The sequence below is a fragment of the Dermochelys coriacea genome, chromosome 25 (genome assembly GCF_009764565.3).
Source record: "Dermochelys coriacea isolate rDerCor1 chromosome 25, rDerCor1.pri.v4, whole genome shotgun sequence".
In the NCBI taxonomy this organism is placed as follows: domain Eukaryota; kingdom Metazoa; phylum Chordata; order Testudines; family Dermochelyidae; genus Dermochelys; species Dermochelys coriacea.
Genome location: NC_050092.1, coordinates 4,742,431 through 4,875,205, shown reverse-complemented (window position 1 = coordinate 4,875,205; position 132,775 = coordinate 4,742,431). Strand labels below are relative to the sequence as shown.

Below are 132,775 nucleotides of genomic sequence, written 5' to 3'. Positions count from 1 at the left end.
CAAGGCAGGGGACTGGACTCGATGACCTTTCAAGGTCCCTTCCAGTTCTATGAGATAGGATAGGTATATCTCCATATTAAAGGAACTTCCAGAGGTGGAAGAAGAACTATTCAAACATAAACAAGAGCTTTGGAAGGGAGATAAACCCAGATGCTTCAGGGCCTCAGCTGCCGTCTCTTACAGAGCCAGAAGGGATTTTCTCTAGGGAGCACATTAGCCCACTGCTGCTTCGGCAGGGTGTCTTCCTGGAACTGGCAGCTATGGGGGAAAGGCTCCCGGACTAGATGGATTCTTATGGCCCACAGGGATTTTTTTAAGGGTGGGACATCCATCTCCCAAATGGAAGGGACTGAAATAAATAGCCCAGGATGGGGCCAGGGAGGCTGGAATAACTCAAGATTTGCCTCGTTGAGATCTAAGGAATTCTGCAGTGCCAGTTGCATTTCTGAGGTCAGTGATCAGCGGGCACCAGCCAGACATCAATTGGTTTACAGGCCACAAAGGCAAATTTGGGTTCATTATAAGAGGAGCACTTACCAGATGAGTGTGTGTGAATGTGTGTATTTTAACTGCCCCAGCTTTAAGCATCACACCCCCCCCCTCCCGGGCCACGCTTCTGTTAGATCTCCCAAACCAAGCTGCGTTGGTCTGTAATGACGTTTGAAGGGGAGATCTGCCAGCTAGCTGAGAAGGTGGCATCTGTTCCTGAGTCAGCTGGAGCTCAGAGGAAGGTGCCACTTTTTTTGTCCTCGCTTGTGCTAATTAAAGACCCACCCCATCCCGGTGTTCTCTTTGACTGATGAGTAGCCCTGTCTCTTCAAACCCATTGCTTCTGCTTTCTGGTTTAGGGTGACCAGATGCCCTAATTTTATAGGGACAGTCCCGATATTTGGGTCTTTTTCTTATATAGGCTCCTATTACCCCCACCCCTATCCCAACCTCCTGACCTGATTTTTCACATTTGCTGTCTGGTCCTCCTATTCTGGTTTGATATTTTTCTAGTTTCAGCTTCTGGCCATTGGAAAGCCAAAAGCCTGAGCCTATAAATGTTTGTTTTAAACAATTGTACAAACTTGATAAAATGTTTTCACTGGCTTGTTAAATAAAATTCCCTCTAAACATCCCCCTACAACTGGAAATTTGGATCACGGACCAGATTTGCAAGATATTTAAGACCCAGTTCCTCAAAGTATTTAGGGGCATAATGTCTATTGAAATCAATGAGATTTAGGTGCCTAACCTACTTCAGCACCTTTGAAAACCCCTCAAGGCGCCTAAATATCTTTGATCCTCTGGTCCCAAATCAAGGCATAAATTGCCCCCTTACTCCCCTTGTGGTTCCCCCCAGGGGAAACTGACTAGAATCAAAAATGAAATGGACTCATCTGATTTCACCACCCAGGAGAAATGCATAATCCGGGTGTTTTTCACTGCACAGGGAAGGCTATTTTGAGATAGGGCTTTATGTGTGTGGTGAAAAATACCTGGATTATTCCTTCCATTTGGATCCTGTGTGTGTGTGTGCGGGGGTGGGGGTGTCTGGCTGAGTCAAAAGGACAAGGAGTCCTTATGGCACCTTAGAGACTAACAAATTTATTTTAGCTGAGTTAGTTTCACTTCTGATTCTAGTCAGTTTCTCTTTCATTTTCCCATGCACATGGACCAAGACCCTCCCTTTATTACAGCATGCCATGGCAACAGGGACCAAATCAGATCCTCCCACTCCCAAGCATGTGACCAAAGAAAGGGGGCTATCTGTTAGGAGTACAGAATTTAGGATACACAGATTAGTGGCTCTGACTCCATCCAGCGGAGAGGGTAGTGGTCACACACACACACACAGCAGATTCTCAGGAAACCATAAAAGTCTATGGCATTTAGCCAGGTTACAGCAGCTGAGGATCTGGCCCATGATTTTTAAGACTCCTTTTTTAACCAGACAGAGGAAAATTAAATCGTACACAAGACCGCACAGCGCCCTCCAAAGGCCGAGTAAAACCGTGTCATTGTCTGACATACATGGTCCGGGGTGAATGACTAGAAAATAATTTATTGAAGAAACAGAAAGCTGCAGAAACTTACAACACAGTCATGAACAGCAGAAGATGAACAAATAGAGATTTTTTTTTCCTTTTAAAATCTGCCAACAGGCTGGAGTTAAGAATACCCAGTAACCTCCCTCTGCATGACACACCGAAGGAGCCCAGCCCCCCCAACTCCAGATTACACAGCACAGTTTGGATAAAGTGCCTAACACATACGACTCTTTATTTTTTTTAACCTTTGTAAATAGCTTAAACAAACATAATTGCAAGACACAGAGGAGTACCAATTGCATTTCGCTGTAGAATAGACCCGATCCCATGAGATTATCAGTGACACAGTAGCAAAATAAATCAATTCAATTAACTGAAAAAGCCATTTAAAAATTAAAGAGATGCAATCCCCCCCATCCCCCCAAAAAGTTCATGCCGTACCAGGGTGAGCGTCACCTATTGCTATAGAAAAAAGACAAGTGATTGTTTTTCAAGGTCATTGGAATAGTCCATTTTGGTTGTTCTCAGGATGATTTCTGGCTGCCTTGGTCTTTTTTTATTTTAAAATTTCAGTGAAAAAAACCTTTTTTTAAAAATTTTTATTGATTAAAAAAAAAATCCCAAAGAAGAAAGACAGAGGTAAGAGGAATTGGATTCCACATTGGGCTGTGTGGATCCAGAACTGACTCTGGCTCTCAGAGCCTTCTTGGGGTAATTGTCCCCTGAGACAAGGGAAATGAGTCCTAGATTCATAGACTCCAAAACCAGAAGGCATAGAAAACAGAATTCTCTTGTCACTCACTTCTACAACTAGAATGTGTAAAAAAACCGATTGAGTTAGCCAGTGTAAACCTCTGCGTGGCCAAACAGTCTGGTTGGGCCTATACATTTCCCGAAGCGAAGCAAACCAAACCAAGTGTCAACCAGTTTACGGGAGTTCACACAGCAGTTTGCATCGGTTTCACTAAACCTATTTAAAATCACTCTGGCAGCTTTGCAGGCAGATGAAATGTTACATAAGAGTAAATCTAGAGTATGTGTGGGAAGGATGATTTAAATCCAATGGGAATATGTCCATTGACTTCAACGGTTTCGAGCAGGCCTTCCCTGAAATCAGTGGAGTTACACAGGTTTTAAACCGGGGGTGGGGGGGAATCAGGCCTGTAACTGCCAAACATTTTGCGTTGCTTTCCTGAGATGCAGTTGGGAGCCTGAACCAGCCCTCCTTATCCAGGCTGGCTTAGGGGCATCAGGAACAGGCCTGTGATTGACAACTGGAAGTTTCTTGATCGCTGGAAATGGACAGAGCTGGAGATATTCTCCCACTGGCCCCTGCACAGAAGACACATTCAGGCCTCCTATGCTATAGCCTGCCCCTCGGCTCTACAGACCAGGGGTGGTCACCCAAGTCCAACCACTGGAGGCGTACTGGCAGTCAAGCCATGGGGGCGGGGTACCCTGGGGGTTCTCCTTGGCTGCTAGGTTTTCTAAGCAGTGTTCAACAGAAGCAGGACCATCTATAAGCTCATGGGGAAATGACAATTGGAACTACCCTCCTACAACACCTTCCATAGGAGGCGCTCAGAGGCCCAGCCCCTCGATGTTATTCAGGCTCCTGAAATCAGTGGACGTTAGGAGCCTAAATACCTTGGTGGATCTGGGCCTAAGTGCTTTAGAAACATGGATGAATTAAGCCTCACTTGCACCATAAGGCAGAGGAATGATCGCTATCCACATTTTATAGGTGGGGGAAACTGAGGCACAGCATGGTGAAGCCATGCCTGAGAATGAATTCCAAAAAGAGAGTCCATGCTCCCCCCTCTCCCCACACATGTCCAGTGGCAGTTCTCCCTGCTTTTGCTGGCTCTGAAGTGAAAATGATTCCTGGTTTTCATTTCCTGCCTGGGTTCCCTGCTCCACACCCTCTACCGAGGGCCTGAATCCCGCGGCTTGAGAAGTGCTGCTCTGGAAGTTGCCTGGCAACCCTGAGTCTAATTCTCAGGGTATCTGCCATTCCAATGGGGTGCCAGCATCAGCTGGTACTGCCCAAGACCTACCGAGAGCGAACAGCTACATGGGTGAGTATGTAGGCCAAGCCCCTCACAACAACTATCAGCCAAAAGCCAGACCCCCCCCAAAGCTTTTGAGTTGCACCCCCCCTCAGTGACATGTGTGCCAGGCCCAGGAACAAGCAGCAAAGCAACAGATACAAGGGCTGGGGAACATTGCGTCATCTGGGAAGGCACCGGGGCTTTTTCGTTGGATCGCTGGGGAGAGTCAAACGTGCTCAGCAAGTGCAGGACTCCCTGCTCTGCTGGAAGCGCGCGTTTGACTCTCTGCTAGAATCAGGGGTCTTCGGGAGTGTCTCTGACTCATTTCCCCACTTCCGGGGGCCCTACAAAGGCTCAGAGCTCCTCTCTGTGGGCCAGACCGCAGTGACTAGACTGGACCCAAATGCTTTGCTGAATCTGGGCCTGGGGTGCCAAGCGCGGTCACACTTTTTGGTCCCGCTTCAGCAAGATGCTTAACTTTAAGCATATTAGTAAGCCCATTTACTCAGGTGCTTGAAGTTAGGCACCCGCTCCAGGACCCTGCTGACTCAAGGACCCCTCAAGTACCCCTGCCTTTCTGCTGGGGAGTTTCTTCTCATAGGGAACTGGACTGAGAACTAGCAAACTCATGGTCACAAAACAGTTGTTAGGGCATGACATGGGTAGAATTGAACCAGATGACCTAGAGGAACTTGCACCTTCTGATTTTTACAGTTGGCACAGCAGGATTCGTGCTGGCCACGTCTTTAAAAGAACCTTTTCCAAAGAAAACAGGTTTTAATTTCTTTTACAGGTTTCAGGTTTTCGTTTTAAACAAAGCAACATTTTTTGTTTCCTTTTAAAAAATTTCATTTCAAGTTTTTGCATTCCCCTCCCCAGCCTTCCACGCCCCCCTCCCCCCCCCCGTTACAGAGGAGAGAAGGGGAAAAAACGAAGCAAACGGGATTTTTTTCCCTCACCGTTTTGAAATGAACAATTTTGAAAATTTTAAAAAAATTGACTTTCAAAATGTTTCATTGCACATTTTTAATAATGTCAAAATGATATTTTTCCCCCACACACATACAAAAAGTTTCTGACAAAACCCCATTTTTCTACTAAAAACCTTTTCACTGCAAAAAGTTGGCCCAAATCAAAGCAGACTAGAAACTCTTACATAGACACCTATCTTGGGCAGATTGGACCAGAAAAGGACAAACCTTGCAATTTTGGAAGCTAGGGATTAGCTGATCAAAAGCAAGCCCCCCTCAATTCCAGCTGTGGAAAGAGTGCTGCAGCCAGCAGACACTGAATTAGAGAGCTGCATAGAGTAAAATCCTGTCCCCCTTCCCAATTGCAATCAGTGGCTTGAGTTTTAGTGGGGCCAGGATTTCACCCCTAGAATTCCACACTGCGCCCATCCTCCATTGGTATATGGCGAGTGTGCTAGCACATTGCACCAGCTGTTTGCTCTCTGAGGGTCTGGATGGGGATCCCAGACCCAGGAATGCCAACACTCGCTTCTCCACCCCCCGTTGAGCACTTTTCATCCCTAGATCTCAAAGCACTGCACACAGTATCATTAGCCCCAATTTACAGTGGAGAACTGGGGAGTGGAACAGGGAAATGACTTGCCCAGAGGTCAGTGGGGAGAGCCGGGAATAGACCCCACATCTCCTGGCTCCCAACCCAGTACCAGTGGCACGTTTAGAAATCACTAGCGCCCCTTACTGCTTGGCACCCTCGGCTTGTAATCCTGGATACAACTAGCTTGGAAGGAGGGATGGTGTTTGATCACCAGGAAGCCACAGGTTGCTCAGCAGCAGAATTCCACCGCTGGGAACGATATAATGCTAGTCACCGCCCATTGCACTTCCCTGGGCTGCTGTTGGGCTGCCCCACAGGATCCAGCGCTTGCGCCTGCTTCCCACAGCACGGAAATGTTCTTCAGGGACACCCCTGGTTGAGAGAATTGTCGTTAGGACACAGCTAGGATTGTCGTTACCTGTGCGGAAGAATCTTTGGTATCATGAAAGGTTGTTCCTCAAGCCATTTTGGTGACTGTCTGGGCAGCGGGCAGCGCCAAGGGGAACCCTGTGGGAGACAGCAGGGCACTGGTGCCGGGTTTGATTAACCTTCTGTGACTCAGCCTGGGCAAATAGGACAAGAGCCTCTCCTCCCCCAGGCAAACCGGGAACACCGGCTGCAAGAGGGAAGAGAGACGGCGGCTAGACTTGAACAGCGTGCTCGGTGTTAGCCTCCCCTGGCGCCCACCCGAGTCAAGCGGAATAAAGGCAGTGCTTCTGAGCGCATCTGCAAAATCCCCCCTTGGGCCCGTCACTCCGATTTGTTGGGGCCACTTGCTTGGTGCCGCGCTGTGGGAACCAGCTGAGCTCTCGGATGTGGGAGGCCCGTTAACCCTGTGGAAGCAATGTGGGCTTGGACTAAAATGCCAGAGGGACCCCAGTTTAGGCAATGCCAGGGAAGCTCCCCTGCTCCAGGAAGGATGGTTGGGCCGTGAGTGTCCCAAGCAACTCTGGACACAAGATTCCTGCCCAGCAGCTGGCATCTCAGTGACCTCGGGGACCACTCCTTGTCTGCACTGTAGGTGAGGACGGCTTGCGGATGGAAACATAGACTGAAGTGATAATGAGATCTTCTGGGGGGAAGCCCTGTGCATGGAGAAGCTGCTTGTGGGGGTGGGGAGGAATCTGGGGATCTCTGGGGATATTAGGGGATGAAAGGAGGGAAGGGGGGGCAGAGCGGTGATGCTGACAATCCCATTTATTTGCAAGGTGTGGGTGGGGGCTGCTGGAAGAAAAATATTTTGAGTGCCCCTCCCCTTAAAGAGCCCAAGAGCTGGGTGGGCCGGGCCAGTCTCTCCAGTAATGAGCATCAGTGCCAGCTCTATGGGTGGCGCTAGGCAAATCGCCAGAAAGGCAAACCCAGGAGGCACCGATCCTGGATCCTCCAGGCTGCATCAAGGCCAGTGGAGCTTTGCTGGATGGGCTGGGGTTGTTAAAGGAATCCCCGTTGGAAGGAATTCAGCTAGCCTAATTAACCCCGTGCGGGCCAGTGAACTGCCTCCCCCTGCCATGTGCTATCTTGGTACAGACCAGGCTATCTTGCACAGCCAGGAGGACTGGGAGGAAGATGTGTTCTGTGGGACTGGGGATAGCAAATCCCTCTCCTGCAAGAAGAGCTGCTAACAAGCAAAGAAATAAAGTGAGGCCAAGGTGCCAGGAAGGCAGCTCCTGCCACTATGGGGAGCAGTGGTTGGAATTGCTGGTGGGCTGCAAATGGAAGGCAAAGCTTTCCCTTTTTGCCCTGAGAATGGTTTGCCACTCGCCCTCCTGGCCAATAGTCCCAGACCATGTGGGCACCCAGGGAAGCTTCTGATCTCCTTTACACTGGCATAAATCCAGAGCAACCCCACTGCAGCAAACGGAGAGTTACTCCAGTGAGCGGGGCTGCTGGAAGGGAAAACAATTGGCATTGAAAAGACTGGGGAGCAAGAATGAGAATCCATTGGCAGCCCCAACAGAGGCCAGCACTACCCCTAGAAGTCGGGACTGTGGAGTTCTGCACAACCCGCTGGGCCTTGTATGGCACAGGAGACGTGACAAGGCAGCAGGGTCATGGAGCATGTGGGTGGCGGAGATGCTGTCTCATGCTGCCTATAGGGGGCACTGTTAAGAACTGTCTGCAAATAAGCTCCAGTCTGGGGAGAAGCTGTCTGTTGCCTGCCGCAGTGGAATGCAGAGAAGCTGAGACCTAGTTCAGAAGAGCTCAGGGCAGAGGGACCGTCTTCCGGGGTGGGGGTGAAGAAGGGCCTGCAGAGGGTGGGGAATAGTCATTTAAGGCATTGGCTCTTGTAGCATTTGAGAAGCAGAAAGAGGTAGTTTATACTCTTCCCCCCCCTCCAAGTGTGGCTATTTCCTCATCTCTTCATGCTTCCCCAGATATTCCTACCCTCCACCCCCATCTCTGGGCAGATGGGGCTGGGTGAGCAGACCTGGATGGAGAAGGCAGGCAAAGCAGGCTGCGCTGCACTCATTTCGGGGACAGCGAGCTGGTTATATTTTGCCCCATGGACTAGGAAGTGAGTTCTCCCTAAGCCTCTTAAAACCTTCCCCTGGCCAGCAGGACTGAGCAAGGTGACCATCTCCCTCAGCTCCCACTGCAGTGGGTGGGGTCCCATCACGGCCCACTCCACTGTGAAGTGTTGTCAGACTCGAAGCAGGTATTCAGCTGCGACTCTGAAGCAACGACCCACCTGCGTAATGTCAAGCACGTGCTTATGCGCTGTGCTGAACCAGAGCAGGAGCGTTTGAATGGGTTTAAAAAATACGAACTAAAGCAGTTTAGAACATTCCCCCAGGGGTGTGGTCACCCAAAGAGAACAGCAGGGGCAGGGTCTAATGCAAGGGAACACAAAGGAAATTGACTAGAAACTGACCAAGGTTATGCACTGAATTCCTCCCAGGGAGTTAAGTATTATCTGGGTCATATGCTGGCACAGGGGTGTGAATTTCACCCTGAGTTAAGGGCAAAAATGAGCAATCAGTTTAAACAGTGACAATTATAATTAGATTTAACAAAACAAAGAGACAACCACCCAGCTTTCACGGTTATCATTCCTGGTGTGAATGAGTAATGAAGAGACAGCTATTTAAGAATGGTTCGCAAAAAGAAAAGGAGTACTTGTGGCACCTTAGAGACTAACAAATTTATTAGAGCATAAGCTTTCGTGAGCTACAGCTCACTTCACCGAAGAAGTGAGCTGTAGCTCACGAAAGCTTATGCTCTAATAAATTTGTTAGTCTCTAAGGTGCCACAAGTACTCCTTTTCTTTTTGCGAATACAGACTAACACGGCTGCTACTCTGAAACCTGTCATTAAGAATGGTTGTACGCACACCCCGGTGTAACAGGCCTGGTATAGGAAAGTCAGTAGAATACAGATGGGTAGCAAGGGAGAAGTTTGTGAAACTACAGCTTAGTGGACCCAGGTTCAGGCCTTTCCTGTGTGACTTTGGGCAAGTCTCTGTGTCTTTGGTTCCCCATCTGCCCCTGCCTATCACAGGGATAGCGTGAAGATAAATGCATTAAAGCATGTGAGGTGCTCTGATAGTGTGCTACATGGGGCCACAGAAGTACTGAACCTGTTGAAATAGAATAAAACTGGCTCTTTAGTCCATCCTGGAGCATGAAAGCGGAACTGCGCATTGCAACACATCAAAATGCTTTCCAAGCCCTCTGAACTGGGAGAGCCTCTTTTTCCTTTTGTTTCTAAAGCTGCCAAGGGATTTGGAATTAATGGGATCTGAGCATCCAAATCACTTAGGCTCCCATGCCAGGATCTAACCAGGCCAGGAAGACAATTGGGCTGAGATGTTTCAAAGCAACCTAAGTGGCTAAAACAAAGGGGATGCCGTTGCTGCTGTGTTCATTGATTTGGGCCCAGGCTGGGTTGTTTCCCTTGTCTCAGTGAGCGCAGGGGTCTTGCTGATCAACCTCCAGGAGTCATTGTAACTGATTGTCTCTCTCTCTCTCTCTTCCGCACAAAGACACTTGTGGTTTGCTACTAAGTGAGCAAACCAATCTGGTTAAAACAAAACAAGGTGACTCAAGATTACAAGGAAAAAACTTTGACAATGTGGGTTTTTTTCAGAGTTCTTTTTTTTTTTTGGAGGGATGGGGAGTCAGATGGGTGGGACTGCCATGATGGTCACTCATGGATGATCTAGGCCTTGTGCCCCAGACACTCTTACCCTGTTTGCTGGACACTAGGATCTGCCATGTGACTCAGTCCAAACCCCATCCTCGATCAGTATTTCCCCCCCGACCCCTCACTGTGGGGGAGGGGCTTCTTCCAAACTCCCTGGTGTTGTTACAACACAATTATATACAAAGGAAAGGAAGAAAACTAAAGAAATAATCGTCTCCCATGAGCGCATGATTTTGAAAAACATGATCCATGCAGAGAAGTCCTAGTCAAATGAAACCTGGTGGACAAAACGCACATTGTACCCCCCTCCCCCCTCCCGCGAATAATTATTACATTACTTCAAGAAAGAGTATATTTTTCATGCATAAATCAAATTTTCATCTTGTCTTTTTTTTGTCTTTTTTTCTTCTTAAATTACATTAGAACACAGAACACATATAATAAATACTCTCGTAAGACATGACTCAGAGAAAAGTAACACATCCCAATGCAAAGGTCTCGTCCTCATCATTATTCATTTTTCTTTTTTTTTAAAAGGACTTGTTTAAATATGAAATCTGTAAACTCCACGGGTCCTTTTTTAAAATCTTTCTCTCTCTCTTTCTCTCTTTCTCTCTCTCTCTCTTTTTATATCGTGAAACTAACCAGCTTTCGTTTCCTTAACATTCAATATGTCTCCCACTGAATGCATCAAAGAAATAAGAACATGCCGTCTTCTGCAAAATTATAATTTAACAGTATAAAGCTTCAAGTCACAAATTCCAAAAACTAGCTAAGTAATTTTTTTTATCACATAAACTATACATTAAATATTTTGAGGTATTTCAGAGAACATTGTCAAAGGCTTGTAAGGTCTGTGCTGGGCCTAAAAAGGGCTTTCCCGTGCATGGAAAAATGTCTTTGGTATCAAAAGCCATGTAGGTATTGGGCAGAAGGCTGGTGGGAAGAGGTTTGGGATGGGTAGGGCCAAGGGAAGGATTTGTAGGAAGGGGTTGGGGAAGTATCGGGTGTGGGTGGTTTAACAAAACTGATCACTCAACCTGCCTATTTTGAGGGCTTCCTATTGCATTTTCCCTTGGGAGAGGCAAGGGGAAAATTAGCTTTGGATTGTGTTTTTTCAAAGCTGCCATTACTGTCAATGGGAACGGGCATCTAAATCTGTTAGCCTGCTTTGATAATATCTCAGCCTCGGTCTTTGCCTCTCCTTCCCTGGGCTAAGCACTGAGGGTTGGAAACCCAGACCCAGCTGAACCATACAGTGTTAGCAGGACCATGTTTAAAAACCACCTTCTCGATCCGTCGAGGTTTCGCTTCTGATCTAGTTTGGCCCCACGCAAAGTGTAACCGTCTCTTTCTGGCACCATGCTGGAACTCAGTTAATGCTCTGGCTCAGGAGGGCACCGCTGTTCAGGACAGGATATAAGCCTGTGATTGACTTTGACTTGAAGTCAGCGGATTTGAGCACCTGCTGCACTTTTCTCCTGAATCGAAGCCAACATTTCCACCCCACTGGGGATGGAACTTTGGGAATCACAGACCTGTAACATCCTAACTATGTGTGCAACTGACCTGAGACATTAAATGAGCGAGGGCCTCGTCACAAGTGACCTGGGATAGCATGAGAGTTTGTGCTGCAGATTTTGATATCGCCAAGGGGGGAATAACACATTATTTCTCACTCACTGGTCAAAGCAGAGTGAGGGGTGGGAAGTGATCCTCAGAGGCCAATGAAATTAATGGAACCAAGTGTCGAGGGGTATTTACACAATGAAAAATGTGGGTGAAAGGGGGTAATTTAATGAGGGGACCACCCTGAAAGGGACTTTCCAGGGAATATTGCACTTGTGCAAATGCTCATTGTTTGCCCCGGGTGATGCCCCTCTGGAACTGATTCTACTCCCACGTATACCAGTGTCTCCAGTAGAGTTGCTCCTGATTTAGACCGGTGTGCATGGGAACAAAATCAGGCCCCACATGCCTTTATGCCCCATCTAGTACATTGGTAATATTAGTACATCGAGTAATACCTCAAATGAATTCTAAGAGCCGGCTTCTGATCTCGCTGACCCTGGTGTAAACCCCCTGAAGTGAGTGGAGAATTATTCTGATTTATGCTGGTGTCATTAGTTGACTCCTAGAGTTTTAGCCCAGAAGGGACCATTATCTAGTCTGATCTCTTGCATAACACACCAGGGATCAGGGTCTGGCCCTATCATCTCCCCAGAAAGTATAACATACCCAAATGACTGAGGCCCCTTTGCAAATCTGGGCTCTGATTTTTTTTTCTTGGTCTGGTGGCGCTGCCACTTTAAGAGGCAGGTGGTAAGGCCAGGATAGGGTGTTGCTGCTGTGGTTCTTTTACAGAACTAAGAAATATTAGGGTAAAATTCTCCTCCTTGCTTAGCGCTTGCCTATATAGTGCGCTTACCATTTTGTACACTTAGAGCTTCCGGTGAGGTCACAAGTGAGTATCTCTGTCCCCCTCTAGTGGTGGCTGGGCCACAGCTAGGGGTTGATGAACTGGATTGTTTAGACCCAGAGATCTTCTGTTTGAGACCGGTTTGAGACCGGGCCGGGGGCACTGTTCCCTCTAAGCTGTGTGCGTGTGCGCGAGCACACAGAGCCTAAAACCCATGCACATGGCGAAACACTGCACTCAAAAAAATGTGCACAGAAGCACAACAATTTGCACAGAAGAAATTTTTTGCGCACATGGCCTGTCAAAAATTTGCACAGAAGAATTTTTTTGTGCACACGGCCTGTCAAAAATTAGAGAGAACATTGCCTGGGGGCATGGCGTTATATGAGGAACAAGGGCAGGATGGCAAGGGGTGGAATTGCCTTGCCCAGCCCCCATGCAACTGTGGGCTCATTTTCAAATTCCCTTCCACTCCTCTCAGGTTTGGTGTCATCTTGCTTTGATTGTAAACGGTTCCTATCAGAAAAGGGGAGCCATGGAATGGAGGATGCCCTGGGTGGGATCTCCTGACCCACATACTATGGTTCAGGATCTGAATTTCATGGCTCCAGACCACGTACTAAAAGAGAGGTTCAGAGAAAGCTAAAGGCACAAGACTAAGCGTCCTGCTAGAAGGACGTTCTTGTGTCCCCTATAGCATCCTCTGCGATGGTATGGAGGCCCCCAGTGAAAACATGGACGGGATGGATCTAGCAGAGAATTCCCCCCCCCCATTCCTTTCTTTCTGTTTCTAGCCTTGGTATTTGGGAGCCTCATCCTGCCAAGTTCTGTAGCTGCTACTCCTTGGGCTCTGACCAGGGAGGGTCAAGGAATGCACCACCCTGTCCCACACAGGAGGAGGAGAAAGGGAATTTTTAACAGTGAAACACACTTACATTTCTTTGGCATCTGCCAGGCTACAAAAGAGCCTCAAACAAACCTAGCTCCCATTTCATCCCTTGACGTCATGTAAGGCCTGCACAAGGGGTGGTGGTCATGGCCTGAGATAAGTGAGGGGGAGTTGATGGCGGAGGGAGTATGGGTTGGGCCAGGGCGGTGTTCAGGGTGAAGGGGAGGTAAGGGGGCGTTTCTGCACATGAGGAGCAGAAATGGGAGGTGGGGTATTTTTCTGTCCCAACACCCAAAGGCTGCAACAATTGCCAGAATCCAACTGCTTAGAGAGCTGAGGTAATAGTGAGTCTCTAGGACAAAAGCAAAGAAGCAAAAAAAAATAAAATGGCCACACACCTTTGGTACAAGAAAAAGGCACTCGTCTACCATGCTACCATCCGGTTCTCTCTCTCTTTCTCGCTAGGGGCTGGGAAGGGCTGCACGGGAGGGCTCAGAAAAGGAGCAGGAGGCTGGGGTGGGGATGGAGGGAAAGGGGGGGGGAAGGTTTTCCTCATATACCTGTCGCAAAGGTAGCAGGGAAAGTGGCATTTCCAGCACAGACCAGACAAGGGGAACAAAATCTTTGGTATCAGACGTGATTTTCAAATCACAGAAATTGAAAACTCAAGTGAGGTAGCCTTTATTCTCGGGTTCTCACTAGAAATGTCTTTGCATCTTTGGGGCCTGCTTTACTCAATTTTTTGTCACTTCCCAAACCAAGGCCCCTTCTTGGCTTCTCAGCCCTTGAATACTACTAGATGGGGTTCAGGAATCCATCACCATCACCGCTTCACGACAAGACAAGAAGAAACAACGTTAGGGGAGTCTCGGTAGCAGGGGAGGGAGGGAAACGACGTTGGCTTTTCCATGACTTTTGGTTGGCAGAACGTGATGTGGTGCCTGGCCTTTGCCTTCCATCCCTCCCGCTCTCGCGCTTGCTCACTCTTTTCTTGTAGTAAATTGTTACGTGTGATTTGGTCATAACCATATCGATCTGAGCCTCCCCTCCCCCCTGCGTTTGGTTTGTCCCAACCTCACCTTTTCCAATGATTGCTTTGGTGTGACTGTCACAAGGCGTCCCGATAGCCTATGGAGACCATTCTAATACCAATAGGTTATTTATTTATTTGTAGGTCTATTTCTTTCTTTCTTTTCTTTTCTTTTCTTTCTTTCTACCATTTTTGTGTCTAGAGCTGTCTCTATAGCGATAGCTAGATATTTTCCCCATCTTTCATTCTTTTCAACAAGGTGCCTCACTGTTGCACAACAGATCATGTTTCAAAGTAAAGTGAATAGAAGAAACCGTAACGCTAGATCAAAGATGGTACTGTTTTACCCGCATCAATTCAATATTGTCCCTTTAAAAATTTTTTTTTCCCAGTGTGGGGAGCGGCCTGCCCTTTCTCCCCACCCCGTCTTGTTCCCTCCCACACCTCCTCCTCTCCCCAAGGAGGCACTGGAGTTTTTTATGGAGGCATATGCGAGGGAGGGTTAGTTGGTTCATAGCAGATCTTAATCGTCTTCCCTTGTGATTGCTTTGTATATGGCACAAGTCACCATCGAGAGCTCAGAGGAAACAATAATTTTGAAGCTAGTACCATCTCTCTAGGATTTCGCTTTTAAGGCAGGTTGTTAATTGGCACACAAAAAAAATCTGTCGTCTTTCGCAAGTTGCCGGGGGGTTTTTAGGTGAGCTTTTTTTTTGGTTTTAATTCCTATTTTGTTTATTTTTCTTTTTTCAATTTCTCCCCCGCTATATATAAATATATATATACACACACACAAACATATGAAACGTGTGTGTATATATAGAGATATATTGAAAACGGATCCATATCTTTTTGGTTTTCCACCGTGCACCAGTGTCGATTCCGTGATGATTTTGATTTTCCTTCTTTGGTAACAGAGACGAGGAAAGGGGCGGGGAGGGAGGGGGCGGAGGATACAGTGCATGTGTTGGGGATGGGGAGGAGAGACACAAAGCAGTCAAAACAGTGCTTTGTTTGGGTTTGCTTATAAACCAAAACTGAACTAAAGGTGAAGATCATGGCTGAGCCAGACTGGTCTCACTGATCCAGTCCCCAGGAAAGAGCAGATCCTTCAGGCGAAGTCTTTCCTCTTGGGTTTTTGAAAGGATTATCTTTATACCCGATTTATGTCGCTAAAATGTGCTTCTTGACCTGCTTGATCTCTAGGTGACACAGTGCAATTCAATGTAGCAGTATCCTGTGCTGGCTCCCGAGTCCCCTGCTTTAGGAGCAAGGTGAGCAGGGGTTGGGGGAGTGTTGTGACGTTAGTGTCTCCACGTTTTCCGTTGGGCATGGAATATCTTTGGAAGGAATCCTAGGAGAAAAGGATCTCCTCTTGGGGGTTTTCTTTCTTTGGGGGGGTTTTTTTTTGGACCTCTTTTGTGCACGTGGCGTCATGACTGGTGGCTGCGATGGATGCTCTTGAACACTCCTCAGAAGATCAAATAATCTTCCCTAGGTAGGGTCTCTTGGCTGCAAGGTGGGGATGGATGGAGTGAATGGGGGTGGGAGGGGCGATCTCTTCCTCATAGCCTACAGGTCTCATCCTCATGTGCCCGGCCCCCCAGGGGGAGCTACCGCTTGCGCTGGGCTAGCTCGTGTGCAATAAGTGATATCTGTGGCTATCAGTGCTTTGCTCTCCACTCATGCTGGCCATTTCGGGGTCTTGAAAGCGCTTGACACAAACATTCACCGTTAAGCCTCCTGTCCCCGAGGAAGCATTTGCACACCAGGTGTTGGAGGTAAACGGAGGGCTTGGGGACTCTCCCAAGTGCCCTACATCAAGCCAGCGGGAGAGCTGGGATTAGAACCCAGGAGTCCTATTGCCCGTTTGCCATGCTCTCACTGCTAGGTAACACTGCCCCGCTCCCCCTGTGAGCAATAACACTTTAAAGGGAGCAGAGCACCTACCCTCTCCCCAGCCTTGGGTGCTCAGTTACCTTTAAAGTGTACCCTTTCTCCAGGTGCCCTGGCACCTGCCCCTTGGGGTTGAAGAGTCAGATATTTAAATGTATGCAGGTGCCTACAGCTGCAGAGAGGTTCCTTGTGGAGTTTTGGGAAGGGCCTTGGATCTGAACTCCTGATGAAATCAGTCACTGAGATCAATGGGAATCAGGCACCTCAGCGCTACATGCCTTCGACAGGCTGGACCTGAATGCCTCGAATCTCCCCCCCCCCCGACATACTCAGGGACTGAATATGTGGAGAGCGCGGGGCTGAAACTTGCCCCTCAAATCTTGTATCTTACAGGGGGAGGGGAAAGGCCAATAATGTGCAATGGAAAGATGAGCCCGGCAAACGTGGCAGCGCGTGGGGGGCAGGGGTGGGGCACAGTCTCCTCCGCTGCAAAAAGTAGGAGCCCCCATTCCCCACAATGGCCTGGGGGTCACTCAGTCCATTGGGGGAGATTCCTCAGAGCTCTGAAGGGAAGGAAACTGCCCTGTTCCGAATGGTTCCCCTCTGAAGCGAGCTTCTTCCAGGGCTCGTGTGTGGCAGCGAGACATGGGACTAAGCCAAGGTCCAGAGGGCAAATCGCAGCATCTCCGCACGATGGGTTTGGTGAGGTGGCTTCCCTGCAGCACCCAAGAGCATCCACCTGGATGGCCAAGGTTGGCGTGGCTTGTCGTGGAATGTGGGGAGGGAGGGATGTGGTTGGCTTTGTCGTGAGGAGGGAGTGGTTGGGGGTCGGGGAGGGACAGAAGAGGGGCGTCATGCTTTGGAGAAAGTGCTTGTAGAAGATGAGGGAACCCCAGGGTTGGCACCCGCATCCTCCTGCCAGCGGTTCATGCACCGCCGGCGGGCGTTCATGAAGAAGTTGCTGACGGTGTTGAGCTCCAGGCCCAGCTGCTGCGAGATGGTCATCTGCATCTCCTTGGAGGGACGCTTGTTCTCCTTGAAGATCGCAATCAGGGTGCGGCGCTGCAGGTCCGTGAAGACCAGCCGCTGCTTCTTGGGCTGCAGGTTCCTGTCTTTCTGCTGCTCCTGTTCTTTGCGTTTGCAGGCTAGATGTTCAAAAGAAAGAACACGGCCATTAATTGGGTGCGGGCCCATGGTGCCCAGAGCTCCTCTCTCACTACTTCCGCCCTCACTTTCGGCCCATCCCTCTCTGCCACCTCTCCATCTCTCTCTTCCTCTCTATTGCCTCCGTCTCTTGAGATGGGACCAAAGGTGTCTCCTTCTCCTTCCTCTCGATTGCCTCCATCTCTTGAGATGGGGCCACCTGCCTAAGACATGCAATGCAAGCGACCACATGGAAGACCCTTGGAGACTTGCACTCATGGGTCACTCCAATATCTCCTTCCAGCAGCCAGGCTGGAATTGGAGGAAACTCATGCCTTGATTTTGTCCTCCTCACCCTCTGGCAATTTGGGAACTCCTAATTCCTAAATCCTGAGTGGGGCTAATACGGGGAAGCATGCAATCCTCTGCCAAGCTCACAGCCTTTTACCAGAGGTTCCAGTAGGCCCCACTGGAAACCTTCTGTTGCTCTCCATTGGCTTTTGCTGGTCTCTGCTGACCTCAGTTGGACAACTAACAAGCCTGTGAACCAATGGATCCTGAGACCCGTGGCTCTGGCCCTAAGCCCAGATGCCAACTTAAAACAGCAGGAAACAGCTGAAATTTTCTACATGGACTTTGTGATGGCTGCTTACGTTTTCTGGCCTGCACCAGTAGTTCTCAAGGCAAAATGAGGCAACCATCATTCAGCTCCCAGAGTGGATTGTCATGGGGTTTGCCCTCATTTCCCCTCTGTCTGTGAAATGGACTGTGCAACAGTCCAGGAAATCTAGGCTTCCCCAACTGCCTTCACTACTCTCTTCGCTCCCTTTCCTGCTGGATTCAAGCCCATTCGCAGCATGTCATTGATTCATGTCAGTCCAACAGAACCAGGTTCCATAGTTAAAAATCCCCCCCATACCGCAGTCTCGGCATTGAGCAATAGGTCACCCCAGGAGGTGCGTTCCCCTGCAGGTGGCACATGGAAGTTGTGGGCAGGGGAAGAGCAGATTGCGAGCTCTTTGGACAGGGATCGTCTTTTTGCTTTTTGTGTTTGTGTGGTGCCTGGCATGGGCGGGGTGTTGGGACATGACTGGGGCTCCCAGGTGATACCTCCATAATAAAATAAATAATAATAATAAATAAAAACCCATTAAACTTTCTGCACTCTGCACGGGGGCTGAGGCAATGACTAAATATATGGATTTTAATTGGCACAAATGGCCAGATTTTGCTCTTTTGGGGAAAGCTTTTGCCAGGGCTGGCTCCAGGCACCAGCTTTCCAAGCAGGTGCTTGGGGTGGCATTCAAAATGGGGCAGCAGCCCGTGTCCCGCGGTGGCCATTCGGCGGCAGCTCCGCCACTCTTGCAGCAGCTTGGGGTGGCAAAATTGGTAGAGCCGCCCCTGGCTTTTGCCATGGTTTGTTTTTTTTAAGGGAAAAAACCCCCTTTGTTGAAGCAAAATACGTGGCTTTGGGTTGCCATTTTTCTGCAATATATGTTAACATTACCTGGGAGTTTCAAAAGCATTTAAGTGATTTAGGAGTCTTAGGGTGTGTCTACACTTCAGACGCTACAGCGGCACAGCCAGGGTACTGCCATGTGGACACTCATTATAGCAAAAGGAGGGGTTAGGGTGACCAGACAGCAAATGTGAAAAATCAGGACAGGGGGTGGGGGGTAATAGGAGCCTATATAAGAAAAAGACCCCAAAAGTGGAACTGTCCCTATAAAATCGGGACATCTGGTCACCTAGGAGGGGTTCACCCATCGCTGGGGTTAATGCACCTCCCCGAGAAGCAGTAGCTAGGTCGACAGATGAATTCTTCCATCACCCTAGCCCTGTCTACACCGGGGGTTAGGTTGGCAAAGCTGCATTTCTCAGGAGTGTGGATTTTTCATGTCCCTGAGAGAGGTACCTATGCTGATACCCTTTGTCAGTGTAGAACTGCCTGAAGTGCCTTTTTCTAAAATGGCCCTTTGGGTGGGATTCACAAAGGGGACTTATGGTGTGTCTACACTGCAAACGAAACCCCATGGCAGCGAGTCACAGAGCCTGGGTCTCTGGCTTGGGCTATGGCGCTGAAAATAGCAATGCAGAGGTTCCCGCTTGGGCTTTGAGATCCATCCCCTTGGCCAAGTCTCAGAGCCTGAGTGGGAACGTCTACACGGCTGGTTTCAGTGTTGTAGCATGAGCCTTGCGAGACCGAGTCTGTAGACTCAGGCTCTGAGACTCACTGCCACGGGTCTTTTTTGGAAGGGTAGACATACCCGGAGACTCCAGCCTGGAGTCAGGCACCCAGGCTCCCTGTACAATGCATGGGTAGAGCAAGGTGCCTAAAAAAGGCCTTCATGGAAGCCAGCACATGGAGCGAGGACCCTCCTTAGCTAGCTCATCAGAAATGCCGAAGGCAGGGCAGGGGCTCAAAGGAGTCAGGTGAGTCTGAGCTGGGGGGACGCACCTCGCTTCACACTGGAGCCAGAACTTGGGTAAGATGTAAGTCGATGGTGCTGTGACCAATTCCTGCTGCTGCTGATCTAGCCCCAGGTCCCTACCACATGGCGAGCTCTCTCTCTGTAGCTGTACCAGGCCCTTTGTGGATCAGCCCTGTGAGTGCAACATCACACACACTCAACACCTTCTCAGCTGGAGGATCTCCCTGATGGGGTATTTGTGCTCAGCTAATGGGCATGCTCTCTGCTCATGCCTTAAGCTCCTAAGCAAACAGACCCCAGATGCCATCAGCCCCTGTGCCAACCTCACATCAAAAATATCTGGATGTTGCTGGCATCATCAGGAGTGGTTTGTTCACGGACTTTGGCCAGCTGGAGCAGAAGGACAGGATACATCTGGTTCCACTTGCAAGGATCTGAGCTGGAATGGGGGGAGGGAGGGAGGTTCTGTGGCCTGCGATGTGCAGGAGGTCGGACTAGATGATCAGGATGGTCCCTTCTGGCCTTAAAGTCTGTGAGTCTACGGAGTCAAAAACTCTGTGGGAGCTGGACTCCCTGAGAGGACAGATGGGCCCATGGGAATGCACGGCCCACTGTGTCCTACGGCTGTTGTGAAATGGAAACCGCTTAAAAACCAACCCCAGATAAGGAGGAACAGAGGATACCAATTAGACTGGTGCGTTTCATTGGGTTTCATGGGTATGGCTTCCCCTACAGCCAATCAAGAAGCTCCATTTTTGTGTTCAGGATTCCAAGGCCATTTCAGACTCGTTTATCATGGGTCCTGCAAGGCTGGTCTGGTACTTTCACCTCTTTGCCCTGCCCACCTGCCATTTAACAGTCTTAAATAGTATCCTCTCCTTTCCCGATTATTCACAATGAGGAGCACAATCCGTCTTAATTTCCAATGACACCAGATAAAGGTTAAAGCGTTCCCTGCCTGTTATTTAATAGTTTTATGGGGTCAGTTCAAGAGTGCTATTATGTCAGCAGAATGGCACCTTCTGAGGACACTGGGAATTGGTCTCAATACTTTGGCAAGGATCTTATGTCAGGGAACTGAGTCCTGAGGATTTGGCTCTTTCGTAGGTGAGCTGAATTTTAAATAAAGTTACGTGTGTGTGGGGGGGAACCTGTGAAGATTTTTTTTAAGTTTTTCCCATTTTTATTTTAAAATTCATTTCCAAAAATTTCAAATAAATTTTCAAAATGGCTTTGATCACCTCTGTACTTGGTCAGAAAACAGGGGAAACATAAAAAAAAAAGTCCTCACAAATTTTCCCTATATATATATATATTAATGTCAAATAGAAATGTTATCATACCTCAACAGCTTTGATCTGCCAATGGGGAGATATTTAGTGGGAAGGAAAGGGAAAGTCTCATTTTATACGGTCAGTCCCAATGTAAAGGCATCACTCTGAAGCCATCTGCCCCCTGCCCTAATCTACCAGTCCCAAGCACTCCCTTGTGTCAGGCTTCGTGACGTAAAGGGATCCAGAGTGCAGGAAAAAGGTCAGAGGTGTGAAGCTGATTTTCCACTGTGATACACCTTATGTGTGGTCACGTACACCCATTCAAAGTGAGTGTCAAATGCCATGGGATCAGCAGAGGAGTGTTCTAAACCAACAAAGATCATAGCGGTAGAAAATCACAATGGGATTTTACTCTGTATTAAGGCCGACTTAAAGGTGAACTGAAATTAACTGAGGCCAGGTCTACACTACAGACTTACATTGGTATAACTGCGGCGCTCAGGGGTGTGAAAAATCTCTCCCGTCGGCGTAGGAGTGTCTTCACTTACATGCCACAGCAGTGCTGATGCAGCATTTCAAGGGTAGACCTGCCCTCAGATCCCAGCTCACTTTCCAAAGATTTGTAGAGGCTTAGGGACTGATTTTGGAAAAGAGCCTTTCATTTTGCAGGCGTGATCACTTGCATTTAGACATCTAACTACCTGACTGGGTAAAATTTTTAAATGTGCCTAAGGCTATGTCTCCACTGCAAAAAATAAGCTGTGTTTTCACATCAAGCCAGCTAGCCACCTTGCAACACGATCTCAATATAAAACACGCACTGTCGTTTTTAACCTTGTGGTGGCTAGTGGAGATCAACCCTAGGTGGGGGTATATGTAAAAATTAGAGTCATTTATAGGGGAGACCAGGTTAGGTGTTTGTTACAGGAGTGGGTGGGTGAGATTCTGTGGCCTGCGTTGTGCAGGAGGTCAGACTAGACGATCGTGATGGTCCCTTCTGACCTTAAAGTCTATGATTCTATGACTCTAGTGGTCAGAGCTCTGGATGGGGACTCAGGAGCCCTGATTCTATTCCAGACTCTGCCACTGGCCTGCTGGGTGACATCAGGCAAGTCCCTTCTCCTCTCTAAGCTTCAGTTTCCCCATCTGTAAAATGGGGATTGTAATGCTGGCAGACCAGGTGCCAACTCATGCCAAGGCTTTTAGGCCTCACTGAACAATGAATAGGTGGACACCCGTCTGTCTTACCTGTGTGTTAGTATTGTTAATATAGATATTGGACTTATATAGTGTATACTGTTTAGACTTCATGAAATGCTTGTAAGTCACAGCATGCATTAATCTCACGCATACACTTGATTTCCCATGCTATAAGGTAATACTTATGTGTTTGTTCTGTTACTGTAAAATGTCTGTTCTGAATTACGTAACTCACCAAACAGGGGAAAAACTTCACCTAGTGCTGGATGCCTGTGGGAGACTTCTCTCCTGCCCATCAGGAAGGACTAGTGAATGCAAATGCGTCATTGTGGAACAGACACTTTGCTCATTGCTTTCCACCCAGCCCTGAGGAGGGCGCATGCCCAAGCCAGCCCATCACAGCGTGAACGCTGGGGGAAGGGAATTAAAATGAAATTAGAGAGAACTTCTTATTCCTTTACTGCTGCTGGAACTCTGAGAGGCGGAGATTCCTAAGCACGTGCAAGGAGCCCCCCAACTGCTTTGCCTTAAGGGATATTCAGAGTCTGCTTACTATAGACGTCACTAAAAGAAAAGGAGTACTTGTGGCACCTTAGAGACTAACAAATTTATTAGAGCATAAGCTTTCGTGAGCTACAGCTCACTTCATCGGATGCATTTGGTGGAAAAAACAATGCATCCGATGAAGTGAGCTGTAGCTCACGTAAGCTTATGCTCTAATAAATGTGTTAGTCTCTAAGGTGCCACAAGTCCTCCTTTTCTTTTTGCGAATACAGACTAACACGGCTGCTACTCTGAAACCTGTCATATAGACGTCACTGTTACCTTTTCACACCTGACTGTAACTCGTTTGTGTGTGTTTGCTTCCTGGCTTTAACCTTGTAAATAATGCTCATTTCTTTTTCCTAGTTAACGAATCCTTAGTTAGTTGACTATAGGCAGGGCTACAAGCATTGTCTTTGGTGTGAGATCTAAGGTGCAAATTGACCTAGGGTCAGTGACTGGTCCTTTGGGACTGGGAGTAACCTGACTTTTTTGTGATCTTTGGTGTAACGTGTCCGTATAGCACAGAATCAGGCTTGCCTGGGTGGCAAGATAGGCTGGAGTTCCCAAGGGGACTGTCTGGGACTCCATGGCAAGGCTGTATAGTGCTGGAGGAGTTTACACTTGTTTTGTGACTGGTGAAATCTAAGTATAGATCTTGCAACCAGTTTGGGGTTTGTGCCCTGCTCGCCAACAGTCCCTTAGTTGCTTTTGAAAATGTTACTGTGCGTATCAGGCATGCAGAGCTCTCCGCACTATGGTTTGTGCATGTAGCTTATTGAGGGAGCAAAAATCATAGATTTGAAAGCCAGAAGGGACCACTGTGATCATCTAGTTTAATCTCCTGCGTAGCACAGGCCAGAGAATGCCACCTAGTCATTCCTGCCTTGAGGTTGATAGTTTGTGACTGAGCTCGAGAATATTGTTTTAAAATATACCCAGGCTTGATTTAAAGACTCCAGATGATGGAGAATCCATCACAACCCCGGGATAAGTTGCTTCAGTGGTTAATTACCTTTCCCGTTAAAAATGAGCTTCTTGTTTCCAGTTTAAATGAAATTGCGGGCCTCAGTGCAGCTGCTTCTAACCCTGGCCTTTAACATGAGGAATAGTGAGAGTACATTTTAATTGCAAATCGGTTCCTCCTAATTACTGGCAAAACCCATTTCTTTTTCTGAATTGCTTTCTAAGTTCGCGTTCATGTATGAATCCTCTTCAGATTACAGCCACCTTGAACTAACAATATCAAGCTAATTTCTGAGGTCCTCCGCTTCCAGCCAAAGTTGGACAGATCTTGAGCTGAGCGAATCATTTGTCACAAATCATTTGTCCAACAGATTTAGCCTCCTTGCCTACTGCCTGGAATAGACACAAGCAGGTTGTAATCTCCTCAAATTCATTCATTAATCAATTAATTTTAGGCATTTTTTAGCTCCATGGACTGCTCCCAAACAGATTCTGTATGCATTCAATGCTTCCGTCAGAGAGATTTGATTGGTCATATAAATCCCATGGCGTGGATTCTGTCCCCTGATTGGCTGAGTGCACCATATTTGCTTAGCTCTAGTTAGGACAGATGGTTTACAGGAGACAATAGATTTGTCCAAGCAAATGTATTCAGTTCAAGCCATTTTCTCCCTGGTAATAATGGTTAACAGAAATAATTTTCCCAGCCCTTGCAAATGGCCCTGAATCCAGATGCTCTTTCTTCAGTGGAAACAAACATCCTACACAACAAAGATACTTTTAACCCTTTGTGGTACCAGGTGGAGCCTATGTCCCATAAGGTACCTCAGTCAAACAACCAGCAGATTAATGTTGTAGTGGAAAAACCTACCCTATGACCATCAGATGCTTGCAAAAAAAACAAACAAAAGAAACCTTTTATAGAAAATTTGACTTTTTTTCCAGACACCAATTTTTAAAAAAAACAAAACAAACCAAAACAGAGCAAGCAAACAAAAAACCTGCAGATGTGCACAATCATAACAGTGAGTGATGTGTTTGCTACGACAATATTCCCTCCTCCACCTTCAACCCCGTCACCTCCCCGTTGGCTGCAAGACACGCGTTTGTCCAATCCTCCGCTCACCCTCGACAATGTTACCATCGCGAGCCAGAGGCAATGGTGTGCAGCAGGTCAAACTGGTGTGTGCAAAGGACTTGGGACAGTGCAAATGCAATAACAATGTGGTATTGGAGTGTATAGGAATTGTTAATGTTGTGAAGAAAGCAAAGACATAACAGGCATGTCAAGGCTATTTACTGCCTCTTGCTACCTGTGATAGAATGGTCACCGTCTGCTAACAGTTACTCCCCAGCAATCTCTGGGCTAATGTAACATCTTCCCTGTGCTCAGAGTAGGAATTAACTAGCATGGCAAATGTTGACTTTCTGTTAGTGACCACTGTATAAATGCAGCAGCATCTCCCTCTGTTGGTGTGTGGCGTAGCTCCAGCTTCTTGCTATGGGTCATATCTCCTGCTCTCCATTGTCCGGACTATAGAGTCATGCATTTTTAGGTCACAAGGGACTTGATCCTGTTCTAGTCTGACCTCCTGAGTACCATATATCTGCAGCACCTCTTTGCTCCTTGTCCTTTACGTGGCAGAGCTGCAGAACTGCCCATATCTTTTATCTGCAAATACTTCTGTACATGGAAGGACCTAGATTTTCCAACGAGACTGGTGAGTTTTCAGGGCCCAGCATTCAGCCCCTTTTCGGAGCCTGGTTTTCAGAGGGCGGCTGCTTCACAACCTCTGAAAATCAGGTCTGTCTAAAGTGTGTCCAGGTGGGCAGGGCACCCAAAATGCCCAGCAGCCTCTGAAAATCTGTGCAGCCTCTTGTAGCTCGTGTCTCCTGCTGCGTGTGGTATGGCTGTATACCTCCAGCTTCTGGCTACATGTGATGGGTCTACAGTAGCTCGGTGGTTTGCATGGGAACTCCCAAGTGGTATGTGTGAGGTCGGTGTGCTCTCCCATAGGCAGATAATAGGCCATATTAACCCTGGGTGAAACAACTGGGATGGCCTGCAGGGATGAATTTGTGCTATTACATTTCCCATGTATTGATTATCCTCTAGACAAGCTGTATTGGATAAGCATAGACAATATCGGTTATTCAGTGTTTCAAGTTTTTAAACCCACCATTTGTTTCTAAACACAATTATTAGGAGTAATTATTAATAATCATAGCAATATGCAACAATTAATTACTAATAGCACCGTTGGAACACTAAGACCTCAGATATAGTGTTCTGATTGGTTGGCTACAAACAGGGCTGCTGTTGAAAGCAAAGTATAGCCTTAGTATTGCTACTGAATATATTTGTCATACACAGTATTAGAAGTGATATGCTTAGGATGGGGGGACCATGGTCGGTTGTGATCTAGCGGGTTAGAAATAGAGTTGGGTTCTCATTCTGGTGCTGATACTTTTCTGTCTGTGTGACATTGGGCTAGTCATTTCGCCTCTCTGTCAGAACATAAGAATGGCCACACTGGGTCAGAGCAATGGTCCATCTAGCCCAGTATTTGTCTTCCAACAGTGGCAGATGCTTCAGAGGGAATAAACAGAACAGGGCAATTCATCGAGTGATCCATCCCCTGTTGTCTAGTCCCAGCTTCTGGCAGTCGGAGGTTTAGGAACATCCAGAACATGGGGTTGCTTCGCAGACCATCTTGGCTAATAGCCACTGATGGACCTATCCTCCATCAATTTACTGAATTCTTTTTGAACCCAGTCATACTTTTGAACTTCCCAACATCCCCTGGCAACGAGTTCCACAGGTTGACTGTGCATTGTGTGAAGAAGTATTTCCGTATGCTAGTTTTAAACCTGCTGCCTATTCATTTCATTGGGTGACCCCTGGTTCTTGTGTTATGTGAAGGGGTAAATAACACTTCCCTAGTCACTGTCTCCACCCGTCATGATTTGATAGACCTCTCTCATCTCCCCCCTTCATCATCTCTTTTCTAAGATGAACAGTGCCAGTCTTTTTAATCTCTTCTCAAATGGAAGCTCTCCATTCCCCTCATCATTTTTGTTGCCCTTCTCTGAACCTTTTCCATTTCTAATAGATCCTTTTTTGAGATGGGGCGAACAGAACTGCATGCAGCATTTAAGGATTTATCGAGTGGTATTATGACATTTTCTGTTTTATTATTTTTCCCTTTCCTAATGGATCCTAACATTCTGTTCACTTTTTATGACCACTGTTGCGCGTTGAGGGAATATTTTCCGAGAACTAGCCACAATGACGCCGAGATCTTTCTTGAGTGGTAACAGCTAATTTAGACCCCACCATTTTGTATGTACAGTTGGGATTATGTTTTCCAATGTGCATTACTTTGAACTTATCAACACTGAATTTCATGTGAATTGAATTCATTGAATTTCATCCATTGTGTTGCCCAGAGATCCAGTTTAGTGAGATTCCTTTGGAACTCTTCACAGTCAGCTTTGAACTTTATTATCATGAGTAATTTTGCATCGTCTCTAAATTTTGTCACCCTGCTTTCCAGACCATTTATGAATATGTTGAAGAGCACAGGTTGCAGTACAGACCCTTGGGGGGCCCCACTATTTGCCTCTCTCCATTGTGAAAACTCATCATTTAATCCTACCCTTTGCTTCCTATATCTTTTAAGCAGTCACTGATGAGAGGACCTTCCCTCTTAGCCCATGATTGCTTACGAGGCTTTGGTGAAGGACCTTGTCAAAGACTTTCTGAAAGTCCAAGTACACTATATCCACTGGATCACCCCTTCTCCATATGCTTGTTGACACCCTCAAAGGATTCTAATAGATTGGCGAGGCATGATTTTCTTTTGAAAAGCTGCATTGTGTTTGTCTGTGCATCTGATAATTCTGTTCTTTACTAGGTTTCAACCCATTTGCCTGGTACCACAGTTAGGCTTACTGGCTTGTAGTTGCCAGGATCGCCTCTGGGGCCTTTTTATTTAAAAAATGGGCCCTGAGGTGGATTTACACTCACTGGGGAAGCAGTACGGGCATCTCACCTCTTCTGCATCTTAACTGAACCTGAACTAGGGGGGCAGCCTCATGGAGATACAGATAGCCGGGCCTAGAGGGAATGGTGTCGGATGTTATTCTGCCATCTAGTGGCAAGAGTGAAGTACAGACAGTTGAATAAAGATGGCTGATTTGCTAACCTGTGGTTGGATAGGGCTGGCTCAGGGACCCACAGATTCAAAACAGCCCTGAAGAACCCTTAATCCTTGAGGCTCTCTGACAACGGCAGTGCTTCCCGGGTGTGGAAAAGCCACCCCAAACATTCAAAAATCTTGAGTCTGGCCTCAGATAATCATGAGATCAGCTTAAAAATCATGAGATTCAGAAAAAAATTACGTTTGTTAGGTTCATAGGTTACGCTTGGGTCACGTTTTCAGGCAACCATTAGGGCTAGAAACTTCCTTTTATAAACAATGAAAGTCTAGGGCTTGGATGGGCCTGAGAACCTGAGTTGTAGTGTCTGCGCTGCCAGCATGCGTCAGTCTAACCAGGCTGGAAGGTGCAAGCCCAGCTGCCGTATAGCCAGACCCTAAGAGCTCACAGTCTAAACAGACAATGAAGGGCTGGTTCTCCCCATTTTACAGCTGGGCAAAAGGAGATGAAGTGATTGCCTGAAAGACAAGAGAAGTCTGTGACCCAGCTGAGATTTGAGCAAAGATTTCCAGGGTCTTAGTCCACTCCTTCAACCAGGAGACCTTCTTTCTCTCAAAAGAAGCCTATCATTTAAGGGCTGAAGGTCCCTGGTTCAAATCCTGCTGCCAACCCATACAGGACTGGGGGGCCATAATAGTGGCAACCTGAATTAAGCCAAATCCTAGCTTATGATTTGTCAAAAAATCTCCCACCTCTAGTCACTAAGGCTGGGATTTGATTCTTAGTGCTGATACAGCACTTTTCACCCAGAGAGCTCAAAGCGCTTTACATTATCCCCATTGTACGGCTGGGGAAACTGAGGCATGGGAAGGCATAGTGACTCACCTAAGGTCACCCAGGGAACAAGTAGCAGAGCCAGGGATAGAATTGTGCTCCCCTGACTGCCTATCCTGGGCCTTGTGGAGAGGATCACGCTGCCTTCTTTGGGATTTGGACAGCTTAGGCACTTTCCAGATTTATCATGCTGAAAGGGGTGGTCACAGACAGGAGGGACGTTACAGTGAAGCAGATCTGTAAAGAACCTCTCTGGTTCTTTCTTTTTATTTCTTTCTTTTCTGCTGATGCAGCTTAACATGCCTCTTCCCAGTTCAATCTAATTACAGCTCCGTGCAAGAAAAATCAATAGTGATTCTAGTCAGGTCTATTTACAATGGCTATCTAAACCCCACGCTGATGGATCTTTTTCATATTTCTCATCCCTCGCAGCTGCTTTCCCAGGCAGGCTTTGTCTGCCAGGAGCTGTCTGGGTGTCCTCTGTCTAGAAGGAGTCCCTGACCTAATACCGCACCAACACGGTGGAAATGGGAGTGGGAGAGGTTTGCCACATTTGCACAACCTGTGCTGGAACAAAGCCCAGCTCTCGCAAAGGTGGGGCTTCTTGATCAGCCAATCGGTGCCTTTGGATGCTGCAGCATCCCCCAAAATACGGCATTCTGGGAATGGTGGGGGCAGGACAGAGGTCATTGCACAAGGAAGGTAAAGCTTGTCTACAGGGGGAAATTGACCGGAACAGCTATTGCAGAACAGCTATTCCAGAATAGCTTCCTGAGTGGACACCCTATTCCAGAATAAAAGCCCCTTCGTTCTGGAAGTATTTGTGCTAACATAGTGGGGTAAATATTTTGGAATAAAATCACTATTATTCTGGAATACAATGTCCACAGGGGGAGCCATTCTAGACTAGCTAGTGCTGAATAGCTTGTTCTGCAGTCACTGTTCTGGTCCGGACCACTTGTGATCATTAGTTCCATTTCAAAGCTTCAAGAATATGTTCAACATGTGTATATGCACCTAGAACAATGATGTCCCATCTTGATGGAAGCTTTTGCTTGCTAATGCAATAATAAATTAATAATAATAATTTGTAACATTGGGGCTTTAAGCAATGGGCTGTGGCCAAATTCCAGTCTGGGTAATGAATTATATTTTACCAACCTGCAATTGCAGTTGGATACATTCTTCTTCTTCTTCACTTCCTGTCTCAAAGTGTTGTTATGTTTATTAGCGTTACAGGTGCTGTTGTGGTGGGTGCTGTACATAGCAAGAGACAGTCTCTGCCCCCAAAGAGCCTAACTAGACACTGGGTGGGAAGGGAACTAGAGTGGAAGTAACTCACCCAATGTCACATGTCAGGTTACTAGCAGCATGAGGAACTGAACCCAGGTCTCCAGTGCTTCATTTGTAATGAAAGAGGTGCTGGGGCTCAAGCAATTAGGTGCCAGGGCTCAAGTAATTTTTTTACTTTCATAACTGATGCAGCAAGGTCAGAGGTGCTGGGGCTCTGAACTGCCAAGCCCAGAGGTTTGTGCCAGGACTCAGCCCTGGCACAAACTAAGCACTGCAGGTCTCATAACCCACTACACTAGCCGCTAGCCCACACTGTCTGCCATGCAGAGTGCCGTTGCCTGCTGTTAAAGAGCTGATTTGCTTCAGTGGTTGGTAAAGGGAATCCTGTACATATAAAATTTGCAAAGCACCATGGGATAAAAGATGCCATAAGGGTATTGTTGTGAACCACTAGGGTACTGATTCTCTGCAGTCTGAGTAACAGCATATTGGGGGTCCCTGAATTCCAACAAACAAGATAGTTTCAGTTCTGGGACGGTGGCTTGGTGGCTCTCTAGCCTCATGCTCTTTTTAGACCTGGACCTTTTTATCAGGATTTGGTCACCTGTGCAATGAGTTTGTCGTTCTCCTGTGGCTCCACCCCATGGTTGGGCATGAATGGCAGGGCTACGTCTACACAGCCCATGGCAGCGAGGCTCCCAGCCTGGCCTGATAGATGTGGCTTAGTGCTCGTGCTCTAAAAATAGCTGTGTGGACAGTGCTTTGAAATTGGGGTTGGGCTCTGAAACCCTGCCCCCCGCCCTGAGCTTCAGAGCCCCAGCTCCAGCATGAGCTGCAATGTCTAAACAGCTGGTTTTAGTGCACTGGTGTGGGCCCGAACCTGTTCACTGGGTTGGCTGCCGTGGGCTGTGTACACAGACCCTGGAAGATCAGAATTGCCCTGCACTGGCAGAGCGGTGTGGGTGCCTGAGAAGGGAAGCGCGTTGCACAACAGAACTGGTCTGCCAACAGGGCAGGGAGCTCCAGGTCTGGATAAAAGGGGGGATGGCTGGAGAGGATTTCCTGCTCCCCATCCCTGTGGCACTGTCACCCCCACCCCACCAGTGTCAGGCTCTGCTGCTCAGGTTTAGGGCATATGGGTGGTATTAAACCACATGCTCCTGTGGCCACGGGGTGACATTATAGGCACATTATTTAAGGAGCCAATTTGCATATCCTCAAATAGTTTGTGTAGAGCCATAAACATCAGCTTTAAAAACCAGTGTGGATTTAGTGGTGGCAGAAGGCAGTGGCCTGGTGAAGGACACGCTCTCCATGTCTTCAGGGAAGGCCGTCCGCCCCTGTCAACATGCCTCATGCACAATATAGGGGGGACGGGACCTTCTGTGGGGGCCATGGGGGCAGGTCACTCTCCATCCCCCTTGCACTCCTCTGACTGTCTGGTTAGCCTGCCCATTAGCGCACAGCTTGGAATGTGGGAGCTGGAACCTAGACCCACCAAACTCATCTCATGGATGCCACCACACCGCCGTTAGAGGGGAACAACGTTCAGTCCCTATGCGGCTAGGCTGGATTCAAACCCATGACCAACTGAAACATCCAGCCAGCCCCCTAATAAATGCTAATTTAAGAGAAAAAAGAAAAGCAGTACTTATGGCACCTTAGAGACTAACAAATTTATTAGAGCATAAGCTTTCGTGAGTTACAGCTCACTTCATCGGATGCATTTCTTTTTGCGAATACAAACTAACACAGCTGCTACTCTGAAACCCATCATTAATTTAAGAGAGGATCTCACATGGAGATGCCTTTGGAAATTTAAGCTCCTGCAGCTTTTTACTTCTGTTAGCTCTGCCAGCGGCACTCTGGGAGAGGAGTTGGACTCTATGCTATGTTTTCCTACCTTCCAGTCAGCGGTACCTGTGCAGATCTGCTGCTGGCAGTGGGACACCACAGGTGTCACTGAGGGATTAATTGGAAGACATTAAGGTTGCAGGGACTGGGGTGTCACTGAGGGCATTGATGGCCCTGCATTATGGGTGATGAGAAGGAATGAGCCCAGCTTGGTTCTCAGATCCCAGGGGGAGTTTGCAGGGCTGGCAGGTAGGAAAACATCCTCTTCCTTTAAGCTGAGTGCATTTGAGACTGAGATCGTAATTAGCGTGGCAGGAGAAACATGCAGCCCTATGATTGCCTCCCCCCATCACTTTTAGTAGCAAGCAGACTCTCGCTTTAAAGCTCAAAGGGATCTGCACTGGCCATTAGCTGTTTATGCATCTCACTTGCTAGATTACAAGACAACGTTGAGAGGAACGGACAAAAAACCCCCTTTGTACCAAAATTGTATTCTTTTAAAAAAAAAACCAGCCCTGGAGATTAAAGTTCTTTATTCAGACGCAGGGCAAGTAATAGACTACCTAGCTTTTACTGCATCACAATGGTAGTGTTTTACATACACAGTGCACTGGTGTAAGGGATGATACAAGGTGCAGGGCAAGGGAGAGTCACACCCTAGAGCTACTTGTGACAAGGGGTGTCCATTCTATACGTCTTCATTTCAAGCAGTGGTTCTCTTCTACGTGAGAGAATGGTAGAGTGGTTAGAGCACAAACTTGGGACCTAAGCAACCCACATTCAATTTCCTGCTTTACCACAGGCTTATTGTATGACCGTGTGCAGGTCTTACTCTTTCTGTGCCTCAGTTCCCCATCTGTACACTGGGCATAATAGCATGGCCCTACCTCACTGGGGGTGTGGATTGTGAAGCAAAATGCATTAAAGATTGCAAGATGCCCTGGTACTACAGCAATGGGGCTATGTAAGGACCATAGATAGGATACTCCAGTGTGGCACACATGAAAATATCTGCACAAAAGATTTCTCATTGCATTTTTCTATTACCATATGGGAAGTATCACAACATGTGGTGTACCTCATCCAGAGCACTAAATGCCGCAACAACAACTAGGGTGTGAAACAAGACAATCACTGGGCTCTCGAATGAACTCATGCAGGAAAAAGACAAAAATTGCAGATCATCTGGGGGCAAATCCTTTTCACAAAGTGATCACTCTACAGCAGATCTCTCAGTCCTCGTCCTCAAAGAAAACCTGCACAACACCTTCAAAAGATGAGCCTGGGAGCTTACATTCATAACTTTGCTACACACTAAAAAATCATGGCCTGAACAGAGACACTGGATTTATGTCTCATTACAACAGTCTGTAACCACTAACCCGCCACCTCCTTTTTGTCCTATGACTGCAGGACTGTTCAGTGGCCTCTTTTCTTTGAATGGTCTCTTGAGATGTGTGCTAACTATTTATGCTAAACAATCTTAGCATTTTGTATTTAGCTGTGACACACTGAGTGAGTTTCCCAGACCTGAAGAGCTCTACATAAGCTCGATAGCATGTCTCTTTCACCAGCAGAAGTTGGTCCAATAAGAGATATTAACTCACCCACCTGGTCTCTTTACTATGGGAAGTTTAGTCTTTCCATTCAAATAGTTTCACTCTTTCCATAGCGGATTTTGGTTTGGTGCAGAGGAAAGTATTTTTTCAGAAAACAGAGAGAGAAGATACCTTATTTTTATAGTAGCACTGAGAGAATCCGTTCAAGATCAGGGCCCCATCATGTCGGGTGATGAACAGATGCATAGTAAGGGACAGTCCCTTCTACAAAGAGTTTACAGTCAAAACAGATAAGACAGAAAAAGGGTGGGAGGGAAAATAAATAGAAAGAGGAAGTGATTTGTCTAAGGTCAAAGAGTAGGTCCATGGCTGAGCCATGTTTATGACCCACCAGCACAGTTCCTAGACGCATGCTCTACCTAGGGCTGGTTGATCCCAAGTCCCACTCAGCTAGCATGTCTGCTGTTGGGTTTGGTCTTGTTTTAAAAGTCTACGGTGACCTTCTTCCTCCACTTTCCCCAGGAAACTACTTCGTAGGTGAATAATCTCACCATTGGGGCATTTAGTCTTTGACTTGTCCTGCTCTGTGCAAAGGCACATATTTATCAATGGGCCACTCAATGCGACTGATAAGACAGTTTCATTTGTATCAAAATAATTCAGTTGAACAATGGTGGTGCAGAATGAGGCGGCAGCATGGCTAGATCACTAACTGAATCTTAGAAGACTTAGGTTCTCTTTTTTCAACTCCACCACTGACCTGCTGGATGATCATGGCCAGCTCACGTCACCAATCTGTGCCTCAGTTTCCCCCTCAGGATACTGACCTCTTTGTGAAGCACTTTAAGGTCTCTGTATGCTAAGAGCTCGGGATATTACTAGTAGTTGCCCTGACAAGGATACAACCCTCCTTTGGCAATGCAGCTCAGTATGGAAATATGAGATTTGGATTTCACCTCACTTACAAATGTGGAAATCAGAAGTGATGACGCTGAGCTACAGCTGGGTAAGTGAGAGGAGAATTGAGCACTTCAAAGGTGGTTTTCCCCTGGGAAAAGAACTCTCTAAAATGGCTTTGGGAGGCTCCATGTTTATGGTCACTCAGTGACTCCAGATCGAGTGTGCTCAGCTTACCAGTAAAATATATTTTGTCCAAATGCTACCCTTGCAAACACCCCTGGGCTCTACATGTTGAGCTAGCCTCTGTTCTTCTGCATCATTACATGTAACTAACGGCCTGCTACAGGGCTAATCAGCCCCTCGTGACCCCTCCATAGCCCCTTGGCTAGGTATCCCTGATTGGGACTTAGCAAGCCGTTCTGTTGACCACGCCCAAGCAGGAACGGGAGCCAGCTCCCACTCCCAAAGCTGAGCTGTCTCTGCAGGATTAACAGATGTAACCCCACTCTCCAAAGTAAAAGCTTACTTCTGGCATTAAGATCTGCAGATCTGACTGTGAAAACCACACTGGGAGCAAGTCCGAAGGAGCCATTTCTATAGTCAACGTCCAGAGTAGAACTAGTGCCGCGAGACGAATGGCAAAGAAAACTGCCTCCTGTTTCCCCCGGACAGGTTTCTGCTCTTGGGTAAATGTCACAGAGACAGGGGGAGGGAGAATTTTCCTTGACTTAACCTTGACCACTCAAAGCAAAATAGCCACCAAATCATTTCTAAAGGGACATAGCAGAGACAATCAAATGGCTGCTGTTCAGAAGCACAGATTATGCCTCCCAACATGGGCACCGATAAGCATTTAACTAATACCTGGTGGCTTTCCAGGCCTCTGTTTTCTCAACCCCGGGGCTCTCTCCCTCTCCATTCATCTGCAATACAACCTGTAATTTTCTGCCCACTTTGCTTAAGTGCTGGCGATTTGTTGAAGTCACAAAAGACCGGCAGAGCTTTACAGGGGCCACATGCTGGTTGTAAGTGAGGTTAGAAAAACACCAGGCTTTCTTTTCTCTTCCCTGTCAAATAGGCTTGAATTTGCCCAGGGGGGATATCTCCTTGGAGCTTCGGTTTGAATGAGTGTTCGGAAGCACAGGGGGGTTTATCCAAACATCTCTGTTGGGAAATCAGGCTGGGAATAGCTTTCCTGGTAAGGTTTCTGGCACAGCCCGCTCAGAAATACAGCGGAATCCTGAATAGCTGAACCCCCAGCTATGTGACTGGCCTTTCTGAGTGGTTGCCAGCGTGTCCCACTCTGCTATAAGGCGAGCACTCAATGCCAATGTATCTCGTATCACCTAAGTGATTTGGAAGACCAGATTTCTTCTAGACTGTACTAGGAGAACTGCCTTCCTTATGGGTATTTTGGTGGTTTGTTCCAGCCAAAATTGGGTCCTATTGGATGCTAGAAATGAGCCAAACCAAAACCCAAGTCGGGATCACCAGACTTTGGATCTGAGATCCAAGCTTTGTGTCTGCCCTGCATGAACTCTCTCCTACCTTCTCATCCCCCGGCCCAGATCTGATCCCTGAGCTTTGGGGGAAATTTGAGTCTTGATCTGCATTTCTACAAAAAATGTAGAGTCCAAGATTGGTAAAGACTCTAGTGAACAGAGAAGCTGCAAAGGAAAAACAACTTGTGCCTTTTTTGGCTTGATGATGTAGCAAGAAGGCCTGAAAAAAATTGTTAAATATGTTTTTTTTGCATGTAAAATTCAGGTCCTGTCTCCCTAGAAGACTCTATAATGACTGGGGAGCTAGTGAAATAGTGACATCACAAGAGGCCAGGAATTGAAAGCAATTGAGAGAGGAAGGGGTTCTTAGTCAGATGGGTTGAAACACTTTATTATTTTATTTTGTTTTTTTGTTCAAACATATTTAACTGCGATAACTAATAAACATTTTTGAGAAAAGGAGTCCACGTTGAAGATGCAACACCTCCTTCCTGCTCTTTATGAATGATGGCATGATTCGGAGCATTCACAATCCACATATTACTTCCAAGAAGTCCTCTGGCAAACCCCAGGCAGACCAGATTTCCCATCCCTACGATTTCTAGTTAAAATCCAGACAAATAAATAAACCCACTGGATTTTTTTTTCCAGTTTTCAAAAAAATGAAACAAAAAAAGCAATTTGAAATGATTTCTCCCCCTGCCCCCAATTATATTGGTAAAACAATGCACATTTTGTTGAAATTGGCTTGTTTTTGCAAAGCTGTTCAGTTTCAACAAAACTGTATTTTTTTGATGGAAAAGGATTTCAGTCAAGAAAACTGACCAGTCCCTGAACACACAATAGCCATCACTAGTAATAAACTTCCCTCTGAAGAAGAGCATAGACAATCATCCTTCACATCTGTCTAGAGACACGGTAATTGCTACATACCTGAGAGCAGATAGTAGAGATGGATCAACAGCTCTAGTACATGACAACTAGCTTGGCTCTTTCACCTTACTTCATAGTAAAGAGACCACATTGGGTTGTAATAGATTATGAATGGAGATTCCTTATTGAGGCTACTGGACACAGACACAACCTGTGGGAATTTCTGGCACATGTAGTTTCCTTAAATCCTGGATGGGACCCAGCAGTCATGCAATGGACTAGTGATTACATTGCAATCCCATCTCTCTCTCTCACACACACACACACACACACACGTATTTGACGGCAATATTTTCAATGTCTATCGACCATAACGTGAGGGAAACCATAAGATTGTCAGCTCATTGGGGCAGGGAATATCTTTTCTCTGTGTTTGCACAGCACCTAACACAATGAATCCATGACCGAGGCATCTCTGTGCAATCATAATAATTCATAAATTATAATAAGCTGGAGAGCTTGCACTCTGGTCTCCAGTCCTGCTTTTCACTACATGGTATAGGGCTGGGGTTTGGACAGGGAAGGTTGCTGATGGATATTTCACATATCACTATATGCAGTATATTCACATTTTTGCTCTCAGACAGTACCTTCCATCCACGCCTCCCAAAGCACATGAATTAAGGCCGATAAGGCGAGTGTATCATTATACCCATTTCACAGATGGAGAAATTTAAGAGATTTCCCCTGAGCTCACACAATGAGTCAATAGCAGATCTGGGAATAGAACCCAGAAATCCCAACTCCCAGTACTAATCATTAGGCTACACACTCCTACCAGGGACTACCATGCTAAAACCCAAGAGCCCTGGCTCCCTGTCCCCTCCTCTACATTCAGAGACATTCCCTCCATAGATAAGAAATGTTTATGTAAAATGTGGCAGGTTTTTTTGTTTGATGAAACTTTTTTTTATTTCTTTCCATGAAGAATCAAAAGTCGCAAGGAATTTTGAAGAAACCCCCCCAGTTCTTTTAAAAAATTTCCATTTAAAAAAAATTGGCAAGACTCTGTCTTTGAATCCAGGGCTGGGGGAAATCTTGCTTGCTGATGCCCCACTGTACTGCTCTCTGGTGCTGGCAAAGTCCTCCTCTGGCACAAAAAAGCCAGTGGTTACATCAGGGCAGCCAAAAAGCCACACAACTCTGCAGCGATTTGCAGAGCCCGGCTCAACTGATTCAGGCTTGGGCTATGGAGGTAAAATAGCCATGTAGACGGTTGGGTTTGGCCTGGATCCTGAAACCCAGCAAAGGGTTGGGCCTTCAGCTAGTGAGAACGTCTACACTGCTATCTCAGCCTTGTAGTCTGAGCGCTGCCAGTCGACCCAGGCTCCAAGACTCGCTGCCCCAGGGTGTCTCTGGCAGTGGAGACATACCCAGTGAAAGCACCCATTCAAATGTGTGTTCAGTGTAAAGGCTGGGGCCCCCGGGGTAGCCTGCAGTTACTTGGATTCTCTCTGTGACTAATAGGAAGGCAGGCCCGGATTGGTCCGCTGAGTTTCCGAAACACTGGGCAGCCTCTATTCCATTTGAACTCAACCTTTGCTTCTTATATGCTTTGGGGCTAAATGTTTTCAACCCCCCCTGCCCAGTGATTTAGGAGCCTAGCCCTGTTGATTTTCCAAGGACACTTGAGCATCTAAGTCACTCTGTGTTGCTACAGTATTTCTTGGGTACCCATTACTCATCTCCTCTAGAGGAAGCAGGGGTTCGCACTGCTATTCTCTCCATTTTACAGGTGGGGAACAGAGACACAGAAAGGTTAAAAGAAAAGGAGTACTTGTGGCACCTTAGAGACTAACAAATTTATTTGAGCATAAGCTTTTGTGAGCTACAGCAGCCGATGAAGTGAGCTGTAGCTCATGAAAGCTTATGCTCAAATAAATTTGTTAGTTTCTAAGGTGCCACAAGTCCTCCTTTTCTTTTTGCATATACAGACTAACACGGCTGCTACTCTGAAACCTGACAGAAAGGTTAAGTGACTGGGCCAAGGCCACATAAGAAGAGTGTGTTAGAGCAAAGACTCAAACCCAGGCTAGCTTTAAGTTTAAGGCTAGCACTCTATAACCACTGGGCCAGCTTGCCTTTCTCGTGGAGGTACTTACTGTAGCTGGCTGGAGAAAAAACAACCCAGTAAAATTGTTTTGAAAATGGTTTCAAAGTTTTATGAATATTTTCAAAACCTGAAATATTGCCACCAGCTCTATAGCTGGGGGAGGGGGAAACCCAGAAAAAAAATTAATGATTTTTTTCCAACTTTTTCCTGCTTTTTTATTTTTGAAAAATTTTAAATAGTGACAGTGTTGTTTGAAAGATGAAAAATTCTGATTAGCTCAACCTACGGCCATTGGGTCCCCAATGGTCCGTGCTTCTGCATAACTCTGCAAAACACCCACTGACTTCAACAGACCCAGGAGTCTACCCCCTCTCTTTTCTTCTCAGACACTGTGGGATGCCAAATACCTGGGATTTGGGAAACAGAGTTCAACTATTGCCTTCTTGCAAGATATCCCTCATGGCAGGGCAGCTGAAATAGCCCAGAAAAATACCAAGTTGGGGGCTTGGAAAAAAACTGGGAGAAATCTGGGATTTTGTAACTATTTATGTCTAGAATGAATAAGTGCTCCCCCCCCCCCATGCACACATGCAGTGGAATGGAATGTAGTAAATATTTCCAAACTCCAGAATCCATAAAATTCTAAAAGATCCCAAACTCTAGAACCCCTGCACTTCCAAACTTCAGTCAATGAAGTTTTAAAAAGGTTCCAAATTCTAGAACCCTTCCATTCAAAAATGTCCCAAAACAAAACTGTTCCTAAAAAGGTACCAAACTCCAGATGCCATGATGTTCCTAAAGCTTCTAAACAATGGAGTTTGGCTTCTTCTATCTGGAAGGTTTCAGAGTAGCAGCCGTGTTAGTCTGTATTCGCAAAAAGAAAAGGAGGACTTGTGGCACCTTAGAGACTAACAAATTTATTAGAGCATAAGCTTTCGTGAGCTACAGTATGCATCCGATGAAGTGAGCTGTAGCTCACGAAAGCTTATGCTCTAATAAATTTGTTAGTCTCTAAGGTGCCACAAGTACTCCTTTTCTATCTGGAAGATTAGCCCTGGCAAATGTTCTGCATCTAATTCAACACACACACACATACACATCATTAATCTGACAGTAAAAAAATAAATATCTTAAAGGAGCAGGCAAGGTGCGATTACTTCTGGGGCAGTACAAGCTACAAACATCAAGAGGTGAAATGACTCAAAGGTTCACCTTACAGGTGAATGGCTGAATCTTGAAGCCCAGTCTAGTGCCCTGTAACTGCATTGCACTTGCTAATAGCTTGAGATCCTCAGATGCAAAACTCTAGAGAAGGGCAAGGAATTTTGATTATTCAACCATCTGACCCTTTCTCATGACACTAAAAACAGATCATTGCATATTTCAAATGGAACATAGCGTCTCAAATGTGAAGGCTGTAAAGGGGTCACTGTTGCTGTTCAAATGCATCACCTCACAAGTCCTCAGGATGGCAGCACTGCCCAGCTTTGCAGCGTCTAAGCCCTAGAGACACATCTTTCATTTGAAGAAAAGGAGTACTTGTGGCACCTTAGAGACTAACAAATTTATTAGAGCATAAGCTTTCGTGAGCTACAGCTCACTTCATCGGATGCATTTGGTGGAAAAAACAGAGGAGAGATTTATATACACACACACAGAGAACATGAAACAATGGGTTTATCATACACACTGTATCATGCATTCCTACAACTACAATACCCACCTGCTGAAGTGAAGAAACAGATTGACAGAGCCAGAAGAGTACCCAGAAGTCACCTACTACAGGACAGGCCCAACAAAGAAAACAACAGAACGCCACTAGCCATCACCTTCAGCCCCCAACTAAAACCTCTCCAACGCATCATCAAGGATCTACAACCTATCCTGAAGGACGACCCATCACTCTCACAGATCTTGGGAGACAGACCAGTCCTTGCTTACAGACAGCCCCCCAATCTGAAGCAAATACTCACCAGCAACCACACACCACACAACAGAACCACTAACCCAGGAACCTATCCTTGCAACAAAGCCCGTTGCCAACTCTGTCCACATATCTATTCAGGGGATACCATCATAGGGCCTAATCACATCAGCCACACTATCAGAGGCTCGTTCACCTGAGCATCTACCAATGTGATATATGCCATCATGTGCCAGCAATGCCCCTCTGCCATGTACATTGGCCAAACTGGACAGTCTCTACGTAAAAGAATGAATGGACACAAATCAGACGTCAAGAATTATAACATTCAAAAACCAGTTGGAGAACACTTCAATCTCTCTGATCACTCGATCACAGATCTTAGAGTGGCTATACTTCAACAAAAAAGCTTCAAAAACAGACTCCAACGAGAGACTGCTGAATTGGAATTAATTTGCAAACTGGATACAATTAACTTAGGCTTGAATAGAGACTGGGAATGGATGAGTCATTACACAAAGTAAAACTATTTCCCCATGGTATTTCTCCCTCCCACCCCACCCGCCACTGTTCCTCTGATATTCTTGTTAACTGCTGGAATTAGCCTACCTTGCTTGTCACCATGAAAGGTTTTCCTCCTTTTCCCCCCCCTGCTGCTGGTGATGGCTTATCTTAAGTGATCACTCTCCTTACAGTGTGTATGATAAACCCATTGTTTCATGTTCTCTGTGTGTGTGTATATAAATCTCTCCTCTGTTTTTTCCACCAAATGCATCTGATGAAGTGAGCTGTAGCTCACGAACGCTTATGCTCTAATAAATTTGTTAGTCTCTAAGGTGCCACAAGTACTCCTTTTCTTTTTGCGAATACAGACTAACACGGCTGCTACTCTGAAACCTATCTTTCATTTGGTTAGTGTATTTTATTCTTAAGCACTTTGCACACTAAGTAAGCGCAAAGGAATCGCTTAACTCATCACTGGGATGTGGCCCCATCAGGATGGATCAAGACAGCTGTTTAACTGGATGCAGCAAGGTTGTACAAGACCTTAAGTTAGGATAGGTGGAAGAATCCTATATCCAGTTAAAGAGAGGGAGGAGTTTTGGGGGAGGCAGAACGCAGTTGCATGCACCTTTCTGGAAAACAGGGATGCTCGCAAAAAACACCCGGGGGCGGGGGGGGGGGTAGGGCAGTTAATGGCCCTTGGTCGTATCATCAGTACAAAGCAGATGAGGATCAGGCAGGGCCGGCTCTAAGTTTTTTGCCACCCCAAGCTCCGAGAGCGCAACTGCCCAAGCAAAAAAATAAATAATAATAATAATTTAAAAAAAGGGTGGCCGGAATGCCGCCCCTGGAATTATGCCACCCCAAGCACGTGCGTGCTTTGCTGGTGCCTAGAGCCGGTCCTGGATCAGGGTGAAAGGATCTGGTCCCATGAGTGTCTCCAGTTGTGGGGATCTTTGGTGTGAGACAGTTGCCCGAGCACTGATCCACCACAGCTTCTTTGCAAGCTGAGGGAAACCCAAATTAGGAAGCCAAACGTTTAGGAGGCCTGAGCTTGTGTCTCTAACTGTGCAGCCTGCATGTGGGGGCCCGGGATTTTCCCTTCACTTCCCGGGAGTGGCGGAAGGTTGTGCCCCAATTCTTGCGAGAGCCCATTGGTCACTGGTGCGCAGCCTGCCTCTTCTGGGCAATCTGCTCTCCCAAGCAGACCATTGGCAGCCTTTAAATCTCCTGCTGAACTCCGCAAATTAGGGTGTAAGGCGATACACAAAGCTCCTGTGTGCATCGCCGTGGGTATTGTCTCTTCCTTAAGATGAACTTCGTCTTTGGGGAAAGGCACTGGATTGAAGATGCTGGAAAGGGAAGGCCTCTGTCTGTCCATGAAGCCTAGACAGGGCAAGATTCCCCAACATCACGCTGCCCTGCCAAGGTGCCTCATCTGCGGTCACACCGTAGGGCTAGAGGGGACTTTGGTCTGCATGGCCTATTTTGTCCTTAGCGTCTTGCTGAGCTGGCCACAAAGCCAGACAGTGCCAGTTGCCCTGAGTTTTTAGGATGTGGGGGAGTGACACAGAGACCCACAAGCTTGTTAAAAGCAGCTGGCCAAAGAGCTGTGAGGTGGTAATACCTTTCAATTGCTGCTGATGTGGTGTTTCATGGTTTCACAGAGTTCGAGGCCAGAGGGGGCCATTAGCTCCTCTAGTCTGGCCCCCTGTAACAGACCAGAAGGCCTCATATCCAAACAAGTGCTCTTCCAGTCTAGTCATGTCAGAGATGCTTTGTCTCCCCAAGGAATAACTTTGCTGCTTTGAATGCATGCTTCTGCTGGGAGAGTTTCATGAAGAATGCTCTTCTTAGGGTCGAAGGAATTGCTGTACTGGGTTACTTTTAAAGATCGGGGCATTAAAGGCCCAGATAGATCTCAAAACATAATGGCCAAGTTGGGCTCCAGCACCTCACAGGAACATCAGGGTGGATTGTGCATCAGGATGGAGGTACAGTCCCCTCCCCTGACCCCTCTGTGTGCAGGGGGGAGTCTGACACCTGCCCACCTCTGTGGGAAGAGCAGCTTGCTCTCCAGGCTGATGCAGGGGAGAAAGGGAAGGCCAGGAGCCTGCCCCCTCTGCAGCCCCTTTGGGGTGGGATGTGCCTCCCAGGGGCACTGGGAGGGAGAAAATCCTAGCTTTGCTATTGTCTCTGGACATTGGATTGGGAGTGTGATGGAGAGGTGACAGCATAGGTGTCGAAATGGGGACCAAAGTTATGCAAGGGATCTCCTTGTCCATCTGTACCCCCCAAAGAGCCAGGCAGGCCTCAGGTTATCTCCCTACCTTACCAATGACACTGTCTGACAAAAAGGAACGTGCCAATCCAGGATGCTGATTTTTACCAGTTATGGAGCTTGGTTACTTTTCTGGACATCACTCAACTCAGCAGAGGGTCGAGGTCAGTTGCTTTCCCATTCTCTTTATTTAGTCACTTTCACGGAGAGGTTCAGCACCAGTGCTGTTGTGTTTGGGTCTGCAGTGCTGCAGGGGAATGTGTAAACTATGGCAGAAGAAAATGTTTGTAAATGAAATAGCAAGTCCTCTCTGATCTGCATGGACAGTGAGCAACCAGCAGCCCCAAGATCAGAGGCCGAGTCATCTCTACTAAGGAGGGCGCTGGACTGGGACCAGAGCTGGCCGCAGGAACTTCGGTGGAACTGTATCCTGGCAGAATATGCAGCTCTGTCAAAATCACAAGGGGTCAATTTCACTGGAATTTCATTTAGGAAGGAAATGGGGCATGGGGGGAGAGGGGGTTCCTGTCCCATTTCTACACTTTGGGAATGAACCGCTTCAAATTCATAGAATCATAGAATCATAGAATATCAGGGTTGGAAGGGACCCCAGAAGGTCATCTAGTCCAACCCCCTGCTCAAAGCAGGACCAAGTCCCAGTTAAATCATCCTAGCCAGGGCTTTGTCAAGCCTGACCTTAAAAACCTCTAAGGAAGGAGATTCTACCACCTCCCTAGGTAACGCATTCCAGTGTTTCACCACCCTCTTAGTGAAAAAGTTTTTCCTAATATCCAATCTAAACCTCCCCCATTGCAACTTGAGACCATTACTCCTCGTTCTGTCATCTGCTACCATTGAGAACAGTCTAGAGCCATCCTCTTTGAAACCCCCTTTCAGGTAGTTGAAAGCAGCTATCAAATCCCCCCTCATTCTTCTCTTCTGCAGACTAAACAATCCCAGCTCCCTCAGCCTCTCCTCGTAAGTCATGTGCTCTAGACCCCTAATCATTTTTGTTGCCCTTCGCTGTACTCTTTCCAATTTATCCACATCCTTCTTGTAGTGTGGGGCCCAAAACTGGACACAGTACTCCAGATGAGGCCTCACCAGTGTCGAATAGAGGGGAACGATCACGTCCCTCGATCTGCTCGCTATGCCCCTACTTATACATCCCAAAATGCCATTGGCCTTCTTGGCAACAAGGGCACACTGCTGACTCATATCCAGCTTCTCGTCCACTGTCACCCCTAGGTCCTTTTCCGCAGAACTGCTGCCGAGCCATTCGGTCCCTAGTCTGTAGCGGTGCATTGGATTCTTCCATCCTAAGTGCAGGACCCTGCACTTATCCTTATTGAACCTCATTAGATTTCTTTTGGCCCAATCTTCCAATTTGTCTAGGTCCTTCTGTATCCTATCCCTCCCCTCCAGCGTATCTACCACTCCTCCCAGTTTAGTATCATCCGCAAATTTGCTGAGAGTGCAATCCACACCATCCTCCAGATCATTTATGAAGATATTGAACAAAACGGGCCCCAGGACCGACCCCTGGGGCACTCCACTTGACACCGGCTGCCAACTAGACATGGAGCCATTGATCACTACCCGTTGAGCCCGACAATCTAGCCAGCTTTCTACCCACCTTATAGTGCATTCATCCAGCCCATACTTCCTTAACTTGCTGACAAGAATGCTGTGGGAGACCGTGTCAAAAGCTTTGCTAAAGTCAAGAAACAATACATCCACTGCTTTCCCTTCATCCACAGAACCAGTAATCTCATCATAAAAGGCGATTAGATTAGTCAGGCATGACCTTCCCTTGGTGAATCCATGCTGACTGTTCCTGATCACTTTCCTCTCCTCTAAGTGCTTCAGGATTGATTCTTTGAGGACCTGCTCCATGATTTTTCCAGGGACTGAGGTGAGGCTGACCGGCCTGTAGTTCCCAGGATCCTCCTTCTTCCCTTTTTTAAAGATGGGCACTACATTAGCCTTTTTCCAGTCATCCGGGACTTCCCCCGTTCGCCACGAGTTTTCAAAGATAATGGCCAATTTTCCTTTGGAAATGATTTTTCATGTCAATTTTTTTTTAATGGTTGGTGCTATATTATAAACCCAAATGTTTAAAGGGTCAAAATTGAAACAAACCTTTTTGACGGCCCTGAAATAAAAATAAAAATGCTAGCCTTCCCCGCACAGTGCCTCAGTTTCCTGTCCCACCCTTTATCTGTCTTGTCTAGACAGACTGTGAGCTCTTCAGGGCAGTGACAGTCCCTCATTCTGTCTCTGTCCAGTGCCTAGCACAATGGTGCCCTGCTCTCATGTGGGGAGGCTAGTGTAATCATTCAATGACTAATCCTCATTGTGATCCCCATTGTAGAGTGATCCCTCGGCACTGGGGAAGGGAAGCTGCATCGAGGTTCCTATAGTATCCATTACTGGCTGAGCTCTTCCTCTTCATTGTCTTCCCAGTCAGTGCTAGTTAACGTCAGAAGAGCAAATTGGTGCTAATAAAGTGCTGGAGTAAGTCGACTTGGCAGGCCGAGTCCATCGGTGCCAGAAGGTACCTGCCAGGACCTGGGATGGCTAAACACATGCCGGAATCTACAGGGGAAAATCAGCCCCTGCTGTGAGCCGAGGTAAGTCCTGGGAAATGGATTATTGGCGATGGATGTAAAGTATCATATTGGGAGGAAGGACACTATAGACACAGTGTGTGGATTTTGACCCTCTTGGGAGATTGGGACCACCCTCCTTTTCTTTATGGCTAGACTGGGAGAGGGAGCCTGAAACTTTCTTCTGTTGTAACATGGGGTCACGGTACGGGAAAGGTTGAGAATGGAGCTGTGCATAGGACAGAAATTCTGTTTCACGAAGGATTCTGAGATTTCAAAATTTGTTCTCAGTCCCTGTTGGACCAGAGCCCCAACATTTCAAAACTGCCTGCCAAAGAGAATTCTGGGGGAAACATTTGTTTAAGATTGATCAAAATGTTTCAGGTTGACAAATATTGAAATGTTTGCTTTGATTTGACCTTTACTTAATTTTCCATTACAATATAAAAAACCAAAATGAAAAACCATTTCAAAACAAAAACCCAAAACATTTAATTCTGGAAAATGTCAAAATGGGATCTCCGCCCTCCACCTCCCACCACCGGCCTCCCAGTCTTTTCTCCTAAATGAAATTTCAGCAAAATCAACACAATTTTGTGATGCATTTCCATTTCAAGAAAACTGTATATTCTGGCAGAAAATGACTCCATCAAAGTTTTTCCAACCACCTTAAGAACTGCTGGCCTAATAGTTCAAGCACAGGACTGGGGGGGACAGGGGGGTGTCAGGAAACCTGACTCTATCCTGTATCCTCAATAGAGAATCCCCTTTCTATTTCACAATAGCTGCCATAATGTAATGTTAAACCATATTATACCATTCAGCCACTAGGCGGCACTGGTTTTAAAATACCTTATTTAAATGAACCTCCTCAGTGATACCCTGCAGAGCGTTAAAAAATCTGATGATGAGAACATCTGGTGTGTATAAGCAATCTCTGTAGCCAGCCCACATCTGATATAGGAACATGACATGGTGTCAGGAGTAAACTAAGAACAGAATCAGAAGGAAAACAGCAACCAAGGTTGCAGATAAAAGGAACAAAGCTACAAAGGCCTCAGCATCTCATCAACCTGCAACTCTGCAATATGCCAGAGAACTTGACAAACCTTTACAATGGACAGACTGAAAGCAGTGTTTTGCAATATTTCAAATTGCAAACAAGCTCCACAAGGGCACTGGAGATATACAGGTATCTTCTTCAAGTTATGGTATGTGGAAGCAGGTAGAGCATATCTTTAAATCCTTAGACTTTACTGAAGACAGTCACAAAGATGACTATGAAAGGGTTCTGGCTATGTTTGATGCATACTTTATACCCCAGAGAAATTAGGTTTATGAAAGACCATGTTTTCACCAGAGAATTCAAGAACCAGGGGAAAATGTTGAATGTTTTGTAAGAGCTCTGCATCCATTGGTTGAAAACTGATTTTGAGAATGCAAAACATGAAAATATCAGCAACTGGCTGCTTATTGGGTTAAGAGAAAAAACCTTTCACAGCAGCTACAATTGAAGAGAGATTTACCCTTATCCATAGCTATACAGATAACAAAGCAGCCAGAATTAGACAAACAACAGAACAAAAGGCAGGAGCAACTTGAAAAACCTGAAACTAGCTTAGAAGCTAGGTTTCAGAGTAGCAGCCATGTTAGTCTGTATCCGCAAAAAGAAAAGGAGGACTTGTGGCACCTTAGAGACTAACAAATTTATTTGAGCATAAGCTTTTGTGAGCTACAGCTCACTTCATCGGATGCATTTGGTGGAAAAAATAGCTTAGAAGCTGTAAACAGACACTTGTGTATTAAAATTCATTATCAGAAAACCCCTGAAGCAAGAAGAGAGAATTCCCAGGCTAAGAGGGCCAAACTCCAGCCTACATGCACAAGGTGTAGAGAAAGTCATATCCCAAGAGATGATGCCTGTCCAGCCAGAGGTACAAGATGTAAAAAATGCATGAAATATGAACATTTTGCTGTTGCTGCCTCACCAAAGTAGTCAGGGAAGTTAACTTATATTACAGAATCAAGAGCCATTATTTCTGGGAACTATCACTTGTGAAGATACAGAATCTACCTGGAGATTGAAACTGAATATTCATGGCAAGACTAATGACTTTAAAACTGACTATGGAACTGTCATAGTCATTTCAGAAGGGACTTACAGTCACCTTCAACCCTTCCCAGAGGTGAAGTCACTGACTAGCCTTAGAGGTATTCTGAACTGCATGGGCCAATTCACCACAGAAACAACTTACTGTCAAGTTCCCAACAAGGGCAGCCAGGGCCAAGGGTCAAAGCAGGGCAAACCTGAGGCTGGGATTAGCAGAGGAGTTCATACTCAGGTCGAGGCCAGGGTCGATACAAAAGGTCAGAGTCTGAGTCAGGAGGCGAAGTCCAAATCAAGCCAAGGTCAAGCCAGGAATTCAAGAGCAAGGACCAATCATGATAGCTACGGAAGATCCACACTGTTACCTGGACACTTCCTGGAACACCTCTTGGGGTTATATAGGGCAGGGAGCCAATCAGAGCCATGGGGCTGCTGTCCGTCATCCCCTTGAGGTGGAACTTCTCAGGGTCTGTGTCCACAGCAGGTCATGGGAAGTAGAGCCCAAGTAGGCTACTACTGCTGCTGGGTGGTAGCTTGGAGATGCTCATTGGCTGGTAGCTCTACATTCCTGAGTTCTACACCTGTGGGGCCGTACATTTACAAAGACAAAAGCTTTGCATTCAGACTGCATGTGATCGAAGGACCACAGAGCAGTAGGCTTCTCAGCATGGCTACCAAAATGGGCCTACTGAGAAAGGTGTAAGAACTTGATGGAATATTTGGTGATACTGGATTTTTGAAAGGAGAACCAGGACAAATAACTTTAAGAGACAATGCTGAACCATACTGTGTACAAACACCTGTCAGGATTCCTATCCCATAACTTCATAAAGTGTAAACCGAGTTAAAGGGAAAGGAACAGATTGGTATAATCAAGAAAATCTCTGAACCAACAGCCTGGTGTGCCCCCATGGCACTAGTTATGAAGAAAAATGGAAAAATACCAATCTGTGTAGATCTTAAAAGACTTAATGAAGCAGTAGTGAGAGAAAAATATATTCTCCCAACACTGGATGATTTCCTCCTCAAAGTGAAAGAAGTTATAGGATTCCCCAATCTGGATTCTGCCAGATTCCTTTAACCAAAGAAAGTGCTAAACTGACTACATTTATCACACCCTTTGGGAGATTTTGCTTTCAAAGATTACCTTTTGGGATTACCTGTGCACCTGACATTTTCCAAAGAAAGATGGCGGAACTGTTAAGGAACACAAATGGAGTTGTAGTTTTCAGGGATGATATTCTAATATATGGATCTTCGATAGAGAAACACAACAGAAACTCTCAGTGAAGTCCTAAGCCTAATCAATCAGTCTGGACTGAAGCTAAACAAGGAAAAACACATTTTCTGCCTACCCCAAATTGGGATTTTGGGACAGACGATAAACAAAGATGGAATCAGTCCTGGCCCTGAGAAAGTAAAAGCAATTCAGAATTGAATGCATCAGCTAACATACCAGAACTGAAACATATACTGGGGATGGTAAATTACCTTGGTGGATATCTATAAGAACTTCCTACAGTGACAATACCACGGAATGAATTGCTAAAATCCAACACATCTTGGTTATGGGGGCTAAATCAAAATTGCCTTTAAAAAGGTAGAAGAAATGATCTCAGCAAATCCAGTTCTCCAGTACTACAATGTGCACAAACCCACAGTGGTAAGTGTGGACACAAGCTGCAACGGCCTAGGTTGTGTATTGTTGCAACAACATGGCTCTGAGTGGAAGCCAGCCACACCTTACTCTCCCACACTTACAGAAGCTGAAAAATGCCCTGAACAGATTGAAAAGGAGTGCCTGGCAAGCACATGGGCATGTGAGAACTTTTACAGGTATCTGTGTGGACTGGATTCATTTATACTAATAATAGATCATAATCCACTTGTAACCTTCAACAGAGGAAAAGACCTGCATGAAGCAGTGCTGAGATGCCAATGTCTATTATTAAGGTTAATGTGATTTAACCCAATTGCAAAATATGTTCCTGGAAAAAAATCTGGTAGTAGCAGGCACTCTGTCATGGACTCCAGCATCGCACTCAACTACCTGTGAGCTCAAAGATGACATAAAGGATGCTGTGGACAAAGACAGGCCAGTGTCAGAAAGGAGACTAGTCCAGCTACAAAAAGCAACCTCTACAGACATGCAACTTCAAGAAGTTCTAAGTTACATTAGGGGTGGTTGGCCCAAGTATCTAAAGGACACTAAGGAAGTGACAAGAGACGACTTTGCGGCATGTGGACAATTAAGCAAGTCAAATGCACTCATGATAAATTCATATCATAATTCGAAATGAAATGAGAAGAGAAATCCTAAACCTCCTCTATAAAGGACATCGGGGATTAACTAAATGCTGTGAATGGACCAACCAGTCAGTTTGGTGGCTGGTCATCAGTAAGGACATAAAGAATAGAGTATCTGCATGTGAACATTGCAGAATTAACAGAACAACGCAACACAAGGAATCTTTAATAACAACACCCCTACCAGATGGACCTTGGAAAAGACAGGTGCAGATTGATGCGAATTCAGAGGACACCAATACCCGGTTGTTGTGAACTATTTTTCCAGATATAAAGAAATAATGTACTTGAAAGACATCACATGTTGCCGTGTTATCGAGAAACCGAAGAGCACTTTTGCTCCCTTTGATATTCCAGAACAACTAGTGACAGACAACTGACCACAATTCACGGCAGTAGAATTTAACTCATTCTGAACAAAATATGATTTTGATCATATTACTGGCAGCCCACATTACCCACAAGCAAACGGAGAGGCTGAGAGAGCTGTACAGACAGCCAAGAAAATCCTACAGCTGGAAGATCCATTTCTTGCTCTTCTGATTGACACCAATAGCATCTACGGGATATAGTCCAGCACAACTCCTGAAGGGAAGGCAACTCAGAACTACTGTTCCAACTTTGGAAAAGAATCTATCTCCAACATGGCCAGACATAAAGAGAATAGCCAAATGGGATAAAAAGGATAAAAGAGCTTACAAACAATTTTTAACAGCTGACATCATACAGTTAAAGAACTGCTGGGTCTAGAACCTGGTGACTGTCTTCATGTCAAATTGGATGGAGAAAAGGGGTTGAAAACTCTCATAAAGAAAAAGAATTCAGTGCCCAGATCATATGTGACTGAGACCAACAGTGATGAGTTCAGCAGTAAACCATGGACATCTACAGTTTGTTCCTCATCAAGAACAAGCAACAGAACAAACTCTGGCAGATGCAGAACAAGAAAAATACAATTCAGGGTTTGTCTACATTACCCGCAGGATCGATGGGCAGCGATCGATCCAGCAGGGGTCAATTTATAGACGCGATAAATTGACTGCCGAGCACTCTCCCATCAACTCTGATACTCACCGGAGCGAGAGGTGCAGGCGGAGTCGACGGGGGATCGTCAGCTGTCGACTCACCGCAGTGAAGACACCGCGGTGAGTAGATCTAAGTACGTCGACTTCAGCTATGCTATTCACGTAGCTGAAGTTGCATAACTTAGATCGATCCCCCTCCAGTGTAGACAAGGCCTAAGGGATTCCAAACCGACCAAAGCTAGCTGTTGCAACTAATGGACAGCCAGATGACCAAGTTGTTATGCATTCAGGTTATTATAATTAGAAACCAGGACGATTCAGAGAGACTTACCGGACAGATATGTACTAACTTCAAAGACAGGGTGGTAGTGTAAATATTGTAAATGTAGAATTTAGAGGGGGAGATGTAGTGGAATGCTAAACTGTATTATACTGTTCAGTCACTCGGTGGAGCTGTGTGTAAAATAGCTTCTAAAAACTAACCTCGGCCATACCTGGCAGTGCATTAAAGGATCTTATGATGAACTTACCTAGTGTGTATAAGCAAACTCTGACCTTGGGTCTTTCCTCTGATACATTCAGGTAAGCTCTTTGGGGCAAGGATCACCCTTTCATTAAGTGCATGTACAGCAGTGAGGCCCTGATCTCTGATTCGCATCTCTACTTAGACTGCAAGCTCCTTCGGGCAGGGCCCATTTTATTCTGTGTTTGTACAATGCAGGACTAGGGTTCCTCACTGCTACAGCAGTAATAATATTAAATATCCTGCTCTCATTGAAGCCAGTTGCAAACTTCAACAGCACCAAGATTTGTTTCTTACTGACTCGATAGGAGTTGAGAGCCATAGCAACTTGAGAAATAAAATAATCATATTTCATTCTAATATCGCTACAGCATATTGAGTCCTTCTGAACTGATCTCTGGGGAGAACTGGCAGCCAGGGTTGGCACCTTTCAATTATCAATCAAGGAAACATTTGTGTCTTTTTTTTTTTAGGGTAGGAGGGAGGTGGGAGAAATTGACAATAACCCTCATTTCCTGATTAATATCTAATCTTTCCAGGCCGACTCATCAGGAGTGAATCTGAAAAGGCAACAGCTGAGCTACCCTGTAGGTTTTGTCTGATGCATTCCTCTAATGGATGTATTCCTGTCACTGGGCTCGTTTGTATAACGGCCTAATCCTGCTCTCACCGAACTCAGCGGCTCCCATGCAGTGGAATCAGACCCGTAGCCAGTTTACAGGCTTCTGTAAAAGACATGGTGGGTGCAGTAGCTCTCTGTGAACACAGGAGGTCACACACAACATCCCTATGTCCAGAAGGGGTTCAAGGTTCACAGCTGGCTTTCCACTTTGGCCTTATGCTATTTAAAATACGTCTGTCGGTGATGCAGGCTTAAGGGCAGCGAGGTGACTGCGGCAGGGATGTTGTCCTGGGGCAGCAGGATCCCCAGACACCTCATCCTCTGTGATGCCTTTTTGCCCCAATGGGGATGAGTACTGTGTCCAGTTTTGGGCCCCACACTACAGGAAGGATGTGGATAAATTGGAAAGAGTACAACGAAGGGCAACAAAAATGATTAGGGGTCTAGAGCACATGACTTATGAGGAGAGGCTGAGGGAGCTGGGATTGTTTAGTCTGCAGAAGAGAAGAATGAGGGGGGATTTGATAGCTGCTTTCAACTACCTGAAAGGGGGTTTCAAAGAGGATGGCTCTAGACTGTTCTCAATGGTAGCAGATGACAGAACGAGGAGTAATGGTCTCAAGTTGCAATGGGGGAGGTTTAGATTGGATATTAGGAAAAACTTGACAAAGCCCTGGCTGGGATGATTTAACTGGGACTTGGTCCTGCTTTGAGCAGGGGGTTGGACTAGATGACCTTCTGGGGTCCCTTCCAACCCTGATATTCTATGATTCTATGATTCTATGAGGGAGCTGTGGGTTTGGATTCAGCAGCTTCCTAAAGCTGTACTACACCAAGAGCCTGATTCAAAGCCTACAGGAGTCAAGAAGAAAGATGCCCATTGACTGCAGTGGGCTTTGGATCAGGCCCTGTGTGGATGCATGCAAACAGCTGATAGCCCTTACAAAACTTCCTCTTTCTCAGGCTTCCTCCTTCATACTGCATCTGCCTCCTCTTCACCGGCAAGGCCCTCTATAAATCTCAACCCACCTATAGTTCTGCCCCGATTCAAGCTATCCCTTTCCTTCTCCCTTTCTCTCTTTACCCCAGAGGTGCTGACTTTGTGATTTCCCCTAGGGTGCTGGACCCCCGCTGTGCCCCAGGCCCCGCCCCCACTCCATACCTTCCCCCAAGCCCTCACCCCCACCCTGCCTCTTCCTGCCCCACTCCATCCCCGCCCCACCTCTTTCAGCCCCATTCTGCCCCTCCCCCACCTCTTCCTGCTCCCGCTTCTCTCCCTCCCCACCCAGTGCCTACTGCATGCAGCTGAATAGCTGATTCAGGTGGGTGAGAGGTGTTGGGGGGAGGGGGAGGAGCTGATGCGCAGGGCTGCCAATGGGTGCTGAGCATCCTTTTTATTTTTCTGTGGGTGCTCCAGCCCCGGAGTACCCACAGAGTCAGTGCCTATGCTTTAGCCCACACTTCAAGAGCAGGTGCTTTCCCCCACTTTCCCTTCTGCTCAAGATTTCACCAGTGCAGTGTCATGCACAAAAAAGGCTTTTCACATTTGTACCCAGTTCACTGTTCGTTCCCCCCTCTTTTCCCCAAAGAAAATGAAAAGTTCAGGGGCATAAAAATCTCCCAGAATGAAAGGGAGACTTTGTGTGTGTGCAAAATTGTCATTTTGCCTTGTGGGAGTTGTAGTTCAGGGACCTCATGTCTTTTATGGGCCAGGCTCCCTTGCTTGACTACATCTTCCATGATGCATTCTGGAGGTGTCACAGCAGGGAATCATGGGAGGTGTAGTCCGACCAAGGAGGCTGGCCTAATGGGAGAATGGAGGCATGAGGCACTTGAACTACAACTCCCATGAGTCACTGCAGCAACTAGAATGAGGCCAGCCTGACTTGAATGAAACATTCTGACATTTCTGAATGGACATTTTCTGAGAAATTTTCATTCTGCGAAAACATCTGAAATTTCAATTTTTCGTCCCAGTTTTGGACAAAGACAAGTGTTGACAAGCAGCATTTTCCCTCAGGATGGGAATTCTGATTTCAGATCAGCTCCATTTGATTTATACCCCTGAAGGCGAGGTCAGGAGCACCTCATGTTCCATTCATTGCACTGATAAGATCGCCGGCGAGTTTGTCCCTGAGACTTCTTTCATGGGAGCCAGACCTGCTTACAATTGGCATGAGTCTGGCCCCAGGGGCTTATAATCAAGTTTCCATTCCACTGGGAGCCAAGACCTCAAAGGCTTAAACAACCCATATAAGATCATAATGAAATTCCACTTTGTTATTTATATATGACAAATAGCAATGCACATTGTGAGGAAACAGCCACCAGCACAGGAGAAATGTACCCCAGTGGGTCATCACAAGCAAATGCTGTCGTGGCGTGTGTGGCGGGGGAGGGGCTGTTTCGAATTGTATCCTTTCTTATCTTTTCAAAGGACAGCGTGACCAGAGGAGGCTGTCTGGGGTTTTGCTGACTCCCCCCGCCCCTAAAGAATCCCATTGCAGATTTGGCTGGTCATAGCCACATGTTCCTGGGAACTAGGTGTTTATCAATGGGATGACTGGAAGCCGGGAGAGTTCGCTACAAGAATTAACAACCTTAACAGGAAGCTGTACAAAGAGAGCAGAAGCCTCAGTGGGTGTGGAGGGGATGAGCTGGGGAGTGGAGTTGGTCAGAAAATAGTAAAGGCTGGCATGGATTAATCCTTGCCATGGAGCAAAGGGGGAACCGAGGGTGAGATTATGCATGTCCGTGCCTCTGCAGCTGGGGAGTGCACCTGTGCACTTCTCCGTCCTCAGGCTTGGGGCAAAGCGGCTATTCAGTCCTGAAAGAGTAAAACTGGTGAAACAAACCTAATGCATTAACATGAAATAACCATAACACTGACCTCAATATTATGCCCTCCGTCCTGAAGGATCTCAAAACATTTCACTCACTGTAGAACACATCCCTGCTAAGCCTTATTCAGTTCTTATTTTGGTCAAACTCCGATTCCTTTCAACATAATAAGACTGAATGATAACTTGAGGAGTTAGACCTACAAACAGAAGGATCACGTCCCTTTACCAATCAAGTGCAACCACCTCTGGGGTTGTTTAACAGCTGCAAAGCCACACAAGAATTTAGGAAGGAAGTGAAAATGAATCCTAATTTCAAACTGACTTCAAACAGAAAGGGGTTTGGTGGAAAAACTCTTCCTACTTCATTTGTAAATATATGTAACTATGAGGCCTTTGACATCAGTCATTGGGGTTCCCTGATCTGAGCCAATAGATGTTAAGAGCGGGATGTTGGAAGCCATTCTGCGGGTCATAAGAACAATTTTCCCAACCCACTAATGTGTGAATAATCTATGTAGTACTCCTGTAACAACAGATGACCAATGATCAATTTCAGGTAGCATTAGATGCTCGTAGAAAGGTTCTTATTGATATAACGCTCCCAGCTCCAGTGATTCCCATTCAAATCCATCTCATTGTTAGATGGTGAAGAGAACAGATGTCACTCCCACTCGGCAAAATTGCCATGCTTGTATGCACTAAATTAATGTTATAAATCACTATATTTGGCTTTTTCTTTTCTCTAAATTTTATTTTTGGAGCATTCCAATTGATACCCCTACACAACTCAAAGGCATGAAACATTCCAGCCAATACACCTATGCAACAACAGGGAATGGAGCATTCTCGTTGACACCCATACACGATACAAAGTAATGAGAAGTTCTATGAACTGTGTTATAGAGAAGGTCAGACTAGATGATCACAATTGTCCCTTCTGGCCTTGGAATCTAGGAAATCTGTGGAACATTCCAGCCAACTCCTCTACATGACGCATGGGGATGGAGCATGCCAACTGACACCCTTACCTGTTGCCAAGAGATGGAGCATTCCAGCCAACACCCCAACAACGATTCAAGGGATTACAGCGTTCCAGCTGACCCCCCCTACACTACACAAGGGAATGGAGTATTCCAGCCAACCTGGCCTACACAATGCAATGGAATGGAATATTATTGCTGACATCCCCCACACAATGCAAGGGAATGACCCATTCTAACCAAGACCCCTACATGACACACTAGAATGGAATGGTCCATTTTGCATACATTTTTGAGGGGCTTGTGGGTGAAGCCTGGGTTTAAGCCGCCAGCCTTAACCAATCAGCAGCCCCTATTCCAGTGGATCTAAATGTCCCATGCAAGATATCTCCTATTCCAACACAGATGATGGAATCTTGGGACAGCACCGTGGAATGGAGAGCACTGGTTGGCTGGTCGCCCAGCCTGCATTCACGGTGCAACATGAAAACAAGTGTTAATGTAGTTGGCAGCCTTGGGCCACTCTGGGTGCCAGGAATAATAAACTGGCCTTTGATGTGTGTCTATAAAACAAATGTGGGTCATTTACACCCATAACGGTAAAAGGATTAGCAGTTGGCTATCTGGGCATTTGGCTGGGACACTACTAATGAGATTAATGGGAATATTTACTCCTGGCATAAGGGAAACGATCTACTCAAACACTCGGGCTTCCCAGTAAATCTGCACATGGGATGGATATCATACTGGAAATACTCAGAGCCAAAGCGATTCATCTACATGGGAAATCAATGCTTTTTTATTATTTACCAACAGACACCATCCCAAGGCCAAACAATTCGGGCAAGTCAGAGCAATTATAGTTGCTAAGCTTCGTCTGCATGGAAAGGAGCTAATTGAAATGAAGGCTGCTGACCCTTGCAATGCTAAATTTGATTTGATATATAAATATATACATGTGAAATAATTACTTGTAATTAATGGAACATAATGAAAAATTAATGTTCCCTGTTCTCAGCAGCTTCTCTGTGGAATATGGTCTTGGATGAAATTGTGGTATGTAACCTATTGCATAAATCAGTTTCTTTACCAGATGACTGGAGCTTAGCTAATGTATTGCCATTTTTTTAAAAAAAGGCTCCGGAGGTGATCCTGGGAATTACAAGCCAGTAAGCCTAACTTCAGTACCAGGCAAACTGATTGAAACTAAAGTAAAGTAAAATAAAGAACAGAACTATGTTGGGGAAGAGTCAACATGGTTTTTGTAAAGGGAAATCATGCCTCACAAATCTATCAGAATTCTTTGAGGGAGTCAACAAGCCTGTCAACAAGGGTGATCCAGTGGATATAGTGTATTTGGACTTTCAGAAAGCCTTTGACAAGGTGCCTCACCAAAGACTCTTAATCAAAGTAAGCAGCCAGGGGATAAGAGGGAAGGTCCTCGCATGAGTCAGTAACTGATTTAAAGATAGGAAACAAAAGATAGGAATAAGTGGTCAGTTTTCATAATGGACAAAGTACTTAGTGGGGTCCTCCAAGGATCTGTGCTGTTCAACATCTTAATAAATAAAGCTATGTTTATTTCATGGAGGTCATGGACATCACAGAATCTGAGACTTCCAGAGACCTCTGTGACATTCTCTGCTTCAGCCCAGGGGCCGAGGGACTGGAGCTGGCAGGCAGCAGGGCCCTGGGAGGGTTCCAGCAATAGGCGACAGTCTCCTCATGGGGCCCCCTGAAAGGTTCCAGCAACAGGTGAAAGCCTCCTGAAGGGGGTCTCCTCAGGGTTCCAGCAAAGGGCGACAGCCTTGTGTGTGGGATGGGGGTGGGGAGGGGGTGCCTTGGGCAAGCGTCTGGGAGTATCCTGTTTTCTCTTTGGGAAATATGGTCACTCTGCAGTCCCAGTCACTGTGGGTGAAGGGGGATGTTGTGAAGGCCAAAAGTATAACTGGGTTAAAAAAAGAACTAGATCAGTTCATGGAGGATAGGTCCATCCATGGCTGTTAGCTTAAATGGTCAGGGATGCAACCCCATACTCTGGGTGTCTCTAAACCTCCAACTGCCAGGGACTGAACAACAGGGCATGATGGATCACTCAGTAATTGCCATCTGGAACTGGCCACTGTTGGAAGACTAGAGCAGGGATGGGCAAACTACGGCCTGGGGGCCAAATCTGGCTCTTCAGATGGTTTAATCCAGCCCTCAAGCTCCAGCTGGGGAGTGGGGACTGGGACTTGTCCTGCTCAGGTGCTCCAGCTGAGGAGTGGGGTCTGGGGCTTGCCCTACTCCATGCATGCCATGGCCGGGAACCACGGCCAATGGGAGCTGCAGGGCGGCGCCTGCGGACAGGAAAGCAATCTTCAGTCACACCTCTGCATAGAAGCAGGAGGGGGGACATGCCGCTGCTTCTGGGAGATGCTTGAGGTAAGCACTGCCTGAAGCCTGCACCCCTGATCCCCTCCCAAGCCACAACCCCCGCCCCAGCCCTGATCCCCCTCCTGCCCTCCAAACCCCTTTGTCCCAGCTTGGAGTACCCTCATGCACCTTCAACCCTTCATCCCCAACCCCACCCCTGAGCAAGCATCCCCAGCCGGAGCCCTCACCCCCCCACTGGCACTACAACCCCCTGCCCCAGCCCGGAGCTCCCTCCTACACCCTGAATTCCTTATTTCTGGCCCCACCCCAGAGCCCGCACCCCCAGCTGGAGCCCTCAGCCCCCTCGCACGCCAACCCCCAATTTTGTGAGAATTCATGGCCTGCCATATAATTTCCATTCCCAGATGTGACCCTCAGGCCAAAAAGTTTGCCCACCCCTGGGTTAGAGGGATTATTGGTCTGACCCAGTATGGCCGTTCTTGAGGTCTTATGTTTGTCTGAAGCTAATCCCCTCTGAGAAAGCAATGGCAGTTCCCAAAGGCCCTCTTGACCATTCACCCTCATGAACTGGATGTAATAGTCCTGGACTAGTCACATATAAACACTGCCTGAGAGATCCCAGCCGTGGCAGCTGGTAGATGATGGTGATTTCGTCTTAGAATCTGATCACAGACGTTACTGAGCTCCTCCATCAAATTTACATCAACCCAGGGGCTGCCTCGGCCTTTTGCATTCCCCATTTCTTAGGGAAAATTGACTGCACAAAAATTTTTTTGACCAGCTCTGTTCAGAAGCTTAGATGCCAGTAGAACCTGTGGACTGAACTGTGAAGGGGTATGGGAGTGGGGGCTAATTAGGAACTGAAACGTGAGTGGGGGAGATTCAGGAAAGCATGAGACAACAGACACCCCGATCAAACAAAAAGTGCTGGCAATAGAATAGGACGTGTTTGAACAATATACCCATTTCTCTGGGCTGGGCCTGGTGGAAGATGACCCATTGGTTCAGCAGTGCTGTAGCAGGAGGCACTGGACAGAGGAGTAGACTGGAGTGGGGTGGATGGCTAGAGGGGAGTCAAAAGAAAAAAATAACTAACAAGCTACAATCCTGTGACACTTTGCTTGTACGGTGTCTGTCTGTCTGTCTGGTCTAGTGAGATTGCAAGATCTTCGGGGCAGGCACCAGGCCTTCTTGTTGTGTTTGAACAGCTCCTAGTACAATGTGGCCCTGCTCCTGACTGGAGCCTTTGGCGACAACTGCCATTTATAACACCAGTAATCATCATACTGGCTCACTTGTGGGAGTGGAACTGAAAAGCCAAATAAAGGACCAAGTTTTAGAGCGGATCAAAAAATGCCAATTATTTTTTCAGGAAATCTTTTTTAAAAAATCTTTTTTTTTTCATTTTGGCTCCTTTTTTTTCAATTTAAAAAACGAAAATGGAAAAAAATGTTTTGAGAAACCTGATTTTGGTAAAAATCGTCCATTTTCATTAAAAATGGGGGGGGATTGCTTTCTGATTTTTCATCCCAAACCTGGCAAATGTTGAATTTTTCAAATGTTTCTCCTGAACAGTTTTGGGTTTTGCTCAAAATTATTTTTTAATTAATTTTTTTGACCCGCACTAATGGATATGCATTTATCTCCATGATTTCCTTAAATCCAGAAAATGCGACCGTTGTCTGATAAACCTGTTGAGGAACTGAAAGCTGAACTCTCAAGAGCAAAATTATTCTGGGTGTGAGGTGTGGGACATACACGCTGGCCAGTCAAGTGAGTCAAGCTCTAAGCTAGGGGGACTTTTAATATACCATTTTGATATTATTGGTTCTACTCCCAAGGTATTTCAAAGAGTAATTGCACAGATCTGTGAAGGATTTACAAAATGCTGAAGTTATAATGGATGATGTTTTAGTTTGGGCTATGGACCTTAAAGAACACAATGGAAGACACAGGCAATTTTTTACAGCGAGCAAGACACCTTACGCTGAACTTTAAAAAGTCCTCAGCTGATTTAACAGCAGTTACCTCTATAAGTTATGTCTTAAGCATAGACAGTGAAAGGCTGGCCCCATTGAAGTCAATGGCAAAACTGCTATAAACTAAAATGGGGTCAGGACTTCACCCTGATGATTTGATTGCTGATTCAGACAAAATAAAAACAATACTTGAAATGCCCACTTTACAATTCATAGATTCCCTGGCCCGAAGGGACCACTGTGATCATCTAGTCTGACTTCCTGTGTAACACAGGCCAGAGAACTTCCCCAAAATAATTCCTAGTGCAGATCTTCTCCAAAAGCATCCAATCTTGATTTTAAAATGTCAGGGATGGAGAATCCACTATGGCCCTCAGTAAATTGTTCCAATGGTTAATTAGCCTCACTGTTAAAAATTTACACATTTTTTACAGTCTGAATTTCTCTGGCTTTAACTTCCAGCCATTGGATCATGTTGTACCTTTTTCAGCTAGACTGAAGAGCCTATTAATAAATATTTGTTCCCCAAGTAGATATAGATTGCAATCAAATCACCCCTTAACCTTCTCTTTGTTAAACTAAATAGATTGAGCTCCTTGAGTCTATCACAGGCTTTCTAATCCTTTAACTGTTTTTGTGGCTCCTCTCTGAACCTTCTCCAAATGATCAACATCCTTCTTGAATTTTGGCATCAGCACTGGACAGAGTATTCCAGCAGCAGTCGCACCAGTACCAAATACAGAGATAAAGTAACTTCTCTACTCCTGTTCGAGACACCCTTGTTTATGCATCCCTGGTTTGCTTTAGTCCTTTTGGCTGACTGCTTGTAATGGGTTCTTCAGAGATTTATGCTGATGATAAACTATTTGACAAAATTAACTCCAAATCCATCCATGGTCAATAAGCCCATAAGGAGACTGCAAACTGACATTGCCTGGCATTGAGAATTCAGGCATTGGAGCAGTTAGATACATTGATCACTATTCCACCAGTCTGAAATTATTATGATCTGACTAAGACAGTTGAATTATCTGTAGGTGCATTTTCTGAAGATCTAAGTACATGCCTCATACAGGAAGGACAGACAGCTGTATTGGCATTAAGGTCCCCCCACAAGGCAGAAAGAAACTACATCCTTTGCCCCTGATGTACTGGGATACCACTGAGCCCGCCTGTTCCACCAGCCTGGGCCCCCTTTATCCTGTCTTGCTGAGCCAGGCTCTTAAGCCTCCTCTAGCACACAAACAAGCAGGGCCACACCCAGCTGCAGAAAAGCACAGACACTGAGAGCAGCTCTGGGGAGACTCATCTTAAAGGACTTTTCCCAGTACTCAGGTGCCCACCTCCCTTGGAGTGCAGACCAAAAGGTATATTGTCTTGCGCTGTATAGAAAGGTCTGCACAGTGCAAGCTCATAAAAATCCGCACTCTCCCTCAATGTGAAGAGAGATATGCACAGCTTCTTGCACCCCCAGGTATGGCTTGCACAAATTGGGTTTAACAATAAACAAAAACAAGTTTATTAACTATAAAAGGTAGATTTTAAGTGATTATAGGGGATAGCAAACAGAACAAAGCAGATTTCCAAGCAAATAAAACAAAACACTCATACTAAGCTAAACATCTTAAAGAAACTGGTTTCAAGAAATAATCTCTCACCTGAAATGTTACTTTAGGCAAGTTGCAGAGTTTCTGTAGCTTAGACCTCCAGTTATTTCTTCTTACAGCCTGGATCCCTGTCTCAGTCTGGACTCACCCCTGCCTTTCCCCTCAAGTTAGTTCCTTTGTCCCTTCCTGTACTTTCAGCAGTCTTTCTTCTTGGGAAGGCAATGGAGGAGAGCCTAGATTAACCCCCTCCCAAGCCTTAAAAAGGATTTTCTTAAGGCGGGAAACCTTTGTCTGATCCCCATCCCCCTACAGAGGAAAAGTACCAGCAGTGGTATTTTGCATCAGGTAACATTATCACCGGACCTGTAGTGTCACCGCTATGTCTCAGGGTGCCTCTCAGGAAGGAGAGAGTTTAGTATCTTCACTGTCTTATTGTTTCTTCCTAATGGCACATCAAGGCTGTGATGGCCGGTTGTATGGTGGGTGTCTCCCAAATACACACACCGTTGTAATTGTTACATAGTCAATATTCCTAACTTTAGATACAGAAATGATTCATGCCTACAAATTGGATAATCACGTTCAGTAAATCACAACCTTTCCAATGATACCTTACATGAGGCATCTTGCATTAAATATATCTTAGTTATGCCATATGCATATCATAACCATATTTCTATGAAGAATATGGGGTGTAATGCAACAGCCGGTAATTAGACTTGGTTGCCTGTCATATATGGAAGAGAGGAATGCTACATGTAGAAACTGATAGCAAGCCCCCTGAAAATTTGTTTAAACACTAGGCCAAATTATGCCCTGGCTTATACTCCGTGCAATTCCATTGGGATGTAAGTAAGCACAGAATTGATCATCTCTTTATCTTTAGCATCAACTAGAATGCAATTTATGATTCCAAAACTGCAGATTAGAGTTGGATGAACTGTTTTGCCTACACATTTTTTAACCAAAAAAAAAAAGGGGGGGGTATTAAGGGGCTGAATTTTTTTTGCAAAAAATTTTCATTTCTTTCAAAATGTTTAAAATTTCATTTCTTTTAGGTTTGAATTGAATTTTTTTGGTTCAGCTGAATTCAAAGTGAATTTGTTTCAATATTTTATACTCCTACCTCTTTTTTATTTCCAATGGGGGGGGATTGGAAGAGTGGGGGGGGGAAAGGCACAGAACACCAAAACAACTTTTGATGTGAACTGAAACAAAAATTTTCTTTTGATTCATTTTGTTGAAAAATTCCATGTAACATGTTGCAGGAATTCCTTTTGTGCATGAAATACTTGGCATTTTCCAACCAGATTTGCTGGAGATATAAACTGAGATTTTCAAAGCTGTCTAAGAGATTTGCATTCCCAGTTTCCATTAAAACAAATGGCAACTGGATGTCCAAATGGCCTCGGCTGCTTTTAAAATCTTATCCAATGTGTATTCCACATAGAGATAAGGCTAAGTATAGAGGGCAAGAGCACAAGAAATCCATCTGTGGTCCTTATCTGGCCACCATTATCATCATATCTGAGCACTTCTCAACCTTTTTAATGTATTTATCTTCACAACAGCCCTGTGCGGTAGGTGACAGATGCACAGAGAGATGAAGGGTATGTCTACACTGCATTGTAAACCTGGGTCTGTGAGACCTGAGCTTGTGAACTTGGTGTTTTTCCAGGCCCATGTGTGAACGTTCACATTGGATTGTAAACCTGGGCTTACAATTGCTGAAGCTGGGTCTTGCAGCTGTACTAATGCATCCTTACTGCACACGGACCGTTTGCGTCCACACTGCAAAATGACTGGGCTTGTACCCAAGTCACAGCAGAACTCAGACTTGGACCCTCCCCCAGAAGGGTCCTAGGACCCTAAACAATTTGAGGGTGTTCCAGCTGAATTTTGCTACTCAAGTCCAGCTCTAGTTCAACACTTTCTGACTTTCAGGACTTGTCTCTGGAACCCACACAAATGGATGCTAGCAAGTGCTGGATAGGAAACTATCCTGGGAAAACTTTCCTATCCTGGGAAAATTTGCAAGCTTTCAAGAATTTTTCCCATTCTTCCTTGGGACGAAAACAAGACCTCTCAGCTTTTCTTGTGAAAAATAAAAGAGCAGGAAGCCCACCCTAGAAGAGTCAATAGTCAGGTGTCTAGGGCACTCACCTAGTCTGTGAAAGACTTGGGTTCAAGTCCCTGCTCTGAATCAGGCCTGGTGTACACTAAAAACTTAGGTTGACCCAGCTACGTCACTCGGGGGTGTGAAAAATCCACACCCCTGAGCAGTGCAGTTAAATCGATCTAAGCCCTGGTGTAGACAGCATTAGACAGACAGAAGAATTCTTCTGGCAACCTGGCTGCTGCTTCTCGGGATGGTGGATTGCCTATGCCAATGAAAGACCCCCTCCTGCCCGCATAGGCAGTGTCTACACTGAAGTACTGTCATATTTCAAGTGTAGAGAAGCGCTCGGGCTTGAAAGTTCTTCAGAAGTCACACAAATGAGAGTCATTCTTGTCAGTTGCCCGATTGTGCAGATCAAGGAGTGAGTGGTTCACATTCTTTTCCAGTTGCAAGGCACACTCCATTGCTGTCAGAGTTCTTCAGGCCAGAGAATGCTTTCCCTGTGTGTTTGCACAGCCCCTTGCACAACCGGACTCTGATTTTGGCTCATCCCCCTGCTTCCTTAGATTTTGGTTTCATGAGTACCCTGATTGCCGTGGGACCCCTTGATGTGCACACAGAACTTTAGGGCTCCCTAGGCTTGCTCTACACTTGAAAGTTTTCCTGCTCTCGCTATGCCAGTGAGGGACACGACTATTTGTGCTGACATAGCTAAGTCCATCCATAAAAGCTCTAGTGTGAATACATCTGTACCAGTGCTTACCTTGGCACAGGTTATTCCACTTCCTGAACTGAAATAAACGACACGGGTAGAACAGACCTTTCTGACAATATAACTGTGTCTACCCAAGGAGGGTTTTGATGGCGTATTATTAGGGTGACCAGAGAGCAACTGTGAAAAAACGGGATGGGGGTGGGTGGTAATAAGCGCCTATATAAGAAAAAGTCCCCAAAAACCAGGACTGTCCCTTTAAAAATGGGACGGATGGTCACCCTACGTATTATGTCTGTGTAGTTAAATCAGCAAAACTCTCTGGAGTGGACCTGCCATTAGAGTTATCTTGGTATTCCACAATTGCTCTCCTTCTCCAAGTTTATTTACACAGGCATATATCCAGAATAATTCCGAGTTACAATGGTCTCAGAACCACTCTCTTTTTCTTTTGTTTTTCCATGCAGCCTCTCATTTCCCCTCCCTCTCTGTTTGGTTGGCTCTCTCTCTGTCTCACCGGCGGGTGATATATGTTTTATTGAATCGGGGTCGTAAATGCAGCTTGGAAAGAAACTTCCAGCCCGGCACTACCTTTAAAAAATGACCCCCGTGCACACTGTTCCTTCTGGTAAAGAAGCAATTAATCATGGGAAGTTTGTGATAGATTTGTAATCAGATCTCTAGCCTGCCTCCCTTCCCAGGCATGCATTTCGCAGGCCTGGCTGTATTTTTCCCACTCCCCTCTGCTTCATGCTCTGTGTGTATTGGGGGCAGGGAGAAGCTGGGGCAGATCATTGACCCCTGAGCCTGTTGAATTTGTTAAACACCTCCTTGAGTAGCTTTAACTACATGTTGGACGTTGCTGGCACACTGGTTTGATAGTTACGTGACTGGCTGTAAAGCGGGCAGCAAGGTTTGTAATGAGGCAGGCAGAGAAAAGTGGCTTTTAGGGACAGGTATTTCTGTCTGAACAATGGAGTCGGATGGGATGCATGTGGCGTGTGTGGGGGTTGAGGGGCGGCTGAGGCCAGGAGTGGAAGGGAAGTGGTTTCATTATGATTGCGTATAAAGATCCTGTTGGCTCTGCCCTGGGGGCTCCCCAGTCTCCTCACAGCTCCCCCAAAGGGTGGAGAAAGTAGTGCACCAAAATCTACCGCTGGTTGGAAGTTTTTCCCTTAAAACATTTTTTGAAGAAAAGAAAAGAAGAAAGGGGGGGGGGAAAGAGGGGGGGGGGGGGGGGGAAAAAAGGGGGGGGGGGGGGGGGAAAAGAAAAGAAAAGGAAAAGAAAGAAAAAAAGAAAAGAAAAGAAAGAAAAGAGGGTTTTCAACCAAAATGAAATGTTTTCATTTTGGTAGAAATTTTCAGTGTTTTGTGGGGTTTTTTACTAACAAATGTAAGAAATTTTGGCTCTTGGTTTTCAGTGTTTTGGGGTCATTTCCTCCTCACTTTCTCTCCTTTTCTTACCCCATCTCTTTTTGTCCTCCTCCCACTTTTTTTTTACAGGAAAAGGGAAAAGGAAAGTAAAACAGAAGGGGAAAAAATCACAAACCCAAAATCTATTTTTCCAGGGAAACTGAGGCACACTGAGGTGAAGTGATTCCAAGGTCTTCCAGAGGTTAGCGGCAGGGACAGAAATGTAACCCAGGTGTCCTGACTCTCAGACCCTTCCCTAACTAAGCAAGTAACATTACTGTTGACTGGTATATTCCCTATTATCTCTAAATCTCCCCATTCCTCTGCACTGAGGTGCTAGGAGAAGTCACACAAACAAGACTAACCCGAAAGAATTAGAACATCATCAAATTATCATCACGACCATGGCAAATCCCAACAGGATGTAGCCTCTTGTAGATTGAGTGCCACCCAGACCGATCTCAAAGAGATCATAAAATGGGCAAATAAAGTGCTCTCAAAAAGATCCCCAAGCAGAACATTCCGAGGGGAAAATTTGAGGCACCAGACTGGGAAAATGTTCCTCCAGACATCACTTTTCCAAGAGAAATCACACTGCTTGGAATGCAGAACACATGATTAATGATCAATTCCCTGACTCTATCGATTAGCAGCTGCTTCTAGTGTGAAAAAAGGGAGAGATACCACTCCTTCCTGCAGTTTCAGAATGATAGACTCAGGGCACTGACACATCAGGGGCCAGAACCAGCCATGGTGTCACTGCGTTGAAGTCACCTGTTACTTCAGGCAATAGTTTGACCCATGGTCTTTCTTTCTTTCTTTCTTTCTTTCTTTCTTTCTTTCTTTCTTTCTTTCTTTCTTTCTTTCTTTCACAGATTTCATTGACAATTTTTAGAAAAATAACAAAGTGGGCAGTATTCTGTGATGCTATAAATGCCCCCAGCTGAGTCACCTTGAGCAGCTCACATCCCCTTGTTTAAGAAACCGGACTCCGAGTCTCGCCCACACATGCTGACACGTGACACGTGCAGAAAGACACATGCTGATGCACACATGCAAACCCAGTTCCCACCCTCTCAATACGCATGCATGCAGGCACGCTCACGCACAAGCGTGTACACACAGACAAGCGGGCAGAAACCCGCATGGAGAAAGATGTCCACATTCATATGCCGACATGCGTGCAAATTCTACTCCCACCCTTCCCATACAAAGACCCGTGCAGATACACATGCACGTGACCCACATGCCAACATGCTGGGGCATTCAAACACACATGCAGATACTCTCACAGACATGATGCCAACACACACACACACAAAACAATGCAAGACCTAACTCAAAGAAAACTCCTACCTCCATAACATACTACAGACTTAGTCCCATCCAGCCTTATCCCTCCCTTCCAATTGAGATCACAATTCTTTTCTCATTAATGGACAAGGATGAAGAAAGCAGCATTTGGAGTGGGAACAGGCAGACACTGGGGGTCAGGTCTGAGGCTGCACCAGGGCTGGGGAGCGGAGCGTAACCCGGCTGAAACTTCATGAGCTGCTGTCATGAGATTTCCAACCTCCAGGGCAGCTCAGACACCACGGTGCTGAGTGAGAGGCTAGACAGACAGACAGACGTATACGGGGATAGAGAGAGATGTGTATGGAAAAAGAGGGTGACAGCAGCTGAACCATCTCTGTAAAACAGATCCTCTCTGGGTTTGTGTCTGACCCAGACCTGAACTAGTGGACGTGGGCTGGGATCTGGAGTTTTGCCAGCTTCCCTCCCCATGCCTCAGTTTCCTCAACTGTAAGGTGTGGGGGATGTTACTTCCCTGCCTCACAAGCTGCATTGACTGCCTTACGGTCGCCCCTTCAAGATCCGGGCCCATTGTGGTAGGCGCTGCAAAGACGCATGGTGAGAGAGAGCCTCTGCCGTGAAGAGCTCACAGACTGAAATAGGGACAGGTGGGAAATCAGAGGCACAGAGAGAAGTGGTTGGCCAAGGTCACGGGGTCAGAGTGCTCTGGTCTCTTGAATCCCAGCCCAGCGCCTTTCTAATGGACCAAGCTGCCTCATCAGCACCCAACAGGCTCTTAGCTACTATAGCGATGGCAGCCCTACAGACAGGGGAGCATCGGATACCCCTGTATGCTCTGCCTTCCCCACTGGAAAGTCTCAGAGCACAGTTGCTGGCTCTGATGCACTGGAATCTGCTGCTCTCTGTGCTACAGAAGCTCCCGCAAGCAGCTGGCGGCCCCCTGAAGTGGGATAACAACAGGAAGTAGATTCTCTCCCCTTGTCTCTCTCCTTGAAACATGCACGAGAGAGGAAATGTGGGGCAGAGTAGTCTATCAGTGATAAGAATGCAACACAGACTGATTCAGGAACTGCGGCAGGCCGGGAGGGAGGTGGTGATTCCTCTGTTTGTCCCTCTCTAAGCATCGCCCACCCATCCTTATGCTTGGTGAGCTCTCCGGGGCAGGGACTGTCTCTTTGTTCTGTGTTTGTAGAGCACCCAGCACTATGAAATCCAGGTCCATGATGGGGCTCCTGGACGCTACCGCAATCCAAATAAATAAATGAACCATCAGCATCATCCCTTTCAAATGTCTGTCTCTATAAATGTTACCATGGAATCAGAATATTCCCGCCCCCACCCCCTTGCCTGAATACAAGAGAACAGCAACATCTGTGCAGCAGACACAGTCAGTGCACATCTGGACTTTGTGCCATTCCAGATGCCCCAGGGCACAACCACGCCCAGGGAGCTCACCCCTTGCATGTCTCTAGCTCATTCAGCTTAGCACCCTTACAGCCTTGCAGTTCAATGAAAGGTGCTCGAGGCGAGGGAGAGATCTGCAACAGCAAAGCATTCCATAACAGTCTCACAAATATCTAGGAGTTACACATGAGACACCAGCTCATGCCCGACCACCACTCAGAACATCACGTCACAAAGGATAAGCCTATATGCCCATTTCCAGGAGCACAGGGCCCTGCCACTTGAGCTAAAGGGAGAGCGTCCTTTGTCAGCCAAGTGCATATGAAACACAGCTGAGTAGCCCAATTCCATCCAGTAGAGGGCAGCAGTGATGCATACACCCTTAACCAGTTCCTTACATCTCACTGGAGAGCAAGAGATGAGGAAATATTTGGAATTATCCGGAGTTAGTTAATGGAAGAACCGGACACGATCTGCCATGCAGTGAGAGAAGACTCTTACGCCATCCAGCATCAGCATCCTAAATGCAAAGAGCAAGCTGGGGAGAGAGCAGGGAGCACCAGGCCCTTGAATTGGAGCCCGACTTCCTGCCCTTGGGTGAACACCTGAGCAAGAGAGGGAAACCACTGGGGTGGTGGGTCCTGGCATTGTGCCTGGCATGGAAGCGGAAGTCAGGGACAGGAAACAAGAGCTAAGATGCCAGGGCGGAACAGGACATGGCCTTGAAGGTGAGGATGAGAAGCTTAAAGGCAAATCTAGAAGCAGCATGGTCTTACATAAAAACATCAGAACGGCCAGACTGGGTCAGACCAAAAGTCCATCTAGCCCAGTATCCTGTCTTCCGACAGTGGCCAATGCCAGGTGCCCCAGAGGGAATGAACAGAACAGGGAATCATCAAGTGATCCATCCTGTTGCCCATTCCCAGCTTCTGGCAAACAAAGGCTAGGGACACCATCGCTGCCCATCCTGGCTAATAGCCATTGAAGGACCTATCCACCAGGAACTTATCTAGTTCTTTTTTTGAACTCTGTTATAGTCTTGGCCTTCACAACATCCCCTGGCAAAGAGTTCCACAGGTTGACTGTGCGTATGAAGAAATACTTCCTTTTGTTTTAAACCTGCTGCCTGTTACTTTCATTTGGTGGCCCCTAGTTCTTGTGTTATGAGAAGAAGAAAATAACACTTCCTTTTTTACTTTCTCCACACCAGTCATGGTTTTATAGACCTCAATCCTATCCCCCCTCAGGTGTCTCTTTTCCAAGCTGAAAAGTCCCAGTTTTATTAATCTCTCCTCATACGGCAGCCATTCCATCCCCCTCATCATTTTTGTTGCCCTTTTCTGAACCTTTTCCAATTCCAATATATCTTTTTTGAGATGGGACGACCACATCTGCACGCAGTGTTCAAGGTGTGGGTGTACCATGGATTTATATACAGGCAATATGGTATTTTCTGTCTTATTATCTATCCCTTTCTTAATGATTCCCAACATCCTGTTGTCTGGGGGAGAAGCCAGTGGCATAGTACTTAGGAAAGCTGGGACCTGGTCCCAGGTCTACCATCGGTAATCCTGGGCAATTGGCTTCCTCTCCCCTCCTTTGTCTGCCTTGTCCACTTAGAGTGTAAGGCCCTTGGGGCACAATGGGGGGCTCAGTCTCTGTTGGAGCCTCTAGGTGCTACTGCAATATAAATACTGCTGATGCTACGGGGCAGGGGGCGGCAAAGGAAAGATCGTACGTGGGAACAGGTGTCCTGGGACAGGTCCGCAAGGAAGGAACTGCCAGAGGGTGGGTGGGTCTCATCTCTCAGAACAGTTCTTGCCGTTGGTTTTGATTGGTGCTGGTGATCACGACTCAAAGGAAACCCAGGGTCAGAATATAATGGGGCATCACAAGGGAGGCCTCGTGCACAACGTCAGCTCTTTGGAGCTTCCAGGACTGCCAGGAAGGAGCCCTGCAGCTCAGGATTGAGGGCCTCAGCAGTCAAAGGGGTGTGCATGTGTGTGCATGCCTGTCTGAGCCCAGGACTGGCAGAGCAAAGGGGCTGCAGGTTGGGATTGAGGGGCATTGGCAGAACTGTATGTGAGAGGGGGCCCAGGACTGGGATAGTGAGGGGGAGGGGAGAAGGCTATAGCTCAGGACTGGGGTACATCAGCAGAGCTATATATTGGGGCAGCTGGCACAGCACCCACCTTCATTAGACTGGGTGCCATTGTTTTCTCACGTTCATGTGCTTATCCTCCCCCCCAAAACTGTACAGCAGAGGACATGTTGTGAGCCCGCACCACACAAGTTCAAAGTCCCACTGCTGCAATTGGAATAGGCAGATACAAGGCGTGGCTCCCCCTGGCCATTCCGGCATAAGCCCCAGTGACTTCCTGGAACCGGCACCACGAATCCATCGCACCCTCTAGCCAGGAAAGGGGCCCAATTGAAAATAGCTGTCACACTGCAGTGAGCTATGGACATTGTAAAGAGTCATTGCCAGGGTCCCATTACGATCAATGGGATTGATGGGTACTCAGGGCCTTTTTAAAATGAGCCATTTCCTTGGAAGTGTCACTATGGATTTGGGGGACTCACTTTTGGCACCCCAGTTTGAAAATTTCCACTCCCTTATCGTGTATCGCCTTGGGGCTCAGACAGCCCCCATCCCTGGAGTATCTGAGCCCCTCACAGCATCCCTGTGGGGAAGGAAGGTCCCTATTTTACAGATGGGCAACTGAGACACAGAGAGATAAAGAGACTTGCTCAAGGGCATGGCAGGAAGTTTGTGGAGAGTAGGCTCCTCAACTGTTCATGTTACAGAGACGATAGATAAAAACCATCAAATACTCTTGCTGGGAGGTTACATCATAACCACTTTATTTCTTAGCACTGAGAGCAGTAACACATATGAACCCCAAACCAGAGACAGACAAAGCAGGCTGCTCCCTCAGACAGCGGCACAACCCCCCCCCCAACTGTAAGTGGGCTGGCTGCAGAACTGACTGCGGCTACTGCTGGGCTCATACCACATGCCTGTCCACCGAGTCCCTTGCCTGCGAGCTGGCCCAGGAAAACCCTGAGAATTTAAAGTGATAGATCACAATATTTTTCAGGACTCCACACCAAGCCACAGGCTAGCATCTAACCACTGGAACGTCCTTCCTTTCAAAGACAATGTGAATTACACGGGAGTGTTCCTCAAACACCACTGTCATCTCCAATCCATTCTTTCTTCAGATTTCATTCACAATGGTAACTGCCAGCTGAATGGCAACATTGGTTTAGTGATGCTAACAAACTCAACTGGGGAATTCTTCCTAGTCAAACCCCATATGCTACCCACTCACCATGGGGCTAATACTACTGTATATACAGTAAATCTCTTTTAAGGGACCACTCACCACAGGAGCAAATATAAGTCACCCAGCAGAGGTGACCTTCATCCAACTGGTGAAGCAGATTGTGCTGGAAACCACAGGAGCCCTTTTAAAATTGCCATGAATGTTTTCCAGTCCCCAGAAACAAAATTCTCTTGTGCACCCTTTCCCAAGATGACTGTGATGAATATTAATGGTTTCTTACTCACCCAGCTGAAACAGTTACTCTCCTGGCAAGTGGGTGAACAGAATTTTGACTCACTGGCAAAGTGTGTGTCATGTCCCCCTCTAGTGGCTGGTCCACACAGAGGATAACAGCCTCCTACTGCTGCCGGCTACTTGAGTTATTTCTTTAGCTCAACTGGTACAGCACTGTGCTTTTAAGCCCTGGTTCAGCAAAGAACTTAAGTATGTGTAAAAGGCCCACTAAAATTAAATAGATTCCTATTGATTTCAATGGGGCTTAAATACATACTTCAGTGCTTTTGCTCAATGGGGGTTGGGTTAATCACGTGCTTAAAGCAAGCATTGCTTAAGGGTGACATTTTCAGGAGTGCCTACAGGTGTGTCTGCACTGCACACCATGCCAGGGTCTATGGGACCCGGGCTTGTGGACTCATAGATTCATAGATTCATAGATACTAAGGTCACAAGGGATCATTCTGATCATCTAGTCTGACCTCCTGCACAGCGCAGGCCACAGAATCTCACCCACCCACTCCTATGAAAAACCTCACCCATGTCTGAGCTATTGAAGTCCTTAAATCATGGTTCAAAGACTTCAAGGAGCAGAGAAGCCTCCCTCAAGTCAACCATGCCCCATGCTACAGAGGAAGACTCGATGGTGCCAAGATCATGGCTTGAGCATACACGCTGCATTGTAAACCTGGGTTTACAATGACTAGACCTGGGTCCCACTGCTGTGCTAATGAATGCATACTGCACTAGGCAGATCTTCTGACTCAGTTCTGTAGCTTGATCTGTGTCCACACTGCAAAATGATGGGGCTTGGCCCCAAGTAACAGTGGGACTCAGGATCTGACCCCCCAAATCCCCAGGAGGGTGCTAGGACTGAGTGCTTGCCAACCAAAGTCAGCCTGATTTGTGTGTGGACAGAAGAGGGGCTTGGGCTCAAACTTGAGTCATAGAATCATAGAAAGAAAAGGAGTACTTGTGGCACCTTAGAGACTAACAAATTTATTTGAGCATAAGCTTTTGTGAGCTACAGCTCACTTCATCTGATGCATCCGGATGAATCTGATGAAGTGAGCTGTAGCTCACGAAAGCTTATGCTCAAAGAAATTTGTTAGTCTCTAAGGTGCCACAAGTACTCCTTTTCTTTTTGCGAATACAGACTAACACGGCTGCTACTCTGAAACCTGTCATAGAATCATAGAAGTGTAGGACAGAAAGGGACCTCAAGAGGTCATCTAGTCCCATCCCCTGCCCTCACGGCAGGACTACATAATAACTAGACCATCCCTGGCAGTGTTTTTCTAACCTGGTCTTAAAAACCTCCAATGGAGATTCCACAGTCTCCCTAGGCAATTTTTTTCCAGCGCCTAACTTAACTGAGTCAGAGGCTGGCTTAGTGTGTGGTATAGAGATATTCTAAGCCTCTTAGGAACCTAAGCCCCATTGTCAAAAGGGGCTTAGACACGTAGGGCCTCAAAGATATATAAGCAACTGACTCCCTTAGGTTTTTAAGTGTCTGAGTTATTTTTTAAAATGGGACTTATGTGCCTAAGTCACTAGGTACTTTTGAAAATGTTCCTCGAAGTGCTTTGCTGAATCAGGGCCTGGCTGGTTGAAGGTCCTAGCTTCGGTGCCCACTGATGACTTGTAGGAGTGGGGTCTTGTACTTAATACACATGGCTGCCTTTCAAGTTCACCCTAAAATGGGCTCACCCCATTCCACACCCTGGGAAGCACCCACCACCCCCACACACATGCTCAGTCTCAGGGAAGTTTGAGGCCTCTTGGATGCCCACAGAGAAGCAATGACTCTCATGTGCTTTTTTCCCCCAACCATAATTATCCAATGAGAACTGTGGTTAGGTCACTTGTGAAGACTAAACCCCAGACCTCTGGCTTTAAAAGCTCAGACCACTGCTGCTTGAGCTGAATGACGAAGGTCCACCACTACGGAGGTAGTAGCGTGCTTAAATATTCATATGTGCTTGAGCCATGAGAGGGGGACAAAGAGCCACAATCGGTGGCCACGGGGTAATGTTCCCTAGGCGGGTTCAGGCATTCTTTGCGGAAGGAGACCTCACTGCAGCCAGCTCCTGTGCCAGCTGGATGCACTGGTGATCTGCGCCTGGCTGCGCCTTTGAAGGCCACTCAGCAGCTGCCTCTGGAGCAAAAGATGGCAGCCCCGCTGCTCAGCAGAACTAGGCACTCTGGGCATGTCAGACCTGTGCTCCATGAAACCCAGTGGCACCCCCATCTGCTTCCTAAGTGTTTAGATTAATTTACCCACCGCTATAATGCTCTGGCACCTGGCTCTGAAGAGACCACTTCTCCCCTCCCCCATTCCACCTAGACTGTACGCTCTCAACAAAGGGACTGTCTCTTATTATGTGTTTGTACAGCACCTGGCACAGAGAGACCTGGACCTGACAGGGGCCTCAAGGTGCTGCTATAATACAAGTAATAAATAAATAATAACCATGAATAGTCATTCCTGCCCTTGGCGGACTTTTATACATTGACGTTTGTGTGTGATGCATCCTGATGCCACCGTGGCTGTACTATGAATGATTAAAATAAAAGAATTGAGCAGGATAGCTAGGTCTATAGCATATCTCATGCACATGCACTCCTGGGCACCTGCGTATTGCTATTCACTCCCGTGCTTTCAGGACCCACAACAGACAATCTGTGTGGGGTTGGGCTGCTTCACACAAAGGTGAATTGACCAAGGGGGGAATCCAGGGCTAGGAACTTTGAGCCTGGTTCAAAGTATGCTGAAGTCAATTGTCTTCCAATAATCATCCTTTTTGTCGGTGGTTTTAGCAACACATTTTACAAAGGAGGTTAGTGTCATGATCCCCAATTTGCAGATGGGAAACTGAGGCATGGGGCAGGGAAGTGATTTGCCACAGTTACCCAGCCAGCCAGGAGCAGAGCTGGGAACAGAACACAGATCTCCAGGGCTTTCTCCACTAGGGCGTATTGTTCTATGGGCTTTGGCTCAGGCCCTTTATGCAGTTCTTTTGTGAGGGCCGGGGGAGAAGTTTGAAGGGAGGGATGAAGAAAGGGGAGCTTTGCCCTTTAAATTTTTCTCTTGGGATCTATTACTGTGATTGTCATTGATGAGCCAAGCAGCCAGAAGCCACGTTCTCCTGGGACTGGACGCCCAACGGCTGTAAAGAGAGACACCCCTTCCTGCTGCTGCCAAAATAGCCATTCCCAGCCAGAGGGACTGAGCGAGGGAGGGTACTTAGTGTTTCTACATGGGAAGTGGATATTAGATACTTCTCCGGGGATAGATATACTAGATACCGCTGCAGTGGTGTTTGGTAGGGAGATGGTGCTGAGATGGTCCTATACCTCAGGCACTGGACTGCAAGCTAAGAGATCTAGCTTCAGTTCTTGGCTCTGCCACAGACTCTCTGTGTCACTCCAGGCAAATCACTTAATTGTGTCACACCTGTTTCCCCAAATGGGGATAATACTTCCCTACCTCCTGTGAGGATAAATTAATTTATGCTGGTGAAGTGCTTGGATGCTATACATAAATTAGATCTGGGCAGGAATTTTTTGACAGAATGTTTTTTGTTGAAAAAATGCTGATTCGTCAAAACCAAAACTCCATGGGGAAAAGGGTTGGTTTTGACAAAATTCTCCACTTGAAAACATTTTGAAATTTAAAAAAAAGAGAAATTGTTGAAATGCCCCATTCTGACAGTTTTGAAACACAAAAAATTGCAGTTTTCTGGTTCAAAACAACTTTGTGTTTCTAAAGGTAAGCTAATCACAGTATAAATTTTTTTAAATAATATTTTATAACAGTCAAAATCAAACCAAGAGGTATCAAAATTATCAACTGAACCAGAAAATGTTCAGTTTTCTCAAATTTTCTAATTTCTGCTGCAATTTGGAGGAAGAATTTCCAAAGTCTCAAAAATATTCTCAGGATGGAAAAACCTATGTCTTCATAGATGAGCCCTTTGTAGCGATATTGTATGTGATCCTTTGGTCAATTCCTGTCATCCCCTTTTCCTGCATGATCTGTTTCTTCTTCTGCTATTTCCCATTTATAACCCCTGTACTATGAGGCTATTCTAGGACAATCATATTAGATTAGGAGATTGGGCAGCCAGGATACAATTCCCATCTCTGCCATTGTCTTGCTGCATGATTCTGGCAAGTCACTCCTCTTCTGTTCCTGCTCTTTGTCCTTCTTGTTTATTTAGACTGTAAGTTCTTTAGGGGTTTGCATGTACAGCACCTGACACAATGGGGCCTTGATCTTGGCTAGGGCCTCTATAAACACAATTATCTCATAAATAACAATCCCTGATTGAAAAATTCACCCTGTTTTATTTTTGATGAAGCATCTATTAAATTTTTCTTCAATACTTTGAAACTCAGAAATAATCAACCAGCTCTAGTAAATAATAATAGTCTAGCACCACTAATAATAAACTTATCTCTCCTTTAACAGTGAGAGTGATTAACCATTGGAACAATTTACCAATGGTCATAGTGGAGTCTCAATTTTTAAACCAAAATTGGCTGTTTTTCTAAAAGATCTGATCTAGGAATTATCTGGGGGACATTCTCTGTCCTGTATTATACAGATGATCACCATGGTCCTTTCTGGCCTTGGAATCTATGAATCTATGGCAATCTCCAGAATTTTTCTTGTGATTGCTGGCAGACTCACTGGATTATAATTTCCTGGCTCACATCTTTCCCCCTGTTTAAAATGGGGAGTAACATGAACCATTCCCCAAACTGCTGGTGCTCTCCCTGCTACCAGGGGAAGGTATCTGCTGACGTGGTTAATTGCTCCTCAAAGTGTACAGTATCTTAGGATGCTAGCTATTGGGGACTGGTGATTTATGTGTATTTTGAAGTTCTGAGTTAGTTTTCAGAGTAGCAGCCGTGTTAGTCTGTATTCGCAAAAAGAAAAGGAGGACTTGTGGCACCTTAGAGACTAACAAATTTATTTGAGCATAAGCTTTCGTGAGCTGATGAAGTGAGCTGTAGCTCATGAAAGCTTATGCTCAAATAAATTTGTTAGTCTCTAAGGTGTCACAAGTACTCCTTTTCTTTTTGAGTTAGTTTTGTGAGCACAAAGCATGGAGGAGCCATAGTCATGGATCGAGTCCCCACTGGGCTAGGTGCTGTGCAAACACAGAACAAAAAGACGGTCACTACCCCAAGGAGCTTACAATCTGAGTACAAAATCCCCAGCTGAGAAGGGAGCCCTCTTGTGCCAGGTGCTGCATAGCTACATAGTGAGCAGGAGTCCCTGCTCTGCAGAATTTACTGTCTAAACAGACAACGCAAGCAAGGATGGGAGAAAGCAGGGGTAATTGACCAAAGTTTCAAAAAGCAACTATTGATTTTGGGTGCCCGTTTTGAGACCTGATTTTCTGAAAGGGCTTAGCACCCTCCCTCTTTCAGCACCCTCCCTCTTTCAGCTCCCTCCCTCTTCAATCGCTAGTCACTTTGAAACCCTGGGCCGTTCCCTCCATTTACCAGATGGGAAAGTAAGTAATGTAAGTGACTTGGCAACGTTCTCACCACCAGCCTTCAGCAGAGCTGAGAATTGAGCCTAGCTCTGTGATACACTAGCCAGTGCTTTAACTATGTGACCATCCTTTTCCTCATGCTAATGATTTTTATGCCACCATCCTTACTCTCCCTTTTTAGCTTGATTAGGATGATGACTGTTTTCACCAGTGCGTTGGCCAGCTAAGCTGGCAATGGGCTGTTTTGCCTCACTGGAGCTCTGTAGTACCCCAGTGAAGCTATCTCTCTTTAAGGAACTGGTATGCCACAAGAAGCTACCAGCTAGCCTCCGGGCAGTGTAGCCTTGTGATTAACACTGCATGGGGATTAAGCAGACCTGGGTCCTATTCCTGGCTGTATCACATCACACGCTTTGAGATCAAAGAGCTATGTCTTCTTCTCAGAAACTCCCAGACATAAGCGCTTTGGCCTATCAACAAATCTAAGACCCCCTCTGCACTTCAGATCCATTTGGCAGCTCTCCATGGATCTTCTCCCCAATTTGTACACCTTCTCAGATGTGCAGCACCCCAAACTGGACACAGTCCAGTAGGCTGGGCTCTGGCGTGGTCTTGGGCAAAGGCAGAACAATATTCCTTGCCATGTTCTTTGGATGCCCTCAAAGCTCCTCCCCTGTTGCAGAAGACAATGAATTCCTTCTGTTGTTAGTGCACTCCACCTCGCAATGCATCTCTCTAGGGTCTAGGAATTGGGTAACATCCCTTTAAATAATTTGGGAGCCCTCTAGTGGGCAACCCTGTCTTCTATTGCTCAAGCCCCCAGAACCTATCAGAGCAGCCATGTCTATTTGTAGCTAGGAGTCAGTGTGGTTTCTTCCTACTTTTAATATCGGGGTTCCCTGTCTATTTAAAGGGGCACGACCCAATTCCTAGACATGACAGCATCCCACTTTATCTTCTTTCTTTTTTTAAAAAAGACCCAAAATGTGTTAAAAAAATCCATCATCCGTTGTGCAGGCCACTGCCTGGCTGGGTTTAAATCTTTTCGGAGATGAGCTATATCACTTGAGGTATTAACAAGATTTCCAATTTCCATTTCATCAGCAAATCCTGCCCCTCTGTTGGGACAGCCCTGCATGAAGTCATTAACTAATGCGCTGAAAAGCAGTGGCCATTAAAATACCCTCCTAGTGACCCCTTCTCTCTGCAGCCCATTGCCATATACAAGTTTTTTCAGTTGTTGCTTGTTTTGGCTTAGCCAGTCTGCTAACAAACGTATAGACTTGTGTCCCAAGCTGCCCAGCCTCAGAACCAAGTGCTTAGGTGGTACTTTGCTGGAAAGAGCTTTACTGATGTCTAGCTGCAAAATATCCCCTGAATTGCCTTTGGGATTAATCCTGCTTCCTGGAAGGAGCTGAAAACCCAATATTTTCAAGGCAGGCAAGAGCCTCTGGCATGATCTATTTCACACGAATCCCAGCTGGTTCCCCCTCATTACTCCTGTGTACACCTTCACACTATTCAATAGATCTATCCATGATGGTGGCCTAGAATTTTACCTGTGACTGCAGACAGACCAACTTGATCATCATTTCCTTTCTCGCACCTTCCTCCACACCCCACTGTTCAAAGACAGAGGTTAACATGAGCTACTCCACAGTCTTCTGGTGTTGTGACTGATCCCAGGGGAAAAAAGAATATCGAGAGCTATGAAAGCTACCAAAGCTAGTTCTTATTGGCCTGATCCAAAACCCACTGAAGTTATTGGCAAGACTCGGGGGCACCCGCACATTTTGCAAGATGCGTACCACTGGCAAGTCGAGGAGGAGCAGTGCTGGACGCTCCACTGCTCACTCAGCCTGAGCCCCATGTCATGCCAGAGGGGCCGCAGGGCCAGACCTGCGAGGTGCTGGGACCCCCGTGCACCAGTTTGCAATGCCACTTACTCAGTTTTGGCCCATCACAAGGGAGGGGCTGGGCCAAATCTGAGTGGCCAGTGCAGGGGCCAGCACTGCTCCTCCTTGCTGTTGCCATGGGGCCAGCTCCTGCATCTAGGCTCCCCTGCCCCGAGGGCCTGCCTGGCCTTGTCCCGCTTCTGCCAGCCCATGTCTCCTCTGCTATGCAAGCAGGACTTGCTCATGGAATGGGAGGGGAGCTGCGGTGAGCACCCGCATGGGGGAACCAGCCTGGGCAGGCACATTATACCATGTGAAAAATTTCTGGGGGCTCCCTGGGTAGACACCGACTGACATCAGGGGGTGTTGGATCAGGCCATATATCATTGTCCTTATATTGTTATTTATTATTTGCATTAAGGTACCACCTGCACGCTCGGGTCATGGGCCAGATTCCTCTCTGGTAAATGCTGTACACAGGACAAGAAAATGGCCCTTGTCCCCATGCAACAAGCGGTGTGTCCATCCGGGCCAGTTCACCAGCTCCTGAACCCTCTAGAAACCTGGGCGCGGCTCAGCAGACCGCCCCCCTCCCTCATTGTAGTCTATTCTGTCAGTTCTTATACCACACTCATCACACATAGTATCTGAGCTGTAACAAAAAGCAATATGCCTAAGATCTGGCACATGTTTGTTCTCTCCTCCTCTCCACAGGGGGACAAGTGTTTGCAGGGCAGTGTTTTGGTTTGGATTATATATATCCATAGGTAGGTGGATAGGTGTGTACATACACGTTGCTACATATTTATGTTAGAGAAGGCAAGATCAAACAAAGGTCTGGCCCGTGGAGCAGAAGGTGCTGAGGTTTGTGATGATCCTTAGTTCCTGGGGGAGTTCATTGCACAATCTTGGGCCTGTCCTGAGAAATCTTCATCTTCTGGTCCTCTCCTGTTGTCTCAAGTCCTTATCTCCCTCCCAGCTCACTACTTTAGTGGGTTATTCGAAATCGACAAGGACCAAAACTCCTTCTTGCAGTCCCGTCCATCGCACTGCCCTACCATATCACTTCTCCTGCCAGACCAAAACTAAAAGGGTATTTTGACCAGCAAACCACCCGCAGGCCAGGATCAAAGGGCTGGTCTTGGCAAAAGTCCTGCATTTTCCTCTTGCAGAAGACAGATGCCATCCGTCAACCTTTATCCCTGTGTATTATTTGGATGACAGTAGATTGCAGTCAGGATCAGGGCCCCATTATGCCAAGTGCTGCACAGACACAGAGACAGTCAGTCGTCCTAAGAGTTAACAACTGATCTGAATTTGACAATTGCTGTAAAAGTCCAGGAGGCTTCTCACATGAGGAAAACCTGTTTGCGCAGTCAGGGCTGGCACCATGCAGGAAATATAACGATGACATAACCCTGTTTTGTTATTTATCCCCTGCTGCTCGGGTAGCCACATTTTCCAACCAAACCCGGATAATGCGAGATAAAGCCATATGAAAATAACGAAAAGCCTCAATCCAGAGCCTCAACCTCTTCTTCAGACCACTGCTTCCCATACTGAGAACCTCAGACTCTCCTGCCTTGCCATTTGAATTTAACAAAACGATAAAATATTGGATTTGTTTTCAAGAGAAAAATCCAATATTCTGTCTGCAATTTCCAGCCTCTGTCGCTTTTGATTCTAAGGTTATCCTAGGGAAATGCTCCTCGCCCTGCAAATCTACCTCCCTTTCCATGATAGCCTGGGTGGGAGGGACTATTCTTTTTAAGCCTCATAATTTGTCATGCCATGAAGCAATTTCTTTGTTGACCATTGCTTAAAGCTGTTCACAGATATCCCCAGACCCCAGGAAGTCTGCCTTGCAACTCCTCCACATCAGTACTTAGGCACCAGCAATGGGGTTTTAATAGATGTATTTTCAAATTAGTTCTGGGGCTTTCAAGACTTATCAGTTAAATGAGCTTTTTCAAATTGATTCAAAGGTCACTCAGAGAGTTTTCTCTTCTCTGTTATCTCTCCCTTAAGGTTTCAGTGGCAATCGGCAAAAATAAAATAAAATAAAATAAAATAAAATAAAATAAAATAAAATAAACCTCAAAACCACACAAAGCCAAACAACCTGTAAAAATCTGCACCCCAAAATGACACAGCACAAAACAGTCTGCATTGACTTTAATACAACGTGGAGAATTCGGATCCACTTTTCTGGCACATTTTGGGAATGTGTTTCCTTTTTGAGACAAGCAGTAAATGAAAGCACTGCTTCAAATAAATGTGACCAACCAGATGAATGTTTTGGGTGGAATATTTGGGTTTTCAGATTAATACCAAAGCAGGGGAAAACCGCGAGTCTTCTCAGGAAACAAAGACATTTTAAAAAGCATAGCGTGGATTCTAATTTAAACCAACACACATCAGGCTGAGGGGAAGAAAAGGCTTGAGATCAGATTATTTTTAGGGGGATTGAGCCTATTTCCTTGTAGAGAGGGGGGGAAAGATTTAATATTTAACTCACAGTAGCTTTTATTGGGCTCCTTCTGGCCACTGTGATTAGCAAACAGAAAATACTTTGGCCCTGGAAGACGGGAGTTTGACACTAACAAGATAAAATGTACAGAAAAACATACGGGGGGGGGGGCAGATTCGCTGCTCTGGGTCCCACCTACGGTGTGTTTACTTGAAGGGAAATGTAGGGTGAATCCCCTGGCGAGACTGACCGAGTGTAAATAAAGAGGTTCCGCTCTTAATTATTTATCATTTATGGTGAATTATGTTCCAACATTTCGGCGGGTCTGATCGGTCTATTTCCACAGCAGTGGGCAGGAAAAGGAGCAGATTTCAGTATTTCATTCTTCCGAGACCGGCATCGGGGCGAAACAGATCCATGTCAGCTTGAAAATCGTTTTAAAAAACAACAGCGAATATTGCTCATTACAATTTCCCTGAAGAAATCAGCCACAACAGCTGCAAGGGGAGTGGGAGAAAGAAAGAAAACAGAAAAGTGCGATGTGGGTGAATCGGTTTTTTCAGGCTCGGGGACTCTCGGGTTTGCAGTCAGCAGATTTCAAATCTTGGGGCTTATTCCGGCATCTTGTAAATTGCACGAGCGAGGAAACAGGAGCGAAACGTCTCCCGTTGTGCGCGCTTGCTGCGGCTCAGCAGCAGATCCCCGCTCCCCCCGGCAAGGCGGTTCTTTCCACTTCACTTTGGCAAATCTCGCCTTCCTTTTTTTTCTTTTTGAAAGTGGATTAAATATTTCACGCAGCCCAGCGACCGTTTCCCTCCAGAGCAGCCAAATTAAAACGTCCAGAAAGCCGGGGAAAATCCCCCCATCAGCCCAGGACTCGGGCTTGCGTTTATTAGGGGCGCATAAAACATTGGGCTCCCCAGGGCCGCGTCATCTAATGAAGAAAAGGCCTAATTACGCGATTCCCGAATAGCCCGGTTCCTTTTTTGCTGAGCGTATTTCGATCAAAAGTACAACTACTGGGTGGAAAGATACAGAGTGGGAATAGAGTTCTGGGGCTACAGGGGTACACTGCGACATAGCTGGGGGAGGGTTTATGTATAAAGAATTGCACCGGGAAATATTAATATGGCATTAATTATATTAATTATAATTATATTATAGAATACCTTAATCCGTTGACATATAGCGATCACATTTGTACACACTTGTGCTATAAATCCCATATTTTAATAATATAGAATTATAATAAAAATAGCTATAAAAGAACAAGAATATATTTCTGGGGTAATGGACATGTTACGAAAAAAAAGTCTAGATATATATAAATGCCATATATATAATGGCTTGCAAATATATAGAATTTATATATATAATTTTATATATATAACTATATCTATCTATCGATATCTATAGATATATAGATAGATCACATATACACACTCACGTTTAAATATGTATATATATATATATATAAACGTGTGTGTATATGTGATATATATATTTGCAACCCATTGAATTGTCTGTGGTATGTGTTTTACATATATACACACCCCATATCAAACTAAAATGTCTAATATGCAGGATCGATTGGTATTTGAAAATATGTTGCAACCCGAACATTTATGTTTTGTTTGGCCAGCCGGTAGCAATCCGAGATTCCATACACACGAATTGTGTAACTGCGCCCTCGCTATCCGGATGATACTGAGAGACTCGTTTACATCGGCATTCGATCAAAACAGGTGTTTTTCTCCATTTTCAATGAGTCAAATAATTTTTTTAAAACACCCCCCTGCGCGGACGGCTCCTTCGCGCGCAGCGGACAGGGGCTCCGGGACAGGAATTGTAAGAGGGGCTTTCTGGGGCTCGGCTGGTGAAATCCCAAACCGAAAAGGGACTGGATTAGAGAAAATAGGAGTGAACATTACCCTCCTAGAGCACAGGAAGTGGTGTATGGGCGGGGGCTCTTTAGGGCCATCGACTCCAATATTTCAGGAGTAGTGGGTTCACACGGTAATCGGAGTAGCTGTTTATTCATTTCTTACTCTGTGTACTGGTTTGTTGATGTGTAAACCGGAGGACACACGCCAACAGGGTGTGCTGGGATTTTTTCAGCAGCAGGGTCTTTTTTGCCAGTCTTCCCGGTGGGAAAGTGCAGACAACCCCCCTGGTCTGTCAAACCGGGCAGAGCCCCTCGGGGCTCCCCCTCCTCTCCCAGCTGGCGGAGCCTGTAAGATACAGCACAGAAATTGACGCCCTTTTGGAAATATTGATCGGAGGCCATCGTTAATTAAAAGCGAAATTCGAAATATGTATCGGTCTGAGTGCATTAGCTCGTTCCCCCCCCCCAACACACACACACGAACTCTCATGTGTGTGCAGTAACTCATCATGTGGAATATTTGATCTAAATCTATGTATTACACACACATCACACGCACACATCTATCTTTTCAATTCCCGTGCAAACGCCCCCGGCGTCACCAGCTCTTACACACACGTGTGCTAAAGGGGGACCCGCTCAGGGATTGCCTAGAATTCTATTAGCCAACCGTGACACAACTTTCAACTGCGGACACACAAGTGTTTCCGGTGGGAAGTCAGCCTGGGTCGAGAGCCTCGCTCATGTTTGCTGGAGGAGCCTGGTCGTGTGCTGGGTCTAGGGGGTGGCGGTCTGTCTGTGCACACACGCGTGTCCACATGGCGCGTGTGATTGTGCGCGCAATAGGCTCGTGGTAACTTTACTCAGTTTCCCCAAGTACCGGCTTTTTCTGGCTGGGAGTTGTTTTTTTTTCCTGCGCTGTGCGTGTGTGTTGCTTTATGGTGATGAAAATCGCCCACCTCCCTCCCACGACGTTGCTGTGGCAAGCCCAGAGGTGAATGGAGCATTTTGAAAAGGGGGTTATTATGTCGTATTATATATAATTCGTGAGCTCGATTAAAGATCCGCTGGGCTGAAGTGAGGCAGGAAGTAAACACGGATCAGAATGTGACCAGAGGGAGATCCGTGAATATTGCTTGCTTTTCTTTCTTTCTTTCTTTCTTTCTTTCTTTCTTTCTTTCTTTCTTTCTTTCTTTCTTAGCTCATGTTTTCCACGTTCTTTCTTTGAAATATGCTATGTAAAGTATTTCCTTTAATAAAAGCAGGCTTCTCTCCCCAGATAGATTAACTGCTTTCCCTAGCTATGTATATTTTATGGTAAATGCGCATGAATGTACTGTACACTACTGAAGAAATATATACACATAAACAAAATCAATGCTATTCCCGAGAGTATAAAACACACCCTATAGAGACAGAGTATATATGTGTACGTGTATATACATGATTTAATTACATGTGTCATATAAAATTATATATAGTTCACAGTATGAGTTTAATATATATTTACCTAGATATAATTACATAGTTTGTATACACACATTTTTAATATTTACACAATACTTCGCTTTCATAGATGCCTGCACCATATAATGTAATACAACTCGCCTGCATATATGAAAATGAAATATGCTGCATGTAAATAGGAGCTCTAAGTATTGTATAAACACACACTTCCAGTATATATTTCTATAATACACACATTTCGATGGCTCGCTAATGATTTGCGAATATGATTTGTCAATATATCGAATTTAATTTTTTCAAGTATTATTCAGTATCATGAACTTCAAAACCACCCTTTTAAAAAGAAACCCTAACAATAAAGAGAACACAATAAAAAGCCCGTGCTATCTCTTTCCAGCTCCGGCATTTTAACAAAAAGAATCCTATTGACTTGCTCATAAATCTGATCTGCAGATCAAATGGTTTAGAAAGCCGTTTTTGATTTCTTGCATGCAAGTGCATCTCATAGGAGCAGGAGAGAAAACGCCAGATGATTTATTAGCTGAGCGCTAATTCAAGTTAAGGACAAATAAATAAGGAGATGGTGGACTGACTGTGTAGCTCAACGGAAACAACTGTGTTATTGACTCTTCCCCCCTCGCAATAATAATTGCAAGTGAATTTTCTATTTCTGGGTCTATTAATAAATCTTTAGCCAGAATGGGTTTGATGGTTTTCTGGTAAATCACCCATAGGTGCTGGAACTCGGGTCCCGGGGGTGCTGCCGCACCCCCTGGCTTGAAATGGTTTCTATCATATCCAGAGTTCAATGGCTCTCAGCACCCCCATTCTACAAATTGTTCCAGCCCCCCTGAAACTCCCTATCGCAGAGAAGCAAAGGGCCGCCATGACATGACCGATACCTGCCTGTAACAACGAAACCTGCCCACAGAAAAACAAAACAAACACACACCAGAGAAACTGGAAATGACAGAAAATGTGATCAGATATGTGAATCAGAAATGTATTGTATTGACCTATTGTCTTTCAAAACTGTCCTTCCTCATCAAATTGCAGAAACAGCAACATCTGCATGGCTATACCTAGACATGAATAGATATTTATGAACACGCATACAGACAGAATACGGAGCAGTTTCTAGTTTTACGAGGAAGCCCAAATGTAAAATATAACTCAGACATAAAATACATTTCCAATTCTCGCGCTCCATATATGCGTATGGAGGGAGGGGGGCACGGACGGAGAGATATTGAATTGGAAATGTATTTGATTTATGATTTTGTTTTAAAATTGTACTCCCCCGTAAAATGGTAGACACTCTCATACATATTCTCTCTCTGCCTCGCTCCTTATTTCCCCCTTTTCAGCTACGGATTTACTTGCCCTGTTAAAACAGCGTTTTCTTTCATCCACTCCCAGATGTGTGTTGGGTCGAACGGGTGTTTGTCAATTTCTGCTCCTGCCGTTTTGTGCCCAACTCGGAGTCCTGCCAGAGTCTAGGTTCCGTCACTAGTCGTTTCATTTTGCGTGGCTTACAAACAAACCCACCGCAGAGAGTCTTTTGCTCTTTGCTAGAGAGCAGTGGTGGGGAAACATCCCTACCTGGAGAGAGAAGTCAGCTTCTGCATTTAAACTGGTGACACTTCGGTTTCTGAGCAATAGGGGGAGGGAGAGGGGAGATCAGAGACCTGTTGTTTGATATTAAACAATTCTTCACATATGCCTAGATCTTTCGTTATACGATGCTTACAAACGAATAACACCTTACTACATATAATCTACATCTATATGTAATGATACATATACATGGTAGTCTATCAACCATCACCAATACATATTATCTAGCTAGCTAGCTAAATTTTAATAGCCACCTAAATGTAAATCTCTCTCTCTGTGTTACTGACCTCTGTTATTTTTCCCCTCCTAAGGCAAGGGAATCACATTCCTAAACGAGTCCACTGCAGGAGTCTATAAATTTTCCTGGCCTGTCTGTATTTTTATGTGTGGCACATCCCGGGCTAGCTGTGTAATAAGCAGTGGTTTGGGACTTCAGGCCTTTTGATGCCAGTTGAGGCTGTGGCTGGGGTGGTTTGGGGCAGGGAGTGGAGAGGGGGCGGAAGAAGCTGCCTTACCAACAGAAAGGCAAAGCCCGGGCTGGGGATCGATACAGAGTCAGGTCAAACCAGCTCTAGATCCGCTCCCCCACGACGCACAGTGCAGCCAGGGCTGGGTCGGCCAACGGAAGCCACCAGCACCCAGCGCCAGCCGAACCGGAGACCAGCCCCGGCTCCAGCGCCGGGGGACAGCAAGCTCGTGGGTGCCTTTCTCCGCTGCCCCCAGCCCAGCCCACGCCCTGAGCGCACTTGTAAATACGTAACTGGGCCCGGGGGAGTTGGTGTGACCACGGACTATTACATTAGCACTTCTGCGGACACACATTGAGATAGATCTCAGAGGGGGGAGAGGAAGAAATGAAGGCGAATTATTAGATTTGGGGTTTTCAGCGGGGCCCAGCTAAGACTACTGAGGCTTGGGCGAGTTAACTAAATGAGTAAAAAGAAAAGGAGTACTTGTGGCACCTTAGAGACTAACAAATTTATTAGAGCATAAGCTTTCGTGAGCTACAGCTCACTTCATCGGATGCATTTGACTGGGAAACGCAGCTGTAGTGAAGAACCACAGGACAAAAGATGAGCAGCTAAGGGCCTGCCTCTGTGTGCCTGTGACGGGCCGAGGGGAGCAGAGGCCCGGGGTTATTCGAGACATACTGCCCGAGGTACACAGTCATCTGTGGACACAGACGACCGTCCACACGGAGGTTAACACTGGCCACTGCCCTCTGGGCGGATGTCCTGACAGAGCCCCAGTTACTTCCATGGACTTCGGCTTCGGGCCTAAGGGTGCTTTCAACTGCGAGACCTTTTCCCCCCACCCACGCTTGGGCAGCTGGAAAGCCCCCTCCCCTGGCACATTAGTTAGGCGACCTGCCCGCCACTGCTAATCTCCAGCGCACAGGGCCCCCAGTTCGCCTTTGGAGGCTCTGTTACAGGAGCGAGGGCCCTGCCTCCTGCTGTGGGCCCCGGGCAGAGCTGCGCCCCAAAGGCGATCCCCGGCGAAGGGGATTCAGACAGACTGTGCGAGGTGAGCACGTCTGAACATCTCGTCTCATTCTGGTTCCTCACAGCATCAGAGCTCCCACCCTCTGCTCACCCATCCATCTCCTGGGACTTATCTCCACACCCCGAACCTCTGAACAGCTTCAAAGCAAATTAGTCCATCGGCCAGGGTCGGGGTTTTCTTCCTTTCCATCCCAATGCAGAAGGGCCCCTCCCCAAGGAATGTATTGCCAAGGGCATGCTGGGTTCGCGTCACTCTCGGTGTAAGATCGGATCCCTTCGGGGGGGGGGTCTTGATACAATGCCAGGGGGAGAGTCCCCGTTGGCCACAACACACAGTGCCCACGTTTAGTATCGGGAAGCCCACGGATGTTGGACATCGGTATCATCCGTGTGTCTAGACAAATGGGTGGAGCCCTTTTGAGAGGGGACGTAGCAATTTATTGCCTCAGGCGGTGTAAACCAGAATAAGTCTGTTGACTTCAGTGGAGCTATTTCAACTCACACCAGGTGCGGATCTAGCCCAGTAACTACTTTTACTTGTTTCCCTCCTGCCACGCCTATACAGTCCAACTGCTGATCTCTAAAACAACCGGCTCCGTGGGGCAGAGGGGTACAAGGCCTGATCTCAGTATAAAGTAATCTCTGCTCTAAAATATATTTTTCTGTAGCATGTGTGGCACATAGAACATATATGACAGGATAGCATTTGAGGAGTGGACGGGATGAGGAGGGTTGTTAATTTCATAGGGATGGTGTAATGAAGGGATGGGGTGGGAGTGAATTATGATCACACGGGGAGCTAGCTGTGGATTTTGGTGGTTCCGCGTAACTTGATTTTCGAATTGTTTTAAATATTAGAAGGGGCATCCAGAGCTTGACATTTGTGTTCTAAAGAGCTAAATAAATAGATAGAAAAAATGTCATGTTGTCTGGACATTCATTAAGGATGACCTGGAAAATTCACTTGAGGTTTTCCCACAAAATACATTTCCAAATTTACCCTAATAAAACCATCCTACAATTGTCACGCTGCACAACTCAGATTCACACGCGCAAGTGCACACACAAATGCACACACACACACATATGTTCTCTGTGTGTAACATTCTTCTCCGTGTCTGTTCTGTGCTGGCCTGCATGAATGTTCACATTTAGTTTACACTTATGGTAATGTTTCTTCTTACAATCTCGACTCACGTTGTTTGCAGTGTTGGTCCCAGGATATGAGAGAGACAAGGTGGGGGATGGAATGTCTTTATTGGACCAACTTCTATTGGTGAAAGAGATTAAATCTTCAAGCCCTGCAGTTGTCTCTTTCACCAACAGAAGTTGGTCCAATAAAAGGGTATTACCACACCCACCTTTTCTCTCTTACACACACATGCACACCTATTCACATACACATCCATATGTGCACACTCACAAAGTACACACGTATGCACAACAGAGAGAACTTTCACATTGCTCAGCCTCTGTGTGTGTCTGTATCCTTGCGTCTTAGGCTCCGCGTCTTTGTGGGTCTGTTGCAAGTGAATCTGCTTCTGGAGGAGGGGGTGTACTTGTGTTTCTGTGGAACTGCACTATACCTGTGTGTGAGTGCTTGTGCGGTTGTGCCTGGGAGCCCTTCTGTTTGTGCATGTGTGTTTCTCTCTGTGTGCCCCGAGGTAGGTGAGTGTCAGGGTTGCTGTGTGGGGGTACACACAAGGCATCCGTGCCCAGAACACATGCACCTACCTCAGGGACTACCCAGGGTCCCACTCTCCCCTTATCCCCCACCCCTCTCTTCCTAAGCAGAGGCTGAATCTGACCGAGGCAAGGAAGTGCGGAGAGGTAGAGAAGACAGGAGTTTGCAAGGGTGTTTCGGGGGAAGATTTCCACGAGACAGGCAGAGGTAGAGATGGATGGGCAGGCGAACGAAGTGTCCATCGGGCTAAAAGAAACCGACCACCCCCATGGGGCGAGGGGGTGGGAGGGGGGAACAACCGCACCTAGACACACACACACACCCCGAGCCACCTCTCCTCCAGTCGCTCTGGCAAGGAGTCCAACCTGCTTTGGCAGTAGAGACGAACCTGGCAAGCTGGCTCCCCCGCAAGCCAAACAAACCCGCCTGCTGGCGCTCGGAGCCGCGGCTGTGACCAGGGATGTGTTCGAGCCCGGCTGGATAATTAATGGTTCCTCTGCACATTGGCCAGGCGCTGCGGCCTGAAGGGGGAACTGGAGTGGAAAGAAGAGAAAGGCACCAACAGACATTTTATAGGGGGCCCAGCTTGTTTATTGATCTTCTATTTACTGACTCTAACTCATGCATCAGGATGGACTCCTGAACCCGGCCCACGGCCTGCCCCGCTCGCTGCAAAGCTCCCGCCCCCCCAAATGTCAGAGCCCCCTTCCCTTCCCTTCCCTTCCCTTCCCTTCCCTTCCCTTCCCTTCCCTTCCCGGGGACTGGTCCCCAGGCGGCGGGCGCAGGTCTGGAGGGAGAGGCCTGGTAGATGGAAACACCCCGCGCAGCTCCTTCTGCTGGGGAGGCGTTAAAGGGGGCCGGTTTCACGCACTGCTCGGGGCTGGGTGACTCCCAGGGTCTGTGTCCGGCTCCCCCGTCCTTCCCCTTCGTTCACTATTTGTATTAGGTAAATTGTCTCCTCCCCTCTATCTAATCATCTATCTAATCTATCTATCTATCTCCGTACGGCCCCCTGTATAGCGATCAACACCAACACACCCCAGACCCCACTCTGCCTCCCCCGTCACCAATACACACCCCACTCTGCCTCCCTCTGTCACGACCAATAAACACCCCACTGTGCCTCCCTTTGTCACCAATACACACACCACTGTGTCTCTCTCTGTCACCAGCAATACACACCCCACTGTGCCTCCCTTTGTTACCACCAACATACATCCCAATGTGCTTCCCTCTGTCACCACCACACACACCCACTGTGCCTCCCTCCGTCACGACCAATAAACATCTCATTGTGACTACATCTGTCACCACCAATACACATCCCATTGTGCCTCAGGGTGTCACCATCAATACACATCCCATTGTGCCTCTGTCAGTCATCACCAACACACACCCCACTACACCTGTCTCTGTCACCACCATTGCACACTCAACTGTGCCTCCCCCGTTACCACCAGTACACACCCCACTTTGCCTCCCTGTCAGCACCAAGACTCAACCTTCTGTGCTTCCCTATGTTATCACCAAAATATACACCACTTTGCATCTGTCTGTCACCACCAATAGACAACCCACTGTGCATCCCTCTGTCACCACCAATACACACCCTACTGTTCTTCCATCTGTCACCAATACACACCACACTCTGCCTCCCTCCGTCACCACCACCAATACACACCCCACTGTGCTTCCATCACCACCACCAAAACACACCCTTGTAGGCACCCCTCTATGATCACCACTAATATATACCCCACTAAGACTCCCTCTGTCACCACCACCAATACACACCAACTGTGCCTCCTTCTATCACTGCCAATATACACCCCACTGTGCCTCTCTCTGTCACCACCAACACACACCTCACTATGCCTCTCTCTATCACCACCACTAATATACACCCCACCAGACCTCCCTCTGTCACCACCACCAATATACAGCCCACTAGTTCTCCCTCTATCAGCAGCACTAAACACACCCAGTGTGCCTCCCTCTGTCACCACCAATGTACCCCCCACTGTACTTCTGTCACCACCACCAATACACCCCCCGTGCCTCCCTCTTTCACCATCAATACACAACACACTGTGCATGTCTGTCACCACCAATACACACCATCTGTGCCTCCCTCTGTCATCACCAATACACACCCCACTCTGCATCTGTCTGTCCAATGCACACCATCTGTGCCTCTCTCTGTCACCACCAATGCACACCACAAGCTGCCTCTCTCGGACACCACCACCAATACACACCCCACGGTTCCTCCCTCCGTCACCACCAAGACACCCCCAACTCTCTATCTACCCTTCTTTCCTTCTGCCTCCCACTCTCCGCCCACACCTAACTCCCTCGTTTCTCCTGGGGTTGCTTTGCTCAGGTGGGTCTTTCTTCCCTTTAGCTACAAGTGGCAGGTGACAGATCGGTGCCTTAACCCCGCCAGATTCGTTCCTTGCTGGCTTCCCTCCCTTCCCCGATTCCGGGTCTCGCCCCAAACACCCGGCTTGCCTCTCGGCGCAGGAATCGCCGCCCACCCCGGGGGGCTAGGGGGAGGCTGTCGGGTCGCACTGAGCTCTGGCCTGGGGCAGAGGGGAAATAGAGATTCCCAAGCGCCTTATGTGTCCCGGCTCGAAGGGGCTTCGCTGCTTACCCCGGGGATCTGGAATTTTTCGATCCCCTGTTTGCAATTTCCCCAGCCCGGTGCAATGTCTGTTGCTTTGTACTTTGGCTCCGCTATTGATTTTCTATACCCTGTAGCTCGCAGCTCGCAGCCACGTGCGATTCAATATCACAGCCCGTTTTCTCGCTCCCTCCCCCCCCCCCGCCCTCAAAATATAGTTGTGCTCTGGAGCGGCAATTTAAACAATATTTGAAGACCGTTAAAAAAGTGCAATCGGTTGGGGGTGACGGTGATGAATTAGGGATAGTAATTCGAAGGTATCGATTGGAGTGCCGCCCCTCCCCCAGACCAAGTCCGCTTGCCATATAATGGCGCTTTTTGAAGGCAATCAGGGTAATGTATGCCAAGCATATGCAGACGATATGCAGATCAGCCTCGGGGGAAGCAAAGCCAGGAGTGACAAAAGTCACTACTGCTGAACAAAAGAATAAAACAGCCACACAGTCAACCAACCAACCAACCAACCAACCAACCAGAAAACACGGGGGAAATCCTTAGAAACGGAAACAACCCCTGGGGGTGCGTGCTTCTCCATAGAAAGTCGATCTCCCGCTCAGCTGGCACGATTCCTGCTCCTGCCTTTGCACACACATGTGCACGTAACATATACGCATAGGTAGTCACACTAAGCCCCACTGGCTTCCATGGGAACTTTGGAAGTGCTAGGTATGCAGAATTAAGCTCTGGATGGGTGTGTGCTTTTATAACACACACACACACACACACACACACACACACACACACACACACACACACACACACACACACACACACCCCATACCTGATGCACGGGTATCCAACTAATCTGTCTAGTGAGCATTTGACATATAGGAACTTGGGTTCTCTTTCCCCCTCCATACAAGTACCAAAGCAGTAACTCTCTTTCAGTCCTTCCTTTCTTGAGTCCTACAATTATTCCAACATCGTTTTGAAATCACGCGCAGGGGAAAGGTGCCCTTTGAAATTACACCCTCGCCCTCTAAGTACACAATGCCTCTGGCTGCCATTTTCAGCGACTCCGTGTCTCACCCTCTTTAGTACTGGTTAATAAACTCTCTCAAAATCCCTTGCACGTCCCCAAATCCACTGGCAGAGTGTCACCAAAGGTAGACAGACAATCTCTTCCCTAACTGATTGACAAATGTCATTTGCAAGAGAGCCATTTAATTTCGAGTTTGGGTTGCGGTTTTCATATTATAGCTTCCAGAAACACCCAGTGAGTTTTACTTTTTTGCTTAAAGAACATGGCATTTTCCTGCTAATTTGGAAACAAACCAAAACCTTCCCGAACCCCCCCCCCCCAATGCTCACCTTTCTTAGAATTGTCGTGTATATTTACAATGCAGTGCATTTAATATGATGCAATATTTTGATTGTAATCCGCCTTCTTTCGTATGTTTTATTTTAGATATGTAACATAACTGATATTTAAATGTTTGATATTTTTGTGTCATGTAATATAAACGTATTAATTTACTGTCACTGTATTATATATATGTAAAATAACTGATATTTTAAAATCCAATGCAACATATTGCATATTATGCACTACAATGTTTCTTTTGAACAGAACTATATTTTAATATATGCAACAGAGAAGGTAGTTAAATGTGTTAAATCCAACAGATTTTGATTTAAATCAGTTAAAATCACTCAGGGCAAATTACCTCCTAGTTCACAAAATAAGTTTATAGAGGAATCCTAAATCTCATTTCAACTCAAAATTCAAAAAAGGATTTCAAAAAATAATAATAAAGGGTGACCATGTTCCAACAATATTGTGCGTTCATTTAGTGGAGGGTTTTTGTTGAATCTTTTAGGTAAAATCCACGGCCATATATATACTTATAGACTCCCCCTTGAATCTTCAAGCTTTTAATTTTTTTTTTTTTATTTTGGTGAGTCAGAAATAAAACACCCACTGCTCAATTAGATTGAACAACGGGGGTACTTAAAAAGCCAATTGTGGCAGTGTTTAAATCTTTATTTACCAGAACCTTGTAAAGGCAGGAACAATTTGCATTCTATTAACTGCTTTTCAATAGGGCATCGACTGGAACTAAAGGATGCCACTATCTTGCCCTAATTAAAGAGCAACTGAATTACACTAAATACATATGAATACTACTGTCCCCCCATAAATAACCCCGGACATCTTGCTATATGTGAGGAGTGCTTCATCCCAGTCACCCAGGCTCTGTTACGATCTGCTTGGAGCTCAGATACACTGACACTAGATGGCCCACAGGTCATGTGGCATTTTTTTTCCAATAGCCCAATCCACCCCCTTTGAGCCCACCAGACACAAAATATCCATCAGAACGACCCTACTGGGTCAGACCCATGCTCCATCTAGCCCAGTCTCCTGTCTGGCCGTGGCCAGTGCCAGGTGCTTCAGGGGGAACTAACAGAACCGGGCAGTTTCCAATGATTTATCCCCCCTGTAGTCCAGTCCCAGCTTCTGGCGGTTCTGAAGTCCAAACCAGAGGACTTGCTTGTCAGTTAGTCTATGAAGCAATCCTGTTCCCTTAGCAGCAGGGCAAGTGGGTTACAGGACACGGGGAAATAAAACGGTCAGAAGCAATACTGAGTCTACAGAACGGGGGGGGAGTGTGAGGGGTGGTGAGTGCAGGTGTGTATAGCATCCCCATGGCTGCAACAGCCGAGGGCATCTTATTTCAGCATGTCTAGAAATACTTCTGAGACTGCAGAGAACCCCGAGCCTCTGTGGAAAATGTTCTCTCCACACAATGAGTAGAGAAAGCGAAAGTCGATGATACACATGGAGGTTTTCATCTTACTTATGAATATATTAAAGAGATCACTGTGTTTCCATATGTAGGAAATCGATCTGGGTAAATATATTTCACCTTGTATTCTATGTGAACAACAGGAGAATTGCATCTGTGCTTACGTTGCATTATAAATGATCATACAGTATAAAACCCACGGTTCTGTTATGCAGACACACAAGCAGAAGAGAAAGAAACTGTCTCTGTTTGTCTTGACATATCTATGGAGACATAGATATGTATGCAGAACAGAGAGGAATGCTTACCCACACTTTGCCTTCATACTGTATCATTTATAAACATACAAAATCTATGAGTATATGTGTGTGTGTGTGCATATATATATATATACAGAATGTGTGTGTGTATACATATATATATACACACACACATTCTTTACAATGTACATAATACATGATGCATATAAATATGTATATATAGTTATAATACACGTTTCATGGGACTGTATGTTTAGCTGTATGCATCATGTATGATAATATATTATACAGAATGTGTGTATGTATTTTTCTAGACAGCCATATTTATAATCATGAAATTCACACCGGGCTTTAGACTGGACTTCTGAGTTTCACTCTCGCGGGGGTGGTGGTGGGGAAGGAAATGAGGAGAAATTCTATCGATGTAATTTTTAACCTAAATCTTAACACAGAGAACCAGACCCCAGCTCTCCCAGGATACACAGAAATGCTTCCGAGTTTACAATTCGGTCTTTGGGGTCTCTCTGCTCAATGCTATAGTGTCCTGGAGCGCAAAAGGCAATGTGTCCTGTCCCCCAGTCCTAAAACCAAGCCTTTTCTCCTGATTACGGGTGGGTGCATTCATTTTTCCGTGACTGTCCATTCATTTAAAATAAAGTCAGGACTGAATCAGCATCTGAGCAGTGATGGTTTGGGTACCCTCGGTTTCAGAGCCAAACAGCAGCATCTCCCTGCTAGCAAAGCCCCCTTTGCTTGCAAAAGAAAACCAGACTGGGAGAGGACCGCGTCAGATAGATCCCAAATGCAAATCATTGCCCGGGCGATAGAGAATTGATTGGCGGTGCCATTTGTAAAATGAAGGAGCTATCATATCGATCCATTGGGAAGGAGAGGGAGGAGGGGAACAGCTGAGTTTTGACTCATTCGGCGGCATGAAGAAGCAGGCCTTGGGGGTTTCTGTGTATACAGACCGTTTAGACCTGGCTGGGGTGACTGATTTACCGCTATGTATTTAGGGTGGCGAATCCAGCTCAGTATTAAGCTCTTTCCAATGGAGGAAAAAAAAAAGCTGAGAAAAGCAGGTAGGTAACTAAATAGCTGGGCAGAGGTAGATAGACAGACAGATAGACAGAGATAGAGGGTGTCTGAGGATACATAGATAGATAGATAGATAGATAGATAGATAGATAGATAGATAGATAGATAGATAGATAGGAGTCTAAGTAACCTATAGCATTTGCACCCCTGATTCCTTTGAGCTAGGATCTTTATATTTCAGACTGGTCGGAGGAGGGGATTTTGAGGAGGGGAAAAGGAAGAGGTTTATGATAAATATGATTTCCTTTTCCATGCGATCTGTTAAAGACTTGAAACAACCAGTAACACACACAGAGAGAGAAAGAGAGAGAGCAAAAAATAAGGATACAGCTACCCTGTGCAGAGCCGTTAAAGGAGAGCACACCGTGTGTGTGTGTGTGTGTGTGTTCCCAGATTAGCAATATGTCCAAAGAGAAGCACTGATTGGATTTTTGCAATATGTACCGATGTGTCACACCATTGCTGCGCGTGCAGAGGTTGCCCGTGCAGACCCACACCGGTCCTTCGGGGTTTCTAATGCCGCCAGCAATCCCCCCGGCACAGACTCATGCCTCTAACACCCCGCGTCCCCTCTGCCCCCCTACCTGCGAGCCTCAGCGCCGACATCCTCTGAAATTCAGGCTCCTGAAGCCACTTCCACATTCTCCGGAAGGTCTCCCGGCCGGACTTGAGCTTACTCCAGGGTTTGGGGTTCCTCAGGAGGTCGGACAGGGTGCCCTGAGACCTGCACAAGATCCTCTGGGCAAAGATGGCCTGGGGGATGCTGTACCGCTTCAGCTCCGCCGTGATCCTCTGCGCCACCTCCTTGGTGTTGATCTCCTCCACCTGCCCGGAGCTGCCGGCCTGCGCGCCCGAGGCGGACGCCTGCCTCTCCCGCTCGCCCAGCAGGGAGCCGTTGGGCTGGCCGTGGTGGTGCCCGTGCGGGTGCATGCCGTTCAGAGGGGGCATCATGCCGGCGCCCCCAGCCCCCAGCCCCCGGGCTAGGTGCTCCTCGCTCCGGGAGAGCATGGCCGCGTGGGAGTCGAAGCCGCTGGGGGAGAGCATCTTCTCGTTGGCCAGGTGCCCTCCGGGGCCGTAGGGGGCCAGCGGCTGCTGCGCGTTGTGCAAGGGGCCCAGGCCGTTGGGCAGCGGGGAGAGGGGCTGCCCCATGGCCGGCATGTCCTTGGGGTAGTGGCCGTAGAGGTTGCCCATGGAGGAGAGGCTCCTCTCGTCCCGCATGAGGGTGAAGCTGCCGCTGACGCTGGCGGGTAGGCGCTGGTGCGGATGGTGCGGGTGGTGGTGCGGGTGGTGGTGGTGGTGGAACTTGTCCGAGACGGTGGAGATGGGGGGCAGGTGCTGCAGCGGGGTCAGGGTGGTGTAGGTGCTGCTCAGGCTCATGCCCGAGGGGGACTCGCACGCCATGCTCATGGCCGGGTGCAGGGGACCCCCCAGGCTGTGCTCCGGCCGGTAGTCCCCGGCGCCTTCCAGGATCGAGGCCATGCTGGGCACCACGGCCGGCCGGCCGTGGGGGACCAGGTTCCGGTGGGCGGCCGGCCGGCCGTGGGCAGGGCTCATCAGCTCCCCGGCCTGCGAGTGGGGCACCCCGTGCAGGCTGCCCAGGCTCTCCATGGTAAGTTCCATGCTGGCCCCCCCGCAGCCGCCCGCGCTGCCCGGCTTAATTCAGAGCCATCGATCCGCCCCCCGCTCGCAGTCAATCCAGCATGGTTTGCTGGGGCGCCTGGCCTCCCTCCCGCGCGCCGGGCTGCCCCCCCTCCCGCCGCCACCCCCTCGCCATACAACGCCCGGCCTCAGTGGGTGCACGCCGCTCGCCCGGGCTCTCCCCCGGCCGCTGGCTGTGGCAGCCCGGGCTCTCCGCGCTCTGTGGCCGGCGCCGGGAAAGCTGCGGATCGCATTGAATCCCCGAGCCCCAGCCAGCCTCAATCTCACAGCCAGCAGGGCCTGACGTCAGCAGCTCCTGGCTCGCCACGCAGCCCCCCCACCCCCACCCCACCCGCCCCCTCTCTCCCTCCCAGCTAATCCGGTGAAACTATAACTTGATGGCAACGTGCAATTGGAAAATAAATGAACTTCTGCTTTCCTGGACACCTAGCGCTCTAACCTTCCTCCCCCCCAGCCATGCACACTTCAGTGCAACCTGCCTCGCCTCCCTCCCCGCCGCCGTGTGCAACAAAGCCCAGGCGTGTCTGAGTGCAAACCCAGAGCCGTGTGTCAAAGAGGAGAACTGATCGGCTTTGAAATGTATAGAAAAATGTAGATAGCAAAGAGACTCTTTGTGCACGTGCTGCATTGGTGTAACACACACACACACACACACACACAAACACATCTGATTAATCGATGGTTAATGCCCTGAAGCAAAGGGGGGTGGAGGGAAAAATAATTCTAAAGGGATGTGCACGGGAGAAAAAAAGTTGACAATTGTGGACACGGTTTTAGTTAGCTTCGTTCTCTGTTTATTATAGGTCATACAGACTCAACTGCATATTATATATATAGCTTTTACGTTAGCTAATTTCTAAATCGATCGATCGATCGATAGATGCATATGCAGGCAATTACATAGAGATGTGTGTGTGTGTGTATCAGAGTGTGTGTGTGTTTGTCAGTGTGTGTGTCTGTGTGTACATACATTCATAGTCTCTTTCCCTGTATGTGTTTTGGGAGAGGCGGGCGGAAGGGGAGGCGTTGAAAAATACGCACCGTGGTGCCCTCTGACAACCCCAGGCTAACGGGATTGTCCCACCTGTGCTTTTCTGCACAGCGATTCACCCCCTTAAAGCTCGTCCTCTGGGGATAACAGGCTCGCGGACAATCTAGGCTCTGCCCCCATAACCGGTCTGATCCCTAAAGGTATCGATCGCTACAGATGAAGAGGGGAGGAGAAATACCTCGTGGCTCTCTGAGTCGTTAGCTCAAAAGACTTCCTGGGGAAAGCCAGGGGGAAAGGAGCGGGTCAGCTCCGGTTCTCTGGGCACCTGTGGGCACCGGATTCTTCTTCGGGCTGGCCTGCCAATTCGCGCCACTCCGCTTCGCTCCGTGGCAGAAAGGGGTGTTCACACTCCCAGGGCACCGGCTAGGGAACGTGGTGACCCGCACTGGGATGTGGCTGTCAGGAAATCCCTGGTGACTGCCATGGCGTAGGCTCACCTGGAAGCGCCCGGCGACTGCACAGGGGTGTGTGTCTGTGTGTGAGATTGCAACGCACGCATATGTATAGACAGACACGCACATGTATAATGTGCATGCATATCACACATACCATCAGGCGACCTGCAAACAGCAGTGACTTTACTCAGGTGAGTATTCCTATGGACTTCCGCAAGACTACTTACAGACAGAGTTCCTGACGTGTTTGTTCAATAGAATCCAAGGGGTAATCGGGCTTTTGGCCTTGTACGATAGATAGATAGATAGATAGATAGATAGATAGATAGATAGATAGAGTAGGTGTGTGGGGAAAGAAAGAAAGAAAGAAAGAAAGAAAGAAAGAAAGAAAGAAAGAAAGAAAGAAAGAAAGAAAGAAAGAAAGCTGGCAATTGGTTTTCCGGATCCAATCAGTGTTTTGATCATCTTTAAAACTTGCAAAGTATTACAGACTCTTATGTGTGACCCCCGCCAACAGCACGATAGCTGTCAAAATTAAAAATTTCCGCCGCAGAAATAGATTGCTCTCTAGAAATCAAAGACTGGAAGGAACCAACGGACTGTACAGACATTACACCCACAATAACACTCACACCTCTCTCCCTTTAAAAAGTCCTGATCTTTAAATTCATATCAGACACATGCATTAAATAGAATCTTAGAGAGAGGGAGACAGTAGGTGAGAGACAATAAAACACAGACATTTAGCTATAGCCAGACGAGCAGACAACAACATATCATCTCTTGCCTTTCTAGGGAAAAAGTAATATTGAAATCTGAGAACATTCTTTGGCTAAAAAGAGAGAAAGAGCAGATAAAAAAGGACAAAGAATTTAGCTTCCATGGAGCCTCTGGCTAATATTTAAATTGATATTGAAACAGTTCCAATATTTTCAGTCTGCTCTGAGTCCTTTCAGGTCAGTATATGCTGGTTTCCAAAGCTTTATTGGACTAGGTAAAAAAAAATCTATAGTTTACCATTTTTAAAGCATTACTAACTATTCTGATGCTTTGGATTTAATAAGCGCCATCAATAAAGAACACGTCTATTCCTTTGGAAATCATCCTCCAACCCTCTAAATCTATTACAGTAGCCTGCATGAGACCAAATAATTGTAATGAGTTGGGGGGAGGGAGGGAATAGAAGTCTCCATTTAGCTGCTATTGACCCAGATGCATTGCACCAACTGTCCTCCCAAACCAACACCACAAATGCAATTTATGTAGGAGAAAAGTCATTTTGATAGGCAGTATTTTATTTTCATCATTGCCAGTTTTTCTCGTTTGATCCAGTCCTTTTCCTTGGAATCCCTAGTCAATTTCTTTCTGGAAGGCAAACCTCTGAGAAGTGAAAAGAAGATAAGCAAGCACCCAGAGATTAGGGGTTACATTGTGTCGATTGCATATTTTATGTGCTTTAGAATCCCCCAAACATGTCCATTGAAAGCACCTATGTTACTCACTATAAGCCCCTAGGTATCCTTGCGTTCATCTTAGGTACATATGCCTGCAGCAATTTTGGTAATATGATGGCCATGTTACAGTACTGCCACCACAATACCTTGACAAAAAGCTCCAAACTGCACGTTTGCTGCCTGCACCTGCTGCGTGTCTTGCATCCTTCCCTTTTGACTTCTGGATTCCATAGATCTCCAGACACATCTGAGCTGCAGAGACATTTCACCTTCAACAGCAGGAAATGACTGAATTCATGTAAGAGCTGATATATGACATACAATTGTTGATCAGAAATGGCAAAGGGAGTCTTGATCTTCTTCTTCTTCTTTTTATACAATTAAACTCTGCTTCAGAGCAGCACTCCACAAGTTGCATGAATATTCAATTACTACTTTATACCAAACTTTTTATGCAAGATATTCAAAACTGTATGAATAGACTCTGTCTTTATTTTTTCCCTGTATAGAGAAAAGGAAAAAGCCTTCTTGCTATAAATTGTCATCTGGAAATACTTTTGCTTTCACTATAGAACCAGTGAGATTTAATACAATTCTTTCTTTTCTTTTTCTTTGATTGCCATATAAAATCAATCCCAGAGCCAGCCATTTTCTTAGTCCTTGGTAGGCCACTTTCTTGCAAAACAACAGCAGCAACCTGGAGGGAAGTGGTAGGGAGGCTCATTGTTTTCCAGACCTCATTGAGATGGAAGAAACCTGAGATGGATTGTACCATCAATTTCTACTCTTCAACTGTGCAGGAGTTGCCCTCAAAGGGCAAAGGAGATACTGGTTCATGCACTCCCCCCCGCCCCCCATTACTGAAGTGGTAACTTCTTGTCCTGTTGAATAAACATAAGAACATAAGAACGGCCATGCTGGGTCAGACCAAAGGTCCATCTAGCCCAATATCCTGTCTTCTGACAGTGGTCAATGCCAGGTACCCCAGAGGGAATGAACAGAACAGGGAATCACCAAGTGACCTATCCCCTGTAGCCCATTCCAAGCTTCTGGCAAACAAGAGGCTAGTCATTTCAGAGCATGATTTTGCAACCCTTTCCCCACCCCCATTGTAGGTGTCCCTAAAGCATTTGAAATGTCCTTGAGACCAGGCATCAAGGAAGGATGGTTTCCCTACAACCCACCAACCGCCAAGACCCCTCCCGCTCCACTGGTGTGAGCCTAATAGGTGGCTGAACCCCACCATGCCCTAGAACTGGTTGTGGACAAGGGAAGGGTGTGTGGAACAGTGCTCCCACTTCCACCTCTTGCATCCTTTCTCCAGTGGTGTCAGTGATGGCCCAGAGAGACATAATGAAACAGGGACTCAAGGATTTGGACTTTCTTCTCTCCCATCCCCCCAGGAAATGGGAGTGTTGGAGTCTTGGAGAACATGTCAGGGTCATGACACTGAAGCACCAGGTGTGTGAGCAGAAGGGCATTTGAAAAGTCCCCAAGGTCTAGCAGACAGGTCTACAGTCCTGGAAGTGCATGCCACCTCTCCCCATAAGTCTCCAGCGTGCAAGGCAAGGCATGCAGGCCCTACCTAGAGCAACAGGCCTCCCAAGGCCCTTGTTGGGGTGGTCACAAGCAGGTGGTCACTGGTGTCTGGGCTCGCTCTCCCCACGTAATAATTCTAGGACAGGGGTTCTCAAACTTTTTTTGCTGGAACACCCTTTGTAAATATTTCAGGCACCCCCCCCCCAAAAGTGATGACGACCCTCCACCCCCCTATCATGCCCCCTTACTTCTGTGCTGCTGCTGGAAGCAGCGCTGCCTTCAGAGCTGGACACCCAGCCAGCAGCTGCCGCTCTCGCAACCCCCCACAAAGTCTTGTGGCCCCCTTTTGGGTCAGGACCCCAGCTGGAGAAACACAGCTCTAGGAAAAGCTCCGATCGTCTCTCCAAAGTCTGGGGGAGGAGCAGAAGAAGCAGGAGAGCTGCCCTCCCCTAGAGGACAGACCACTATTGAAGGAGCCTGTGTGGGAAAGTCCAGGGCCCCTTAATGTCCATGAGACCCAGAACCGTTCCCCGCTCGCTGCAAAGCCAGCCACCAGCATGGGCCACGCTGCTCAAAGTCCCCCGCTCCTACCTGCTGGGGACAGAGAACAGATCATTCCGCCCCGGATCTTTATTCAGGCTTTCACGTGGTCTCAGTGTAGTAGTTTAAGCTTTAAGAAACATCATAAACTGGTCTGGGCGTTTCTTCACCATTTCGGAGCAAAAAAGAAATGAACGGCGGTGAGACATCTTAGGGGTTGGAGACCTGAGGAGGGACTACTTTATAATGAATGCGTATCGCAAAAGGAGCACTCCGCGCATAGCTCTGTGGGGCTGAGCGGGGTCTGGACCGAATTCGGTTCCGTTACAGGGCTAAATGCGGATTGACACTAGTGTGCCCAAAATCAGAACAGCGCTCTCTCTCTGCTGTTCTCTGAAGCTCCTTTCTGGTGGAGCAGAGCCAACCAGCAAATGCAGTAAGGTCAAACCAACCCCGTCTTTTCTTAACGCAGACAGAGGGCTCGTTGTACAGTTGCTTTGATGTTTCCTCCTCTCGTCAATAAAGCATCGTTTAAAAGAGAAGAGGAAAGAAAGAAAACACTTGCGAAGCTTGCCTTAGGTTGGCAAGTCCTGGGTTAGTTGGAGACCATGCAGAATGCAAGATTGTAACGTTTGTGCATGAGATAACGCTACTACTACTAATAATAATTCATGAATAACTCTCATTGCCTCCCATCACCATGTTGCAAGGCCACAGATCTCTTTCCCCTTTTCATGCCACCTGAAAGCTTTACTTTTAGTCTGTAAATTTAATTTGAAAACCCCAGTCACTTTCCTCAGCCTTGTTCCAACTTGTTCCCAGTCATCTGTAATTCTTAGTCTTCTGGTTTCTTAACTTGGGTATGAGGCTGGTCAATTTCCATTTGTTTATAGTCAATTTCACTTTCATTTTTATTTATTTATCTCATCAATCAATTATTTATTTTTTATTAATGCAAGGAGAGTCCTGTGGGAATCCTTGTTAGCAAGGGGGTAGCAGCTGGATACAAAAGGTTCTGACTCTTGTAGGAACAACTGAAGCATCTCAGATGCGTTTGAAGGTTGACCTGTAGAAGAGGTGTGCTGTTGTTATTATCAAAGGGAGTACCAGGTCCTCAGAGAAATGCCACTTGTATCCCGTGGATCCGGCATGAAATGGTGTTTGCTTTAAGGAGACAACATGGAGGATTTGTAGCATTAAAGAATACAACCCCCCCCCCCCCATCACTTTTTGATCTTGAAATGGATTTCAGACAGAAAGATTTTCTAAACGGGAAGGGAGGAAAGTAGATCTGGGGAGTTGCGGGTATCCTCACCCCAAAGAGAAGGAATATGGGACAAAACCCAGTACTGAGTCTCGGGCCAATGTGTGAATATGGGGGTGGTGGTGGTGGTGGTGAGGAGAGTGGCCCGCGAGATTGAGAGTTGTTAGAGGTTCTCTATTTATTATGCAAATATTTTGACACCCCCCCCCCCCCGTTTTTGCCTTTTCATTCAGGGCTAGTTACAGAGATTTTTCCCGTGAAAGAAAAACCTTTCCCAAACAGCGTAATTACACCCCTTAGCCAGGGAGATGGCAAACTTTGATTTGAAGCCTAATGAATTCCTGGCAAGCATGCAAAAGAGCTAGAGACAGGAGTGAGAAACGAGGAGGGAGGGAAAGGGAAATCGGAATAAACACAAGACACATAAAGATCCAAAACCTAATTCAAGAGCAGCTCCGAAAGGAGGAGGATTTTATTAAACTTTACAAAAAACAAAAGATATCAGTGTTTTGAAAATATGGAGAATCATATAACAGCAATAACAAATCTATGTATATGTCTAGCACGGGTTCAAACCTGCAGTCTTACTCCTGCGAAATTTCCATGGACTTCAATGAGAGTTTTGTTTGAGTAACCACCGGAGGATCCGGCCCTAAACATCTCGTGTGTGTGTTTTATACGTCTGGACATGTGTGGGTAGGCATGGTGGTACACAACAGGACAAACGGCTCGTTTAATTAATCGCCTGGAGATTCTCCCTGGAGTGCTGCAAACAGACTCCTGCAAATTCCTGGTATCTTGGGAAGCCAGAAATTGGGATCTTCTCTTCTGCACAATAAACCTCTTCATTTTACTTCGGGACTGCTAGGCAAGGATCCGTCCCCTGCTGGAGCTTCACAAGAGGACTTAGTAATTAGTAAAATATAATTGAGCAATGCTAGCGCGTCTCTCCACTCTGCAAGACACCCCATCGCGCCTTCACGATCAATACAATCTCATTAGGCGAAAGGCTGGCAAATGTCCTAAGACTTATGGGGAGGAGAGAGAGGGGAACTTTAGGAAGAAGCAGGATTTCTGCAACATCCTGAAATCCTTTCCCCGAAATGCAACCCAGGAGAGGCGGAAGGTGGGCTGGGGTGTGTGTCATAGGGGGTGTTCGAGTCTGGGGGAGTTCTACTTTGGTAACGTGGGGGGGGGGGGGTTGAGTCATTAAAACGGCCACCAGAAGTTGTCCAGGGCGCTAGAAAGCCTGGGGTGATCAGTCGGTGGGGTTTTGGTCAAAGGATCATTTTTTTCATCACAGAAATCCAGAAATCCGCCCCGACTGCCCTTCCCGCCCCCCTCTGCGGGGCACAGGCCGGTTCCCGGGCAGGGTGAGGGGCTCCAAGGTAGGGTGAGGGGGGAAAGTCCCCTCCACTTCCGCCTTGCTGGGAACAGCTAATTCATCCGGCGCTGCTGCGGGCGCTGCTCTTCTTTGGGTTGGGGGGGGGTCAATGTGCCTCAGAAATCGCTGCCAGTTTCGGAACCACGTCCGCTGTCACACCCGAATGCCCCCTCTTCTCCCTCCCAGACAGGGGGGCTTTGTCCTGTGCCTTGCACGGCCAGGAATGTACAACAGCACAGCACGGCGAGAGGCGATCGCCTGGTGAACTACAAGGAGCTGCCTCCTACCAAGTGGAGCCCAGAGACGCCTTCCTGGAGCCGAATCCGCTGGAAGAGACGGATGCTGCCGGGCTTGTGGGGCAGAAAGCTCAGGGCCGTGTTCCATGGGACAGAGACGCCGTGGTCCGGAGATCCCTGGGCGGAGAGTAGCTGCCCAAAGGCTGCGGACCTTGCACAATGCTCAGGGGTCGGGGTGGTGGGAGAGAGACTGGCTCTGAGCAGGTTGGGCCGATGTTTCTTCGTGCCCTTCGTCTCAGGGCCCATGGGAACCATGCTGGGTTGGGGGGGGGAGTGTTGGTTAGAACCTTGTTTGCTGCTCAGGCCCCCCCCCCCGTGGACGCTGGCTTCCCACTTCTTCTCCTAAGCCCGAGCCCTGCCTCTCGTTAATAGCACTTGAACATTTGCCAGGGTGGGCCAGACTGTGGCTGCTCTCTGTAACCAGACTCCCCCAGGATCAGGCCCCGTGTAAGAGATCTCTTTGAACGATGTATTCCAGCCAGCTGACCCGGACAGTCTAACCCTCTGGCCCTCCCAGCTCGAATGCATTCCAGCTAATTCGATTTCCCTGCTGCAAACAGGTTTCGTTGGAAACGCTTTCCAGTCTGCAACGCCCAGGCAGTTGTGTTCCCATGTACAGCACATGTGCCTATGAGCCAGGGGTTTTTTAAATAATTATATTTCAAAAACCCAGTTAATACATGGAAGAAAACCCTACTGCAGGCATCAAATAATGTTACGTGGATACTGCCCAACACATGGGAAAGAAAATGTGACAGTATTGTGGTGTTTGGAGCTTTTTTTTTTACGATAGATAGATAGATAGATAGATAGATAGATAGATAGATAGATAGATAGATAGATAGATAGAAGGGGTGGATGGGGATGGATAGATAGATAGACGGCATCTGACACACAATCTTTTCCTGTTTCTCCTGATGGGCATTCAAATGTCACCTCTGGGAACTCACTAGCCTGGCCCTGCACGCCCGGCTGTTTGGTAAACTGGCTCCGAATACAGCCCGGTCACTCTCTGATGGTCACTCGGAGCCTTCCAACAATTAGTTGAGCTGCAGTTGTGGAAGGCGGGTTTGATTTCCTCTCTCTCTCTCTCCATTCGACAGCTGTACCCTATTGATCCCCTTCCCTCTCTCTGTCTCTTTTTTCCCTGAGCTCCCTCTCTCCATTTAATCCTCATCTCTCTGCTCCTCCGAAGCCACCCGGTCAGCTTCACAAACCCAGGGCGAGCAGGAGCGAGGGTCTGGGGGGTTCACTGTGCCAGTGCTAAAAGCCTGCGGAGGAGAGAGAGAGAGAGAGAGGTGGGGGTGGGGGACACAAAGCGGTCAATTGGGAGTTTAGGGACAGAAAGGATGTCATGAATGGGATCAGGCTCTCTCGGACCGTCATTGGGGTAGGGAACCTGTAGACTCACTAAGCCTTGTTACGGTCTGAAGTTTGTTCCCTGGGTTCCAACTTGCCTTTGAAAGAATAAGAAGGAAACAGCCCTACTGCGAAGGGCTGAGTAAAGGGGGTCGCTGATCAAACTGCAGGTCACTGTATCTTAGGGACCCTGAGTCCTGGCGTTATTCCCGTCAGCCCTGTATTTAGACTTGTTTGTCAACTTCCTCTCTGACTTCGAAGCTGTTCAGGCGTGAAGAAGATTTATGGGGACGGCAAATTTGAAGTCATCTAATAAAACGTCCTTTTAAATGTGGCTCTGGAAGGGTTAGCTGAGTTTGTGATCTATTTTATTATGTTCACCTATACTCAACCCAGGAAGAAATAATTCTGTAATACACAGATCGTGCTTAGATCTGTCTATACATACAGTACATCTATTACATTTCAGAGAGATTGTTTATGTCTGCAACTATAATTACTATGACCTCCTTTGAAAGACTGCTGGATACTGAGGTGCTTTGATGTATTCCTAAGAATATTATGTTTGCTTCATAGCTTTTCCTATCATCTATCTATCTTATATTTCTTAGAATCTGGGAATAGATAAGCCAGCGAGTATTGAAAAATATTTTCATTTTAAGAGAAAAAACACGAACGACACATTATCAGTGCATTTCCCCTTTTATAACTCTCTCTTCCTTGTAAGTAAGGTGCGGTTCAATGCTGCTATTTTGTTGCGATTTTCTTCTGCATTTTTGTACGTTTCTTCCCATTTAGGAATAGCTACAAAGCAAAAGTTATATGTCTAGAAATACAGCTCAGGGACTCACTGGCCAGCTTTGTAGGGGATATGTCAATCTTATGTCAATCATCTAATCTTACACGCACAAATATCAAATTTCTTTTGCGAGGCATACAGGGGAGAGAGAGAAACAGAGAGAGAGCGAGAGAGAGGGAATATTTCCTTTATGCAGATAGGAAGACATAGCTTACATGGTATGTGTCCTACAGAAAATCAAGTTACTTAAAGTTCCTTAAAGCTTCAAAATAACTACAGAATCGCCGTGCAAGTGAATTATTTAGTGGCTATTGAAAGATCCCTTTGCACCCCTTTCATTTCGGTTCCAAATATTTTATAGCCCAGCCTTTGCCTATAGATGTCTCGATTTTACAACAATTAACTGTAAGGCAAACACCGTGGCAATTTCTGCTAATCGATTTTCCATACAATGGGCCCCAGATGATGTTTTAAAATGTGAGAAACTAAAATGTGTTGGTTTAAATAAGACTTTTACAATCAATAGCTTTAAAAAAAAGGAGACTTTGATAGTGGTCCTTGAAGGGATTTCAAAAGCTTTCACCTCCAAAACAAAACAAAACAAAAAATCTAAGCTGAGAAAGTTACTTTAGAACTTGGGTTCATTTATCTTGAATCTTTGGAATTTTGCTAAGGGTCTCAAACTTACTTAGTAAATAAAAATACCCTTCTCTCTACATATTGTATGTATACACTCATATATCTGACTAACATGTATGTACACATAGTCATGCAGATATATATACACACACATATCCATATAGACATACACACATATTCACAGCAATCTATTTATAGATGGACATATACAAACAAAAACAGATATATATGAATAAAGATATAGATACATATGTAAATGCGTAAACATCTATTTATATCTATTGTGTCTATAAATGTACCTATCCCTGTGTGATATATTATATATTGTTATTTGTCTCAAGATTTTTCGAAAAAAAGCATTTAGAACATTATACACAGAGACATATCCCGTATCACACCCGTCTTTCCTTGTGTAAATAAATTCTCACACACGACACTCGTGACACGCAAACATAACTTTCCATTAACCTTTTGCAACTTCTGGGTTTTTCTTTTCAGCATTTCTATTCCTAGCTTCCCCTTCTACGTGGTAAATCAACTGCCTTGCGCTTCTGCATTATTGTGATTGAAGTATTCAGCATTTAGAGGTGGGAAATATTTTTCTCTTAGAGGAATTGCATGGTGAAAGGGGATTTTTAAAAAAATGAGTACGTAGCAGGACATAAGCTGAATTTGTACCTTTGTCTAGTTTCTGAGTTTATATACCCCGTTTGGTTCTTATTTTCAAATCTACTACAGAGAGACAAAAAACTTCTTGACTGCTCCTCCGGTTCGAATCCGAACGGGGTTTTCAAATCAATTAAAATAAATCTATTTATTTTCAAATTTAAAAAAAACCCAAATAGTCTAGTGGGACGATACTTTGTTAAGGCTCAGTTATGAATCCACTGGGAGGTGGTTCGATAAAGAAGATCTTTTAAAACTGGAAAGGGATTAGGTCTAAGGAAAAATACAGGAATTACAGGAATAAATATTTTGCAATATGCATTATATTTTTATACAGTGACCACTCCGGTTTCATAGCTGGATACGTCTCCAGTTCTGAGCTTCAAAAAGCATTCCTATGTAGAAGTTATGTCTGCGAGAGATTTTCTCATTCCGTACCAACTGTCTCCCAACTTTCTATTATCACGACATTTTGACAAGGACGAATGGCATAAGAACAGAGCAACCAGAGGAAAGTCTTTTAAAAAGAATAGTCTTTTACCAGGTGTCTACGACTGCCTTATTTTGAAAGAAAAGAAAGAAAGAATATTAACACATGGAAGAAAATAATGTATTTAAATGTAAGGGAATTATATGATATTTTCGATATGATCATATGATGTTTTCTTAGATATATGATTTATTCCATTAGTGGGCTATAGATTATTCTTATTATTAGCCTATATGTTTATAATTTACATAGCGTCTCTCTCTATATATACACACACACAGAAATAACGTTTTTAAAAAGAGTATCTAATCTAAACGCCTTTTCACAGCCTTCCGAACTGCAAACCCTTGTTACATTTCCAGGGGTGACATCCAGCCCAGATGTTGGTATCTCCATTCCCTCTGCGACTTGGAAATCCAGCAAGATCCACTTTTGTGCTTGTGTAATATCACAAAATCATAGTCGAGGGCGCATCCCACTCCACCAATTGAAAAAAATGCATTTGCCCAATAAGACGGATGGGGAAAACCCAATGGCAGACTTTGAGAGCCTTTTTAATTCGCAATTTATTTTGAAAAGTTAAATGGGGCCCAACCCTTGAACTTTAAACTCTTCCATGAGCAAACCACGGATTTCACAGGGCGCAGGCTTTTGCTCGTGAAAGCAAGAAACCATTTGCTTAGGAACACAGGAAAACATTTTGTCATCATAAAACGGGGAACACGTTTTCTTTGTAAAAATATTCCCTCGCCCTTCTTTCTTTTTCCTGCATCTGTTTTCATCTTTTTTCTTCTCTTTTCTAGTCTTTCTCGTCTCACAGGGAAGGCACATTCCCCGCCATAGGTACAGACATGACTTCCGAGCAGACGATTTGAATGGGCGACCCATGGAAAGCTATTTAGATGGGAAACTGTAGCATTGACTCGATCGGCTTCAGCTGTTTATGTAACTAAAACATTTCAACTCAGAAGAGAGGATTTCATTTGTCAGAAACCTGGATTATTTATCTTCTGTATCTCACAGTTAAAAGCAGAAATGAATCTGGATAATATGGGAGATATTGAGAGAGATATGTGTGTGTGTATATATGTATATGCGTCTATATAGGAATTAAATAATATAATATAATATAATATAATGTAATATAATATAATATAAACCCTGTAACAATAGGAATGGTTTATAAAAACAATTGCTGAGGTTTATTTCTTAACACAAATCCTCCCTCCCCCTTCTGCAATTCAGTTTGACCTTCCAGCGTGTGTAAGATCTGGGAGTACTAGAATACACTGTGAGTGTGTGTTTTAGGTCTCCGAGTCGAGCTACTGCGTCTTTTTACTGTTTGTGTAGTTGGGAAATTGTATGAGGGGTTTCAGAGTAGCAGCCGTGTTAGTCTGTATTCGCAAAAAGAAAAGGAGGACTTGTGGCACCTTAGAGACTAACAAATTTATTAGAGCATAAGCTTTCGTGAGCTACAGCTCACTTAAATCTGAAAAAAAAAAGTTTGACTGTTCAGTGGCGCACAAAACCCAATGGGAAGCAGATAATTTGTCCCCCCTGTGCTGTGATCATACACTGATATTGACAAAGGGAGGCCACCTCCCTAGGATATTAAAGTTACAGATGCTCCGGAAAATGGTAACAGCTCAGTAAAATTTGTTTAGTAACTAAACCACCAACCTTTCTAAGGAAGGTGGTTGGTTGGTTGGTTGGTTGGTTGGGGGGGGGGGAGATTTATGTGCAGCCGTTAGGAGTATTTACATAGGTATTACACATCTGTGAATACGTTAAAGTCTATCGATTGGCCATTGCTCCAAATCCCTTCTCAACCACATTAAGGAGCTTCGTGGGCAGTTGTCTTGTTTTCATATTTTTGTAACCAATCAGATGGCAAAGAAGGCGGGCGATTCCGTCCTTTACAACCAAAAAACCAGGCAAGATTAGACAGGATATTTTCCCGGTGATTTCTCTTTTTGCTATTAAAGGGTTAATGGCTCCTGCGGGGGGGGGGGGGCGGCGGGGGAAGGGGTGTTTGAGGATAAAAGCAAAAGAAAAGATTCTAGTCTCGGCCCTACAAGCGAGGCTGACTTTAGTTTTCACCTGTTAGCCACCCCCTTCTCCCGAGTTTATCTAGTGCCTTCGACTGAGGGCCTGATCCTGCTACCACTGGTTTATTTGAATTGGGAGTTTGGTTGATCGGACTCCAAATAGCTGCCTATTGACCATGTCCCTCTCCTTAGGGAGCACGGGCGGGGTCACGGGTAGGAGGATCAGTGCGGGTCCCGATCCTGCAGCCTTTGAGAGACAGTCTTACCCCCGACTTCGATATGGTCCCTGGGTGTTATTTACTATCTTCTTCATGTCAGGATATAGACTCGAACAGAGACTTTAGCCACAGATATATTTTAAAAAGCTTCTAATACCAACAGGGTCAAGGTTTTAGAAACTAGCATTGAAAATACCCCGTTATCATAAATTATATATAAACAGTAAATGTGTTTGTATATATCACACACACACTTACTATTGCCCAAGCAATTCAGATCTGAGATTGCCCCAGGGGAAAAATCATAGATATATTATGATAATACAAAATATTTTATTTTTCCCCTTGGGCAATTTAGACTTAGCAATAGACAAGCACTGTAGGGACGTGGGTACCTCTATGCTCATCTTTCTCTCTCTGTTGGAAAATCTATGTCTTGTTATTATGCCACTTGCTCCTAAACCAGAAAAGCTGCTCGCTAGCTAGGGACCCCCTTTGCACAAACTTCCTTACATAAAGGACGCCGTGAGCAGAGGGGCTGGGAAGGAAATCTGGAGGGGGTGGCCATGCCACCGTGAAATGTGGACTAGCAGAGAAGACACCTTTCAACTCCAGCAAGAGCAACTTCAGGCAACCTTTTTTCGCGCTTCTTTCCCCTTAATCGCAGCCCCTTGAACCCATTTTGCTTGTGCTCAGAAACACGGAGCTTTTAAAACCAGGGGTTTAGAAGGGCCCTTTGCTCTTCCAAGGGACACAACGCTGGGGACTTTCCTAGATCGTCGGCACAAAGATGCTGTCATGATATTTAAAATGGTGCTATGTTCATTGCATGCAAAAGGGTGTGGACGTTCATAACGACAACCCGGGGGTGTATGTCTAAAGCAGCACACAAAAAGCAACACCCAAACCAGGTGTTTAATGACAGCGAACAGCCTCCCTGGCAGAACCAGCTTCTGCAGGGTCAACTGAAGGTAACTTTTTGGGGGGTGCTGGGGAAAGGGAAGTCATGTATTTCCGCCATCCAAACCGTCCTTCCAAACAGGATAGCTAGCCTGCCTGGCAGGGGTGGGAGGGTAGATGTGTCACAGCTAAATATTGTCATATTTCCTCTGCGAGGTGCTTTCCATTAGCTCAGATTTATGCTTTTATTAAAGCTGCAACTACCCCGGTTTTTTTGCTTGTGTTTATACACACACCCACACACCTCTAGCTAGCCATTAGCGAGGCAAAGCGGGTGAGGTAATATCTATCTATCCAGAGGTGCTGGAACGAGGGATCCTGGGGGTGGTGCTTCACCCCCTGGCTTGAAGTGGTTTCCATCATACCCAGGGTTTGCAGTTTGGTTCAATGGCTCTCGGCATTCCCACTCTACACATTGTGCATGTGTTTGTTTTCACACACACGCACTAATTAGAATAAACCACCGCATGAACATCAGAGATGTATGTGGGACCCCTGCAAAACCCATGTACCCTAAAAAGCAGAAGGCGGAATCCTGGGCCCTATGAGGAAGGGGGTCTGTTTATTATTCCACCTGTGATCCAGAAAACAAACCCCAGTGCGATTTGCTTTCCCTCTGGTGTCGCTTCGAGCCTTAAACTCGATGATTTTTATGCCATTTATCCCAACTGGGAAGGGGGGGGGGCAGAGAAAGACTTCTTCGAAGAGTAAATTTTCGGGAATTCTCCTCGATGTAATTGTCTTGATAAGAAACCCAGACGCTGAGCCGGTGTAGGAATTGCTTTTTACCATTTTCATTTATTATTGAACACAGTGGGGAGAAGAAGGGGGGAAAGTAAGCAGGGGTCGTTTCTGCGCTTGTGAAAGAGAGCAGGGAGATTTCTTCCCGGGACTGTCTCTGCAGAGCCGGAACCGGGCTTCTTGGGGATCCCTGGGTTTGGTTTATTTTTTAAATAAATCACTCGGGTCTCTTTACTTTTAAATATTGAAAACTCATTACGTAATCCGCTAGCTAACTCCTTAAATTAAGATCCACTCTTGGATTTAATGATGTCGGCGGAAGAATTGACAGCAGTGTGAAGACAGACTGTCAATAGATTCCTTTCCCCTGGTTCCCCTGTAGAAAGGCGATTAAAACAGATCGCCCAGGAAGCCTGTCCCCAGCCTAGGCTGTGTGGTAGTTGGCCGGCTTCGGGCTGAGCTGCTTTCCTGGGTGGGTAACATCGGGTCAGTCCCTGCGGTGTCATGAAAGAAGAGGAGAAGGGGGCAGATTCTGTGCTGAGTGGGGCACGGTGAGGGATGATTTAGTTGGGGTTGGCCCTGCTTTGAGCAGGGGGTTGGACTCGAACCTCCTGAGGTCCCTTCCGACCCTGCTATTCTATGAAGTAACTTGTGGTGCACAGACAATCCTGGCTGATTGTGACCGAGTTTGCTGTCTCCTGTTGAGTTAACTCTCTCTCTCTCGGTGTGCATGGGTGGGTATACACCCCCCCCACACACACACACACACCCCACCTGTGTGCTCAGTCAAGAAGCCGACTTGGTACATAAATGGGATCTGAAGTAAGCAGGCTGGGAGGACTTCCAAATCTAAGTACCAAGAGGAAGGAGAAAACAATCAAATCAATTGCACAGGGGTCACGCCTCCCATTGTGCGTTCATCATTTTGCAGGACTTCTCGCTTCCTTTCCCTCCAGAAACCTCCGGGTTTACAAACCCTTATGTCTGGGTGTCTTTGGGAGGAAGTGAGTATGTGTGTGTGTGTGTGTGTGAGAGAGAAACAGCCTCTCACCAGGAGATCTGAATCTCACCTAGACCCCTCTGACATTGAAATGCTAACCTGAGCTTCATGCCACATGGAACATGGCACCCAGGAACAATGTGTAGAGTGGGGGTGCTGAGAGCCAATCAACCAAACTGGAAACCCTGGATATGATGGAAACCACTTCAAGCCAGGGAGTGCTGCCGCACCCCCAGCACCCTTAGTTCCAACACCCCTGCTCAGGAAAGTGCCTTTGATGGGAAATGTCCCCAAGCAGAATCCTCACTTCAGCATATATATTTACCTTGTGTGCATTGCAGCAACCATATGCAGCCACAAAGTAGCACCAGATAATCCGAGCCTAGACCAGTTCCCCTGGTGGTGGTCCTAAAAAGGGCCAAGCCAGGCCACCTTTCTCCTCTGGGGATAAATGCAACAACCACCCCTTTTTTGTCCTCCCTCAGCAATGCAAACAAGGGGATGTTGCATGAGCACACACACCTATCACTTTCTGCCTAAGCTCTCAGGTAAAGGTTACTTTAGCATCCAGGCTGAAAAAATCAATGGCTGATGCAGCATGAGATTCAGAAAGACAACATACATCTATCACTTAGGGCTTCGATGGGATTAGAACAGTCTTGTCAACAAATGATTGTTTAAACAGAATCTCTCCGCTGTTTATGGCACCCTTAATCCATACATCCAGTCGCCACTGTAACGTGTGTCAGCCCCATATTGCTCTGTAGAAACTTATGCTGTGAGGTCCCCTAAGCATGTCCTTAAGTCCTATTGACTGAAAGTTAAGCATGCGCTTAGCTGAACTTGGGCCTCAGATCAGGAGCTGAGAGTGTATTTCCTTCTGTTCCCGAATGAGGTTGTATTTTCATGACCTGCAGTTGTGTATCTTATATTTCATTTTTCCACCTGTACTCCTGCTGAGTAACACCTTTCTCAGCCAGGAATCCCACTGATGTCTCTCACTGGTGCAGGAGGGTCTTTGGGAGGAGGTAGTTATTCTGTGCTGGCCATTTCTCCACAGCCATGTGGACCCCCCCACCCCCTTTTCACAAGGCTCTGGTAGGTTCCAGGCCTGCAGCACTGGAGCATGGGGGTTATAGGAACTGGCTGGACCCTTCTAGGTTCTCCTCCCCAGCCCCAAATCTGTGTGTTCACAAAAATCTTCACCACATTAAATAACGCAGAGTGAAATAGTAAATAGCAGCGGGAGAGAGAGGCAGAAAGGGAGGCGAAGAAGAGACTGCAGAGCAAAAACATAAATCTGTGGCCATTTGTAGGAACAGCTACAAGGATCCACTAAAAGCTGCATAAGAAAGAAGGGGGTTGGGGAAGCTCTTGGAATGTATCTCAGCTCTTAGCTGCAAAGGTAAGGGCATGTCTTGCAACAAGCAAGGTGATGAAAGGTCAGGTCTGACCTGATGAAGGGAACCAGAGAACATTCTGACGGTACAAGTCCAAGAAATAAACGTGTCCTGCTGCCTTGGAGTGCCAGAGCTTGAGCCAGTGCTGGGTTAAAGGAGGTTCCACTTCAGGGTTGTAAGTCAGTATCACTCAGTGGAGCTACATGGATTGATGCCTGCAGAGGGTCTGTCCCCAGAAGTGATGAGTACCCCTGGCTGGCTAGTATAACCACCATAGGCTCTGTGTGGTGTGGACATGAGGGCTTGGACTGCAGCTGAAGCTCTGGGACCCTCCCATTTCTCAGGGTCCTAGAGCCCAGGCACCAGCCTGAGCCTGAACGTCTACTCAGCAATTAAACAACCCCTTTGCTCAAGCCCTGAGGGTCCGAGCCAATGGGCATGGCTCAGGTGTCTAATTGCCCTGTAGACATACCCAATGAAGTTTCATAAATCACAGAGGAATGCATGGGCCAGATCTTTCTCTCTTTTTTTTTTACTTAGGCAAAACTCTCATTGAAGTCCACTGAACACACCCAATTCCTGCAGCAAAGAACCTACAATCTAAATAGACAAGGGGTGAGAGGGGAAACTGAGGAAGAAGCAACTAACCTAAGGGCAGAGGCAGTGCTAGAAACAGAACCCAAGTCTCCAGATTACCAGTCAAGTATCTTACCTATTGGAGCATGCTGACTCTTTACATGCATTAGATCCACAGGGTATTTTCATGATCTTTAAAAAACTCTCACTGGAAACAAGTGCTATTCCCCCCCAGTGTTAATGTGCTATGTGGTATTGTCAACACAAACACAGCTGCTCTTTCTTGTCTGCAGGGTGTCATACACATTCATGGCAACAGTAACCTAAGTGGGCTGGTACATGAGCCTCAGAAAAGTGAAATGGACCATAAATGAAGGGAAACTGACCCGTGGGAATGTTCAAGTTAAGTGGAATGAAATAATACTGATGATGAAGGAAAGGGAAAGTTTTTAAAAATTCTTTCCATTTTAAAGGGACACAATCAACTTGAAATCTAATCCATATCTTTAAAATGATTTTAAAATAGTTTCAAGTGCCCCTGAGTTCCCTCTGCCAAGTTTTGTGTTTTTTTGGTACAATTTGTCTATTTTAAACTTTGTCTTTGTGGTGTGAAGAATTCACACAAACAGGGTTAACCACCCCCCCCCCCCCCGAAAAAAAAAGGATTTTTTCCCCTTCCTCTGATATCTTTCTGCTAAAATAATCTAGGGATTAGTAGTAACAACGGGAGGCAATTTTTTCTAGACAGAGCTGATTTATAAGGTCATGCTGTCCCTTTAATAATACAAGGTGTTGTTAATAGTGCGGATAAGGGATTTCTTTTAATATATTTTATTTGCCTTGAGAAGGGACCTTTGCAACTGAAAACGCACTGAGAAAGGACAGCCCCTCCATGACAGGGCTGATGCATCCGCAGTGAAAGCAGGGACAAATTTTCCATTGATTTCAGCAAGAGATGGATCAGGCCCTACGTTAAAAGCTGCCCATCCATCCCTTGAAAGAACCACTGCTTCCCTTTTACTTGTCAATACCTTTATCCCTGTGCAGAAGCCTGGATTCTGTCAAGAGGCGCATGGGGGCCGACACCCGTGCTTGAGAGGAGCCCCCGAAAGCAATAAGGCTCCACATGAGTGCTAGGGTCCTTCTGCCCACAATGAGCTCCTGGTAGGGTTGGGGTCTAAACCCTCAGTGTTGGACTTCAGTGGTGCAGAGGACTTTTGTGGCTCCTCGCCACAGAAGTGACCTGCTGGGAGACAGTGTTGCCTAGCGGATAGTGCAATGGAGTGGGACTCAGGTGAGCTGGCTTCTGTCCTCCCTGATCTTTGCACTTTCTATGATGTTGGACACACAAGTCATTGAACGGGAGACCTCAAGAGCCAAAAGTAGGAGCTGTCATAGCTTGAGCCCAGCTGCTGTAGCTTACATTGGAACAACTCATACCCGTGGATCAGCAAAAAGGGGGCCCTGAAACACCCACTCACCAGTGGGTTATATTTCTATTTTTCCCTTGGTACCTTTATCTGTCTTGTCTATTTAGGCTGTAAGAGCTTTAGAGCAGGCACTTTCCTTCATGATGGGTATGTACAGTACCTATCACATGGGCGCACTGATTTTGATTGGGGCTTGTAGTCTCCCCTAGTATATTAACAATAGCAGCAGCCCTGGGCACATAAGGGCTCATATGTTTTTACTGCAAAAGAAAAACAACAATGCTAAGACAAATTTTAAAATGAGCTTTCACATGTCTGGGTATTTTGCTTCCATGGTCACTCACTCCAGAAACACCCTAGGAATGCTGGAAGAAATAGCATTGAAAAGCATCAGCACAAAAGCTGCCAGATTTGGATCTCTCGTTATTTCCCACCCTTTGCCACTTTTCTGCCTGGATAAATAAAATCATTCAGCAGGTATGTTGTGAGGTGCTAAGCAAGTGTATGTGCAACATTCCTGTGAAGTCATCCCATGGCATTAACTGGTAACCGCCTTTTTCAATAAAGAAAGAAGAAGAAGAAGAAGAAGAAAATGAAAACCCTGCGGTTTGGCTGAAAATGTATTTGCTTAATGCACAAGATGTGAGCATCAAAAGATGGAGGCTTATTAAAATGTAATGGTGTGGAGAACAAAAATAAAACAGCAAAGAAAGCAAGCATTAAACCTCTTATCAATATTTCTCCTGAAATATACATAATGCATTTTCTTTTCTGAAAAATTAATAACCTTGCTTTGTCAATTGACTTTTTCCTCTCTCTCGGTCTCTCCCGCTCTCCTGCCCACAGTGGATGTCCAGTAGAAATCAAGCAGAGAGTGAAAAAAAACAGATAATCCTTGGCAGTTCAACACTTGAGCTTTTTAGCGGCTGCTGAGGGTTTGGCTTCCAGACACAAAATCTCTACGGGATCTGTAAAGAAGAAACTTGGATACCCTTGCTGCTTCTTTGTGTGTAGATTTTTTTTGTTTTTGTTTTTTGCTTGTGGCCCCAGCTCTGCAGAGCATCCTTATTCAGAAAAGCACGTAAGCATATGCTTATGTCCCATGGATGTGAATGGCCTTAATTCTCCATGGCTCTGCGGTGTAAAGGAGGCTCGGAGCGTGTGTAAATCAGAGAGATGTAGCAAGGCCATAGGGAGACTGAGCATTCAGGTCATTGACTTCAATGTGACTTGAACATGTGCTTAAAGTTAGACATATGCTTAAGTACATGGGGCCTGAATTCAGCAAAGCACTTAAGCACATGCTTAAATTTGAGCATGTTCTTGACCCGCAGTGGAGCTACTCACATGCTCTGCTGAATTGGGGCCTGGCTGCACAGGGATGGCTTTCAGCATGTGCTGAAATGCTTTGCTGAATCGGAAGCCATGTGAACAGGCTCCGTTCCCTTTTCCAAGATGATTGGTCTCTCCCGTTACACTGGATTGTCCTGTTGTTTCATCAGCAAATACTGGCTATAAGCAGCAAGTGGTCCTCTCTGTCTGCATTAAAATCCATAGCAGCGTGGATTAAACCATGAGGTTTAATCCTGTCATATCCCGAGGTCAGCCCTGCTTTGTGCCGACGCAGCCCGCCTACGTCAGGGGTTTGTACTTTTGTCACAAGGTCAGTGTCATACATCAGGGCGAATGCCCTTCAGGTAGGGAGGGGTGAAAAGAACTCTCAGGAAACTGGTTGATCCAGGAGAGTTTCGTGGATAGATGAGCTGAGATTTCCCAGAATGACTAGGGATCTTTTAAAAAGCCACCAACAAATATTATGTGTCTTGGGAGCCATGATCTTAATAGAATGTGACACTCCATCAACCTCCTTTGCCTCCAAGGATCTAAAAGCATTTTACACACTATTGCCAAACTACACATGTGGACAGGATCATCTCCTCCATGGGACAGATGGGGAAACTGAGGCACAGAGCAATGAAGGCCAACACTGCCAAACTTGGATGCTCCTGTCTAGTTCTGGGTTCAAGGCAGTCAGTGTTCTGGCCTGTGCTATGCAGTAGGTCAGACGAAATGATCATAAAAGTCCCTTCTGGCTTTAACATCTAGGAATCCACCAATCCACAAAAGTTAGGCTCTTAAACCCATACTTAATCCTGTGACACGCGTACATCACTGTGCTCAATGTGAGTAATTCCTTTACTTTCACATGAGCAAAGTTACTCATGAGCTTAAGTGCTTTGCAGGATTGGGGCCTTGGGGACCAAAATAAGTGGCCTGATTTTCAGATTTGCTGATTACCCACAGCTTCTAGACTCAGAAATTAGACAAGTTCATGGAGGCTAGGTCCATCAATGGCTATTAGCCAGGATGGGCAGGGATTGTGTCCCTAGCCTCTGTTTACCAGAAGCTGGGATTGGGCAATATGGAATAGATCACTTGATGATTCCCTGTTCTGTTCATTCCCTCTGGGGCATCTGGCACTAGCCACTGTCGGACAACAGGATACTGAGCTAGATGGACCTTTGGTCTGACCCAGTATGGCAGTTCTTATGTTCTCCCACTTATTTCAGGGCAGTCCACTTTGAGCAGACTAACCTAAAAGACTATCCCAGAACCACACATCAGCTCCATACATAGCTAGGAAGAGAACCCAGGAGTGCTGTTTCTTTTGCCTCTCTTTGAACCATGGCATCACAATCCCTCTCTCATGTCCCCACCTGAGGAGAGTCTAAAACATTTGTTTTTCCTGTGTTAACAAAGAAGGGCCTTGACTGTGCTCGTACTGAAGAGAATGTTGGTTTTGCTCCTGATTCCAGGTGGGAGCAGGGTCAGGCATAAGGCCTCAATTGATTTGTCTGTGCATGCCCTTTAAAAAACATTACATATGGTGCTCTTAGAATCCTGAATCCATTTGACATTAAAAAACAGGGACTTCCATACTCATGCCTCTTCACCGGGAACCCCCTGAACAGTACATGTCATGGGGTCATTTTAGTGCCATGAGCTCCCTAAACTTTCTGCTTGACCAGTCTTACGTGTCACCAGGGAAAGATACTCAATGTCCTGACAGCTTGTACAATAGGAGAACACAATTGTTACAAGATAATTGTTCTGGGGAATATGGGGTAGCTGGGAAGATTTAATGGACATCATCAGTGAATGCACTGAAACCATTACAGCAAGGGATGGGACCATCTCTCAGGGTGAAATTCACTGCTGGTGGATTAAGCCCCATTTAAATCTAACAGGTTTACTTGGGATGTAGTGGCACACAGGTCATAGGTAAGCCCCCTGCCTGAAGGTGAATTCAGCCCCCTTTGAATATATTTGCCAAACACTTTTTCTAGTGTGTTTTCTCTATGGATTGAGCACAAACCCCAGCAATTTGAGTTTTGTTTCTTAATGACTGGTCCCTGTTCCCTGATTGGATGAGAAATGTGAATTCACCCACCTGTGAGTTTACATTTGTTATCCTCACATACTTTGCACTTCTCCCTGGGCAGCAAAACACAGGCATGCATCTAGAAAGTGACCACAAAAGGGGGCATAGGGGCAGGGCTGAGGGCCAATTCACTGGAAAACTGAGAAAGTTTAGCATTGCTGACCCAGTTCTAACAGGCGCTAGTCCTGCTCTCCCCAAATTCCACAGAAGTTTTGCCATTGATCTCAACAGAAGCTGGATTGGGCTCAGACAAATATCACCATTCAGGATAGCACTTAAATACATGCTTAAATTAATTTAATCAAAGTCAACGAGACTCAAATTTGAAAAATTTTGACCAGCTTCCTGAATGGCCAAAAAACGAGGAAAAGCTTTTGTCAGCCAACTCTAGTAATTCTCCTTGACACTTTTGCCAAATACCATGGGACTTCCCCTTTCCCCTGAAATGAGACCTTGGTTTATGGTGTCATTTAAAAGACCTGTTCTTCCAGTTGTGCAGCAGCCTTGCCACATGTATGACATGGTGTAAGGGCAGGAGCCAGAAGTTTCCAGTTCAGAGGTAAACCTACTACCTAGCATGACATGTTAACACTTATTAAAGTGTGACTGCAATGGTGCAAGAGACCAAGCATGAGCTGAAATAGCTTAAGCTAAAGCTCTCAAGCTAGGGTTGTAACTGACTTAGATTTCTGCCAATCAGGCTCTGAAGGGGACCAGGCATCAGTATGTTACATGACAATAACTGGCCTTCAAGCAGTATGATTGAAGTCCTTTGGGAAGCTTTTCCTGGAAACAAAGCTGAGAACTGTGAACACTGGATGGATGGTGGGTTAATCATAGCATAGTGAGCTGTGGAAAGAAGAAAGGAGTCGCTAGAACCGTTCCAAGCTTTGATGAATTTCATATCCACATCAGCTTTGGCCCATCTAGTGCTAAGAATGATCCTACTGGAAACACTTCATAGATTCCAAGAATAGAAGGGACAATTGTGATAATCTAATCCAGTGGTTTTCAACCTTGGGACCCTAAACATTTTCAAATGGAAGTGCAGACCCCTTTGGAAACCAGACAGTCTGTGGGCCCCTAGGGGTCCATGGACCATTGATCTAATATGATCTTCTGTATAACACAGACCATAAAAGTTCCCCAAAATAACCTCCTTATGAACTAAAGCAGCGGTTCTCAAGCTTCCTTGCACAGCGACCCCCTTCTGACAACAAAAATTACTTCATGACCCCAGGAAAGGGGACCGAAGCCTGAACCTGCCCAAGCCCCAGTGCCTTGGGGGCAAGGGGGCCAAAGCTCGAGCCTCACCACTCCAGGCACAGTGGGGAGGAGGGGAGCCCAAGGTCAATGGCTTCAGTCCCATGCAGGGGGCCTGCAATCTGAGTCCTGCCACGCAGGGCTGAAACCCACTAGGGGCTTGGGCTGCAACCCTGGGCCCCAGCAGGTCTAAGCCAGCCCCGGTGACCCCATTCAAAGGGGGTTGTGACCCACTTTGGGTCCCGACCCACTGAACTAAAGCATATCCTGATTTAAGAACTGCCAATAATGGAGAAGCCACCACAGCTCTTAGTAAATTGTTCCAGTGATTAATTACCTTCATTATTAAAAATGTACATCTTATTTCCAGTCTGAATTTGTCTAGCTTCAACTTCCAGCCATTGGATTGTGTTAGACCTCTCTCTGCTAGGCTGAAGAGCCCATGATCCTCATGTAGGGACTTAAAATGGAACATAGCTCTTAAAGTTTTCGGTATCCATTGTCTTGACCTGAAGTGTTCTAGTGGTTCTATTAGCTGCCAGTGGAGTGTATGAAAAATTCTGGCTTCAGACCAAACCAAGAGAAAGAATCCGAACATCCTTGACAATCTTGGTGTCGACTGCCAGGTGAGGAAATCATGGCTCAGTTCACTTCAGCTAACAATCCCGAGAGCGCGGAATCTACAGAGCAAAGGTGGGAATCAAGTGGTTCTCTGGCGAGCTCTCAATGGCTCTTTCAGAGAAGACAGCTAGGCTTGTGGTTAAGGCCTTGTAGCCAGCGTTAGGAGATCTGAGTTCAATTTCTAGTTCTTCTAGGACATTAGCTTGGCAAGTCATTTAATTCCTTTGTGCCTCAATTTCCCTTCTACTGAATGGGGATAATAGTCCTTCCTTTGTCCATTTAAATTCTAAGTGCTTTCAGGCAAGGACTGTCTTTTACAATGTACAGCCCCAAGCATAAGGAGCCCTAGAATATCAGGGTTGGAAGGGACCTCAGGAGGTCATCTAGTCCAATCCCCTGATCAAAGCAATCCCCAATTTTTGCCACAGATCCCTAAATGGCCCCCTCAAGGATTGAACTCACAACCCAGGTCAATGCTCAAACCACTGAGCTATCCCTCCCCTGATTGCATATGGGTCATCTAAGCCAGGGGGTCTCAACCGTTTTCTTTCTGAGCCCCCTCCCCCAACATACAATAAAAATTCCATGGCCCACCTGGTGTGTCACAACAACTGTTTTTCTGCATATAAAAGCCAGGGCTGGTGTTAGGGGGCAGCAAGCAGGGCCATTGCTCAGGGTCCCAGGCCACAGGGGGCTCCACAAAACTAAATTGCTCAGGCTTTGGTTTCAGCTCCTGGTGGTGGTGCTTGGTTCCCAGGCTTCAGCCCTGTGCAGCGGAGCTTCGGCTTTCTGCCCTGGACCCCAGTGAATCTAATGCCAGCCCTGCTTGCTGGACCTCCTAAACCTGCTCATGGCCCCACAGGGGTCCCAGACCCCTGGTTGAGAACAGCTGAGCTAAGTGCTACTATAATACAAATAATTGTATGTCTTCAGAATTAAGGAACAATACCTAGATCTTACAGAGCACTTTTAAATCAGTCAATCTCAAAGCAATTTACAAAGGAGTTTGATATCATTAACCCCATTTTTCAGATGGAGAAATGGAGGCACAGAGAGGAGAAGTGACAAGTCCAATGTCAAATGTGAGGCCAGTGGCAGAGCCAGGAATAGAATCTACAGCTCCTGATTTCCTGGCCAGTGCGTTATCCTATGTAAGTGTGCATAAAAAAGGCATAATAAAGCAGAATAAGGGGCAGTAAGAAGAGGGGTTTTTTTCATTGTGTGTGTGTGTGTGTGCGCGCGCGTGTGTGCAGGGGGTGAGGGAAAACCATTGTGTGGGCTTTGCTGAATGCTCTGCCTTGTAGGAGAATGCCCCTAGTAAATGACAATGTGTTGTCATGGCCACTGGAGCTGTCCATGGTCCTGACTATGGCTGGGTAAGAGTGAGTGAGGAAATGGCTTGAAATCAGAAGATGAGGAAGTCAGTTGCTTCTCTGACATAATTCCTCAAGGCCCATAGAGGAAAAGCCACATAGCTGCTGCTTGCTACCACAATGGAGACCGAGGTCATCTGGGCTGGTTCAGATTGTCTTGGACAATCCTGAGACAAAGTTAAAGGGATCCCACTTAGAGCTGGAATACGGGAGAAAGCCACGAGCTTGACAAAATGGAATTCAGCTCATTAGAAGAGTTTGATTACTGAGGCTTGGGATCAAAATGAACATTTATATGGTGGTGAACAGAGGAATATTTTACCGAGATACTGCTAAGATCTCAGCAGCTGGCAGGGTCAGCGGATAGCATGTCAAATATTGAGTAGACATGTCAATGTTGCTAGCTCTAAGTGAAAACAAAAATCAGTTAATGGTCTTCCTGAGACATCCTCTTGGCTTGGTAAGTTCTCACAGAACCTGGAGTAGACAGCATGCACAAGGAGCTGATATAGTGTTTAGTAAAATGATCATTCAACAGCCATTAACATAAAACAGATCCCAAACTCCCCCAAACCTATGGGGAAAGAATGTTATTGCCCTGTTTCTGGGAAGATCCATATTTGACAAAGCACTGAAGCATGTCCTTAACTTTATGGATGTGCTCATGAGCCACGTCATGAGGTGCTGTACTCACTGCAGGTGATGCCTTCTCCTGTCCGTTCTCTCTCAATCTGCAGCCTCTCTCTTGCTCCAGGAGCTGCAGCTTCCTCTTTGTGACTCAGTCCTCTGGCCTGGTTTCCCCTTCTGGGGTACAAAGTCTCTCTGGCCCCACTATCCAGGCAACGCCACTCCTTCAGTGGCTGGTAGGAGAACCCTGACCTGCCCATTCCTCTAGCTTCCAGCTCAGACACCCTCTAATCAGCAGCCAAAGTCTGCACTATCTTAAACTCTCTTAGCCTTTTCCTATACCCTCTCTCTTAGGTTTCCTTCTTTCTCTCTCTAATGCCCAGAGAGAAGCTACATGCTCCCTCACTGCTGCCCTCTTCTGCTGCCAGCTTCCTGGCTTTATAGTTAGTCCCCCTCCCTCATCGTTCAGGGGTTCCTCAAATACCTAATTCCCCTCTGCTGTGGCCTATCCAGTTAATTGGCCCCTTTGAAGCCTCATTAACCCCTTCCAAGATGGTGTGGGGGTGAACTCCCCATCACAGTGCCATTGAGGACAATGGGACCGAAAGGTAGGGGTGAGCAGGAAATCATTTTCCCATCTGTAACAGGGTTCATTCGCTGCAAGAGACCTCTTCCTGGCAAGCCACGGAGTAGCAGCTTTCTCCCATATGGTGCCCCCTGCTGATGGTCACTCTGCCACTGTGGTGGTCTCTCTCCCTGTAATTCACAGGGCTCTCTCTTTATGACTCAGCCCTCTGGCTAGGTCCCTATATAGTCCCCCCTTCTGGGGTATCAAAGTCTCACTGGACCAGCCATCCAAGTGGAACCTCCAGCAGCCCTCACCACTTACCAGTGGCTGGGCGGGGGGAACCCAGCCCTGCCCCTACTCTGGGTTCCAGCCCTAGGACCCTTTAGCCATCTGCCAAGGTTTACACAGTCCCCTCCTTGCTGTTGTTTCCCTCAGCTTCTTCCTACCCTGCCCTCTCAGGCCTTCTTTTCCCACAACTCCTCTGGGGTTGACCCTTCTTTCAGGGGTAAGATCCCAGGGCTTATTCTTCCCTTTGAGTTTCATCCTTCTCACCACTATTCTTTGAAAACTCGTGGCGAACGGGGGAAGTCCCGGATGACTGGAAAAAGGCTAATGTAGTGCCCATCTTTAAAAAAGGGAAGAAGGAGGATCCTGGGAACTACAGGCCGGTCAGCCTAACCTCAGTCCCTGGAAAAATCATGGAGCAGGTCCTCAAAGAATCAATCCTGAAGCACTTAGAGGAGAGGAAAGTGATCAGGAACAGTCAGCATGGATTCACCAAGGGAAGGTCATGCCTGACTAATCTAATCGCCTTTTATGATGAGATTACTGGTTCTGTGGATGAAGGGAAAGCAGTGGATGTATTGTTTCTTGACTTTAGCAAAGCTTTTGACACGGTCTCCCACAGCATTCTTGTCAGCAAGTTAAGGAAGTATGGGCTGGATGAATGCACTATAAGGTGGGTAGAAAGCTGGCTAGATTGTCGGGCTCAACGGGTAGTGATCAATGGCTCCATGTCTAGTTGGCAGCCGGTGTCAAGTGGAGTGCCCCAGGGGTCGGTCCTGGGGCCCGTTTTGTTCAATATCTTCATAAATGATCTGGAGGATGGTGTGGATTGCACTCTCAGCAAATTTGCGGATGATACCAAACTGGGAGGAGTGGTAGATACGCTGGAGGGGAGGGATAGGATACAGAAGGACCTAGACAAATTGGAGGATTGGGCCAAAAGAAATCTAATGAGGTTCAATAAGGATAAATGCAGGGTCCTGCACTTAGGATGGAAGAATCCAATGCACCGCTACAGACTAGGGACCGAATGGCTCGGCAGCAGTTCTGCGGAAAAGGACCTAGGGGTGACAGTGGACGAGAAGCTGGATATGAGTCAGCAGTGTGCCCTTGTTGCCAAGAAGGCCAATGGCATTTTGGGTTGTATAAGTAGGGGCATAGCGAGCAGATCGAGGGACGTGATCGTTCCCCTCTATTCGACACTGGTGAGGCCTCATCTGGAGTACTGTGTCCAGTTTTGGGCCCCACACTACAGGAAGGATGTGGATAAATTGGAAAGAGTACAACGAAGGGCAACGAAAATGATTAGGGGTCTAGAGCACATGACTTATGAGGAGAGGCTGAGGGAGCTGGGATTGTTTAGTCTGCAGAAGAGAAGAATGAGGGGGGATTTGATAGCTGCTTTCAACTACCTGAAAGGGGGTTTCAAAGAGGATGGCTCTAGACTGTTCTCAATGGTAGCAGATGACAGAACGAGGAGTAATGGTCTCAAGTTGCAATGGGGAAGGTTTAGATTGGATATTAGGAAAAACTTTTTCACTAAGAGGGTGGTGAAACACTGGAATGCGTTACCTAGGGAGGTGGTAGAATCTCCTTCCTTAGAGGTTTTTAAGGTCAGGCTTGACAAAGCCCTAGCTGGGATGATTTAACTGGGACTTGGTCCTGCTTTGAGCAGGGGGTTGGACTAGATGACCTTCTGGGGTCCCTTCCAACCCTGATATTCTATGATTCTATGATTCTATGATTCTCTCAGAGAGTGACTAAAGACTCTCTCCCTGCAGCCACTTGCAACTACAAACTTCCTCTCTTTATAATCCTTACCCACCTTCTTCCCCCAGCTGTGCTTCATCAGCAATTAGTATTAATACATCCCTGGGCCTCCTGTCAGGTGGTGCTGTGATGCTAATTAGCCTCTTTGCCCCTCCAGGGCCAGTGTGGGGATGAACACTCCATCACACCATCTCATATCTGAATCAGGATAAAAAGCCAAAATCTCAAAAATTTGTGTGAACGGATAAGCTAAAAAACATTCTGATCAGGAAAATGGAAATGTTTTGTTTTGATAATTGCAAAATAGTTTAAAAACATATAAAAGGTGGAAAACAAAATAGACTCTTTTTTTAGCATAAATTAACTACAGCTTTGAAAAAGTTGTTTCAAAAGAGAAAAATGAAACTTATTTTTGAAAATGTTCCCCCCACATATGGGAAATCTATTTCCTGCCCACCCTTACTTTTCAATCCTATATGTAACCTCATTGTCTTCAATGGGACTGTGATGGAGTGTTGATATTTTGACAATTTCAGAATTTTTTTTTCAAAAAAATGTTTAATTGAGAGATTAATCAAAACTAACCCTTTCCCACAGTGCCAGATTGCACAAATCAGCCTTTTCCACCAAAAATACCTACCAAAAAACAAACAAAAAGAAAATTTAATTGGAAATTTCCTAACCAGCTCTAAAGTATAGGAATAGACTTTAATTACTGTAACAAATTGGGACCTCAGGTTATGAAGTCAAGTGCTCATAAGCCAGGCAATGCCAGAATAAGGTATCATTCTTTGCTGTGTAGTGACTTCCCCTCTATTTTTAATAACTTCAGGACTAGTCAGTTTGCACCCTACCTTGAACTACACACACTTTCACCTGTTTTTTAAAAATATGGATACATTGATAAATGGAGGATTCTGATTTGTCCGCTTCTCTGGAGCAATTACATTCTGAAAAGCATTTAGATTCCTAATCCAGAGTCTGATGCTGATTTCATGCCCCTGAGTTTGCTGGCTTCTACCGAGTTACACCAGTATGAGGCAGATCAGAACCAGGCCCCTGAGTAAGTTTTGTGCACCAGAGGGTGCAAATTGGGAGGACAGGGGAAAGCTCATGGTCTGTGTGGAGGGAGTTACTGTGGCTGCAGAAACCATGACATCTTCAGGACCCCAAGGGAGTGAGTGTGCAGTGCATGCTGCCACACCTGGCAGAGACGCATAGCTAAGGATATGATTTCATCATGGAGGTCACAGATTCTGTGACTTTAATGGCCCTCCGTGACTTCTTCAGCTTTAGATCCCACCACAGTGACAGGGCGTGAGCCGTCACCCACACGCTCTCCCCTCTCCTATGCAGCATGGCTAGAACTGACAGATCCTTCCCCCAGCTCCCGCACGGACAGATCACGGGATTCCGTGAAGTTTTGTTTATTGCTTGCGACCTGTCCATGACTTTTACTAAAAATAACTATGACAAAATCTTAACCTTAGGTATAGCCTATGTGCTCCCCTTGTCAATGCCTGGGGTGGGGGGAGGAGGTTCTGATTAAAGTTGGGTGATTTTTTTTGGACAAATAGTTTACTTGCAACAAAAATGTGGTTTCAGATTGACCAAAACTATTTTCGAATCCATGTAGAATTCAGAGAAAAGTTCCCGGTCTCCCCACCTGAAAAGCCAACATTTTGAAAAAGTCTCAGTGTTTTGACTTTTCATTTCAAAACAACACTTCATTCAGAATTCACTGAGATTAAATTTTTTAAAAAGGGGATGGGGTAAAAAAAACACCCCAAGATGAAAAGAAATGTTTCATTCCACTCAAAATGATTTTCCCCCCTGATTTTTCAGTTTGGCCACCAAACCAAAAAACAATACAAAATTAATCAGTCATTTTCTCAGTCTGCCTCTGATCTCACTGCTTTGACTTGTCCATGCATATAGGGCCAGGTTCTGCTCTCATTTCCATGTGTATAAATCTGGAGTAACCCACCAGTGAAGTCACTCTGGATTTACACTGGTGTGATGCCGATGGGAATCTGGCTTGAAGCACTTGAGATGAGACATTGTTCCTCGAACTCTAGGGGAGCAAGAATGTAAGACTCCAGAGGAGACAATGCATTGATCCCAAGGCTCTCTTATAGTCAACTGTGAACACGACAGACCAGACTTACTCAGACTTGCCCATTGGTCTTTCTTTCCTAGATGTTACCTTTCCTCTACAGTCAGTTTAACCCATATAACTACCACCTATGAGATTAGGAACCATCAGGGGATGGTGTTCTCCCAGCTATATGTGGAAGAAGGTGGAGTTTGGAAGATCATGACTTAAAATCGATGCCTCTTGACATCATGAGTGCAAAGTGGAATATCTTTATGAGAGTGATGAGTCAACCCTAGAATTGACCCTTGTCCTTTGACCCAGGCCACAGAAGGTTGGACAGACAATACTATAAAAATACTTGGACAAATAATGGCAAACACATGAGAAGAGACATCACTGGGATATTGCAGCTTCCTTGCCACAAAGAGAGAAGATACTGTGGGCAGGTCTGAGAGCACTTGAGTTAGGAGAATTACAACCATTGCCTCTTTTTTCAGCCTGTTATCATGGGTCGGTAGCTGAACAAGGGAAGGCCCGTGGAAAACAAACACACAGGGACATATTCTGTTGTCAGCTGTGTAAATCCAGAGTGACGGAGAGCAGAATATGGGCTACACATTCTAACCCAACAGATAGAAATTCAAATGATTTCCTTTACACAGAAGAACCCCTGCAACTAGAATAGACTATTGAGGATTAGATTTCCAATTGTACATTGTAGCTGCTGGTGTCACAAAGACCACTGAAAGACTGTAAATACCTTACAGGGTAATCAGATTCAAAACATAGAGAATCCCTTTAGGCAAAACCTTAAGTTACAAAAAGACATAAAAACCGGAATATACATTCCATTCAGCACAACTTATTTTATCAACCATTTAAACAAAACAGAATCTAATGCATATCTAACTAGATTACTTATTAGCCCTTTACAGGAGTTCTGACCTGCATGCCTGCTCTGGTCCCGGCAAAAGCAACCGAGAGAGAACCTTTGTTTCTCCCCCCTTCCAGCTTTGAAAGTATCTTGTCTCCTCATTGGTCATTTTGGTCAGGTGCCAGCAAGGTTATTCTAGCTTCTTAACCCTTTACAGGTGAAAGGGTTTTTCCTCT

At 46.3% G+C, this 132,775-nt stretch overlaps 1 protein-coding gene across 1 annotated transcript; it reads right to left on the bottom strand.

Moving 5' to 3' along the window:
- Positions 1-12,972: 12,972 nt before the first annotated feature.
- Positions 12,973-99,330, bottom strand: ONECUT3 (one cut homeobox 3). The gene is made up of 2 exons (XM_038384206.2): positions 98,295-99,330; positions 12,973-17,175 (listed from the first exon to the last, which is right to left on the bottom strand). Exons 1-2 carry the CDS (start codon positions 99,328-99,330, stop codon positions 16,883-16,885), a joined length of 1,329 nt encoding a protein of 442 aa, XP_038240134.1. The 3' UTR covers positions 12,973-16,882.
- Positions 99,331-132,775: the final 33,445 nt, after the last annotated feature.

What these genes read in the sequence shown, in the direction of transcription:
- ONECUT3 (XM_038384206.2), bottom strand. Translation starts at nt 99,330, where the DNA reads ATGGAACTTACCATGGAGAGCCTGGGCAGCCTGCACGGGGTGCCCCAC. An exon ending in GTCGGCGCTGAGGCTCGCAG is followed by an intron (nt 17,176 to 98,294) that starts GTAGGGGGGCAG and finishes TTGAACATCTAG; the next exon opens with CCTGCAAACGCAAAGAACAG.